At 46.7% G+C, this 144,179-nt stretch overlaps 1 protein-coding gene across 1 annotated transcript; it reads left to right on the forward strand.

The window, feature by feature from the left end:
* The first annotated feature begins 24,019 nt into the window (after positions 1–24,019).
* LOC138580176 (C-type lectin domain family 7 member A-like) lies at positions 24,020–78,769 on the forward strand. Its single transcript, XM_069650502.1, has 5 exons — positions 24,020–24,374; positions 47,270–47,377; positions 54,371–54,684; positions 67,714–67,817; positions 74,079–78,769. The coding sequence occupies exons 1-5, from the start codon at positions 24,152–24,154 to the stop codon at positions 74,176–74,178; spliced, it is 849 nt and encodes a 282-aa protein (XP_069506603.1). The 5' UTR covers positions 24,020–24,151; the 3' UTR covers positions 74,179–78,769.
* The last annotated feature ends 65,410 nt before the right edge of the window (positions 78,770–144,179 follow it).

A 144,179-nucleotide genomic window follows, 5' to 3' on the forward strand; every position in this document is an offset into this window, starting at 1 on the left:
TCCTACTACAAGGTAGTTGAGCATTGGGTACCAGATCGATTTGGCAATCATAAGACCGATGGGGAGGTAACGTGTTAGCCTGTTCTTTCTGAAAAACGTCTTGGAATTCTTGGTATTCTGACGGTAGCTGTACAGGGGTGGAAGTTGCTGAGGCTAAACCCATAGCTGGATTTCTTGGATAACAAGTTGGTTCACAATCAGGAAAATTTATCTTCTTTGCTCGCCAGTCAATTCTGGGATTATGTGTTTCTAACCAAGGAATTCCAAGAATTACTTGAAATTGTGGGGCCTTGATCACATCAAACACGATTGCTTCCCAATGTCCATCCTGACCCACCAGTGTCACTTCAACAGTGGAATGCGTTACAGGCCCTGAGGCTATTTCGGTTCCATCTACTGTAGTAATGACATCTTGGGTTACTTTCGGGCGGAGAGGAAGCTTAATCCTGGAAGCCAATTCACGGTCTATGTAATTTCCAATAGCTCCACTGTCGATGTATGCTTTTATAGCATGCAACTGCTGAGGCTGTTTTGGGTCCACGAGCAACATTGGCATGACAAAATGCGAGGTCAAAGAGTTAGTTTTCAAGCTCGGCAAGCGGACCCCTACGCTTGCCGGGCTAGGTCGTTTCCCGAATCAGGTGTCACTAATTCGTTATCAGTAGCTCCAACCACCTTCTTAAGTGGTTTAACTGGACAATTTCGAAGAAAGTGACCGGAAGTCCCGCAATACAGACAAAGTTGCATTTGCCGCCTTCTCTCTCGTTCTTTCTGCGTTAATGGACCTTTAACACCACCAATTTGCATAGGTTCAGATACGTCGGTACTCTTGGAGTTAGCGTGGGTTTTGATCGGTGCTCGGTTTTCATACTTGAACCGATCTGCTTTTCTATTTTGAAGTCTGTGATCAAGTTGAACCACCAAGTCAATGTAGTCTGCGCAGACCTGGGGTGGGTTTACTATCTGAGCTAGAACATCCTTAAGCTCTCCGCACAGGCCTCGATGAAACAATGTGATCCTTTTGCTTTCTGGCCATCCAGTTTCCACAACCAGTCTGTTAAAGGTGGCTATGTAGGACAGAAGATCCTGATTACCTTGTCGTAAGGATAGCAGTTCGTTATCAAGGGCCTGTCCTTGAGAGTGTCGAGCGAACAATCTTTCCATGCTGGCCTGGAAGCCCTGAAAATTCCGGAGAATGGGATCATCCTGATTTACCAATGGAATAGACCAATCGGCAGCACTGCCACTGAGGTAAGATAGTATAAAGGCTACCTTGGTCTGGTCGTTAGGGAAGGCTCCGGGTCTGCATAGAAAGTGTAAACGACATTGGTTCATAAAGACGGCATATTTCTTGGGATCCCCCGCAAAACGTTCAGGCGGGGCCAAAGGCATGTGTCCAGGTAGATTAATTTGTACCGGGTTACTCAAACCCATTGATACGGAAATGTCTCCGGAATTAGGTAAAGGAGTGTGCCCTGCCTGGGCCTGTAATAACCTTTTGGCTAGGTCATCTGTTCTTTCCTTGGATAAGATCAGTTCTCTTTTGAGAGCGTTAGTCTCCTGGCGGGCTGAGTGCACCTCTGCCCGTAATTCCCCCAAAAGCTTGGCCAGCTGGTCAGTCTCGGAAGTCTCCATAGCGCCCGGGTGGGAAATTGTGGGTAGGCTTCGCGTTCTGTAACGCTCACCTGATTCCCACGGAGGCGCAGGTCTGGCTTCGAGTGCTGATGCTTCTTCAATGGTGAAGCGCAGGGCTCTGAAGATGGACAGGAAGGGCCCTCTACTCTGGCTTCTCCGGCTCGCAGGAATATTCCCCTGTGCGTGAAAAGGGAGTATTACCTACTGACTGAGTTATGCTCGAGCCTCCCACTCTCTTCCAACCCTCCACGATACCCTTCCACGATTCCCCGTGAAGTCTCACCTTAGGGTCAGGAAGGATGAGCTCTCCATCCTGCTTCTGATGCAGGGGCGCGTTGAAACCCAGTTACTTCACTGGATTGAGGATTGGTGGGAGTTCAGGTAAGCTTGACTATTCAGGTAAGGCTTAGTAAAAGTTCTGTTGCAAGTTCAAAAGTCCAAGCTTAATAATAATGTTCATTGTCTTTTGCAGCAAGCGCTAATGCTTATGTCTTTTTTCCCCTTAGGGGCCAGGGTTTGGAATGCCGGAGATATGGCACCGACCCGAAGTGAAACGTGCAGTTCCAGTTCCAGTAAATGGCAGGTTAGATCTGGATGAGCGCTCGGGAACTGTCTTTGCTTACGCTCATTCCATGTCTTTGTCTTTTTTCCCCATAGGGGCCGGGGTCCGGAAAATGCCTGGAAGCGGCAAGACCCGAAATGAAATGGGAATGACCCAACAGGTAAGTCTTATTCCCTTCCTTCTCTCACCTCTTATTCTTGTCTTTTTCTCTAGGCTCTGGGAAGTGGCTGTGTATCCGGATGATCGCTGCTGAAGATGGAGGAACCCAGGAAAGGTGAGTGAAATGCAGCGCTGCAGCGATCGTAACGAAATGCTTTTTAAAAATAATGTCTTCCCTTTCAGGATCGTCGGTGATGTCTCTGTGGTGCAGATTCAGCTGGTAAGGTCTCTTGTCTCCCTTTGCAGGTGATCCAGGATGCTTTTCCTTCTTCTGTTCTCTTGTTCCCTTCCTTTGCAGGTGATTCAGGATGCTGACAGGCGTGGCTGAAGTCCAGATGCAGGAGCTGACACGGTGAGCGTCCAGCTGCGAGGAGCAGAACAACGCGAAGCATGAGTTGCTGATCGGGTGTGGTTTAAATAGCTTTGGAAGAAGTTCCCAGTGTGTATCCTTCCACCGATCAGGTATGTATCCTTCCCCGACCACACCCGGGTGGAAAGTAGTCCCACAGGTAAAGTAGTTCCATTCAGGCCTCAAGAGGGCCTGGATGTAGCAGCATGGTCTGCATCAGGTAAGTGCACATTAAAACACTTGAACACATGCCTAGCTTTATGAGCCTGGCGCCTAAGGCGCCAGGACAGGGGTCCAACATGAGCCTGGCGCCTAAGGCGCCAGGACTGCGTCCAAAGGGCCCCAGCTTGGGCCCGCTGGCACTCTCCTGGGGGAAATGATGCCTGCCTCTGGGGTTGCTGGGTGGGACCTGGCTCCTTGGAGGTAGGCATCATGACAGCAAACTCATTCAACAGAACTTGGCACGCCTCCTGATGTTCAGAAGTCAGTTGAGAAGAGAGATTAACTCCTTCTATTTTCTCATCCAAAGGTTGGCTTCTGAGGAGGTCAGGTAGAGGTTCACTCTCCTCTTCCTCTTGAGCTGAAGCTAGAAGCAAAGCTCCCACTTCTGGTCTCGAGACATATGCCTTCAAACAGTTGCTGTGAAAGACTCTAGGAGCCTCCATAGGTCTGCCTAAATCCACCAAACAGTTCACCTCTCCAAGTTTGCCCAAGACCTTGAAGGGTCCTATCCATTTGTCCTGCAAGGCCCTCTGCCTTGTTGGCACCATAACTAATACAAGCTGGTCTTGAGTAAACTCAACCATGCTGGCCTTCTGGTCATGCCAATGTTTGACCAGAGCTTGACCTGCTTCTAAGTTACTACTAGCTTCTGCCATCATGTGTGACATTCTTCTACAGAGACCTATCACATAGTCAGTCACTCTGACTGGCTTGGGGGAAGGAGCACTCTCCAACCCCTCCTTAATCAGGGCCGAAGGACCTCTGACTGGATGGCCATAGAGAAGCCCAAAAGGACTGTAACCAACTCCCTCCTGAGGGACTTCTCTATAAGCAAAGAGAAGGCATGGCAGTAGAAGGTCCCACTTTCTTCTAAGGAGTTCCTCTAAAACACTTATCATGCTCTTCATGGTATGATTAAACCTCTCTACCACCCCATTTGTCTGTGGATGGTAGGCTGTAGAGAACTTGTAAGTGACACCACAGTTTTTCCACATGGTTTGCATGTAGTGGGACATAAAATTGGATCCTCTGTCAGATATCACTTCCTTTGGAAACCCTACTCTGGTAAAAATACCAAGTAGAGCCTTAGCCACAGCCTGAGCCGTAACAGTTCTCATAGGTATGGCTTCTGGGTATCTTGTAGCATGGTCTACTACAACCAGGAAAAACCTGTTCCCTGAAGTTGATGGAGGGTCAAGGGGACCGACAGCGTCGATGCCCACCCTCTCAAAAGGAACTTCCACCACTGGGAGAGACACCAGGGGTGCCACATTCTTGGCTCCACTCTTGCCAGATGTTTGGCAAGTGTGACAGCTCCTACAGAATTTGTCAACTTCTGCACCATCTTAGGCCAATAGAAGTAGAGGGAGAGCCTTTCCTTGGTCTTCTTGAAGCTCAAGTGACAAGCCAAAGATATCTCGTGGGCTAACTGTAGGAACTGGAGTCTGTTGGCAAGGGGCACTATAATTCTTTTGCAGGCCCCAGGGATAGACTCAGTTGGTTCACTGTGGAAGAGGACATCTTCCCAGCTTAACCTGTGCTTTCCAACTTCTTTCCCATCAAGTTTGTTAGCATCCTGTTGTCGGAGACCTTCAAGAGTAGGACACTCTCTCTGTCCTCTGCTGAAGTCTGCCCTGTTGGGTCCACCTTCTGCCAGTAAAGACTGCAGCTCAGGATGGTCAACAGGGTTAAGATCCCCAACTAAGACAGTGTACTTCTTACAGATCTGATTCTTCAGAAACTGGCTCAACCACACAAGGTTGCACCTCACACTCTGCCTCAGCAGGTGGAGGAGTCACAGGTGTGACTTTGGACAATCTTGGGGGTGTCCTTGTTGGTAGCACAGGGGTGCTGTCTGACTTTTTCCTGGAGGTCTTGGGTTTCCCCTTTGCCTCTGTTTTCCTAGAAATATCAGTGAGCAACTCCTGTGGAGTGGGAGTGATAGTTTCCTCTATCACCTCCTCTGGAGAGACCCTCAAGGTCTTCTCCCGTGTAGGCCTTGTGAGCTCCTGTCTCCTTTTACTGGGAGGCCTGGAGGTGCTTGACAACTCCAAGCGTTTTCCGGTCATTACCCAACAGGACTCTCCGAGGCACTTCACTCTGCACACTAACAGGTTTTTGACAGTCATATCATTACACAGGATGAGAGCTGGTAACTGGGGAAGCATTTGCACAGGACCTCCAGCTAACTTGGTGAGGCGTTTGGGTGCCTTAGGAACATCCTCCACCTTGAAAAAGGATTCATCCACCACAGTTATGCTGGCTCCAGTGTCTCTGATGCCAGGGGTTTCCTGTCCATTCACAAGAACACTATCTTTATAATACTCTTTAGTATTATCTGGGATGGAATTATAGACATCTAAATTCTGTTGTTCCCACAAGCTCAGGGACACTAAAGAAACACTAGCTGAGACTCTCATGGGTTCATCAGCTAGTAAGTGAAAGTTTCCACTTGCCATAGGTACCTCTAGGGAGAACGCTAAGGAGACAGTGTGGATCCCTGAAGCTTTGCCCTTACATCTGGGATCCCCTTTCACATGGTTAGTTGACCCACAAGCATAACATTTCCCAAATGTCTTGATGAATGGGGGTTTGTTCTGACCTCCATCTGGTTTGGGTCCAGATGGTGTACTAGCCTGATTTGGTTTCCCTTGTGGTTTACCCATATGTTGCTGTTTGTGGTCCTCTTTTGGATGGGAGGTATTAGAATTCTCTGTGTTATCTTTCTTTGGCTGCTTTGCTGAGTAGCCCCAGAACCCTTGTGAGCAGCCCTGTTAGCAACCCACAAGTCAGCAGCCTTAGCTAACTTCTTTGGAGCTATCTTCTTAGAATCAGCCAAGTGCTGTCTGAGCTCAGGAGAGCAGGCATCATAAATAGACTCCGACATAACAAGATTTCTCATACCTTCATAAGTGTTCCCTGTAACCTTTAACGCAACCATCTAAGTTTTTCAGACATTCACATACCCAACTCCATCACAACATCAGGTGCAACAGTGGGTAGCCTAGAGAAGAGCCAGGGAAGCAATTGATTCCCAGTAAGACCTTGAAACTATGGTTATATTCAAACATTGCCAACCAATCCAAAACATCAAGCTTAACCTCATACACGACCTAGAGGACTCTGGGAGAGAAGCATTTTCAAGAGACAATCTTTTCATTTCTAGTTCATGATTCAACTCCATTTCTCTGAGCTTAAGTTCTTGGTGCTTTTGATCAGTTTGAGAATGTAAACATTTGAATTCCAACTCAAGCCTCATTTTCTCTAGAGCAATGAATTCAGGACTGAGTGTAGGACCTGTGGGGGTCCCAGTGGACAAGAGTTGAGTGTGCTGAGCAGGCAAGGGAGCAGTGAGGCCTACATTTGGAGACATATATGCCTCTTCCAATTCATCATTAATAGACACATTGGGCCTCATTCCGAGTACGGCGCTAACCAATGGCGCTATTAACGCCTTGGTTGACGCCGTACCCGGACCGGCAGCGCCTTGGTGGATGGCGGAATTACCGCCCCATTCCAAGGTCAGCGGGGCGGTAATTCCCCATTCACCAAGGCTCTTCCCCATTCCCAAATGAGCCCCCATAGGGCTCAATGGGAATGGGGAAGATGCAAATAACGGTGACCGTTCATTACGGTCACCGTTATTGGCTTGGAGGCCCCTTTGCGCCCTCGACTTTAACACCTGCCTAAAGCAGGCGTTAAGGGCGAGGGCGCAAAGGGAACTTGGAGTATGGCGGTAAGGGATTACCGCCACCGGTCTCGTTACCGGTGGCCGCTATCCCTTACCGCCATACTCGGAATGAGGCCCATTATCATCCTCAATACTTTCCACATTTGCTAGAGAGTCAGGTATTTCAGACCCACTCCCCAGACTTTGACTCTTTAACAATTTTTCAACCAATTCAGACTTTTTGACTTTGTCAGAGAGTTTCCTTTATTTACACAGATTTCTTAGATAATCTGCAGTATAACTCAGGAGGGTCTCCTGATTGTGGCTTTCCATATCAGACATGATTAATATTGCTTTTCTAGTGATGTTAGCCTTGTGGTTAGTTGATCCAAGGTAATAGCAGCACTCTAAGTGTAATTACTATACTTTGATCCTCACTTCTGTACACCAGTGTTAGGCAGAATTATATGCAGTACCCTTTGGGAACACTACACACACTTAGGACTACAAGTGGCAGCACAAATTCACCTTTGGTACAAGCCTGTACTGTGCAGTAAAGTGGTTGCAATGGCTGAGCAGCCAGACTTATCTCAGGAGCAAGTGAGCAGTATTAGATAGTTACACAAAGGACAGCAATTACTATGATTCAGGCAAACACTGACTCAAGGTTTCCAAGTAAAAGAATATACATTTATTTACTTTTTAGTTGTATAACATTTCACTAAAGTAAAGCAGTAACAAAATCACACTCTTAATACACCACACCACTCCCAATAGTTTCCAGACAAGTTAAGCTCACAAAATGAAGCAGGAGCAAAATGGCACTCTGTTAATTAAAAAGGGAGGGAAAGACAAAATTAAGCAGCAATGAAGCAGTACCAACAGGTAAGTAAGCAGGGCAATCTAGAAAGAGGAACTCCAGTGATAGGATCAAATCATATAGGCTTAGGGCCAAAGTCAATAGGACAACAATCTTTTGCTCAAGATCACACGGTTCAGGGGAGTTCACGGTTAGGTCTTTGCCAAGAGCTCTGGACGAAGTTGGTCGGCAGAAAAGTTAGTTCAAAGAGGAAGAGAAGGACAAGCCCTCAGATTGGAGAAAGATTTTACACACTTTCACCGAAGCTGAACGGAGCGAACAACCGGATTTCGAACAGTACCTTAATTGGAGAAGCAGCTGTAGCTGAGGCGGACGTTCCTGGTGGTTCCTGCAGGCTCACGGTTCCTGAAGCAACTGTCGGACTGACACGAAGTAGGAAGCTGGTGGGTCCTGCGCCACCGAGGGAAGAAACCAGCAGCAGAGCAAAACAACGAATAAAAGGTGTGCTCCTTAAAACCCAAGCGGGGTCCGACCTTCCTGGCTATCCGGCCCACTGTAGCTCTGTACAGCGAATTCGACCAGAGGAGGGAGTGCTGGCTTGCAGTTTGGGTGAACTGGTTGGTCCCACCAGCTCAAGGGAAGAAGATTCCTGGAGGATCCTCTCTTGTCGTTGGAGTTGAAGATTCGGACCTGCAGCAGGGCTTCACCAGGCGGTGCAGTCGTTGTAGGGGTCCTCTTCCGTCATCTCCTCGTCGGTTCTTTCGTTCCAGTGGCGACTCTGCTCTTCCAGACCCATAGACCTGCTTTTTATGCAGTTTTCCCACATTCACTCAACCTGGCTGTCAATCACACAGCAGGGTGGCTGTCCTGGCTGGACAGTCACCTAGCCAATGAAACAGGAGTGAGATTTGGGTTACCAAGGGAACCCATGGCAGGGGTCCTCAGACCCCTCCCTCACATCCTGCCTACCCAGACTTTCAGGCGCCTAAAGGAGGGCTTCTGTGCAGAAGCCCGTGAAAAGACGGTGAACAAAGGAACCAAACGTGGTATGGAGCGCAGAGACGAACACAAGAAAGACTTTACCAAAAAGAAATGGCGACTAAACCAAGCCGGAACAATATTAAAATCAATATGGTCAAGCGGGTTTAAGTTCGAGGCTACCAAGATAGCCTAAAACACTACTATGGTTATTTAAGATAGCTGCGGTAGGAAAAATAGGGTAGTTACCACTGCCACCATCCAAGTCTTAATGGAAAGGGAGCAAAACAGTGCTCCAAGAGACACAGACAAAAAGGGATAAAGATTAACCCTTTCCAATACTCCATGTAAAATGGGGTGTACTGGGTCTGTAGTTTAAAGAGACTTTGGGCCTCATTACCCGGAAGGCGGTGAGCCATGGCGCTATTAGCGCCATGGCTCATGCCGGTAAAATACCGGCACCACCTTGGCGGAAAGGGGATTTTCCGCCCCATTCCAAGGTTGGAGGGGCAGTAAATCCCCTTTCCGCCATTGCCCTTCCCCATTTCTGCCCCATAGGGCTCTATGGGAATGGGGAAGGCGCTAATTACGGCACTGCAATTTTGCGGTGCCGTAATTAGCTCCGAGGTCCCTTAGCGGGTTGGATTTTAACGCCTGCAAAAAGCAGGCGTTAAATGCCCCAACCCGCAAAGGGACCTCGTAGTAAGGCGGTAGGGATTTACCGGTACCGGTATTTTACCGGTACCGGTAAATCCCTACCGCCATCCGTGTAATGAGGCCCTATATAAAGTTAATGGTAACTTTACATGTTTCTGGGAGACAGTAGTCAGTCCCAGATACTGGAGTCAGTGGGAAGTCTGAAAGATAACCCTGTGTCACTGCAATGAGGGTGCTGTGTAACACACATAAGAAATTAGGGTCTATGGAGTAGGTGAGGCTCCATAGCCCACGATCACACAAAAAGGTAAAATACACACAGCAAAACACATGTAAGAGTGGGATAAAAGGCTCACACTCTTACCAAGTGAAAAAATAAATCCTAGAAATCCAGCAAAGCTGCTGAGGGACTCAGTAGGTAAGGGAAATTAGCCATTTTGGAGAATTCTCCCTAACATGCCAAAACACCCCCACTCCCCCCCAGGACCCCTATGTCCTCATCGCCTCTCATGTCTGGTTTGCAGCTGCAAGCTTCCCCTGCACACACACCAGCATTGCCAGGTCCATCCTGGAGAACAATAGCAGGTGAAGCCCAACCCACATAAAAACGTGTATGTGCAACTAGTCCTGTCATAGGAAGTACCGCGAGCACAGGCTCGGTAGGACTGTCCATCAGCTGTAATCTGATGCCGTGCCTTCTCGCTAAACGCTGTAATTATACGCTTAACTCAATTAGCCTTTTGCATGACTGGTTTCTCTTTTCCAAGATTTTCCATGATCACTTGAAAACCTTTCTTTCCCTCCAGTATTTTTTCTTCTTCTACTTTCTCCACTTGACACAAGCTTGGTATTTCCAGTCACAATATGGCCGAACGCAGCACTCTACAAGTCATATACCATACTGTGCCAAAACCATATCATGCCATACCGTGCCATATCATAACCAGTGAAGCGTGCAAATAATGGGAGATAAGAGATACTGAAGATATCAAAACTGCGTAGCTGTTGATGGCTAACATTAAATGGATGCATTTAGACATCTATTATAGAGAAAGGGGCAAATCTAAGTCAAATAGATAACAATGGCAAAACCAGGTGCATCAATTAATGAACTGCTGTTAAAAAGCATGTTTTAAGACAATCCACACGTACGTCACCAAAACTACTTTGGAGTGCGAGATTTGGAGTGCGAACGGAACTGAGAGGTTTGCTCATGCTTGGAATTTCAAATCAAGCAAAGCTCCTTTTCAGGCACCAAGCCAGTCACAGCGAATCTGTTGTACACGCTCCGCTTCTGTGCATTGCGTGACGTGTTTCCGGCAACAGGAACCACAACACCGAGCCGAGCGTGTCAAGCCTGGACAAATTGGTGATAGACAGACGGCACACTGAGAAGGGACGTCATTTGGGGGTCGCTGCCCCTGCTGTCTCCCTTGCGATGCGACCCCTATATTTACACACACAAAAAAACACTTTGTTGGTTTATTTCAGGGGTCGCATGGGAGACCGCAGGGGTAGCGGGCACAAACACAGGGGTGCAGCCGCCACTCTTGGTGACCCCCAAATGACATCTGTTACCCGGGGCTCAAGGAGTTAACACTCTCAAGCCCCCGCTGTTGGAAAGGCGGAGTTTGACGAAGAAGGGGTTGCTGGGGCACGTGCGCGGCAAGCGCCAGTTACTACGTTGTTGTAAGAGAATAAAGAAGTTCCTCCAACCTCTCCGTGTGTGCGTCCTTCATTGGGCCTAGATCCCTAGGCAACATTTGGCGACGAGGAATTCTCCTGCACACCGGAGCCCTCCTCCAGCAGCAGTCCGCTGTTTCCACGCTTGCGCTGTGGGAGACCCAGCGAGCCTCCTCCTCCTGCTCCACCTCCGCGCAACACGGCAATCCGTAGGGTCCGCTCGTGCGGCTGCCGTCCCGCCGAGCCTCCTCCTCCAGAGCCCTGCAGAGGCGATCCCGCCCACGTCCTCCCTCCTGGACCACTGGCTTTCGCCACCGACAACTCCTTGCTGAAGAAGACGCCCGAATCGCTGGACATCTGAAGTGCGCCTGGGCGCACGTGGACTTGTCCGGGGCCTAGCCACCTCGCCCCACGCGTCGACTACGCACTTACAGGCCTCATTTTTCAGGCACCATGAGCAGTCCACCCTCCAACCCTGGGTCCAGCCAGGGTTCTCCTCAACCGCCGCGGGCGGCGAAGTCGATACAGCTGCGGTTGCCCCCGCCCTTCACCATGACACCCCAAGCCACCAAAGGCCCCAGGTGGACCGACTGGATGGATGATTTTCATCACTTCGTGAGGGGATCCGGCGACGGGGACTCCCCCAACATAAGAGACATTTTCCTCATCCTTGTAGGGGGGAAATCAAAACCGTCGTAAAAGCGATTCCGGCTGCTGAACAAGACACGTTCCCCAAATTGATTGGTGCGTTAGACAAACTGTTGATCATCGAGGTCAATCGGGACTATGAAAGATATCTATTCAACCAGTGCACCCAACTGCCACAAGAGACTGTAGACGAGTTCATCACACGCCTACGAGTGAAAGGTGCGAACTGCCAATTTGATGCGTTCTCGTTGGAGGAAGCCATACGGCTGAGGGTGATCGAAGGCTGCCTCTCCCCTGCGCTCAAGAAGCAGCTGCTAAAAAAAACACTCACCATACCTGAAGTGAGCAAACTTGCTCGCATCCATGAGAGGGTGCATGCGCAAGCCTCATCCATGGGACACTCCAGCAGCACTAAACCAGACACGGGTGAGCTTGTAGCTGCCATACAGCCGCCCCGCCAAGGCGACAGAGGCCCCCAGCGATACAGAACACTGACGACCCCTGCGACGCCTGCCCCACGCCAACAAAGACAGTGCTACCGCTGCGGAATGTCCTTCCCCCACTCAGGGTCATGCCCAGCCCTGTCCCAGCGATGTACAAACTGTGGGAGAGAGGGACATTTTCACTCCGTCTGCAGAGAGGGCGTACCATTTCCCCCGATGAGACCCCAAGTGGCCTCCAGAATGCCTTTCCGGCCACAGCCGCTGCAGTATAATCAGTCAAGACCTTACAAACAGGGGTTCGGGCAGAGGCGCTACGTCAGGGCGATCGACGAATACCAATCGGCAGGATACGCCCCACAGTACTACCAGGCCGAACAGCCCAGACACTTCACGGATGAATATGACAACCCTCCTGCGGACTACAGGCCTGAGACACCCTACCAGGAGGACCAGGCGATGGCCTACTACGCACCGTACGATCAATACGACCACGACGAGTTCGTCAACCTCATACTCGACAACAAAGAAGCCAGGGAGGCCCCGAAAATCCCGATCAAGATGGGGAATTGCCAATTCCATTTTATGATCGATTCCGGTGCCACAGTGAACATTATGGGCGAGCAGGATTATGACCGGATACCACACCCGCCGCCGCTGGTTTTTTTCAATGGGGGGCTGCCACCCTGCTACAGACAGTGGGACATTTTACTCAATGCTTCCTCCTAAATGGCCGGCAAGTGGACGCGACCATTCACGTCATCCGGTCCCTCGCCAGGAGTCGATGCCTACTCAGCTACCACACAGCATCGCGCCTGGGTTTGATTGAGATCCACGTGAACGTGGGTGACGTGATCACCACTGCCTCGAGCAACCCCGACCCGGGGAACACTATCGGGTCGATAGCTCTTCACCAGACTCAGTCGCTCGTCTCGCAGGACGACATCGTGAGAAGTTTCCCCAAGCTGTGCGCGGGGTTAGGAAAACTCTGCGGGCCCCCCATCAAGCTGCACATCGACCATAACGTGCGGCCAGTGCCGCAGCACCCCAGAAGGGTCGGGTTCCACCTTCAGGAGGCAGTATCGGAGGCGCTCCAGCAATTGCTCCGCGATGGCATCATAGAACCGGCGACAGGGCCGACCCCGTGGGTTTCCCCCCTTGTGGTGGTACCCAAGGAAGGGGGAAAGATCCGGCTGTGCGTGGACATGAGGGTGGCCAACACGGCAATACAACGGGACAGGCACCCGGGACCATGCATCGAAGACATGATTGTGCAGCTAAACAGCGCTCAGATGTTTTCCAAACTAGACCTAATCCAGGGATACCATCAGTTGGAGCTTCATCCCGACTCCAGGGCCATCACGACGTTCGCGACACACGATGGTCTCTTCAGGTACCGGAGGCTGAACTTCGGAATTTCATCCGCCGCTGAGATTTTCCAGGAAGCGATACGTCAGATCATCAGACCTATAAAAGGGGCTCTGAATTACAGCGACGATATTCTCGTTTTCGGATCGTCCAAGGAGGCCCATGACATGGCACTGCACAACACCTGCGAAGCCCTTCAAAAGGCAGGCCTCACACTCAACATCTCGAAGTGCCGCTTTAGTAAAACGAAACTCAAATTCTTTGGACACATCTTCTCCAGGGAAGGCATGATGCCTGACCCTGACAAGGTCGACACGATTACCAACCTCAGCGAACCCCTACAGGTGGCGGACGTCCGCTCGTTTCTCGGCATGGCGGGCTACTGCGCGCAGTACATACCCCACTACGCCTCCCTCACAGACCCGCTGAGGAAGTTGCTGCAGAAGGAATCGTCGTTCGAATGGACTCCGGCGTGTCAACAGGCCTTCACGAATATCAAGCAGGCCCTCATGGAAGCCCACCGCCTCGCATATTTCAACCCATCGTGGCACACCGAGGTGGTGGTGGATGCCAGCCCAGTCGGCCTTGGCGCCATCCTGGCTCAAACCAGTGGCGCGGATGTCAATCCCAGGCACGTGGTCGCCTATGCGAGTAGAGCACTGTCGATGCCAGAGCTGGCCTACTCCCAGGCCGAGAAGGAGAGCTTGACGGCGGTCTGGGCATGTGAGCACTTTCACAACTTCATCATCGGGAAGAGGTTCACTCTGATCACCGACCACCAGGCGCTTCTATCCCTATTTGGGAACCCGCACACCAAGATGCCGCCGAGGATCGAGCGGTGGGGCATCCGCCTCCAAGAGTATGATTATGACATTATACACCGACCGGGTGGTGACCTCAACCCCGCGGACTACCTCTCACGACACCCTGTTGGAGCCCCGCTCGCTCGGAAGGGCGACGTTGCCTATGTACAATATGTGGCATCTCACTCGCTGCCTCCGGCGTTGTCCCTCGAAAGGGTCGCCGCCGCATCTGCAGCTGACCCAACGACGGCCCTGGCGATCAGTCTCACGTCGACCAGCAAATGGAAGGATCATCACAGAGCCATGCTAGCCCATCCAGGAGTGAACAAACAGGAGATTGAGCGGCTGGCTCGGGTGCACGGTGAACTTGCGGTGAAGGACAACAACATTCTGCTAAGAGGGTGTAGGATCGTCATTCCCGCCACGCTCCGGAGTGAGGTGGTCAGCATCGCCCACGAAGGCCACAGAGGAGCTGAAAACACGAAGAAACAGCTCAGGTGCCATGTGTGGTTCCCCTTCCTGGATGCCGCTGTCGATGAGTGGGTAAGGAACTGCCATGCCTGTCAGTGTACAGCCCCTGCTGAACGTCCGCTCCCACTCCAACACACTCAAATACCTGATCACCCATGGGAACGAATAGCCATGGACTTCTATGGTCCGACTGAAGTAGGTGATTACCTCCTACTCTTCATAGATGAACATTCAAGGTTCCCGATAGTCAAGGTGGTCAACACCACGGCGTTCCCCCAGGTAGCGGCGGCGATAGAGGAGGTCTTCAGCGAGTGGGGGGATCCCCAAATGGGTCAAATCTGACAATGGGCCACCGTTCTGTGGGCATAAGTTTGGGACACTGGCAGAGCACCTGAGTTTCAGACATATGAAGATCACGCCTCGACACCCTCAGGCGAACGGAATGGCTGAGCGCTTCATGGCGTCGATCAAGAAGACAATACAGAGAGCACGACTTGACGCAGTCAACACGCATCAGGCACTGTGTCGTCTTTTAAGAGACTACAGGAACACTCCTCATGAGGCTACAAACAAGACGCCTGCCGAACTCATGTTCCGCTATGAGGTGCGAACCCGCATCCCGCGAAACCTGTCAAGTGCAGAGCCGGTCGACAAGGACCTGCTCCAAAGGGATGCTGAGGCAAAAGAGAATGCGAGGCTCCGTACCGACGCACGGCGTGGAGCGGTGACACCAGAGTTTCACGTAGGGGATGAAGTCCTGGTGCAACAGCCAACAACCAGGAAGACAGATCCGCGGTTTGCTCCAAGTCCCATGAGGATAGTTGCGGTGAAAGGCACGATGGTGACGGCTGAAGATCAGAACAGAGCCGTCACCAGGAACTGTCAACAGTTCAGACACTACGTTAGAAGAGAAAATACCGAGATACCACAGCGGGCAGTCTCCCCAGAACCACGGATGCAGAGGGACGACATGTGGATTCCCCCAGAGGGAGATCCTGGAGGGACGAGCCAGAGAGTGGTAACCCAAGAGGATTCAGAGCCCGGGACTCAAGGTGAGAGGCCGCGACGAATCATAAGGAAACCGATGAGACTTGTTGAAGAGTGTTAAGTTATTGTTTGAGTACAGAGTGCTAAGTTGATGTTTGGACATATTGTTCGGGGGTAGTGTTACCCGGGGCTCAAGGAGTTAACACTCTCGAGCCCCCGCGGTTGGAAAGGCGGAGTTTGACGAAGAAGGGGTTGCTGGGGCACGTGCGCCGCAAGCGCCAGTTACTATGTTGTTGTAAGAGAATAAAGAAGTTCCTCCAACCTCTCCGTGTGTGCGTCCTTCATTGGGCCTAGATCCCTAGGCAACAACATCCCTGTGGGGATATTACTTTCTTCATTAGAATAGCAAAATAAATATTGGTGCCACAAGATAACTTTCCATTAGTGCAACAAAATCTATGACCAATCAGCTACTCTGCCTCACGGCACCTAATGCCAGTTCCTGTGCACCGAATACCTGCCCATCCTTCAATGGGCCGAAGAATGCTCACCATCCACTACTCTTCTACTAAATAAATGCCTGCCCATTAGTAGCTCTGCCCATGAATAGAGGCCCGTCCAACAGAAGCCTCAGCTACCAGTTACCAGCCATTGAATATTTGATCACCAGTTAATTCACACAGAACGCCTGCCCACTAGTTACGCTGCCTCAAAAATGCATGATCTTCAGTTACTGTGAACATAACACCTATGCGCTGGTTACTATGCACAGAACGCCTGCCCACTAGTTACGCTGCCTCAAAAATGCATGATCTTCAGTTACTGTGAACATAACACCTATGCGCTGGTTACTATGCACAGAACGCCTGCCGACTAGTTACGCTGCCTCAAAAATGCATGATCTTCAGTTACTGTGAACATAACACCTATGCGCTGGTTACTATGCACAGAATGCCTGCCCACTAGTTACGCTGCCTCAAAAATGCATGATCTTCAGTTACTGTGAACATAACACCTATGCGCTGGTTACTATGCACAGAACGCCTGCCCACTAGTTACGCTGCCTCAAAAATGCATGATCTTCAGTTACTGTGAACATAACACCTATGCGCTGGTTACTATGCACAGAACGCCTGCCCCCTAGTTACGCTGCCTCAAAAATGCATGATCTTCAGTTACTGTGAACATGACACCTATGCGCTGGTTACTATGCACAGAACGCCTGTCCACTAGTTACGCTGCCTCAAAAATGCATGATCTTCAGTTACTGTGAACATAACACCTATGCGCTGGTTACTATGCACAGAATACCTGCCCACTAGTTACGCTGCCTCAAAAATGCATGATCTTCAGTTACTGTGAACAAAACATCTATGCGCTGGTTACTATGCACAGAATGCCTGCCCACTAGTCACGCTGCTACAAAATGCATGATCTTCAGTTACTGTGAACATAACACCTATGCGCTGGTTACTATGCACAGAATGCCTGCCCACTTGTCACGCTGCCACAAAATGCATGATCTTCAGTTACTGTGAACATAACACATATGCGCTGGTTACTATGCACAGAATGCCTGCCCACTAGTCACGCTGCTACAAAATGCATGATCTTCAGTTACTGTGAGCATAACACCTATGCGCTGGTTACTATGCACAGAATGCCTGGCCACTTGTCACGCTGCCACAAAATGCATGATCTTCAGTTACTGTGAACATAACACCTATGCGCTGGTTACTATGCACAGAATGCCTGCCCACTAGTCACGCTGCTACAAAATGCATGATCTTCAGTTACTGTGAACATAACACCTATGCGCTGGTTACTATGCACAGAATGCCTACCCACTTGTCACGCTGCCACAAAATGCATGAGCTTCAGTTACTGTGAACATAACACCTATGCGCTGGTTACTATGCACAGAATGCCTGATCAGTAGTTACGCTGGTGGTGGCGGGGAGGAGACACCATGACACACTATTTGGAAAATATCAGCCAGATCCGTCATGCAAGTCAAAAGTTATTAGCAGTAGAATTTTCGGATTTCCTTAAGATATAGGCAACCACCTTAACTATAGTATGGTGACTATAATATTGTGTCTTTTGGGGGGTTGCAGGGTGAGGTGGTGGGGTTGAGCTAGATGGGTGGTGGGGGGGTACCCCCATTTAAAAAAGCATTTGACCAAAACGACCTCCAGAAAAATGCAAGAGTAATGTGGAAATGGGGAAAGTGACCTGGTTAAAAACACGTACAACCTGCTAAAACTAGTGTAATAACGTATGAAACTGGTCCACTTCTGCCAAAAAAAGGGATCCATTCTGGCCAACAATGTAGCCCATCCCAGAATAATGTGCTGCCGCTTCCAGCGCTGTCCCTACAGGTTAGTCCGAGCGTGCCTGCTGACTGCTGACTGCTGTCAGTTTTCTCTGTGATCGTTTCTGGGTGAAACAACACGTGCCCTCAACACAAATATACAAACAAATAGAAATACTGTCATTGCATTAGGAACGGCTACCAAAAGCTGTAGGCTGTTCCTTAAGAAGCAGACGCCTACTGCCTACATCCGTAGGACTTGCAAAAATGCCGTGGCGACTGGCACAGTATAATATAACTGATATACCAAACCCCCATGTGTTGCGCCCTCGCCTGAGGCACGGTCTCCAGGGCTTGCATGCTCGCGCAGCAATGAAAGACAGGAGCCGATTCGTGGTGCCTCTTACATTATTAGTTACATCGGTGGAACTGCCGAACCCCATTCCCCGTCCCTCCCCTTCCCCTGACGTCACGTCCGGGTGTCATGTCCGTGGGGCCTCAACGGAGGCCCACCCACACAACGATGTGGGCAACACGACATCTCCCCCCTTTTTAACATGTAAGTCCTAGGGCTTCATTCTTACCCCATTTCTTCAATGAGTCGCATTGGCTTCATGCGGCTCCTCTGGGGTCGCTTTGCCTTGCTCGGGGTCGGTCTTTCTCCGGTGGCGTTTGGGAGGTGTGCTTCTTCTCCTGACTCTTCCCCGTCTCCTTGATACGCCTTTTCACCTGGCCTGTCATTGCCGCTGTCTCTGTCCATGGTCCATTGATCTTCCTGTGCTGGACTGACGCGCTTGAAGTGCGAGCTTTTCCTGGTCACCACCGACCAGTCGTCCCTTTGTGCGGTGACCATGGTTCCTTTCTTGTGTGTCACTATTAGGGGGATGGACACGAACGTGGCTTCTTCCTTCCGATTCTTGGGTTGCTTGAGCCATACTTCGTCCCCTGGTTGCATTATGCTTTCACAAGATCTTCTTTTCCTGTCCGTGAATTCTTTTGTCTTCTCTTTCCTCACAGTGTCATTAGCTTTCGCTTCCTGCTCCAGCTGTGTCGGCTCTTGCGGTCTCGGATCCTCAGGCAGCCTCGTGGTGATCGGCCTCCGGAATAGCAGGTCCGCAGGGCACATTCCCGTTGTGCTATGGGGCGTGTGCCTGTAGTCTCGTAATAACTGATTGAGGGCCTGTTCAAACGGTTTATTTTGGACATGGGCGATTTGTAAGGTTCTCTTTATGTTGGCCATGAACCTCTCGACCATGCCATTTGCTTGGGGCCATCGGGGGGTTATTCGTCGGTGTCGAAACCCCATGTATTTTGCGAAGTTTTGGAAGTCTTGACTTATGAAGGTGGGGCCATTGTCCGACTTTATGATCTTTGGGATGCCATAGGCAGAGAGCATCCTATCGAGGGCCGGGATGACGCTCGATGTGGCACTGCTTTCTACTATCTGACCGTCCGGGTATCTTGAATGTTCGTCCATGAGTATGACCACATGTGTCCCGTTGTTCAGTGGTCCAAATAGATCTACCGTTAGCTCCTCCCACACTTTGTGCGGCATTGGTGACGATTGTAGTGGGTTTGGATGTGGCGAGGCGCCACTTGCGCGCAGACATGGCAGCTCCCAACGATGGATTCTACTAGACGGTCAAGCTGTGGGAACCAGGCTTTCTGTCGAAGGAGGCGCTTTGTGGCGACTACTCCTCTGTGCCCTTCGTGTGCCAGGTGTACTATTCTCTCACGGAGTGATCTTGGGATGACGACCTTGCATCCTTTTAGTAGAACGTTGTCTTCCACTACTGTCAGCTCTTCTTTTACTTGGTCCAGCCACCTGACATCCTCCCTTGTTGTTTCCAATTCCTCCCTGGCCTGTTGTCTCATGAGGGTTGTCTTGTTGGTCTGCAGACAGTGCCTTGCAATTCGAAGCGCTGGGTCCGCCTCTGACTGAATCGACAGTTCCGACCATCCTACCGGGAGCGGTTGCAGGTGATGTATGATGTAGTTAATGTATGCGTCCGCTATGGACGGCTGTGAGACGGTTGTGGACATGGGGTGTCGTGAAAGGTAATCCGCGGGGTTCTCCTCTTTCCCCGGGCGATGCTGTATTTGAAACCGGTAGTCCTGTAGGCGCAGGCCCCCATCGGGCTATCCTCGGCGGCATTCTGGCTTTCGGGCTTCCATATATGGTGAGCAGTGCCTGATGGTCCGTGATGATGGTAAATTCCTTGCCAAACAGGAAGAGATGGAAGTATTTGCAAGCCCAGACGACTGCCAGGCTTTCCTTTTCCGCCTGCGAGTAGGCCTGTTCTGTGGTCGTCAGGCTCCGGCTGGCATATGCTACCACATGTGTGATGTGTGGCTCCCTGGGATCTTTCTGGGTCAGAATGGCGCCGAGTCCGACCGGGCTGGCGTCCACGATAAGTTTGGTGTCACGGCTGGCATCAAAGTATGCCATGTCCTCAGCTTGTGATATGGCCTTTCGTATTGCCTCAAATGCTGCTTGGCATTCTTGTGACCATATGAATGGCGCGTCTTTGCAAGTGAGTAAACGTAATGGGTTGCTGACAGTGGCATAGTCTCTGAGATATCTGGAGCAGTAGCTGGCTAGGCCCAGGAATGATCTTAAGTCTGTGGTGTTTACAGGGGGCGAAGCTGAGTTGAGGGCTTCAACTTTTTCTGGGTCGGGCCTCATACCTTTGTCTGAAAAGATGTGCCCGAAGAATCGCAGGGATCCTTTTGAAAACTCACACTTGGATTTGTTCAGGGTTAGTCCTGCGCCATCTAGTGCCTGGCATACTCTGTGTAGTGCCACGTCATGTTCTTCCTGTGATTTGCCGTAGACTAAAACGTCGTCCGAGTAATTTAGACAGTTGGGGACGTGCCTGATCACCTTGTGAATCTCCTCCTGAAAAATTTCAGCGGCCGAGGAAATGCCAAAACGGAGTCTTTTGTACTGAAAGAGTCCAAGATGAGTAACAAAGCTGGTGATATATCGGGATTCAGGCGCGATTTCAATTTGGAGGTCTAGTTTAGAGAAGACTCTCGCGCCGTGAAGGAGGTGGATCATGTCGGTGATCCTGGGTGCCTGATGCCTCTCCCTTTCAATGGCGGTATTGGCTCTGCGCATGTCTACGCATAGACGTATGGATCCTTCAGGTGATTTCTTGGGGACGGGGACGATGGGAGAAACCCAGGGTGTTGGACCCGACACGGGTTCTATGACATTCATTTTGATGAGCTTGTCCAGCTCCTCTTCCACTTGGCGTTGGATGTTGAATGGAATTCCTCGATAATGTTGGGCCACAGGTTTGACTTGAGGATTTATATGGAGATGAACTTTCCTGTTTCGCAATTTGCCGAGGCCGGTGAAGAGTTTCGGAAATGAACTTTCGATTGCTTCCGGTTTGGCAAAGTACTTGTGGGCCATCAACCAGTATAAAATGTGCACTAGGCCCATGTCGACCGCTGTCCAGAAACTCAAAATGCATCCGCTGTTGGCCTTCGTGTCCAGGATGTATAACGGAATCTTGGCTGTGTGTTCTTTGTGGGTGCACCATGCCGTGATCATGCCCTTGCATGGCAGAGGGGTAGTAGAGCCATAGGGGTATATATCTACTGTGGCTTTCTTGATTTTGGGTGGCGTGGCCAGTGATTGGTATGCTCGTTCGCTTAAGATGTTGACCGTCGCTCCGGTGTCTACGAGAGATTTCACTGGGGTATCATTCACTTGAAGTGTCAATATGGGACTGTGCTGAGTCGCCGCGGTATTGTCCTTTAGGGCCCACACGTAGCCTTTCCTCCTTTGATCATCCTCTGATGATAGGGAGTCACTGCTGGTGGGGGACCGTGTTTCCACGTATCGTACGAATCGCTGTCTGTATGAGCATCTTGTGTCCTCTGATGAGCGTTTATCTTCCCGGGTGTATCGGCTTCTGCGGTCGCTGTCTTCTTTCCTGTTGTGCCTTCTTTCGCTCTCTCCCACTGATCTGGGGGGCTCTGACGAGTGTATCGGGGTCTGTCCTGATTTCGCTGTTTAGGTGGCGTGTGTGTCGGTGCGTTCTTGCACGTGGCCCTGTAGTGATCCATTCCTCCGCACGCGGTGCATTTTTGTCCTATCGCCGGGCATTGCCCTGTGTGTGGATATTCGTATCTGCATTTGAAGCATGTGGCTCCGAGGGTTTTGTTTCCTTGGGTGGGGTGGGTGTGCAGTTTGTTGATCGATTCGGTGTTTTCGCTGTGTTGTTGTAGGGTCACCTTGCCCAGGCTGTCCAATTGAGAGTCCACCGCTGCTTCCATGCGGGCCAGTGCTAAAATCTCTTCTAGCGACCTTTGCTTCTGTAGGAGTTGCTAGCGAAATGGTTGCGAGAGGCACCCCGATATCACTTGTGACCTGAGCGCTTCTTCGTTGGAGTATCTATGTAACTCACAGTGTTTGAGTTTAATACGGAGGCGCATTACGAAATTGTTTATTGACTCCCCTTTCTCTTGTCTGGTTATGTAGAACATGTGACGTTCATAGTCGACATTTGTATGTGGCGCGAAGTATTCTGATAATTTGGTGTGTAGCTCCCCATAAGTGACTGTGTCAACATTTAACAGTTCTCCTGCAATGTCTCTTACCGCAGGTCCCACTGCCATGAACAGTGTGTTTTTTAGCCTTGTGTCATCTGTTAGCCCGATGGCGCCAGTGTAGAATTTAAAGTCTCGGAGCCATATATTCCATCTGGGTCCCAGATTTGAAGTGTCTCGTATTTCAAAGGGGTTGGGCATATGCATGACTTGGGATGCCCTTCCCTCATTTTGTACCTGTTGGCCGATATCTTGCGCCGTGTCCGCATTTCCAGGTGCAGTTGCCGCTGTTCCCGCCCCTCCAGAGGAGGATGCAGTGGTGCTTGCCGTGTCTGACATGGCTGCAAACCGAAGATGTGCCGTGTGTGGGCGAATAAATGTGGTGCTTGTCTTCCCCACGCTCCTGGCTGGTGTCACGTGGTGCAGGGAAAACGGAGCGCTGTGTCCTTCAGCGTGTGGCGTGGGGATGGCCTTCCGGCGACGCACGCTGGGTGTGCAGCATGCACGTGCGTCCCCTCCATCGTCAAGGAGGCAGACGCGCGGTGCCCGTGTGCTTCTACAGACTCAGTCACGCGGGAGACGGGTTGGGCGTGCTGCATGCACGTGCGTCCCCTCCGTCATTAAGGAGGCGGACGCGCGGTGCCCGTGTGCTTGTCCCAGGCTTGGTCACGCGGGAGACAGGGCGGCGTGATTGTAGATTGCCGCGAGCCGGCCTTATCTGTGTGCTGCTCGCGGGGGCCCGTGTGCTGCTTCTGGGCCTTCGGTCACGCGGGAGGCGGGGCAACGCTGAGTGCAGCTCGCCGCTGCCGAGGTGTGCCGACGCGCAGAACTGCCGATTGCAGACCTCGACACGGCTTTGGCGGGGCCCGTACCCGCTCGTCGCCAGTGTTGCGCCCTCGCCTGAGGCGCGGTCTCCAGGGCTTGCACGCTCGCGCAGCAATGAAACACAGGAGCCGATTCGTGGTGTCTCTTACTTTATTAGTTACATCGGCGGAACTGCCGAACCCCGTTCCCCGTCCCTCCCCTTCCCCTGACGTCACGTCCGGGCGTCATGTTCGTGGGGCCTCAACGGAGGCTCACCCACACAACGATGTGGGCAACCCGACACCATGTGCCTTAGTGTGTCTGCATGAACTCAGAAAATGTTTCACTATACCAGTGGTTTTCAAACGTGTTCATACCGAGCCCCCCACACTACACCCTTGAGTAAAAATATATTGTCCGCCCCCTCCGCCCTAGCGGCCGCAGGATGTGGGGGCGAGGGGGGGGGGGCAGGTTCTTATAAGCAGATTGCCTACTGCTTATTTTTTCGATTAGAAGCAGTCAATGTAAGCCTTTTTTAAATAGTAAAAACAGTCATCTTAATCCATTTTCAAAGAGACTGAACCCCTGGACATCATTCGACACCCCGCTCCCATGGCTGCCAGCCCCCCAGTTTGAAGAACACTGCACTACACAATAACCAAAGTGATGCGGTTTTTCTGTGTTGCCTTGTTTGCACTGCATGTCGATCGTGGCCAAATCAAAAGCCAGCAGCTTCCGAGTTTTTCTTATTAGTTACTGTGATATAAAGTTAAAGGGGCGTTCTCTTTCCTTGTCTGGCAACAGAGCGTCATATGCTGGTCCCAGGTGCTGGGCTTGCGCCACCGCCCCGCGCCGCCCCGCCCCACGCCCCACAGAATCAGACGGAGCCTAGCTGCTGTTCAGTTCACACGTCTTCATTCATTCTCGTTCCAGAAGTTTCTGAAGTTCCCTCGCCCCGCCTCCCAAGGAGGAAGAGCCGGGGCACACCACCTGCCGAGTCGAGTCCGCGAACGCCGGCATGGGGAAGGGCAGCAACTCCGTTCCCGGGACGGTGTGCACATCCCTTACGGTGGTAGTGCAGGGAATGAGGAATGAGGAGCACACGAATCTCGAGAGCCACCCGCTGATGCATCAGGAGAACGCGTCTCAGACGGAGAACTCTGAGAGCCAGCAGCCCCCGGCGCCGATGGAGGCACCGAACCCTGCACAGGAAGCCGCTGCTCCACAGGCGCCACCTGGAGGTAAGTAGTGAGGGGAGCGGACGTTGCAAGATAAACTGTTTCCCGTTATTTGCACAAAACCCACAAGAGAATGTTATGGACGGCGAATGGGGTGCACAAAACTCCCTCCTCAATGGACCACTCTGTGTAAATAGACAGAAAAGATTTGCCCATTTCCCAACCAGTTAGTGAATATAACATAGCTCTCAACCTTTCATGGCCCCTGGGCGGGTGAAAACACTTGATTTTATATTTGAGGGGTGAAAGCCCATTGATTCCTATGGGCGTGTAGAGATCTTGGCAGGTGAGAGAGGTGCCTAAGTGGCGGGTGACACCCGCCAAAAGCGGGTGAGTTGAGAGAGGTATGATATAATAAAGTCCCCTTTTAAATATTTATTTAATCTCATGATGTCTACTAGATTGACATGGGGAATGTTTTCTTTATGTCAATGGTCACATGTTTTTTCAGGACGTGAACACAGGGGTGGACTGGGAACCAAAAGTGGCCCTGGAAATAATGTTCAAAGTGGCCCCAAATTGCACATTTTCAGCAAGCCCAACCCTTTCCTATGGGAACGTTTCGAAATTTTAAATGTTAAAAGGTGTTTGTATCGCGCACCGTCACCAACGGAGTTGGTCCCCAAGAGTTCTGGCCAATCTGTAAAACATGAAGGCGGGCAGGGTTTGGGTTAGTCGGGAGATGAGGGAGAGAGGTGGTGTGCTCTTGGCGGCTTCAGTTTGGTATACACCGTGTGCTGAGCTTTGGTGTAACTATTGGGCCGGGGCGAGAGCTAGTGTGCTGTTTATGTGTTGTTGGTTTGTTGTTGGTGCGTTGTGGTAAAGCACGAGCGGTTTGCTGGGCGAGAGTTGGTTGTGTGAATTTTCGGGTGAGTTAGGCATGCAGAGATGTGATGGTGGGGTTAGTGGGGTGAGAATCCTGGTTATGGCACATCTTGTTCGATTAATTAGTATTACTATGGGTGGGATTAGTTGCTACTATCCTTTCTTGACCATCTGACTGTTGTGGGTGTAGCGCGGCTCTCTCCCTGCTGTGTATTCTAATGAACTTTGTATAATGTGATTGGGAGTGTATTCTCCTCCTTAGGTATCAGAGCTGGGGGTTGGCTGGCCCCTATTCCCTTGCTATCTATCTGGATTAGGTCTATTGGAGCTTGGGTGTGGTACAGGGCCAGGGTGCCATTGAGCTGGGGAGCCGGGGGTTGGGTGGCCCCTATTCCCTTGCTATCTATGTGAAATAGGTCTATTGGAGCTTGGGTGTGGTACAGGGCCAGGGTGCCATTGCTCTGGGGAGCCGGGGGTTGGGTGGCCCCTATTCCCTTGCTATCTATGTGAAATAGGTCTATTGGAGCTTGGGTGTGGTACAGGGCCAGGGTGCCATTGCTCTGGGGAGCCGGGGGTTGGGTGGCCCCTATTCCCTTGCTATCTATGTGAAATAGGTCTATTGGAGCTTGGGTGTGGTACAGGGCCAGGGTGCCATTGAGCTGGGGAGCCGGGGGTTGGGTGGCCCCTATTCCCTTGCTATCTATGTGAAATAGGTCTATTGGAGCTTGGGTGTGGTACAGGGCCAGGGTGCTATTGCGCTGGGGAGCCGGGGGTTGGGTGGGCCCTATTCCCTTGCTATCTATGTTAAATAGGTCTATTGGAGCTTGGGTGTGGTACAGGGACAGGGTGCTATTGATGAATCGTCCAAGTACTTCGTCTTGGTCTGTCTACGTATTCAGTCTTTAGTTTCCTTATCTCAGGGCTATCTCATTATGTGGTCTGGTATGTCGTGGAGTGTCTTCCTTAGACTTTGTTTAGTCGATTGCCTGGTGGGAACCAGGATCGGTATCTTCCTTCATCATTGTTTTAGCTGTGTGCCCGTCCCTGTGGGTGGTCTTCTAGTTAGGCAGTGAAGGGCCAGGATTTGAAATACCACAATAGATGCCCAGGGTGCAGATGCCTACCGGGAAATCTCCAGAGTTCCCCGTAGGCTAGTCCACCCCTGGACGTGAAGAGTAAAATACATTGGTATCAATGGCGTTGACTTTTTTGGTTTTCCCGGCTGGGGTATTTGGGGGGTGAGGGGGGCTGCTGCCGAAAAAAAAAGTCCCATTGCAACGTTTAGGGATTTTCCCGATATTGGCCTTTCCTGGTGGACAAGGGGCTCAGGCCCTGGAGCACCCGTGTACTCGGCGCCCCTGATTAGTATTCTTGCAGCTTAACATGTTGTCAGGTTGCTGCATTTTGTGTATTTTGCAAGCAAACCCATTAAGAATTATCTTCGGCTTTGAAATCCAAAACTTATATATTTGTGCCAAGTAAGGCCTGAAATGTGTGTGGCCAAGTGCTTACATTATACAGCGAGTTAAAATCTTTAGCCAAAGCGTGTGATCCTGGGCAAATAATGTCATGGATTACATTCACATTTCATGAAAACAGCGGCCCTAACAGCGGGGTAGATTTAATAATTTAGGGACAAAAGTGTGTCCCCTCTGCCCCCCTGCCAGTGGTTCCCAAGGCCGTCATCTAAAATTGCATTATTCTTGCATTGGCCCTACCCAGGGCCAGGTCCCTTATCACTTGATTTGAAAGGCAGATTCATAGTGTCACCAGCCATTCTGTGCACCAGAGATGTATGTGCAGGTGGGGGGGAGGATGGGGGTGGTCTACTGTGGCAGAACTTAAGGTGGTAGGGCTGTCCAGAGCTGTGTCCCAAAGGAGAGCGAATATAGAAACTCTCTTATAGGCCCTGGTCTGATATGGTATGGAATATTATACATCCCGGCTGCGAGCTAGGGGAAGCTCTTTTATCATGTTATGTTATGCTATGTTGACTTATACCGTGCACCGCTACCACCCAGGGGCAGTCGTGATTTCCCCACCTCCATATCGGGCAGTTCGTCAGAACACACTGCCTGCAATGTGTGATGTGCTCTCCTGTGAAATAAAGATTTCACGGCGGGAGAACATCAATGATTGCATGCAGTGCTTTTTGCGGAGTCGTCCAGACTGTAATGGAGGTGAAGACATCACATGAGGAGATCTGTTACATGCCTACCAACATTCCCCATTCCACTCTGGTACTTGTAGTCAGTGCTGAGTTTCTTATTATAAACCTAGGACTACATGCCCCAGAATGCAAACTTAAATCTATGACCGCTCTAGTATCTCCCAAATGGAATGGGGTCATACTGGCATGTGTGCTCTCATATTATGATACCCTCACCTCCCTGTCTGGGCGGCCTGGCAGAACACACTGCATGCAATCAGTGCTCTCTTGCTGTGAAATCTTTGTTTCAATTGTCTCTGCTTGTTCCTGATTTGCAGTTCAGTTTTCAATATACAATCCTAAACAAGTGGCGTTACATGCCTGCGAATCGTATTTTGAACAGACAATTTAGCTTATGCAGAACTATGTGATTGGGCTACTTTTGGGCTAGTTCCTAACCCAATTTGGGCTATGGATTGGTTACCTCTTCTGGCAACCCCAGAGACCAACCCAGAAGTTAGTCAGGTCTTGGGTGTTTGGGCCTCTGGACTATATGGAACATTATGTTATATCACTTATGTACAAATAACAAAAACTCTGCAAACGTCTGGTACCTCTAACTTGTAGACTGGCTGCAAGCTGGACTCCAGATCTCACCGCATTGAAGTTCACAGTTCGATAATATTGAGCAAAAGGCCGCGTCTGTAGTCCCGAACAGAGCAAGCACGGGTGTTCCTTTCTCCAGAGATGACGGATTCTACCTGTTTTCTGGTCTGCAGGGACTTGTAGTTGCGGGCCCACTACTTGCAAGGTCCCCAACTGATTCAGCCTAAATCATGAACGCTGCTGGCCAGGGGAGTTGCTAGGTCTGGAAAAGACCCGGGGCTAAACTGATGTCGGAACTGTTGGGACTGGGGGCTAGCTAGTCTTTTGGCTGTAGCTCCTGAGATTCTATCCGGAGCTACAACCAAAAGATCCGGGGCTATAGCCCCCTTAGGCCACCCCTAGCAACGCCCCTGCTGCTGGGAAACATTATGATAAGGGCTTGCTTACAGCACATAGAGGGACATCTTTACATATTCTGCAACCAGCGCTTTAATAGTTAACATAGTGCCACTTCTTTATCAGTCACGTGGCAGAGCTTTGATTTGAACTTTTCCAGCTATTCATATGTCCATGTTTCCCAAAAATTCCAACCCAATTGTCTGCATGAATTGATCATTTACTTTCACAAACTCGCTTAACTGACTAAAACTTCCCATACTCCGTGCATCTCTACACATCCATAAAAGGCCCTTACTTTCTGCAAATGTTAAATTAACATAGAATGAGGGTATAAGGAAGTTACATTTAGTTAGGCATTTAACGGGCACTGCCAGAACGGTGCTACCTGGACACAAGATGGCGTATTATAGCATTGCCTAGCTAACAACGTACACAAGCCAAAACGGTTGACTTTGCCAATGCTCTTTTTTAACAGGACGACAGCGGAAGGAAAAGTTATAAATCAAGTGGCTGAAGGCGCACTTGGTTCAAACAGTCGCGCGCGTTTACAGCTGCAATTAAGCCATTAACTCTCAGCAGACAGCTTAGAAATAACAAGTCAACGTTTGATATTACTGATTGATAAGGCCAGCTCAAAGAGCTCCCAGGAGGATGCGTTTTTGGCCAGGGAGGGACAGGTGGTTTGGCCGTGGAGGGTGAGTGGATGGGTACATGGCCAACACCCACATGCTGTGTGCCCCTCCTCACATGTCAACTCCCTCCGAGCTTTACTCCAATGCAATAGCAGCACCTAATATCCCAGAACTAAACATCAGGAGTGAATTAACCTCTTTTAATGGTATTAGGTGCCATGTTGGCAATTATGTCGCACAAGCCTTGCATTGAATTGTGGGTTGCGGTAGTGGGTTGCGGTAGTACAGTCAGCTGCAGTGTTGGTACTGTTGCTTGGTCCGCTACCAGCCATTTCTGGGCTGTTGTGTTTCTTGAGTTTTCACTTCGCGGGGAGAGGAACTTGTCGGAACAGCACATTCTGGTGCCTCGGTGAACCCAGAACCCACCTTAAAAGCAGTGACCGGGCTCAGGGCTCCTCCCAAAGTGGTGCCAACCCCAAGCGCAAGGCTCTGTTTTCAGAGCCAGAAGCCAGAGCCAGAAGCAGCCCCTGTTTTAGGATGCGTACCCATTTTCTGTGTTTTGGGGGTACACCCGCATCATATGGTGGTAGTTTTGTGCCCATGAGCGAGCCTGTTCCCCGTGGTTTTTCAGAACTTGTAGACCAGGACTGCGCTCTGGCGTCTGGAGAGGTCCCAAGAGAACTCATGCTGATTAGAAAAGTGAGGTCCTGAAAGAAACCTCACCCATCATTGCGCGTATTCCATCCTGGGACAGGAGAAAATAACGTGCTATGCATGACGCTCAGGATTCATGTGCCAAGGGCCATATGCCCATCTTCGTTAATGTGCCAGAACATATCAGAATAGTTGTGTCAGAGAATCTGGCACCTACAATGTGTATGGACTGCTATTCGCATTAAAGGAACTGTGTTCATGAACAGCCTGGAGACATTCCTTTCTTCATTAGAATAGCAGAATAAATGTTGGTGCCACAAGACAACTGTCCATCAGTCACAAAATCCATCACCAATCAGCAACCCTGCCTTACTGCACCTGATGCCAGTTCCTGTGCACCGAATGCCTGCCCATTCTTAATTGGCCCAAATACCACTGCTCTTTTACCAACAAATGCCTGCCCATTAGCTCTGTCCATGAAGAGGCCCGTCCAACAGAAGCCTCGGCCATCACTTACCGGCCACAGAATGTTTCATCACCAGTTCATTTGCACAGCATGCCTGCCCACTAGTTACACTACCACAAAATGCATGCTCTTCTGTTACTACGCCTCCCCACTGGTTACTATGCACAGCGTGTCTGCCCACTAGTTACACTACCACAATACCACAAAATGCATGATCTTCTGTTACTACGCCTCCCCACTGGTTACTATGCACAGCGTGCCTGCCCACTAGTTACACTACCACAAAATGCATGATCTTCTGTTACTACGCCTCCCCACTGGTTACTATGCACAGCGTGCCTGCCCACTAGTTACACTACCACAACATGCATGATCTTCTGTTACTATGCACAGAACGCCTCCCCGCTGGTTACCATGCACAGCGTGCCTGCCCACTAGTTACACTACCACAAAATGCAAGATCTTCAGTTACTATGCACAGAACGCCTCCCCCCTGGTTACTATGCAGAGCATGCCTGCCCGCTAATTATTGTGCCCCGAGAGATTTGTCCACCAAGTACATTGCGCCAGAAGAGTGCAGGTTGGTTGTTTTATTTTTATTTTTTTAGTATAAAAAACAGCACTTATTGTAGAGAAGATAACTCCTGGTTTTTGTTTGCTAGCTTTCAAGACCACGTGGACATCTTCCTGGGCACCAGTCGCACAGCAGAAATACAACCTTCGCTATAGTGAGGGCAGTTTCAGTACCAGTGAGCCACAGGAATGAGAAACATGTCTCATGCTTTCCTGTGTTCACTTGCCTCACAACTTAAAGAACAATCTCAGCCCTTCGATGTGAGTAGTGCCAGTGGAAGGACTGTGTGTGTAATTCTGTGTGACCTGCACACCTTGAAGAACGTTCTCATTCATTGTGTGCGAGTCTCACGTATGAGGTCCTGGTCTCGCGATAAGTGAGCAATGGCTCCCTATAAAGCGAGGATTCCTTACGATGGATCATAACACCAATCATTGTTCATCTCCCAGCAGGCTCTGCCATAGGGGGCATATTAAACTACATGGAGACCAGTCTCATTTGTTCAGTGCTGAAACCAAGGGGCGCCGTCTCATGGGTGGTGAGGGGCAGGATTGCCATACCTTAGCCCCCAGTTTCGTTCTTGTGATGTGACATGCAAACCTTGCCTCATTGTCTCAGTGATGGGCTTTGACTCGCACTCTTCGGATCTGTCATTCAGAGTGAGACTCTCACCTTTGAAGTGTAATTCATTGATTGCGGGTCTCCTGCCTTGGAGCACGGTCTCACTCATCGAGTGGTAATCTCAAACCTCAGAGTCCTGTTTCCCTCTTGGACACTCTTAATAATACCAATTAAATTAATAGAGTGAGTACAAGGGGGAATGTGAAGTAATCTTGTATTTTGAAGCATTCAAGTTGTAGTGCGTTGGAAAACGCTAACAGACTTGGGTGGGAGGGGGGGGAGAAAAGTAAAATAGCCCCGAAAATGAGGCCCACTGTTGGCTGGCATAGTTCCTGCTACCTCCCGTGTTGCCATATGTCCTGTTCAACTGCTCACTGCAGGACACGCTCTGCAGTAGTGAGAGGCAGGCAATGGCTGTCGTTACAATGTATCAATAACGGATTTGAGGATAGGAAATGTTTTTCAGCTATGAAATACAGTGATAGCAATCTGAAATTGACACATTCCCAAGCAGTGAGCTTGACTGGTCGTTCCTTCTTTATGTTCTAGTTTGTTTTCTTCAATGTATTTCTATCTTTTTATTTGTCTTGCTTTTTTAACTATTTAATTCCCTCCTTTTCTTTTCTCCCATTTAATCTATTCTTCCATTTCCTTTCCTTATTTTTCCTTCATTTGATCGTTCCATATTTCCTTCTTTCCTTTTCTTTATTTTACCTTTTTTTCTTTTATACGTCAAGTTAAAAAACGGTTCCCTTTCTTCCATAGATTAATTTTAAAAAAGTTTCCTTTTATTAATTGTTATCTATCGGTTTATTTCAGTTTTCTTTCTTTCTCCACTTTGTTACTTTCTTCCTCTCACACATTCTTGTTTTGTCTTTCTTTCTGTCATTAGTTCTTTCTCCCTCTCACTTTTTCTCTTTAATTATTTGCTTCATCCCATCTTTGTTTCTTCCCTGCATTATCTTTCATCCCTTTTTCCTTTTTTTTGTTGCTGATAAACCACTCATATGCCACCATTTATTTATTTAATGGGTATTTATAATGCAGCTATACAGCAAAAGGAGTTTCAATGTGCAAGACAGAAGAGGGGTAGTGCAAGGGGAAGAAAACAAAAACGGTCCTGCTAGGTCTTGTGTCATTCGGATCGTGCAAGTGCAGTAACAAGAAGTGCGGGGAGAGGGGAATGTGGAAGTGCTAGACAGGGCAGAAAAGGGCCCAAGGGTTAGGTGAGTGCTATGGAGAGGAAAGGTGGACAAGTGACAGGGGAATGCAGGGGAAAGAAGGTCCACATAAGTGCTGGACAGGGCTGTAAGTGGGGTGCAGGCCCAGCCAGGCTAGTTCAGGGGGAGGGAGCCCGGAAGGGCAAGTACAGGTTAGGGAGCCAAGGGGGGAAACCAAGTGCAGGGGTAGACTGGCTGAGGGGGGCCTGGTGCCCTGTAAGTATCAGAAGGAACCAGGCAGCAAGAGGCAGAGGGGGACATTAGCTGGGAAGGAGGAAGAGAAATGGGGGGTGGGGGGTCTTGAGAAGCTTCCGGAACTTAAGGAGATCCGGCTCATGTCTGAGAGGGGCAGGCAGGCCATTCCAGAAGGAGGCACATGCGGAGGAGAGAGATCTACCCCCCACTCTGCTTGGAAAAGCGTCTGATCTGCAGAGAGTTGAGCTAGAAGACCGAAGGAATCTAGCAGGAAGGTAGTTAGGGAAAGTAAGTTGGATGTAGGGGTGTCCCAGGACCCAGAAAGCCTTGTGGATGATGCCGAGGGTCTTGAACTTGATCCTCGCAGCAACCGGAAGCCAGTGGAGAGATTTTAGGGCTGGGGAGATGCGTAAATAAATCACAATAGTGAGTAGAACAAAACACAATCACAATTCTGCACTTTCTGAAAATGTTCACTTCTAGAAATAATTACACTGATCACTAACGAAAGCAACTATCATGTAGTGTAGTGCGATTTTTTTGATTTCCTGCCGCATTAAAAGGCTAGCAGTAGGATTTCTAGATTGGTAAAAATACATATGGCAATTATGATTTCACCCACACCTTTAGTTTAAAATAAACACAGAGTGATTTAGCGGTTTGTTTTTCATACCCCCCGTACCCCCTACTTTGGTCTGTGTTTGGGAAGCCGGACAGAAAAATTGGAATGATTTGGGGAATATAATATTTCAGACCCCCTCCTCTAAAAGGCCTGTGTTGAGGAAGCTGGATAACGAGGTTGGACTGATTTAAGAACAAAGACACCCCTCTTCTTTCAAAAAGACGGGTCTTTGGACAAAAAGGATTACCAATTTAATTTATAGGCTATAGTATTCAGCACACACTGGGAAGTCAGCTTTGTTAATTATGAATGTTCACAAAATTCACCCCGTAGTGTTCTGTCAAATGGGGAATTAAATTGATATTTTTAGTTGAATAGGCTACAGATCTACACAGTTTTGCCCCCCTGCCCACTCTAAAGGGAAACGATTCAAGGCAAGTAGACTCCCCCACCTTTTTGGTCTCCCAGGGATCCGTTCTGCTTGTATAGAAAGCCTCTTTTTAAAGTTTAGGAATGCCAGCTGCATCTCGGGACACTCTGGAAAGATAGGGTATGGGTCTGGTCACTCCACTCTCAAAGATAGCCTCCCGCTCTCCACCATAGGACCCAGTCAGCTTTGAGGCCTTACTAGAAATAGACAGCTCCACCCATATGCACTCTCAGCAATCTCCACTGGAGTCTCTTTACAGCTGTCAGATGGTAAGTTTCAGCAGACTTCTGTCTGTGTGTCCCTATGTCCCTTCCTCTTAGTGCAGTCCCTCTTCTATAGCAGTGATGAAAGCACCAATTTTACGGTCATGGGGGAAGCACCCTGCAATAATTCCCGCAAGTAGGATTGGACAGTTACCCTTCTCTCTGCTCCCAAACCCAACCACCAAGTTGGGATTGGTTTAGGGGTCTGGAGCAATTTATGGCAATTCCCATTTGTAATCGCCATTTGTTCTCTTTTCATATTTCTAGCAAAAACTAGTTATGTATCACAACTTCATGCTTTTACTAGCAACTGCCATAGTATACATTTTTTCTGATTCAGCTAATCGTGGGGAATTGGATAAACTGACCACCAGGTCCGTACCATGTAGCACGGCCATGTGGCACATTTCTGCTGTTTCCATAAAAAGCATAATAGTTATGAAAATGTAAGTTATTACCCATATCCCTAATTTTATTCTCCATCCTCTCACCAACTCTCATATTTGGAACATGTTCAGATCAGCCAAAAACACATCTTAGATAGCCATTACAGTTCCCTGAGTCGCAGGTGGATGAATTTTATATCTCCAAATTCGCCTGGAAATTACATAAAAAATGGTACGTAAATGAAGAAAATACGCCTTATGATTGCTGAGAAAAAGACCTAAATGACAATAGCCCTTTTAAAATTAATTGTGAATGTTCATGTGTTCCAAATGGCCATCCTCTTTCCTTCAGGCCATTTGCTTTCACTGGGTCAGCCTGTACCCAGAGTTTGTTTTTGTTAGTCACTTTGTGTCAGAAGCGTGCTCTTTGAAGGTGCTGCCCCATTTTATTTAATTTATTTTAATATTTGTAGCACGCCACATGCTCATAGGCCTCAGGGTGCACATGCAACAAACAAGACAAAGACTGACAAGAAGATGAACAACCGGTGGGAGAACCAGGAGCACCCCAGATTCACACATATTAGTCATGCTGAGCCAAGGGGAACTTCTCCTACAGTCAATGCCTTCAGAGCCAGCAGGTCTGGAGAACACTGAATTTCGACACCTTTAGCCGGCGCTTTATTGCAGTTGGTAATTAGATGGGAGATGTAACATCCAGACTGGCAGTGGTAGATTTCCTTGTGAAGTTTGCCCACAGCTAGCAAAAGGGTTTGTCAACCTGCACATTGTATTTTTCCTGACATTTTTCTGTGAGCAGTGATACTTTTTCACATTTAAACTGCTTTTATTTGCCAACACCAAGCCATTTTTGTGTCACTGTTAAACAATCCTGTTTTGCATGTGAAAAGGATCTTTGATTTCTCCTTCTGTGAATTAAAATGCTGCTTTGGTAATGATAGGTAGGCCTCTTTTTTTTCCACATGGATCTTCAATTTTACAAGCTGTTTTTGTTTCAGTGTATACAATCCTGCTATTCATGTGAAAGGGACTTCTGTTTGAGGTCTTTCAATGCACCCGGCAATACATCTTGCAGTCCTTTTCTGGATTAGTTGAAGGGGGTGAAGGGAGGAATTAGGCAGATTGAGGAAGAGGCTGTTGCAGTAGTCCAGCCTGGAGAGGACCAGAGCCCTGGAGACATTGAGTTTCCTGGGGAAGGTGAGGAAAGGGAGAATGCCTCTGAGGAGGTCTAGCTGAAAGTGCTCCTTCTTGGCAAGGTCCATGATGTCAGGAGAGAAGGAAAGAGGGGAGTCGAAGATATCAAGGTTTTTTGCCTCACAGGAGGGTGAGGGGATGGGGCCTATGGAGAGCGGCCAGAGAGTAGGAGGGAAGGAAGGAGCTGGATTCCCAATGAGAAGGATCTCAGTATTATTGGCATTAAGGCAGTGTCATGATGCCTACCCCCGGGCATTTGGATCGAGTCCATCGGCCCCGGGAGCAGGCATCCAGATACTCATTAAAACCCCAACAGCCCCGGCTGGGGGCTGTTTGGATTCAGTCCTGGCGCCTTAGGCGCCAGGATCATCATAGAAATCAGTCCTGGCACCATAGGCGCCAGGCTCATAGACTTTACTTACCTTATGCAGACCATGCTGCAAATGAGTCCAAGCCAACCTGAGGCCTGGATGGGACTATTTTATTACAGGGACTATTTTTGACTCGGGTGTGGTTCTGGGAACTTCTTACCTGGGACTACTTTGCAGGCTATTTAAAGCACGCACGAACAGCAGCCCATGCTTTGCATTATTCTGCATCCAGCAGCGTGACACTCACCGTGTCTGCAAGTCAGCATCCAGTCTTCTGCCACGCCCGCCTCGAATCCAGAGCTCCTAGACAAAAGGCAAAGAAAGGAGAAGAGGTTAGATCACAGACATTATTTGATTCCTTACCTGATACCGGACCCAGGACATCGCCAAGCCTGGAAAGGACATTATTTCAGCACGCGTCACTTTGCCAGCAGCAGCGCCGCGTTATACTCACCAGTCCACCGCATCTTTCGACTCGCCGCTGCCTCCTTCATTTTCTTCGTCGAAACCCAGCACCTGGGGGGAAAACAAAAGGAATAACAAGGTGAGCCGAGAAAACCAACAAGGACAATCTCTTTGCCACCATAGGCTTACCTGCTTTACCACCGGAGGTATTATTATTTAATTCGCCGCATCTTCCCATGCCGCACCTATAAAGGGAGAGAAAACAGCAAGTTAAACTCATGCAACTTTTACCGGACAGTGTTTGGTAATACAGACTCTCACCTGAATGCCATCAGCTGCCTCCAGGCAAAATTCTTTTGGACCCAACTGCAACCTAACGACGGAATGGAACAAGAGTGAACATCGGACATATTGAACTCTTTGAACTTTATAGACACTGGAGTCAATATCCCTCCGGAACTCCTCCAATACCTTCAACCCAGTGAAGTAACTGGTATCTACGCGCCCCTGCATGCCATGCAGGATGGAGAGCTCATCATTTAAAAACATAAGGTGAGGTTACCAAAAGGGAATATCGGAGGTGATTAGGTGGGAGAACGAGAACTGTTGGGGAGGGCCATCACTAAAGTCCACGAGTGGCTAAATCCCTTTCTCCACTTGCAGGAGAATACTTCTACGAGTCCAGCAGACAAGATTAGGCGTGCTAGTCCAGACTGTCATCTCTTCACTACGCATCACGTTGGTGGAGACCGCAGCTGTCCGGGTCCGATCGACGCCCCTGTGGGAACCAGGTGAGCGTAACAGGCAGATATCGTTAGCAGTGTAACATGCCTGAATGGCAGACAGACAGTCCGGAATGAGAGGAGAAGCAGTGGAGGGAAGCTTGAAGGAGAGCTGCATGTTCCGCGTAACACTGGAAGTTAAGAGAGCAGGCAGAGATCAAATGGGCTAGAGGGGCAAGGTAGATAAGAGCCACGGTGAGAGGAAAGAGCTCTGGGGAACACCACAGGTGGAGAGTGTAATAGAGGAGAGAATAGGACCCAGTTAAACCTGGAAAGGTTGGTCAGAGAGGAAGGAGGTCAACCAGTCCAGCGCCAGGTTCGTGATGCTGAGGGTATCATGTGCCGATTTATAAGGGTAGCATGGTTGAGCATATCAAAGGCTGAGGAAAGGTCATGAAAGATGAGAATGGAAGGAGAGTTGGAATCTGGATTAGAGAGCAAATCTTCACGGGTGTTTAGGAGTGCAGTTTCCGTACCTCTGGCTGCTCTGAAGCCAGACTGGTGATTGTGGAGACAACCAACAAATTCATTGTGGTGGAAAAGCTGGGAGATTTCCAGCTTCTCCAAGAGTTTGGCCAAGGCTGGAGCAAGGTAGGCAATGTTGTCCTTGATAGTTCTGGAGGAGCGGGGGAGCACCTGTTTGGATGAGACTAGAGCGGTCTTGTCTAGAGACCTCATCAGGTGATATGGGAGAGAAAGAGGAGAGTAGGAGGAAAGGTGAGAGGGGGGCCAAGGGAGGCCTGAGAATGTGTGAGGGTGAAGAGAGTGCAATAACCTAACAGCTGGAGGTTTTTACCTATGGCGTGAGCCTATTAAATAGGGCAGCAGTTAACGCTGTGCAATGATCCATTGCTATCAGTTATTACGCCCTCCCCAGGTAGTTGTTTCTCACACTTTCTTTCTCTCATGTGTGCAACAAAGAACACTTAATCTCTGGACTGCTATTTAAATGTTTACTATTACATCATCTGGTGATGACGAGGGAGATTTTTTTTTTTTGGTTGGGCGTTTTAGAGCGTTCAGTGGTGATGAAATGCTCTGGTCTTACTTTTCTTTATGCTTCTTATATATGTAGTCTTAGCAACACGCAAAGGTGAATTTTTAGTTTTCCAAACTTGCACAGTGGTCTTTCTGCACCTGGTTTCCATAGACAGTGGCTGGTGGTTTAGTGGAGGACCCGACCCACCACAAAACAGCAGAGATCTGTCCTTCCACCGAGGCTGAATGGAAGTAGGCACAGATACTAATAGGGAAGGATTGTGTTACAGCAGGAACCATTGCGCTATCTGATGCTTACTTCAGATTGTAAATCAGGCCCTTCGATCTTCACCGAAGAGAAGGTTGGAAGAGAGGGGCTACATTCCCCGCCAGGTGTGGGAATGGCGGATACAGGATTCCTTTGATAGGAACAGAAGGAAAGGTTGATCTTCCTTTTTGGAAATAAGATTTACAAAGATTTCGCCGCAGTTTATCCAACTGATAGATACAATGATGGCAACTGTACGACATTTGAGCTTAAGAGGATTGGGTGCCGTTTATCAGTTGAAAGAGGAAAAGAAAGCGGGAAAAGCGAAATAATGTAAGAACAAATTAATGGATGGAAATAAAGTGACAGAAAAAGAACAAATTATATGGATTGATGGAGGAAGGAAAGACATTAAGAAAAAGTGATGAAGTAGATGGAATGAAATAGAGCAAATGCTAAAGAAAGAAGAACGAACAAGGAAGGGAAAAGGAGAACTGGAATCCAAAGAACAAGAAAAAGAAGAAAAGAGCAAAGGAAAGGTTGGAAGGAAAGAAAGAAAGAATGACTGAAGGATAGAAGAAAGGACACATTATAATACTGTGCAGCTCTATGGTGCTTCACGCCTGTTTCTAAGCAATGAACAGATGTTCATTCAGGGTGATAGGGTAACTCGAACCTGCTACGAGAGGCAAGGGGAAGGGAGTTCTCATGTAACAATCCAGTTCATTAATCGCAAGCTATCGACTCGCACGGGATAAAATAACGAAGGGGGAAAATGGAATGAGAGAAAGAAAATACGAAAGAAAGCAGGAAAGAGAAACAAAGCAACGTGTAATGAAAGTCACATGAACGCCCAGGCTTGTGCTACTGAGAGCTGTTGAGGAGCTCCTCTCTAGAAGAGTCACAGCGCCTCCCAAAGGAAAACACTGGGAGCTGCTATGAAGCCATATATAACACAGTTGTGGCAAGGGGATTAGGTCTCCGCTCACCTGTCAATCACTGGTAAGCTTCTGGTTTTGCTGCTCTTTTTTTCCCCCACTCTTTTACCTACTGAAGCCTCGTTTCAACTAGGCGTCCTTAGCGCCAGGACGTACAAGGAGAAGTCTGCTACCTGTTACGGCCTGGCAGAGCCCAGGGTCAACCATGCTGCCCCTCAAATCCTCCAATAGACATCACCATGTTTCTCGTCCGTCTGCAGCCAATCCCCACAATTTCCAAGGCCTGTGCTCCAATGCGCCTTAGGCTGCCACAAATGGCTACCATATCCAACCTTATCACTGTAGCATGCCCCCCACAAAAACACCCTCACCTCATGCGCTCCCGGCCCATTATGCTGGTAAATGCCTGGTCAGCCGTAGCCCACACTACCGTCATCTCTGTTCCAATCACCGAGAGTACCCTTGACACGATCTTCATCATGGAAACGTAGTTCACCACCTCCTCACAGCACATCTTCGATGTTTTCCTACCACCCGGATACAGTATTCAGCATACTGATCGGCAAGGAAAGACCAACTGCCCCATAAGGGACAGGCTAAATACCCTGAGATCACCTGCCGCTCCTTCAAACACTTCCCTGTGGACCTCCTTGAGCCAGCTCTGGCCACGGTCCCCTCCACCGGACATGCTTTGGACTTCCTTGAAGCCTTCTCTCTTGCCGCCACTGACCTGGTTAACACCCACACCCCACTAAAAACCACACAAACCATCCGCCCCCTAGTAGACTCCTGACCTCTGCGCCAACAAAAGGGCAATCAGGCTGGTGGAAAAACGGTGGTGTAAACACTGCCATCCGGAGGATCGCTCCCCAATCAAAACCCTGCGAACCTTACGCAAACAGCTGATTACTGATGCCAAATCAGCTTATTACGCCACCGTAATTGAGGGTGCCTCTAACAGGATCAGAACCCTCTTCCACATTGTTAGACGCTGCGTCAGGCCTACCCCCGACCCTGAGGTCCCAGCTTTCAGGAGAAATGCAATTGCATTAACAGCTTCTTCCTAGATAAAATTGCCAAAATCGGGGACTTTGACTCTGCAAAGGCCTCCAAGGAGCCAGTGGCATCACTAGGGTTGGTGACACCCAGTGTGGTAACTCATGGTGTCGCCCACCCCCCTGAGGGGCGGAGTTACCGCATCGGGTGTCACTAATGCCTTCGCCTAGTGACGCCACTGCCCTTTTAAATCACTTTGCAGTACCTTCTTCTGTTCTTATTCCATCCATCACTATAGATAAATCTATGTTGACAATTATGCCCTCTTTACCCACACTGAACATATTTTGGCATTGCGTTTGCATCCCTTTTAGGTGTCACCAGTAAAGGAATGATTATGAACCGATTCCCATGAGGGTTCCTTTATCATGCCATTGTAATCATTCTCGCCTCCATGGCCATGTGTATACCTTATAATGTTGGAACTTTCCAGAGTCCCATTATTCTCTGGATGGTAGACAACATTAGTTTCATGTCCTACTCTAACACAATGGAAGAAACCCTCATCACATTGAATTCTAATCGCACCCATTGCTTGTGACAGTCACTGCAAGGTGCCCTGCCATTAAAAACAAAAACCACCCCATTCATAAACTCTATCCCATCATGGTTGTCACTGAAGCATGGTGCAAAACCAAGAGGTACTTGAATTAATTATGTTTAAGAAGTACAGCAATTTGACCACCCAGATTCATCATCTGACTATTTCTACTTATGATTGGTCAGCCATGCCATTCCTTCCATATTCCACTCAACACATTTTGAGCAAATGCCACACTGGTTTTTATTCAAAGATGTTTCAAATTGGCATCCAGCTATTTATAAGACCCACCCTGCAAACCGTGCCATGGGAAACGCATTGAGCCTTAAAAAAATAATTAAAACCAGCATTAAAAAAGCCAACAGTTCTGGCTATTGTGTTGGCATTGGATAGACAGTACCTGATCTGAAGAAAACAGGTGAACCTATACATGGGCATAGGATAACCGTGCCTCGCAAAAAACATACCTAATTCCTATGCACAAGCAAAAACTGTTCTCCTTGTCCGTGCTTGTTTTTAACTGGACCTGCAAGACACCGATATAAATCAAGTGGCTGAAGGCACACTTTGTTAAGACATTTCTATTGAGCCAGTAGCGAATTTGCAACTGCGCTTAAGCCATTAACTCTCAGAAGACTGCTTGGAAATAACATTGGCAGGCCACAATTTGAAGGTACTCTGCGGTAAAGCTAGCTGAGAGAGATCTCAGAAGGATGCGTTTTGGGTGTGGAGGGGCAAGTAGTGGGTGGGAAGGGCCAAACCGATTAGAACAGACATGGAGAGCTAATGGCTATCTACCTTCTCATATGTCGTGTCCCTCTCTCCAATGCAAAGTTTTGGCATATAGGTGCCATTTAAGCACTTCCTTGTAGCCAGTGGAGTCACTAGGGTTTCTAGTTTTAGCTGTAATTTCTAGCTAAAACTAGAAATCTAACAGCTATAGGAAACTGGGCATGGCAGTGCAATATACATGGCCAATGGCACCTGTTCCAAAGGGCCCTGAAGGAAGGAAGGAAAAAAACAAGACTGAGGAAGGGACGGGCAAAGAAGTGGTGAGAGGAATGGAGGGAGTGAGGAAGATGGGGAGGTAAGAAGGAAGAAAATACATTGAATGTTCTCTAGTGCTCGGAGGTGCATGCCGTATTTGGGAATTTTCGCATAGGGCAGCATTAATAAATATTGGCCCTGGCCTGCACTTCTCTCATTACCTGTTTGGTTTTAGCGCTGAGATGCCTATATTGACATTGCTTTACACGCAGGCGCCTTATTTACACATGCACATGACAATTACAGTCCTTTAATACAGTCCTTTGCATACAGGAAGTCCACATTCCAGCCCAGAAACCAGTGCACGGTGTACATTCACACAGAAAACAGAAGCACTCCACGTGCTCCTGATTGTGAGTGGTATGGTGTCGAGCAGCAAAGTCACACAAAGAGCAAAACAAATTAAGAGGTTCTCTTTAAAATATGTCCGTGTGAATATGTATGCCAACCTTTGCAGCATGCGATTCATGCTGGTCAGATGGAACAGTGAGTTGAGTGCTCGCTCCTGCTATCTGTGCGCAGCCTACTGTGTCGGGTTCGAATCGTGGCAGGGTCAACTCAACCTTTCATACTTCTGAGGAAGATGAATTGAGTACCGCTGTGAGGTTATAACAGCATGTGTATGGCTTAGACAGCCAGCCCTATATAGAATGCAGACAGCTTGTGGTTTGTGCTCTCGAGCTCTCCAAGTGATTATTTTCTCCAACGTTTAGGAACATGCCCAGTAATATGATAGTGTAATTAAGATGACTTGTATCTAATAATCGGCGCCTTTCCGTTCAAGAACTGAGACAAGAAATGAAGTTTGTTTTAAAGCCCAAACACACTAGGCCTCTACACAGCGTGCACTGGATTTAAGAGCAAGAAAACGCAGCAATGATCACTGCACCTTTGAGCAATACAAATATGCATTTGTATTGCTCAAAGGTGCAGCCTATATAGGGCCGTTACTAGAGGGGTGGGGAGGCATTCTCTGTGCCCCTGGTGTCACCCCCTGGGGGGCTGTCGCCTGGTGTGGTCCGCACTACTGCCAGTCCCTAGTGATGCCACTGCAAGGAGCTAGCCCCCACCCTGCACCAGGAACTCTGCTCTTCACCCCTCTCACCATTAAGGACCACTCTGACACGCTTGCATCCCTCAAACCCATAGCCTACTCAGACGATGTCCTCCCAGCCTCCATCATCAAACAGCTCAAAGGCTGCGCCCTCAACCCACTCCTTAATATCGTCAATGCCTCTCTCACTGAAGGCTCCTTCCAGGACTCTCTAATAACGGGGCTGATTTGCCACCTCTTGAAAAAACCCTCACTCGATCCTGATGATCTAGCAAACTACAACCCATCACGAGCGTCCCTTTCATAAGGAAACACATCAAAAAGGCTGTAGACAATAAATTGCTGGCCAAACCGAGGCGGCTCGGCCATAATGGGCGAGGGGGCGTCGAAGCACCAGGTCTTGGCCCCCTCTCACCCATTATGGAGCAGCCAGCCCAGTAAAATACGAGCACACCCTCAGCTGTTTTTTTCAGCGGAGGGAGTGCTCTTAACTGTGAAAGGGAAACTTTGTTTCCCTTTCACAGTTATATTGGCCCAGCCCCACAAGCTCAATGAGCCATGCAAGGCTGGGGGCGTTTGCTTCCTCAGTCCTGCATGGTTCATACGAAATGCTGGCTGTGGAACTGCACATATGTATTTGCAAGGAGGCGCTTCTGCGCCTCTTCGCACATACATACACACACAGCAGGCTTGGGTGGGGCGTCTACGGACCCACGCTCGGGCCCCTTGCACGCACGTGCAGGACCCAGGAAACATCCTGATTCCTGCTAATGCTTTCAGGGGGCTGGAGCACTGGAACCTCCGACCCGTGGCAGAAGGTACGTTTGTTTATGTTCTAATTTAAATTATGTGTATGGATACATGCATGTTTGTGGTATTAGGAAAATATATGATGATGGATGCTGGTGTGAATGAGAGTGTGTTCTGTGTGTATGTTGTGTACATGTGTGTTTGTTTATTTAGTATTTAAATGTGTATGGGTGCATGTAGGCTTGTGTTTTGAGTGAGTGCATGATGGATGTTCGTGTGAATGAAACAGTGCTTGGTGTGTATGTTGTGTAAATGTGTGTGTGTGTATGTTTATTAAATATGTGTATGGATGTCTTGTGAGCGCATGATGGGTGCTCGTGTGAATGAAAGAGTGCTTGCTGTGTGTATGTATATTGTGTAAATGTGTGTATGGATGCGTGTATGCTTGTGTTATGATTGAGTGCATGATGGGTGCTCGTGACTGTGAATGAGACAGTGAGTGCTTGCTATGTGTATGTTGTGTGCATGTGTTTTTGCTGTTCTGAGATGATTTTGGTGAGTGGGGGTAGGAGGTTTGTACAACCAAGGCATTTAAAAAATACCTTTTGTTGCACAAACACTCTCCCCACCGGCGGCCAAAATCAGCTCTCTGTCTGGGGTACTATGGGGCCCAGGGGACAGGGATGGTATTTTGTTACTGGACATCTATGATAGATGTTTAGTAAAAAAATACCATACCTGCCCCCCTGGTCCTCCCGCGTATTGCATACACACATTATCACTTTGATTGTGTGTTTGGCGCTGTGAGACCCGGGGGTTAGGCATGGTATTTTATTACTGGACATCTATGATATCATCCCCGCCACCTGGTCCCCCAGTGCCTGGCATACACACATAACCACATTGATTGTGTGCATGTGTGAGGAGCTCGGGGCCCAATGGAGACGTGCGTGTTATTTATTTATTTACTGGGCATCTATGATGGCCTGTAAAAATAAAACATGCCTTACCCCAGTGCCACCCAGCGCCTCACAATAGCACATAATCGCCTTCATCATTATTGTGATTATATCTGACTGCAAGACGCTGGCACACCGTGGATCAGGCATGGTATGTTTTACTGCACATGGTTGTTAAAGCTAGCATGATAAGTGTTATGTAGCAAGACTTGCATTTGATGCAGCCAGTCTAGCCGTTTCTTATTGTGGTATGACATTTTGTGTTGAGCATCTTTGATAAAGCAAGCAGGATCAGTGGTATTATTCTTACTGTGGCATGACATTTTGTATTGGGCACCTTTGGTAAAACAAGCATAAGTGTTATGTAGCTAGGCTGGCATTTCAATGTAGCCAGTTCAGTTATTTAGGATTGTGGTATGGCATTGTGTATTGGGCACCTTTGGTAAAACAAGCATGATAAGTGTTATTATGAAGCTCGACTGGCATTTTAGTACTGCCAGTTTGGACATATTTTCATACTTTGGCATGCATTTAATAATAATAATAATTTATAATGGTAAAGCCAACTGGAGTATGTTCTTATGTGGGGATACTGATATATACTGGCAGAACAAACATGGACATGTTTTCTTATAGCATTATGCACAAAGCAGCAAACTTCAGTATGTTCTTGTATGTTTAATAATGGGGTATAATGTTGCAGTCAGCATGGAAATGTATGGGCACAGCCAGTGTGAAAATGTATTATACTTGCACCACATAATGTGGGAAAAGGCATCATGAATATGTGTTGGCGAAATGCTCTTGTGCACTGTTGGTAACTTGCATCCATTGGATTTTTTCCATGAGTTAATCTACAAAACACAATTGCAAACTGATTGGCTTTTTACCCAATTTTTCTAAAAAAACAAAGTGTGCTCTAGAATACACCATTTTCACCCATTATTTAAAATAATTCTTGGGGGAAGGGTCACTCCCCTACCCCCCAAACCCACCTTGCGTGATGTGGGGTCACTCGCTACGCTCGATCACTTGGCCATATAAGGGAAAAATACTGACACCCTTCCAGTTAAAAAAATTCACCAGCTGCCACAGTGGCCAAAATCGACCAACTCGGCCTCCTTGGCGACTGCCAATCAAGGTTCCACCCCAAATGGAGCATGGAAACTTGCACAATTCAGGTGATAGATGACTTCACTAGATCCTATGGACAGAGGTGACGTCTGCCTCCACGACCTTCAAGCAGTGTTCAACACTGTCGACCACCCCACGCTCATCTCGATCCTCGACACCACAATGGGCCTCACAGGAAAAGTCCTTGACTTGTTCTCCTCATACTTCAGCAACAGATTCCAAGCCATCCAATTGGGGCAGGTCAGGTCCAAACGCCTAGCGGTATCTTACGGCGTGCTGCAGGGCTCTGTTCTCTCACCCATATGGAGGCCCTGGGAAACCTCTTAAATGACCCCAGCATCTCCATCCACCAGTACGCTGATGACACGCAGCTGTTCCTTAAGCTGCTGCTTGGACACCATCCAGACCTGGATGTCGTCCGCCTACCTAAAACTCAACCCCACTAAAATGGAGTTTGTCCTTATTGCCCCCCCCCCTCCAAAGAACAACAGATTGTCCAAAACTGGTTCGACAAGATGAACCTCGACGGATTCAGCCAAATCAGTAGGCTTCATTGCCAATAGTGGTCTCTCCTTCCAAAAACATGTGGCCAAGAATGCCCAAACCGCCTGGCTCCAAATCTCCATACTTGGGAAAATCAAACCCTTCACCCCCCCGCTAACTTCCGTACAGTAATCCAAGCACTGGTCATCTCACACATTAATGGGGGTAACGCCCTCCTCGCTGGGCTCCCAGCCATGTTACCTCACTCCCCTCAAAGCTGCCCACCACAGCGTGGGTGCCCGTATATTCAACCACACCACCCCCATCCTACGTGATCCCCACTGGCTCCCCCTCCCTGCAAGGATTCTCTTTAAAACCGTGTGAATCGCATACAAAGCAGTCTCTGATGGAACCCCATCTTACCTGGCAGCCAAACTCTATATCTCAGGAGGTTCCTGCACCTCCCGTAGCTCGATCATCAAAAGGTTGGAGTCCATGCTTACCCATAAGGAAAGGACCAGAAAGCAGTGTTTCTCCTGCTATGCCCCATCCCTCTGGAACTCACTCCCCCTGGAGGCTCCTACTGCCCCTTCCATCATGCAGTTCTGGGCAAATCATGAAGACTTGGCTCTTTCAACGCATCCTTCCCCAGGACTGAAACCCTGACGATCCCCCACAGTACTGCGTTAAAAACGCTGGCTCGACGCTAGCCTCTGGCTTCTCCTGAACTCTGTAAAGCGCTCTGCTGCCTATAGGCCAAGTTTGCGCTATAAACAATAAAATTAACACGTTATATAACGAACAGGCCTTTAAATATTACTTCTGCCATTGCTACGTGATGTACCTTGCAGGAACAGTGTGTTTTTCTTTTGCAGATGATGAACTGAAGTCCTTATTGAGAAGAGCGACCGGACCCCGATTTCTGGCTGTTTATTTAGCAGTCCTGGTGCTCGTTATACTTGCCCTGGGAGCTTACATTGCAGGTGAGTGTGTGTCACTGCCACTTCTTTATTTAACACAGTTCTTAAACCAGCATGTGATGAAATACCGAAGTCCAGCATGATCTGCGGTCACTGCGGCTCTCGCTGAGCAATCGCGGTTGCGCCAAGACACGCACGCACGCACCCGGAGGGTGAAGTGGGCGGGATATCTGCCCGTTCCAGGACGGCAGGGAAGGCCACTTTTTTATTTTGTTTTTTTAACTGCTTCCCTGCTGGGGATTCAAACGTGATCCTGGCACTAACCACCCAGTGTCATATGCCTGCACTATTTTACAGAGGCTGCATTGGCTTTGTTTATTTGAATAGACTTCTTGGAAAAGCCAAGCTTGGCAGCAATCTGTATTGGAATTGCGGTAGGCACAGCAGTGTTTGTAGGCACTGGGAGGGGTGTGTGTGCGTACCATCATAGGCAAGTCCCTTAAGAGGTGCTAATGATGTGTGTTTGGGGGGGTAGGCTGCCTATATAAAGCTGCATGCTTTGGGAGTGGGGGACAATGACCCACTAATGGCAGTAAATGCATTTTCTTTCACTGTGTTTCCTGCAGTTTTGCTGGAACTGCTGTAAAACACAGCGTTGTGGGGTGCAGAAAAGGAAGCACCCATGTATGGGGTTTAAATTGGGGGTCTAGCGGAGGGGGCAGAAAAGTGGGCAGGGCAGAGGGAACATCGGTCCACTACTTTTTATTTTGCTCTTCTCTTCCTGCAAGCACTAAAACCATAGGAGAGGGAGCCCGTTGGTAGAGTGGCTGATGGCAGTCATAGCTGGGGGCCCGGGACTGGTGGTCTAAAGATCTCAACACTGGCTCCTGGCAGCAGTGGCCCTCCTCCCCTGCAGTCTTTCCAGTGTTCCGACTTGGCTTCTGTCCTCAACCGAATGGAAGGGATACCAGCATCTACCAGCATATATTTTTTGTTTTGCCGAATGTTTGTGGCGGTTGTGCAACAAAATGGCGAACCATTGTGGTGGCGCGGGGGGGGGGGGGGGGGGCAGAGAGAGTGTGAGATTGAGAATCTAAACAAAGAGAGAGAGAGAGAGAATCTGAACAGAGAAAATCTGGTTGGAATAACAACCGGCAATGCCATAGCATGGAAATCGCAAATCACTCGTTTATTTTTTCAAACTCTTCTGCAGAACTACCCAATAACGAATTCCCTATCAATATTTGCTCCAATCAGCAGCTTTGTAAGAAGCAAGTCGGGTGTCAGGTTTTCCATTTCCCAGCCGCGCAGTGATTTCTAAGATTGAGCTATTGAGCTATTTTGGGCTATTTACCAGCACGGTTGGGCAATTTGAACCCTATTTGGGAAATGGCAGGTGCAGGATGTTTTGTTTGTGGAGTGCTACTTTCAATGAACAATCTGGGTTTTGTTTAGTCCCTCTAGGCTGCCTTGCTAAACCCACACAGCCCACACCCAATTAGTCTGTTGGTTGGGTTGTGTTTGGGCTATTTTGGGCTACTTTTGTCAAATCTTGCCAGGCTGTTAATCAGGTTTTCTGCTTCCAACCCCCACTCTCTCTACCCCACCCATCTACCCACACACTGCCTCACCCAATCCCCACACTCTTTACCCCCACACAAACCTGACTCTTTCTACCCAATCCACCCCCTCTCTCTACCCCATCCCCACTCTCTCTACCCCCACACCTTCTCACTCTCTAACCTCTCTCTAACCAGCCCTACTTGCAAATACCCCCTCTGACCCTTGCTCTCACATGCTTCCTTTATTTCTTACCCTCTCACTCTTACCCTTTCTCGCTTATATTTCCCATTGCTCATCATAGATGGAACCCTCTCTCATTGGCTTCCTCCCTTGCTCTATTCCCCTTCTCATTCTCTTTAACACCCGCGCCCCTTCTCGCATCCTCTTTTGAAACTTTGCACTCTCCTCCTAGCACCCTGGTGCCTATAAATGCAAACAGCAGTAAATGCCAAAATTATTGGCTTTGCCAATGCTTGTTTGTGTTGCAGTTGTAGGTAGTGGGAGGCGGGGTGCGTAACAGCCTCTGTTTGATCCACAGACATAGCGGGGCTAGCCCCTACTGGAGCCCCCAAAACCTTTGACATTCATCACATTCTTTACCAGATGACAACATATAATTCTAAGTCCCACCCATCTTCCAGTCTGCTGTACATCAAAGTATCTTCCTAATTAACTGAACCCTATGTGGCGCTTGATCACAACATGGGCCTCCTTTGAAGTAGGGGGTTGCTGGCAGACTTTCATCGCCTACAATTCACATACGTCCCTGCTCTGTAAGGAGTGGTTCCATCAGGACATGACTGCCCTTTCGTACCAAGGAGGGGTGATAGTACCAAGTTGACACATTGCATTACAAAGAGGTGTTGGTATCTGGTCTCCATTGTCACTTCCTACACCCATGCCTTTCCTGAGGCCTGCTAATTAACATTCTTCAGTATTTACTGCCACCAGCAATGGAGATGCAAATCCATGCGGCCTTGAGATTCTTATCAGGCTTCACATGGCCAAAGGCTTTTGATGTACCCACGGCTGTGAGGTGTCAGCTACACATGACGGGGGAGGGCAACGCTGGTAAGCTGTGCCCTCTGAGTACATTACTATTTTTCTGCTGTGTGTGGAAAATGTGCGTGGGAATGGCCCCATCTTTCATTCTTTTTAAAACAAACAAAAAAAGCCCCAGCGAGCACACTTTTCCCATGCGGATGGTCGAATTCCTCACAGGGGGTGTTGTTCCCTGGTAGGGTGAGGGACAGGTAGGCCTCTCCCACCAGGTTGAGGTGTAGCAGGGTCAATCAACCTGTGCTGCAGTTCTGACACTAATGATTTCAGTGTGTCCAGAAAATCCATTGAGATGTCCCTAGCCGGTGCCAGGGTTGGAGGTGGATTTACCTCTGGCGATCTGGCCCTAGGCAGAGGAGACTGAACTGGAGCTGCATTGTAACCATGTGTGGATGTTGAGGGTACTGACATTTGGATGGACGATAGACCATCTTGCAAAGCCAAGTCTGCTCTCTTTGAGAGATGCTGTGGAAGACAGAGGTTTAAGCCCAGAAGGTCCAGGTACCACGTTCTCCGGGCAGTCAGGGGCTTTGGTATCAAGAAGCAGTGAGATTACCAACCCTGATTTCTATCTGCCAGAGGTATTGGTTCTATCACACCTTCCTCTAGCAGGAAGGCAATCGCCTGCTGCAGTAGCAGGTCTGGAGGTTTTGGTATCCGGACGTAATGAAAGACAGTACCATTTATGAACCTACATGCCTGGTAAACGCATCTGAAGTATTGTTTTCCCATTCGTCATAGTATTGGGTCAGATGCCCTCCCACTGGTGAGTTGTGCAGGGTGAGATTAGGAAGGGTTTGGTTCCGCTGCTGGGTCTGTTGGGACGAAATCTCCTATAACTTGTGGTAGACTGTCCTCCCCTCTTTAACTGAATGATCCAGAGTAACAAAAAGGCTCTGTTTTTCAGGATGATGACGGTTGCGCTGTGTGCTGGTGAATTGCTGCGCTCAGGGACTTGGCTGCCGCCGTGGCAGATTGCAACTTCTGAATGCTATCGTAAGCTTTTGAGACAAAGAGATTATGACCATCAAAAGGCATATCCATCAACCTGGCTTGAACTGTTGGCACAAATCCAGACTTTCATGGTCATGAAAAGCAGCTCAACACCAAACTGGTGCCCATTGCACTGCCTAGGTAGTCTGAGGTGGCCAAGCCAGAACCAGGCCCATCAAAGACAATGCTTAGGAACCTCTTTCTTTTTGGTTTTGGCACATTTATGTGGCGTTTGCGCCACAAAATTGCTGAAACCATTAGTACAGGAGAGAGGGCAGATCTGTCATTTGTTCTCATGAGGCAGCCTTTCTACACCCACCCATATGCCCACTTTATCTCCTCCCACCCAACTCACCCCCCCACTCTCTCTACCCCCACGTTCACCCATTATATGTGCTAGTTGGGTTTTGTTTGGGCTATAGTGGAGTACCTTTGAAAAACCCTCCCGAGGCTGCTTTGTTCTTCATGTCTCTCGCCCCGAACCAACTAACATCACCCACCCACCCCATCCCACTCTCTCTAACCACACCAACTCACCCACCCCTACCCACCTGCTCTCACCCTAGCCCATCCCTCTCTACCCCACCCACCCTACCCCCACGCACTCTACCCCTACCCACCTCACCTCACGCTCTCTACCCTAACCCGCCCACCCTACCCCATGCTCTCTACACCCACCCTAACCCACTCTTTACCCTACCCCACTCTACCCAAGCCACCCTACCCCACTCTCTACCCCACCCATCCTACCCCTCTCTCTGTACCACCCACCCTATCCCACTCTCTCTATCCCACCCTACCTGCATCTCTCTATCCCACCCTACCCAACTCTCGCTACTCTATCGCACCCACCTACCCCACTCTCTCTACCCTCACCCAATACCTTCACCCTCTCTACCCTCACTCACCCTCTCTAACCTCAACCACCCTACCCTCACCCACCCCCACACTTTATTCCTACCCTTCCTCACTCTACCCCTACCTACCTTGCCCCATGCGCTCTACCCCCACTCAGCCTACAACCGCTCTCTACCACAGCCCACCCACCCTAGCCCACTCTCTCTACCCCACCCACCCTACCCCCACATTTTCTACCACACCAACCCTTCCCCACTCTACCCCACCCTCTCAAACCCCACCCAATCCCCACCCTCTCTACCCCCTACCCAGCCTAAAACTGCTTTCTACGCTCACCCACCCAAAACACATTTTCTACTCCCACCCATCCACAACCAACATAGTTCTGTCTCAGTCACTGACTGATAAGTAGCTCTTCATTTGCTATAACAAGTTGCTAATATTAGGAAGCTCTGAGGCAACATAACACCCAGACCGAGTACAGTGAAGACAAGGCCGTGCCAGGATTTACCAACAGTCCAGGGGGCTTTTGATTCTTTCATTGCGTCGCATCATGACTGTCTCCTACAGCTCTTATCAGCTGCTCAGTATCCCGGCTGGCCTTGCTTCCCCCAAAAATGGCATGTATAGCATCCTCTCTTTCTGAAGAAGACTTATTACCCCAGTTTAATTTCTCCCACAGGAACCTTTCCATTCTTATGGAAATGTGCAGTGGTTAATCTGTTTCTTGAGAAGCTCTCATTTGACCCTACGTACCCATACATTTTCATTCCATCTCCCAGCTCCTTTTTTTTGTCACAGCAAATAGTATGAGTGGTAGTCCCACACATTCAAAATTCAAGAGCATGATCTTGGCGTTTAGAAGCTTAAAATTGACAATTTCGTCCTTTTTTTTTTTTTTTTTTTTTTTTTTTTACAGACTCAAACTTTGCACGTCAAGTCGTCCATTACGGTCTTACCAGGACAGGCAATCGAAAAGAAAGCAAAGACGGACTTTCTTTCATAGTGCAGGCAATAGAGCAAAGGAATGTCCTTCCACCATCACTACACAGAGACTCCAACTTACTAACCTTCCAGAAACATTTGAAAAGCTATGTTTTTATTCTTTCATAAGCGTCGGTATCAAAAACAGACCTTCACAATATCATCCATTTCAATAGCGCCATGACACCCTCGGGTGACTACTGTGCTTAATCAGAATTACCTGTGGCATGTATGTGCCATAACATATGCAACGTGTATGTATATGTTAGAATTTTTGCAGGGCTGTCTCTGCGATTTTGTGATAGTAATAACTGCTGTGTTACAAAAATATACCTCTGTGTTCATTAAGAAACCTTAAAAATGAATCTCATGATTTATCTTGAAGGTGTTTACACTTTTTTCTGTTGCAAATCGTCATTCTATTGCAGCATTAGGGTAAAGGTTCAGAATGCTCACAATAAAAACAAGCATTGGGGTAGAGAGAGTGAGGAGGTGGGGTGGGGTTCGTGAGAGTGGGGGGTTAAGTGGCCGTATAGAGAGTGGGGGTTGGGGTGGGGCTAGAGAGAGAGTGGGGGATAGAGTGGGGATTGGGTGGGTAAGGATAGATAGGGTGGTGATTGGGTGGGAGGGGGTAGAGAGGGAGGTGGTAGGGTGAGTGTGTGGGGTTAAAGAGTGGTGGTGGTGTGGTGGGTGTTCGATGGTTGTTGGGGGCAAAAGATAAGGTAGTCCAAAATAGCCCAAACAAATCCCAACCAGCACACGTAATGGGGTTGGGTGGGGAGGGTGTGCTCAAGTCGAGGGTACATGCAGGTGGACAGAGTCCCCCCTCTTTTTTCCGAGAGCACCTTGATATACTAATTTCTGGTGACAACATATTCAAATGGTATGTTAATGAGTTCTTTCCCGCCCCCACTTTTTTTTTTTAAAATGATTTTTTTTTTAGGACTTGACCACTGGTTGGGGTGGAGAGAGTGGGCGTGGGTGGTCGTAGAAAGGAAGCCTCAGGAGGAAAACAGATCTGTTGTCAAAAATAGCCCAATTGACTGCGTGTGGGGGTGGAGGGATAGCCTAATATGAAATCACTGCACAGCTGGGAAATGGAAAGCTCTGTACCTGACATGCTTCTTGCAAAGCTGATGATTGGAGGAAATATTGTTGGGTAACTTCTCATTAGGTTCATTGGGTAGTACGGCGGAGGAGTTTGGAAAAAGCGATATTTTTTTTTTTTTTTTTTTCTTTTTTTTTATTTGGCAGTTTCATGCCATGCCATTGCCCATACCTATTCCAACCAGATATTCTTAGGTCAGTAACCCCATTTCCTCTCTCTTCTGTAACTATGGTTCTACATCGCAGAATAAGTGCCCATCCATAATCGTAGTAACCTTTTCCCGTGAGTGCCCTTCTATGTGTCTGGTCATCTCAGCCGCCAGTCAGCAGTGCCAGGGGTTCTCGCTGTGTACCCAACCGCCCATGTGTCCAGTTCTCAAACTAGTCGCACACGCTATTTAGCAGTGGTCAAGGTGGGGGGAATGGTCTTACTAGAATTCATTGCACTGTAGATTTGCCCTCCTGACTATAACATTACTTCCTTCTTTACAGTTCTAAAGAGCAGCCAGTGCCCGGATCCACAGGCCCATGCTACAGGTGTTGCCAGCAGAGCCGAGAATCCACAGGCCCATGCTACAGGCGTGGGCAGCAGAGCGGAGAATCCACAGGCCCATGCTACAGGTGTTGCCAGCAGAGCGGAGAATGTGAAGAACAGTGAAGTGCTGCCACCTTGTGGCGATGAATGGATCTGGTTCAGGAAGAAGTGCTACTTCTTTTCTCAAGTCGAGGCAAACTGGGACGCTGCTGAACATGCGTGTGCTTCATGGAAGTCCTCGCTGGCCGTGATTGACAACCAGCGGGAAATGGTAAGATGAGTGAATATCACGCAACCTGCCTCCTGCTAGCATTTTATATGCAGTGACTTCTCAATCATTATAGTTTCAGTGCCAGACAAACGCAACACCCATCACCTATTCATTCCACACCCACCACGTTTCCATTTGACCTATATTTGTTCACATAGACGGGCGTTCATATGACTCTTAAATCTACTGTTCAGACCAAGGCCAGATGAAGATGCCAGGGGCCCATTACATAATGTTTGGGGGCCCCTCATTGACGAGGGGAAACATTTGTCTGAGCCAGCTGTGGGGTGCTTACATTATAGTGGAGATAAGTGAAAATCAACAACCCCTCCTTGCAGCTTCCTCCAGGTACCTGGAATAGCTGCAGATTATCAAGGGACAGTTTTATTAGTCTCCGCCCAGCACGACAGAACAAAGAAAGGCTGCCAGTTGGGAAATTAAACCCAAGTGACCAGTCTGCAAGGTAGTAGTGTAGTGGATCCCCGGAGTAGAACGGCAATGAGGTGATAAGCTCTAGCACGCTGCTAGATACTGCAAAGACAGAGGGAGTGGATGGCCTGAGGGCTCAGCAAAGTCTGCCCTTAACCTGCACGTTACAAAGCATGCATTTAATTTACTGAATTAAAGAATTTATTTTGCTGTATGATAAGACAACACTGAGGTACAGGCTCGTGGCTCCCTAGAGGCTCGAGGTCCTTTTCAACACAAAGTTAAAGGGCCCCGGTGTCCGTCCCGATACTGATGGCTCCTTCCACAGTCCAACTCAAGCTTACATCAATAAGCTCTCTCAGGCCTCCCCCTCCCCCACCGCCTCCTACACTTGGACTGCAGAGAATATAAACATATGTATATGCACATTCTAGACGCAGTCTGCCCTCGCCTCTCCTGTGTGTCCAGCACTCCGCAGTGCCTGACTGCCAGGATCCATGATTGACACATACCTAAAATAAGTTTCTTTTATTTCACAGTAAAACATGATAATATAATATAAAACAGTATGTGAAACATGAGTTACATGGGATCAGAGATAGATTGGGGGTAGTTGGAAGCAGGTCTTCCAGGCATTTTCATTTGCACTCTTAACTTTTGGACCAAACTTGGGCCTCTGGCGATGCTGCAATCATTAGAAAGGCTCTGGCAGGGCCTGATTTATGGAATAATTTGCACATGAAATAGGGACTTGCGTGCCATTCTTTGCGCAAACCGCCTTTGTCGATTCATGGAATTAACTTTTCATGCTTTTTCCGGAGATTGCGGGGACTCCGTGCTAGTCCAGCACGTCTCTGCGAGCGGCCGAGCGCCTAGCGCGAGACTCCTCACAGAGTGTGGGCCGGACCTGCACTAGACATAAATAGGGGGCAGAACATGCATATTCCCCGTCCTCCATGCAGAATGAGGAAGAACAAGGCATTGCGTGGGTGTGTCGAGGGACGAGCTCCGCAAGGAAATCGCAACGTCCATCACTGCAAGAAACCACGTGTATTCATGGATCCGACCGTACAACATCACCTGGGGGAAAACACCACGCAAAGCTGCCTAGCACACCGCGGCGTAAAAGCAGGCGCCAGGCCCTAAACGCATAGGATGCACTTAGCAAAGGTAAGGTCCGATCGGGAATTTAGGGGTGCGTGCACGCAGCTGGGGTTTAGATTGCACTTAGGGGTGCGCATATGCAGAATAGCTGGGTGCAGCCATGGTTTATGGGGATTCGCACGCAGATCTACTGTGGAATTTATTGAACTATGGAAAATGGTATGCATGTTGTCGGAGTGCTGTTTACAGTTACGGCTGACCCCACGTAGTCTCGCTGGGGTGCTGGCTTGCTTGCAGGGAACCCTAAACAGGATTTCTGGGGTGCATGTGTTCGTGGCTGAGGAGCCTGCAAAGGTTAGTATGTGTGGCTGGGGGTGTGTTGTGGGCGTTCCAGCTGCTTCTTGCGCATAGGGATACTTTGCGGGCAGAATCCATAAATATGCAGAGCACCCACAAGAGTCTCATGCGCGAGGGGACTCACAAAGTCGTTCTTGCCGCGCAAACTTTGCAAGGTCTATGCACACTTTTCTATGAATTTGGCCCAATGACCGGAAACATTGTCCTGTGTGTGTGGCCACTATCCCTGCCACATCTACCACAATCAGGCCGAGGTGAGTTACATGAAGGTTGCTGGTCCTTGTGAAACAGGGCCTCCTTCTTAGAGTCCTATCTACAGGCTGACCAGAGGGGAGGCATGATTGTGAAGTTATGAATCTCTTGGCGCCTATCTACAGGCCTAGTGGAGGGTCTTCATCATTGGTTCCTTTCAAATCCTTGTCAGTGAGGCAACTGAGCTAATGGCCCTTGGAAACGTGCATCTGTTACTGGATGGGATTACACCAGAATAATTCTGAGTCCAAAGAACCGGACAAACTCAAGAAGATGACAAGTTAGTTTTATTAGCAATTATCTAAAACATGGAGTTACACCAAACATCAACGGACGTACGCTCATTCTCGGCGATTTCCACATGAAATACAGTTATATACTTTCTTTGTGCGTCAGAATGATGTCCTGCTATGTGGCAATAGTGAAAAACCTATCAAGGGTTGGGATTGGTTAAGGGACGCATCTAGATATACAATCATGTAGGAGCAAGGTTTGGCTGTCCGATATCAGGTGGACAACATACGACTACCTATTCATACATGTCATTTAAGAAAAATCAGATAGTGTTTCATTGGTTTCGCAAGCTATAAGGTCCTTCGTTATATGGACTAATACAATTGATTTGACAAGCTTGTGCCATGTCTGGAATATTCAGTTCAATTAGCACATAAGCCAAGACCCAGGTGCAAGTAGATGGGACATGAAGGTGCCCTACCATCCAATTAGCCCACATCTCTCATCACCCAGGCCTTCTGCCATGAAATTCATAGTACTAGTACTTTGCCTTGCAGATTATACTTGTCCTAGGAATGCACCGGCAGTGAGGGCACTCGCTGTCATGTCTGGAACTCCAAGTTCAAGACCTATTTTCAGCCTCCACGATTCTGTTAATTCGGCAAGCATTTAAATGTGTTAATGAATTAAGATTTGGCATCTTCTGTGTTCTTTCTTGCGCCTTAACGTGAGAGGATTCATCCTCCGCACATATGTTCCTCTTCAGCGTAGTTCTTGACTTCAGGCTAGACAGCCTCCCAATGCAGCTCCAACAACCTGCATTCTACTGCGACACAGCCTTTCATTTTCTCCTCATGATTCTTTGGCTTACGAATTTCATGATACCAATGTCCAGTTTCTGTACAATGGTGGCTCCGCCTGCATTCGATTCACTACTTGTAGCTAGCCTATACTATGACTTGATCTGTTTTGCGTTTCAGCGTATGTACATTCATTATACTTCTGATTTCTGAAGCACTTTCTAACGTGTAATCTTGTTTGCCACTTTTAAGGTTCACTTGTTTCTTTACTCCGTCATTTGTCGTCTAGGAATCGTACATTGTCTTCATTCAGTATTTCAGGACTTTGTGCACACTTTCTTATGACGTCATTAGTCCATTTTCTTAGCTCTTTCTCATATTCCTTCTAGGAGCTCCTCCTGCAGGCTGCCATCGACTCGAGGGTACATTCGATATGGTTGTCTTAATGGATAACGTCTTCCAAATACTTGCTGCAGTATTGGTACAATAGCTGGTGTTAGACTGGGCACAGTCTCATGTCTCCAATACAGGGCAAGTAGCGGAGGGGGAGGAGATCTCCTGCGGATGTGTACGTCTGCTCCTCTGCATTCCCCACCTCCTCAAGTTTTCCTACTTCTTTGAATCTTCTCTTGAAGAATGGTTTCTTTGGTATCCATATCTTCGTCACCCCCCTCAGGGTGTCCACATTTTTTTGTGTTCGTCCACTCCAGGTCATGTAATTACATTCTCCACTTGGGGTACAGAAGACTAAACTTCCCACATAATTCTTATGATCTCTTGGGTACTGGAATTGCGTTCCTTCAGGTGCCACAATACTTGCTTTTATGTGGTTTCTAATGGTACTTTCAGTCTGCGCGTTGTCTTCCGTTTCATCCTTCACATCAATCATGATCTTCATTCCCACTGCTTTCTTTGCTGTTTTCTACCATTTTCTAATTATTAACCTTATAACACAGAATCCGAACACTATCAGTGTTAGGCAGAATTGCATGCAGTACCGTCTGGGACCACCACACACAATTGGGACTACAGGTGGAAGCAAGACCAACCTTCGGTATAAGTCTGTACCACACAGTTTGTTGGTAGCGAGCTGAGCAGCCAGGCTCATCTCAAGAGTGAATGTGAGCAGTACAAGTAGTTACACAGAGGACTTTCAATCACAGTGGTTCAAGGAGACACTTGTACTCCAGGTTTCTTGGTTAAACACTTATTAATTTATTTACACAATCATTCATAAAACATTTCACTAGAAGAAAACTTAATATTATAGACCAATACACTTCAATACAAAAGGAGCCAAATGGCAGTTCAGTTACTTAGCAGTGAGCAAAAAGGACAAAAGTAAGTAGAATAGATTATATATACTTTCTAGGCAGTGCAAATAGTTTCAGTTCACCAGAATAGTTCAATTCAAGTCAATAGGCCAGGCCAAAATCAATGGGCTAGTGTTCTGGATATGAAAGGCCAGTTCTGGTATCAAACGGTAAAGTCTTTGCAAAAGTTCTCGGAAGTAGTTTAGGCGAAAAAGAATCATTCGTGGGGTCCCAAGCTGATTAGGCCTGCAAGTGGAGTGGCGTTCTCTCAATCGGGTTGGCACAGTACCCTTTTGTGAAGAAAACAAATGTTGCTGAAGTCGTGGTTCCTGCAGATCTCGCTGTTCCTGAGCCTCAGTCGTGGGGACAAGAGGGAGGACGTCGGGGGACTCCTGCACTGCACAGGATCGTTGAAGAAAGCAAACAAAATGGAGTCGGTAGCTGTAGATTCAAGAACACGAACTGGTGTCCCTCTCCCTGGTTAAACCTAACCCGACTTGAGAATGGTATCCAGGTGTCTTATGAGTTGATTGGTCCCACCAACTCAAAGGAAGAAGCCGTCCTTGAAGGAGCTCCTCTGTGGAATGGAGTTTGGCAATTCGGACCTGCAGCAGGGCTTCACCGGGCAAACCAATGGTCCAGTGGTTGCAGCAGCCGTCCTCTTCCAGCTCGTCTTCGGTTCTTTCGTTCCAGTGGTCAACTCTGCCTTCCAGTCCACGAGACTTGCCTTTTAAACAGTTTTCTCCCTTTCATTCCAGCCTAGCTGTCACTCACCCAGCAGGGTGGCTGTCCTTGCCAGACAGCCAGCCAATCACACCAGAGTGCATTTGGGTCTCCTAGGAGACTAAGCACAGGGAGTTTCGGGCACCTCCCTCACTTCCTGCCCACCCCAGACACTCGGACGCTAAGGGCGGGCTTCAATCCTGAAGCCCGCCAAAGGCACACGAACAAAGGGACCAAACCTGGTTTGGCGTGCAGAGACCAACACTAGAAGGACCATTCCAAAAATAAATGGCGAAAAAAGACCAGGACCCGTTTAAACAAAGGGGCTTAGGGCGCCATCTTGAAAAACATGGCTCCCCTGATTTTGAGCTACCGGTGTTCGCGGTCGGGAAAAATCATGGTAGTTTGTTGTAAAACCACTGCCACCAGCCTTTTCAATAGGAAAGGGTCGCATTTGACTGCTACATGAGTGTTTAGACACAGGGGATACTATGTAACCCCTCCAGCACTCCATTGTAAGATGGTGTGGGCTGGGTCTATGAATTTGGAAAAGACTAGTAAGTCGATTTCACTTTACATTCTGTGGGAAACAGTAGTTTATCCCAGAGAAGGTATTTAAACCTCTGGGAAAAGACATCCCTGTGTCACTGCACTGAGGGTGCTCTGTAACACACATGAAAAGATGATGCCTATGGAGTTATCTAAAACTCCATAATCGGAGAACACAAATGTAAAACATACATCAAAATACATGAAATGGTGGGGAAAAAAGGCTCACTCTTTCCAGGTAAAAAAAATCAAGTCCTCAAAATCCAGCAAAGTTGCTGGGGGTCTCTAAGGTGAAGGGAATTAGCACATTTCTGAGAATTCTCCCGAACAATCATCACCAACTTGAACACATTTGCCATCCAGTCGGGAATCCATGCAAACAGGAATGACAGCCAATCGTGATCTCCAATAGCCTCTGTCTCCTCCTCCAATTTCGTGTGCAGTTCTGTCAACATAGTTATAGCATCTGTCGGAGTCCAGTTCTCACCGTCACAAGATGGTATGAAAGTACAGCAAGAAGGCCCGACCTTGGCGCAAACACCTCCTTCCATTGCTGTAATCATGTTGAGGACATGCCTGTTCTGGAGGGCCATTAACCTTATGGCCCTCAACTCTTCCAAATCCTTTTATAGTGGCATTGATTGTCTGTAACAACTCCCATCTGGTGATCTACAAACATTTAGCATTCACTGCTGTTTGGAGTCCAGGCATCAATATAGATATCATTATCATAGTCTTATCATAGTCTTGCTGAACAATTTGTGCTCATCCACATCTCATTGTAAGCTTCTATTGACTTAGCTGAGGAATAATTCTCTCTCTTCATACGCTCAAGTGCAAGTGACCTTTTTCGCAAGTGCTCATCTACTTTTGGAAATCCCTCAATATTCAGGTTGCTCTGGGGGATCAGCAAGGCTGGAACATGGATGAGTACAATGGAACACACTTCTCCCCAGTTTCTGGGCAACTTCATATATGCTCTGGATCCACAGGCCAAATATCGATCAATTAGGACAGCAGTCCCTCTCCTCTTTCCTGGGATATCAATTATGTTCTTGCACCCTCTATGTTCTCCAACTCAGACTTTACCTTTGCTTCGAATGCACATTGTTGCATCAGTCAATGCACTACAGCCATTGGTCCTGATTCGTCAGTTCTTGGCCCGTGACTTTAGGCACTCATCATTCACTTTCTGCACCTCTTGCACGGTTTCCTTTCTCAGTAGATGAGCTGCACAGGACAGCATCCCATCTTCCCATCCTTTGGTCGTAATCACTCATCCATAGATTAACAGCTGTGAGCGTTCCCAGCATCCAGGCATTCCAGCCTTTCCAGTTTTTTCAGAGCAATTCATCCTCTTCATTTCTTCTATTATTACTTGTCCCATAGATACACAAGCATCTGGTCTGTCCAACCAAGCTCTTTTTCGATTTGCTTTTTCTTGATATAATCATCCTGGTATGGAAACGTTGGTCTTGATTGCCATCGCAGGGTTACCCAGCTCCCTTGGAACTGTCCTCCGGTAGTACATGCTGCTAGATGGCTGAGGCACTTTGCATCATGTGCCGGCATCTCTTTTGAAATTAATGTTCTTACTGTACTCGTGGCATAGGGGATGCACTTCCTGCTAGTATTTGTAGGCGTGTCCAATGAATTACAGTCCAAAAGAAATGTTTTTTAATCTCGCACTGCTTTATCGTCCTTCTTGGTCATCGATCGAGTCTGCACACGTGGCAATTCTTCTTGTCTTGCTTCCCAGTCAGCGGGTACTAGAGGGATAGTCTTGCCTTTGTAGATTTTTACGTCACCCAAATGTAACCACACTCTTCTTCCAGCCACCGTAATTGCAATAGGGCAAACTTCGTCTATTTGATATGATACATTGCATCTTGGCTCATGCCATCTACGTGTAAAGTGTTTGAGAACCACTTGATCTCCAACATACAACTTTGGTGGTGGCAATGATTCACTTGGATCAGTTACTGGGCCGTTCTCTTCCGTGTTCCTCCAACCCCTCCCTCCGATGCTTGACTTGATCAGAAATTGCACTGGCCCCTGATGTTGTGCTGCTGTGCTTGTGGGGCCTGTTTCCGATGGGAATGTGTGATCCTTGGCACATCCCTCTCGTGTTGGTGTGCTGTATGACAGTGGATGACCTTTTTGCCCCCACCCTCGCTTGAATTTTTTTCCATTCTGTTGCATATTTCCTCGGCTTCTACATACATGCGCGATATGCCCTACTATCCCACAATTCCAGCACAATGGGGTTGGCCCTCTGGCAAACCCACCATTATATCCTCCCTGAGTGTTCTGACTTCCACCCTAGAAATTTGGAAATCCACCTCCTCTTCCTCTAAATCCTCCCTCTACCTCGTGGCCAAAACCCATACCCATTTTGATCCACTGGGTGTACATTGTTCACCTGCGATGCCCACGTAGTTCCTTGCATTCCTCCTCCTTCTCCACTTATCAATACTACGCCTTCTTTAGCAAATTAATTTCTTCTGTACTAACTTGGATTCCTCAACCTTCCTGTTCTCCTTTCTATTTTTCTCTTGTAAGAATCAGCAATGATGCACATTAACTGTATCGCAGCCCAAGGCTTTGCTTCCATTGCTACTTCCATTTGTCTCTGTACTGTCTGGCAATACCTGATGCAAAATATGATCGAATAATGCCACTGTTTTTCCCCAAGGCTCACGCGCCTCAAGCTGCCATCTCTCTTGAATATCCTGAATATAAGCAGTAGGGTCTTCATCTTCTTTCGTTTTACATGTCATAATTGCACCCATATCTGACGTATCGGGATACTGTATCCTGAGAGCCCTAACATCTGCCCTACAATTATTAAATGGCGCTCCATCATGCGCCGTATTTTGTGCTGTCACACTTGCTTATCACGCTCATGTCCAAATGTCGTCAGCTCTCTCTCCAAGAATAGCTGCCAATAGACCTTTTATTTCTCCTATGGCCAACGTATTTCCCTCTGTCGTCATGCTTTCGAATTCGTACAACCATTTTCCAGCCCCCAAAGTCAAACTAGGTAACTTGCATTTTAAGTTGTCCTGATCCAACTGAGGCCATGGAATATATTGCGGTCTTGTCCTGCCCCCCCCCCCTTCTCCAACGTGGGGAACTGTGTGAACCCCATCCCATAACTGGACCCCATTATTCGGTTATTCAATGCAGGCGTAATCACCCCTGTTCGTCTGCGTGCTGGTAACCATCTTAACTTACTCACATAGGGTGGGGAATTCTCTTCTCGCACTACACAATCGTCTTTCCTTAGGGTGTTCCAGATCTGACCATCTTACCTTCTTATCCAGATTTTAACTTCCCAAGGGGGCGCATACACCCTCACATCTTAAGATCTGACTCCCTTTCTTCGTCTGACATTGCGACACCCCAACTGGTGTGACTGTCATCCTCCTCTTCCCTGTCTAAATCTAATCTACTCAGACAATGCTCTGCGTTCATCAATGAACATGTTCTCCTCCTCATCCCGTTTTTTTTTGTTGTATCAGGGATTGTCTGCTGTTCCTCTGAGTCCCATACTCGCTGTTCTGCCTTATTTGCTGATATAATTTATCGATCCTCTCTCCAATTTCTTCTGCATCTTATCTTTCCTCTTCTTGTGCTACTTTAGGTATTTCTTGGGTCACTTCTCTCTTTGGGAAAATGTCCCTTATAGTTTTCCATTACCCCTGTATTTCGTTGCTCGGTCTTATTCGTTCTTTAAGAACGAGACTTGGGTCAAGCTCTCGCTGGCTTCTATTCTGTTTTTATTGCTTTTATTCCAGGGGTAGTCCACAAAATTCATGAATTTGGGGTACTTTACAAAGTTCCTTCCACTTAATGGCAGTCTTTGTTCATACAGCACCCATAAATTCCTGTCAGGCAGGAGCCAAGCCCTTCTGCTGAGGCCTGGAAAGTTCAAAGCATTTGTCTTTCAGAGGCAGAGCCTGAGCAAAGCCAGGAATGGGGAAAGGTTGCTTTTGCTTTTGCCTTCACATCCCATTAGAAATGTGAGTTTGGCTAAACAGTCTCTCACCTATGCACAAAACTGCAGTTTATATATGGAATTTAACCGTCATTGAGGCCTTTCAGTAGTTTTCATACACTTGCATAGAACTGCCACTATTTATCTTCCAAGAGGATAGGCCCACATTTTCACTCCTTGTATTCATTACAAGCTACAAGATGCACACACCTTTCCATTTAACATGTCAGTTTCTTTCTTCTTTCTTTGTTGAAAAGTCTGCCTTAGTCATCTGAATGGTAATATACTAACGTGGCTTTAAATTGTGCATATGAGGCCCAGTTTGTACTCGTAATTTTCCAGGTGCATAGCATTTTGATGAAGGACTGTTTCAATGAAAAATGCTGCTTTTTGTCTCTCAAGCAACAATGTGCCTTTTCTATTTCCACATATCCCTTGTGTCAACTGCAGAAATACATGTATTTGTATTTGCTAGGCACATTTAGCAGAATTGAAGTTTTAAGGCAGGCTTTTCATTCGCCATTGTGCCTTTCCATAAGACCAATGTATTTCAAATTGGATGCCTCACCTGGCTTTTCCGTTCATTTCCGGGGCTGAAAAGATCCCATACATTATTGTGCCAGCAACACAACTATAAATAGGATCAAAGAGGATTGAGCGTTATGTGAAAAACGTTTGGCTTAATGGACTAAAGCATTTGTGTACATCTTCACAAGGGTACACTTCCACAAACTCTGCAATGGGAACATCACAACCTGCTTTAAGCAGAGCGCTCACTCGCATTCCTCAGTTGCACACAACTGTCTGGGGGGGTCAGAAGAGTGGGGTGAGAGAGGAGGGGAAGATGACAACAGTGAGATGAGGAGGTAGCAGGAGACTAGAATTGTGGGGAGAAGGTGAGAACATTATTTAAAGTAGTCGCAAGGAAGAGGATTGTTAAACTGAAGAACATCCAGGTAGGAGGGGGGGGGTGAGAATGTGGTGAAGCAGTCCTAAAGGGAGTGCCAGATTAGGTAATTTCAGAAGGTCTAGGAAGAAAGGAGGAAAAGAAACCGACAAATGAAGAAGCAAGACCACCAATAGTGAGAAGAGTAGTGAAGAAAGGAGATGCATGAAAAGATGGCAGGGGTCTCCTGAAGCTGGGTTTCAGAACAAACCCCTGACTTGGTGGAGGAGGTTGAGCCAAGACTGTCACTGGTAACACGAAAAGGGATGAGCACAAAAAAACACCTTGGCCCAGCACAATCCTACGCAAGGTCATAAGAAATCTGATGACTAGCGCATCCTGATGACACAATGACCAGCAATGGTGGTGCCAAAAAATACTTGGGAGCAGACGAGCATCATCCTGACAAGAACATTGCAGCCAAGACGTGCATGGCACTTAGAACCCCAGAGACCGACTTTGTTCATTGTGAGGAAGGCAGAACCCAAGGCAGAGGGGGGAAGGTTGAGGCCTGTGGACCTGAAAGGAAGGTTGAGTTGTTTATTTTGCTCACATTTAGCCTAAATTAAATGCAACCCCTTTGTAGTTTTTCTTTGGTTATAATAAAGCTTGTTGGCTTTAGATTGTCTGGTGTGCCCGTGGCTGTTAACACATGGCAGTGGGCACTTATAGTTCTCCCTATGTTGTTGGAATCAGCTCGTCACCTGAAGGATACCTAATTTGACTGTAGCACTTTATTACTCAGTAATAAAAATGTTACAGTGCAGGTTTCAATTAGCGTAAGCAGTGTACATAGAATATCATAACAAGTAACATTTCTGCCACAAAAAGAACAGTCTCCATAGCTGCATTATTTATGCTCCAAGTGAAATATACATGTTAAGCATACTTTTTTATTTTTTTTATTTTTTTTTGTAGTGGGAAACTAAACACAGATTCCAAAATGTCTAGGTGGTTCCTTTGAAGGGACTGGGATACTGCAGAATTAGGTTATTTTACCAGCATTTGACATAACTTTGTCGATCCAACCACCGCGATGTATACTTGGGTGACAGTGGAAGACAGCTGGCACATTCCAATTCAGTGATGGAATCAGAAACATATGTCTAATGGAGACAAAGAGACTCTAATCGGAATTGGTTCTCGCGGTTTGTCGTCCAAGAATCACTCGATGATTCCAGAGTAATCGGATCTACCCAAGCTTTCTTTTTAAACTTGGTAATAGGACACATGGATCTCTTGTGTCGGAGAGCTCCATTGTATCTATGTGGCAAACATTATACCCTACTCCACCACCGCACCTAGTGTATCATCTGAGATGCAGATGTCTAAGACCACATGGGGAAGTAGGTCTAACTCTTAGGTATGGTAGGGTGCAAAGAGAGTGGTCCTTGAACAGACCCTCCAGGATATTGTGGCCTGAAATATTTTGCGGCGTAACAAATGTTTTGCAGCACAAAAATACATTTATTGTGGTGTTTTTGCAGGCCCTTTTTAATTAGGCAAAAATGCTGCAATAAATGCAATTTTGTACTACAAAACTTGCATTTTTAATGCCGCAAAGTATTTCATGCCGCAACATCTTGGAGGGTCTGATTGAAAGACATGTAATGAAAGATAGGGTAGTAGCTCCAGTGTACTGCTTCTTTGGGGGGGGTTCATACTGGGGCAGGATATTTCGATGACTGAATGAATTTAAGACTGCACCCTTGCACCAAAGAAAGATCCCAGTGGCAATGAATTCATTTGAAAGCCACCTTGGTTTCATAACATAACCCCATGTGGGAGAGTGAGAGATACAAGGGAATACCTGCTACATTGTTGTGCTAAGGATTATTAAATTAAAGCCCTCCCATTTCTGCATGTTTCTGGATAACACAGGGTTACTCAACCTCTTCATTTGGGCTTCTGCCTGGTTAGTGTAGAACGTTTTTAATTCTACTTTGAGATCCCACCAGTGGATGTCTTCTGGTCCACACCACAACAAATTTAATTGATAAGTGTTTGAAGTATTACATTTACTCCGATTATTAATAAGCAGAAAAGAACATCTTTACCTTTTTATGTCCTGCTAATTCACATACAACGTTCCAATTTTCTAACAGGCACCACCATGAAAGAGCACTGCCTTTAGGACTCTACATGACGTTTCAATAGCAGGAGAACTGCACATGTATGTGATCTATCTAAGCTGGGAATTTTAGGATATTCGGGGGTCGGTTATATTCTGAGTTCATCCTGTACCACTCTCTCATGCAGCATCCTGCCACTCGAACATTAGTGATTAAGTTGCAGCGTGTCCTTTTTCTATATTGTTTGCAGGATTTCATGATGCGTTATAATGGCAAATTTGATCACTGGATTGGCCTCAGGAGGGATTATGGTCAACATTGGATTTGGGTCAATGGCTCTGAATTCAACAATTGGTAAGTCCTTATAATTTTACTTAGCTATGTTCAAATAGGCATCGCTAATCAGTCTTGTGCTGCAGTACCTGATTCCTTTGTCAATGTGCTAGGATATTGGAATTAATAGCATATACAGAAGGGCTAATGATCCGCCACGAGCAGGAAATGCGTGCATCTGAATAATAATGATCATAGATTAGGAGACTAGGTCCAATTGACCACATATCATATCCTACACCAAGGAGAAGTCCAGCAATCCATATGCAGCAAAGCACGCCAACTGGCAAGTTACTCAGAGCAAACAAGGATATGGGAAGTTCATAGGCATTTCACCTTGATGCACCGGGTAATGACAGTATTATTTGCCCAGTCATTTGCTCGATTGCTTAGTGATGTTGAGGCCCGAAAACCCAAAGGTCTTCGCAAGCAGTGGCTCATAACCAAATGTACCCCATACACCAACATAAAGTGGTGTGCTCCAGTGAAATAAGACCCCATCAAATCTCAAGAAGAGCTCTCTCCCAGAGAACCCAGTCCCACTCAGCCATCTAAATATTGCCCCTTGTTCTCTTTCCACCCTGCTGTGGACCCTTTCCAAAGTGCATTTCCTATATCACTCAAATTCTAGTTGTTGTGCAAGCCTTTGCTCCAAGCACAGAGCCATCGTGGTGATCTTTGCAACAGTGTAACTATGATTGCAAAAGGCTGATGTATCTGCTCTGACGAAAAGGCTCACCTGGAGTTCAAAATTACAGCTCCTGACACTGCTAGGGTAATATTTAGATCACTGGGTAGCTTTGGGTGTTGTGCGTTTTCCAGTGCTACTTTCTTTGTCTATAAACGCTTTTTCAGGTTCCATTGCTTTAGAATAACTATCTGCTTTAAGATACTGGTGCAAAAATAGAGGCATTTCACAATATTTTGGTGAGGAAGGATAGCTCGGGGGCAATGTGTTTTTCTTGGAAGCAAGACGACGCAGAGCCATACATGTTTGAATCCCCCTCCCGTGCTTAGAAAGCACTCTCTGGTATTAATCTTGTTATACATGAACAATTCTAATTTATATATATATAGTAGAAAATTCACACATTCTGCTTTATTCTTTGACAATATTCGATTTATCACAGGGATGTTCTGTTAGTGCTATACATCAGGTTTGTAAGATATCCACACCTTTTTCACCTGCCACAGATTTAATGTTGTGTAGCATTGCCTTGTGTCTGCCTCACATTAGCAAAACATTGCAAAATCACCATAATGATCTACCCCAAAATGCATGGAATGGCTATGTGGTTATTGAAGCCCTGTGCAAGGCTTCTTTATGTGGATGGAATGGCTACGTGGTTATTGAAGCCAAGTGTAATCCTTCTTTATGTGGATGGAATGGCTATGTGGTTATTGAAGCCATGTGTAAGGCTTCTTTATGTGGATGGAATGGCTATATGGTTATTGAAGCCAAGTGTAAGGCTTCTTTATGTGGATGGAATGGCTATGTGGTTATTGAAGCCAAGTGTAAGGCTTCTTTATGTGGATGGAATGGCTATGTGGTTATTGATGCCCTGTGCAAGGCTTCTTTATGTGGATGGAATAGCTATGTGGTTATTGAAGCCAAGTGTAAGGCTTCTTTATGTGGATGGAATGGCTATGTGGTTATTGAAGCCAAGTGTAAGGCTTCTTTATGTGGATGGAATGGCTATGTGGTTATTGAAGCCAAGTGTAAGGCTTCTTTATGTGGATGGAATGGCTATGTGGTTATTGAAGCCCCGTGTAAGGCTTCTTTATGTGGATGGAATGGCTATGTGGTTATTGAAGCCCCGTGTAAGGCTTCTTTATGTGGATGGAATGGCTATGTGGTTATTGAAGCCAAGTGTAAGGCTTCTTTATGTGGATGGAATGGCTATGTGGTCATTGAAGCCATGTGTAAGGCTTCTTTATGTGGATGGAATGGCTATGTGGTTATTGAAGCCCTGTGTAAGGCTTCTTTATGTAGATGGAATAGCTATGTGGTTACTGAAGCCCTGTGTAAGGCTTCTTCATGTGGATAACATGGCTATGACTGGAGTGAACCTGATGTCCACTCTGACCAGTTGGTACACTTGTTAGAAGATGCAGGGTCCGCAAGTTCACCTTTCAGTAAATTGCCAGAATTAGTGAGTCACACACTCAAGTAAGGAAAACACAATTGCAATAGTCTCCCTTTTAGTCAGACCATAAGATTACTTTCCATCCCCCAAAATCATCACCACTATAGTGTATCTCCCTTTTCTAATATTAGCAATATGCTTCTATCTGCCAGTGCCACATCTCTCTGGGATCACATCCCACCTGAACACAACATTGTTGGCAGAGGTGGCATGTGCAATCTCTTATTGGAACCTAGTCTATGGTGTTACTTCGCACCATGTGAATGACAACGTTCATGTGGGGGGCCAAGTAACTAACACATCAGGGGTGAGAAGACCCCAATATACAATACGGATAGATGAGCTGACATTGATGTGACTTTGGGTTCCGTGATCAGGGCACCTCGGTGATGGGCAGACTACAGAACCTCCGCCAACATTACACAGAGATTGCTAGGGTCAAATCAGCACTGCACAGAGGGTGTGAGAACCAATTACAGAAGACTGACCCGTTTAGTTCAAAGAAGTCTTGTCTGCATCTACATAGACCTATTCTCTAGCTTTAAGCCACACTTTCTGGGGCTGCTAAAGGTGGTAACAGTTTAATGTGCGCCGCATATGTAGGTCTCAGCTAATAATCAAACCATTAATCAAAGGGAAGAGTAGCCATTTTAGAGGTAGCTGCTAAAAGCAAGAGGGACTTGGAAGTGAGTATATACTTCACTTGTTTTGTTAGGATGGTGGGATGTATAAAGTGTCCTCACATTTGTAATGGGTCTGATCTGCAGGAGACTCTTCTCTCCCTGGGTTGGTCTTCAGGCAACTGGCTTGTTTTCGGGGCCGAACCGCTATCCAGTCTGAGAAGAGGTCGAGAGTCTAAACACTCCATGAAAGGTAAGATGAACCCAATACAAAAGGGGCTGAGAGACCAACGAGGAGAGAATAAGTAGGGCTGAAAGATGTATGACCGCACAAGTGGTAAGAAAACCCGAGACCCCCCAACAAGGGGCTGGAACCGGAGCAGTTCTAGAGCAAGCCGGGAGAGTTCCAGCCAATTGAGACATTGTTTGAAAGTATTTGGTTCACCCTTTGAGTGAATCACATGCCCAACGGCCGAGAGAGACTTGTTTCCCAGGAAAAAGACTTGGAGCTAATCCACACTGGAACTGTGTTAGGGGTGGCTGCTTTTAAACCAATACCTGAGAAGGAGTTAGGAGGCCACAGTGTAGATCGGAAGCAAGCCAAGCAGGGGCAAGAAGCTCTCACCTTTTTCTTTAGATTTTGTTTCTTTTATAGTGGTAGGATAGAGTCAGACCAGACAGGATTCTGGACAGAGAACAATATTGTTTTGGACGACCAGCTAATGTACACCCTTTCAAACCCTTTTTCTTTCTTTTTGTGTAGGGAACCTAGTGATGGGGCTAGAGAAGGGTGTTTGCTAGGAAAATAAGTTTATAGCCAAAACCGTATTGGGTTGTCAGTCTCCTGATTGACTTCACACACTGAAGGTATCAAAATAAAGGTCTGATGAGCAGGAGCTAAAGGAACTCCCAGTGTCAATATCACCCAGTCAGCAGGAGCTACCTCTAGGGAACTAGGAACTAGTATTTACCATGTTGCAAAATACCTTCAACATGAGATGCAAACTATACCTTTTTGTATCCACCATCTATGACCATAACATGTCACATAGCTGTCCCTATGGCACTAGTTGGCCTGGGAAGTAAAACGTAGGTCCTGATTCTGTTCCTGATGGTGTCCAACTAACCAGGTTGTCTCTCCTAAACTACAAGCAGGAGCTGACTAGAATCTTCCCGCAGGTTGCAAACCTATGGATTTGCTCTGCATCTCTCTGCTCTTCATATATGGCACTCGCAGGTGGCAATAACAGTGAACTCCCAGCACATTGTAGGTAGTGAGAAGATGTGATTTTTACTTTAAAGGCGCCGCTTTTACTGTTGTATAAAGTCACAAGTTGGATGCTTCCAATGTATTTTTTATTTCTTCTTCACTGAAAGTATCTTCTTTCCATACTTGTGGGGTAACCACCCTTCCTCCCCGCTCGGGTGCAAGGAACATAGATGTCTTACTACTTTCTCTCTTTTCTGTACTCACTCACGATAGTCATAAGGCTCCCTCACGGCAGAAAAAATACAATCAGAGGGACATTCACACGTGAGGGTTTCTGGGTATACTACACGTCACGTTGGGGATAGTGTTACAGACACGCCTATGCCGACGTCCCCATTAGATCCTCGAAAGACGAGATGCAATACTCTGCGGTTACCACTAGATGTTCGACTATATGCACAGCATGTGAATCTAAACGGATACAATCATCAGAAATGCTATTGCGGTAGGTAATGCATGTCATACCCAGTCTTTGCAGAGACCCAATAGGAATTTAAAGCAAAGTCACTTAAAAAATGCAGTTCTATACATTTTAAAAATGTACCCCTCGCAGGTTGGTCAAGCCATTTCCCTATACACTTGGTGAAAGAGGTAAGTAATGGAAGTCTTTTTCTGATGAAACTTGAAGCATTGTATCCTCTGTTGTCCAGTAGTAAAAACAAAAGACTTAGATTCAATGAGTGTTGGCAACCCATTTTCCTCCAGCCAAAATAATTATATACTAATGCCTGTTAAGCACTGTCTGAACACATTTCTTATGACCAATAAACTGGGAGAGTACCACTCAAAAACACAAATTTAAGTAAAACATTCCTTTTCAAAAGGTTTACTCTCCCTATTAAACATCAAGGTTTAGTGTCTAGCCCGTATCTTGTAGATAATCAACTTTTTAGATTGTCTTTTCGTGTTTTTATTTTCATTGTGTATTGCTCATAACTGCATGAGTCTCACAGCTGCTTTTCAGGCCGTGGTCAGGCCATACCTGACCAAGTGGGAAGCAGAAATGTTTTTAGCTGTATTGTAAATTCTGGCAATGCCTCCATTCCTCGCTCTTCTGAAGTGGAGTAATGGTGAAGGTCTGTGGCATGTTGGTCCGTTGCTCCCAGTGCGCACAGGAGGATTGAGCTTGGGAAGTGTTGGACCTGCTTGATGAATGGCATTATGCACCAGGCATGGAATGCCACATTGGATGAGCCTCTTCCCCGGGAGCAGGGCGACAGACTCAAAAGGAAGACGTAACATGCTCTTGGTTCTCAGTGTCTCACTGCAATATTCTGCATGTGCTGTAGGGGACATCCCCGAGTATGTGCGTTACCCATTTGCACTGCAATAGTGGCAAGTCAGGACTTTGCATCGATAAAATCATGCTTTGGATGAAGCGCTTTACCTCAAAGACCCTTTAGCCTTAGCTTTCAGATAGCAGAGCTGTACCTTGGGCACCTCGAGTCAACTGTCTCAATCCCGCAGAGCTAACCCTTGGGAGACAACACATCTGTGAATGAGTTACCCAGATAGTTCAGGCTCCTATAGCAGAGCTGTCCCTCACCTGGCAGATGTTGTGCAGGCCCAGGTTTCAGGCAGCACAGCTATCACTCAGCTTGCACCGGTTTAACAGACCCAAGCCATAGAAGGCAGTGATATCGTCCACAGATCCGTGAGGCCCACTCTTGAGAATGCCAAGCTGTTCCTCTGATAGCACAAATATTGCATGCAGGCATTTAAAGGAACCAACATGTAACAGAACTTACTATCTTCTAAAGAAATCTGACAGTAAAGGACCATGAATATGTCTGAACTCATGTAGCACACTTTTCATTTGCGACTGCCCATATAACTGGTGGGCGTATGTGGTAGTGTTTTCAATAGTGCGCACAATGCAGCCCCATGATGAAGCAGTGTAATTGATTGCAGTGCTAGAAGGTTTGTTTTGCCCCTGCAACGCGGTGGAAAGGAAGTGTGAACGGTTGACTAAATCATCTGAATCGGGCGTGATCCTTTACATCACCAGGCATCCCTACCACGCGTGGCTCCCATGCATGTGCGTGCCCAGTGGCGTGACAGTTGAGAGGGGGTGGGGGCAGGGCAACTGTGCACTACTAGTTCTACCACAAGGCTCAAGCACTTTGTGCGAATGCTCATCTTGCTGTGTGCATGTGAATTGAGCGCTGTGTCTTTGGGGGAGTGCTTGACTGGCTTCAATCAATATTGGACTTGATGCCCTGACTCTCTTTCCTTGCTAATGCAGGTTTCAAATTAAAGATGTCTCGGACTACGCCTTCCTGGACCATGACCACGTCGGATCTGCTGAGCGTCACAACGTGAGGAACTGGATTTGCTCCCATTAGTAAAAAGAAAACGAAAGAAGAAGAAAAAAATAATCCGATCCTTTCTCACACATCTACAGTTACGATCTCCCCATTGTGTCAATTCTTGAATATCTTTGTGCCGAAATCTGGGCAGAAACGTTACACTGTACTGATGAGACTCAAAAAGGTTGAAATATGTGAGCTCCTTATTTATGAATTTGTTGTTTTCCTGAATTCTTAATCAAATATGATACCCTTCTTTGCACCCAGAGCACTTTAAAACGATATAGCATCATTTTGATCCAGTGTTGATACTTGTCCTAAGGCCAGAGAACACAGTTTACCGTTTATAAAAATAGTTCATGTAAGACATTAGCTGCATTCCATGGCAAGATACACAGGTGATTATGCTCTGCTTCTTTTGCTTTAAATTCTAGCAGCAAAGTAGATTACATTTTTCTCAACAACTACATTTCCCCAAATCTCTCTGAAACCCTTAAAGTTCTTTCCAGCTAAAAGCGTTTGCTTCTGAACCAAGCTCCTTCTCCGATGTACATGACTCTCTTCCTTAGAACTTGCCCCTAGCCTCTCTGTTGCATCCAGGCAGAAGCCATGTGTTTGCATGCCTTTGGGATTTCCTGGATTACATTTATTTATATGGCTTGTTACTATTTTGTTGTTTTCGCTTCATTGCTTTGAGTTGCATAGTGCTCTGGACAATGTGGGAGTGCGGGGGGGGGCATTCAGCTCTGCCTCCCTTCTGCTACATGCTTTGCCACCCTCTTCTGTGCTCGGGGCATGCCAGGCTCATTACAACACTACTGCTTGCATCAGTAGGGGCAGATGAATTTCTGCAGGCTTGGAGGTCCTTTGACAGACCATGCTTTTCTTCCCTTCACCCTCATAGCTGGGCTGTAACTGCGGCTACAGAGGGAGAGGTGTGATTTTTACTTCGTTCTGGCCATAGCAAGTTTGGCTTCTGAATTTTCTGTAATTATCTATAGATTTTCCAGTTTGGCTTCCTCAGTTTGCAGCCCTTCCATTTAGTCCAATACGGACTCGCCCAATCCCGCCACCTCCTGAACCTGTCTGAATCCTTGGAGGTGGGAGCATGGAGGATTTCAGGGTTTGCTGGCATGTGCCGGACCTTTCGAACCTGACTACGTCTTCTCCCACCGGACTTACTCCCCACTTCTGAGCTAAGGGGCTCTCCCACATGCATTCCCTCGAATGGGGATTTTCTCTTTCTCCTCACTCCAGCATACCCCTGGGCTACACAATGCACTTCTCGTTTATTACAGAGCCCATTTTCTGCAGCTCAAAGTCTTTCTTACTAATTTTCATCCACCCTGTCTCTTGGGTCAGAGGTCTCTTTTTTTTCTGGTGTCAAGCGGCTCTCCGCCCCCTCACTGTAGCACACCTCTCTACTCTGGTCCCAGGGACTCACATCTTCCTCACAAGAGCACACCACTCATCTTTTGTGATTCAAGGGCTCCATACCCCCCACCCGCCTCTTTGAGCTGGAGCACACCTATTCTGGGCTTGAAGTGGCTCTTGTCCACCTCACTGGAGTGCAACAAACTCCTTTCCCCTGCTTTCAGCTCAGAAAAACTGTGGCTCTTGACCTCTTTTTCAAAGCTCTCACCATCCTGCCATTGGCTAAGGCAAACTTTCGAATTGATTGGTTAATTGGCTTTCTATTCCAAGCGAGAGGAGAGAAGTTGATAAAAGGCTTGCCACCATTTTGGATTTCTATCAGTTTGTTACCCATGCAGGAGCTGGTGTTTGTCTGCGGCTATGCTCCTACCTTGCTTCCTGGCTGCCCCTGCCCCTCCTGCTCAGAACATAATTTTGTTGTTTTCTGGTACTTAAAAAGCCAACACAAGGGACAGGAAAACTTCTAAAACGCTCTCACCTGTGCAAAAAAGGGGAAGATAATGTCTCTCAAATGCTACAGCTGCATGGGGGATTGTTCTTCACAAATACTGCTGCTGGGGGTGCGTGTGTTGGAATAAGTTAGGTTTTTCCCTTCTAGGATCCGGACCTGTTAACTGAGGGAGATATCTCACTGGATATGTTAGTGTTCCCCCATAGTGAATCTTTGCCTGAATTCCTGAAGGACACTCCGGAATCTGCTCTTTACGTTTTTAAACCTGATGCATCTGGGGAAATGCAGTCTGGGTAACCTGTTTATTTGGGACCTGGTAGTAACTTACTAGTTGCTCTCTCTGGGTTTAGGAATAGTTCAGGGCTGGTCCCGTCAGTGCTGCTCTCAGGCGGAGTGTTAGCTGGATGCAATGTCGGCACTGTGAATTTGTCACAATGGATCGGCATTCCAATCCCGAGTCAGCAACTAACTTTCCATTTTTTTTACTTCCCTAAAAAGGTATGAGAAGGCTTTCATACCTTTGGTGTCCACATTTTAGTGAATTCTGCGAGTCGAGATTATTTTTACTTAAGAGAGCCAGTTTCTTTTTCCCTCCCATTGGTGTTGATCTCTATGGGATATGAATTGCGTGCCGCTTCTTTTGGAGATAATTAACCCTTTCCTTGAAGGTCCTGCAGGTAAACTGGCAATGCGTTGATATTTAATATCCAGGTTTGTGATGACAGGATTGTTTTTCTTACATGTATTTTCTGCCCAGTGCAGGTGTAATTCGGATTTACTTTGCATGGTGCATATTTTTTTGCACACATACAAACATGTTAAAGTCGATTCTCAGTCTGGGAAGAATCAGAAACTGCCAGCTGCCCTTTAGAAACCTGTTCAGGGGGAATCGTCCCTGACAGTAGCCCATTGCTGGTGCGATGTGGCAGTAGGTGAGTATTGGCATGCACTTCTTCAGAGCAAATCCTGCTAGAGGACAATGGCATCTCGCCTTTTGGCTCATTGACAAAGAGGGAGGATATTTTGAAGGCAGGAGCCTAGCCTAGGGATTCTGCTTTTAAGGCCTTAAAGCTGGTTGACACAGTTGTGTGCTTGGTGGCAAGTTTTGAAGAAGCATAACATCCATGTCCGTGTATTGTCATAGAAGGCAGATTCTATGTGCTGTATAGTAAGAGTGAGTTCTGAATATAATAAATACATGGATGTAAGTATTCTCCCATCCTCCCTGCTAATGTTAGAAAACATTTCTTGTGTGCACAGTTTAGCTCAGTATCACACTGATGACCTTTTTAGGGTTTCCTTTGTTTTCAGCTCCTGGTATGAAGGCCATTTGAGGAATACACAATCTTTGTTTCTTGTCTATTGATTGTTCCCTGTTTTTAACAATTAGACTGAAGTACATTGAATCAAAGCAAAAGTTGGGGGCCCTTTTTAAGCAAGTGAGATCATGGACATGTCTAGAAGAGGGTTGGCTCATAAGGAAATGCTGATATGGGCAAATACTCACTAGGGCTTTCAGGCCAATGTAGTTTTGTTTTAAATCTGCTTTGCTTCTGGAAGTTTAATGGAAGGAAGCAGAGCATAACACTAGGCTATGGGTCATTAATAGAATCAACTCCCTCTTACTATGTAGTATGTAGAATCTGTAATTATATTGTCTAAACTGAATTTGCGCAGTTTTCAATTTTACAAATGCAAGACATATATTCAGCATTTGACCTTTCAAAGATAAATAATTTTTTTTATATAGCGCTTTAATCCAAAACGCTTTACAAAGGACATATTTACATACATTGCTATTATTGTTACTCAATCAAAATTGGTACTGCTAAAGCTGACCTTTTCTGATTGGGTAACACTAACTTTGCACATCTTTTAACCCTTGAGTGATCTGTCCATGAAATCGTAAGGAAAATGATGGATGCATAAAAAGGAGAATCCTTTCTGAGTCTCATTAGTTTGTGTCTGAGACGTCCGGATGCTGAACAGAGATTTGTTGCTGGTCCCTGTTGGGCATTACACGGCATAGTTCCATCAGTCCCTTAGTCCCCCATCTGAACTCTGCTGTATGAGTTTACTGGCATTCCTCTGAATCTAATATCTTTCACCTCTTAGGAAAGCAATTCAAATACTGCGGACATTGAAATGAGTAGGATATTGAATGTGTGAGACAAGTGGGTTGATTACTGTCAATGCAATAACTAAATCAATAAACATGTCATTTTAGTGAAAACTGATTAGAAGGTTAAATGTTGGATTAAATGTTACCAGCAAATACATTTTTCTATCAGTGATTAGACAACATTGATAGTACACTGTCAGCGAACTGATTACATTAATTCGCAATTTTAGACGTTACAATGGAATGTAGATCAAGTAGCTTGATTTGTGAGAAGAGTTTTATTACAGGAACTCTGACAAAGGCTCCTTTTTAAATTGGGCGGAAATGTTGCTGACACTTAACATACTATTGCACTCCCTTTCCTCAACAAACTATTTGTGATTTTTCTTTTTAGTAGGTTTTATTAAATAAGTATTTTGCGGATTAGAATCCAAGGGTTGGGGGGGGGGGGCTGAAAATGTTATTGCCACTGTAAGAACTTTTTTTTAGGAAAATACAGTTAATTGGATGAGGAATCTGTGCAATTATTTTTTTATTTATAGAGCATAAACGCAGTTTTAGACCGTACTCAATATGTTGTATTCGCTAAGTCACCTAATTAAATGTTACTGTGAGACATAGTTTCACCGCTGTGCTCCTTCCTTTAAAGGCTTGTCTTGTGCGTGTGTGCCAATTTTGATTCCTTCGTAGTACTTGGTGTTAAAGTGCAGCCCAGCTGGGCTGTGTTCCCTTGTGTGGCAATTGTCTTTTTCTCAACTTTTCAATGCTTGCTGCTGGTCGTGTGCATCTTCAAGCAAACCTGTACATGTAATTTTAACTGTCTCTAATAGGAATTTTGAAATCTTGCTTAAGATCAGAAAGCCTTCTCGGCACTAGGCAGTCCTCTGTGGGCAATGACACTTCCTGGTCGAGGGCCTGGAAGGGAAATGAGGAGGTCCCCCACACCCCCTCCTCCTCTGAAATTAGGTCAGCATAGAAGACTCCTAGTGGCAGACAGCTTGCTTAGTCATAGTGAACATGTTTACAGTTCAGGGGTTCGGTAAAATGAGTATATACAAAAGTGGGAAAGTACTTTGTAGCTTGTAAACCACAGGACGTGACAGCAGCTTGTACTATGGTGTCAGTCAGCTTTATAAGCTCTGAAATCTTCTGTTCTGCCAGGGCCAACTTTCTGTTGAACTCTACAGCCATTAACTACTTCTCTGCAGACACACAATGAGAAATGTTGTTGATGCTTGAGAAATTACTAGTTTGTTGTTTTCTTATGCTTGAAACATTATTTCCTTGAAGTATGCATTCCATCTTAACTTTTCTTTCTTTCCGAGGAGGTGGTCTATGCCAACTGTTAAATCTTTGCCCACTGTGACAAAGAATCCTGCCCCTCTATTTGGACCACTGGGGGGAGTAGCTTTGGTGGTGGGTGTCACTCTGAGCCAGTGAATGATGAGTCAAGGGCACAGTTGGGAGGATCCTATGTCACTCGCCCTGTGTCCACCTCACTTAATGGGGTCTGCCACTCTTACTTCACCAGACCCCTTCAAGCCAAGCTGAACCCTTTCAGACCACTTTCCAATCTGGAGACCCCAACACTCCCTCCTGTCCCCTTGGGCACACAAACCCACGTTCTGCTACTTAGGGGTCTGCAGCCTGTGAACTCACCAAGATACTGCATACAATATGTGGGTTGCAGGATCCCGGGGCTTGTGTTTGATGAAGGCTGGAGAGAGAGATGGCTGGAGGATCATTGTTGAAGTATGCAGAGTAGCAGAGGAGGTGCTGGCTGGAGAGACCGAGCTGGAAAGGTGGCCACAGGAGAGAGGAGACTGTGGTGATAAGAACATGCCAAAGTGACAGTCAGTGTACTGTGACATATTAAGGGAGGGGGTAGTTGCAGAAACAATGGCTACAAAGGAAGTTGAAAAAGAGACATTTCAAAACAAGGATGAGAATGAGGAGGCAGAGCGGTTTTATGTTGATAATTGAAGGTGGAAAGAGAGAAGAGTAAAGGAAAGGGACTATTTATCAAATAACCATTTGTGAAGCAGAAAACTAGGAAATATGATCCTTCAGATGGTGTCACTTCTCCCTGGAGGGGAAACCCCTTCCTATGAGGCCAGGATGGTGCAGCCGCTAACCAACAATCCCTCTGGGGTGGTAATATGCAGGAGGACCTCGTAGGGATAAACTCCCCTCCTAGGGAGAAGGATGCAAGTCTGGGATATGGCCCCTTTGACTCTCAAGACCCAAGACTAATGTCTATGCCTAATTCCTCTGCTAACAGGCTTATGTCAGAAACAAAGTGTTTTTGTAGTACCTTTGATAGCTCTGTCTTGACCAAGACCAGGAACAATCGGAGAATGCGGAAGCCATGCTGGAAGATCACTCCACCAGTTGCAATTCATTGGACTGACGTTACACTGGGCCGTTCCCTCTATACAAACCTTAAAGTAAAGATGGACATTGTTCTTGTCCTTCGTCATGAGGAGATCCCTTGCCTGAAGGGAGTGTTTGGATGCTGGAGGCCAGAGGACGACCAAAGGAGAGGTTGTCCAACCCACCTGCTGGAGCTCGTGCGATTGGGTTTTGCAGAGAAAAGCCCTGAGAAAGATCCTGGTGAGCAGGCAAGCTGCCATAGAAGCACAGAAGGAGAATCCAGACTCTGGGAGACTGGGGCCAAAACTGCTGAAAAAGCGGTGTGCTTGCTGAAGTACAAGCGAGAAGGAGGGGGGGAAGGGAAGATGGTAGCGAGACCTGTAATGGGTGGGCCGTTTGGCTCAACAACTTTGCCCATACCGTCTTTCCTAAACGCTGAGAGTGGATAAAGAATGGAGGTGGAATGCCATGGCGTTGGTCTGCCGAGTGGGTTAGTGAAACAGAGAAGCTTGCACAACCTGAACGGCTTCCAGGTGAAGTAAGCCGAGAAAGCAGAAGCAGAACGGAGCCTGCAATCCCTGGTGAAATCGGTGATGATCTCAGAGAGAAGGTATCTGGGATCAGTCTAAGTCTGGGAGAGGGCCAGGAAAGGCAGAGACTGAAACGTTTTTGAGAGATCACTTTTGTCCGCAAGTCCCCCGGCAGTTTCACAAGAGGGTGGTGCAAGAGGGACTCAAAGAGTATCTTCTTCATCCCAGCTGGGGACCAACTGAAGTACCAATAAGTCCAGGAGTCCAGCTAGGAGAAGGGAGAGAACTTTCTGTTGAAGTTATAATTTCTGTTTCTTCAATTCTGCCATCAACACAAGAGGCAAGCTAAGAGAAGGGAGTTATTCTCTTAGCCCTTTTGGGTACTGTTTGAACTGGTTTTGATAGTTTTCCTACGAGGAACTGTTTCTAGATAAAGAGAACTTTTATATCCTGGAGAAGGGAGTCATTCTCCTGGGCTCGAGCAGAGCTGGAACTTTAATTCTTCCTTATTGTAGTGACAGGGAAAGTGGTGATGTATTGACCAGGATGGTTCTTTTGTTTGGACTCGACTGACCACATGACAGCCCCAGTTTTTTTTTTTAGGTAGGGAAACCCCTTTAGCATAAGGACAGTTGGGCATTTCTTTTCATTTAATAAAAGTTTGTAACAATCACATGGCACGACTTGGTCAGTCCCGTCATTCCTTGTTGCCACCGAAATAATCTGCTTGTTAGAGGAGATAGGTTCTAGAGAGGCAGGTTGTAAACTGGTCGGGTCTGAGAATAGGGAGAAGGCGTTGGTGGGGGTCAGGGAGCTAAAGGAGCTGAAGCAAAAGCGCCATATGGGTTTGATCCTTTTGTCTCTTTCCTGGCTGACCTCGTCCTAAACTGTAAAAAGACCTGGACAATTTTACCAGGCTTGAGGAGGCTGGTTTAGTTTTTGGGTATCGCACCTCAAAGCATATCCCTAGTCTTGGTTGAGCAGAACTGTTTGGTTCTCCCTTGAGCACATAATCCTAGAGAGGGGTGAGGTAACTCCCTCCCCCGATATGTTTGAACTAAGTTCCTACTGAACTGTATGAGCAGGGATTGTTGCTGCAAGGGCCTGAAAGCTTACCCTCCCATTCAACTGGAGAAACAGACATATGTTTGAGAGAAGGCTAACCTGTTTTGCTTTTTCTTTGGGAAAGATCGCATGGTTTTCTTTTTGTTCCCTATCAGTATACATACCCCAAATAAAGTATTGAAATTAGAGCGCTTGGTCTTGAGATCCTTCTTGTTTACAAGCGTCTCCTAGAAACCAGCATCATCATCAGGTTTATTTCGGTATAAAAACCATAAAAGAGACTGCACAACACAATCAATTAAAACATTTCCACCAGCTAATAACATAATATTTAAATTTCCGCAAATGGCTACACATATGCCCAGTACTACTTCGCATATTTTCATCAAGTTTGATGTATGTGCCATTTATACTTCACCCATAAATGCATTTATCCTGCCATTCCCGTTCCCCAGGTGCTAGCAGCCTGCACTGTGTCTCATTCTACTTGTTGAAACAAATCACATGAAAACTGTCATAATATCACATTGCTGCTATTCAGATTGCAGGGAAAAATGTCTTAAAGTATGAATGTCCCTTATTGTCAAAGAGTTGGATTTGCCAAATATGTGGGCGGTGCTGCCACCCACACAACCAAATTGTCTTCCCCTCGGCACAGGGTTTCCATGATGCCCTTTGAAGCCATCCAGTGGGTGCTGGGAATAGATGTAGAGGAAATCGCGCCTCCGGGTCGAAACACAGGGCTTCACCCCCTTCCTTTGTGGAGCAGTTCTACCTGGCAGTCTGGCTAAACCAGTCATTATCACACTGTTAATCCCAGCCCATGCCTTGAATCATCAGTTCACTGGTAAGTGCGAAATTGGGAGGCAAGAATTCCTGCCAAACTCGTTTGACTGGATTTCCTGGGCCTCAGCCAGGCTGATTGAAGTCTTTTTGGGGGGAAAGAGGATAATATACATAGCTTTGCAGCCCCTCCACCCACATATACAATTGTGTTTTTTTGCGAGCCACGGTATTATTTCACATTTAGTTTTCAAAAGGGCATTTTCCTACTTTGCAAAAGCAGATTTACACGTGTCTTTTTCTTTCATGTTAATTTCACAAATGCGATTTTTGCCGCACACAGTTTCCTTTGAATTAACTTTCTGAAAGGCTTTCAAACATCTGGTCAGTTTCTGGACACAGAGATATGCTGCAAAGAGTTTCTTTGTAACTGACACGAGGCAAGGGAGAGAGCCACACTATTACTTTACTTTGCAGTAATTTGAGTGCGATGGTTCATTTCAAAAGTAAATCGTAGCTGTGCGGACTGAAACAGAGTTCTTTGCTCTTCATGGACTTTATTAATGAAAACAATGCTGTCCTGTGAGGGATTGCCTTATTTTATGGCAATCAAATGAAATACACATGCAGGGCTGTGTTTAATGGAGAACAACTTTGTGGTGTTTAAAATGAAAGGAGGCACAAGTGCGATACCGTCTTGAATGCAGGTAATTTTCTTGTGCAGCCTTAAGTCTTTAAATGATAGAACAGCAATGTAGAGCCATTCTTAATTTAGGTTATTTTCTCTGGATTCACGAGAAGGAAAACAAAATGCAGCCATTCTTGGGGTGACTGTGTTCAAATCTCGCCACACGTGTTAAGCAGAGGAGCACCGCCGTTTTTGGGTGAATGTTGAAATGCGGTTTTGCGATATATGGAATATCTGTTGTGGCTGGTAAATGTACCCTACATATTCCTCCCCTGCTCTGCCATGACTTTTTGTTGAGGGAGAGTAGGGCAGAGTGGGGTTCATTTGGTGGAATCCTCCATCAGGGAGCGACACTCCAGGATTTCCTTCCGTATTTCAGTTGGAGGGTAAGGAGCGGCACCTTCTTTCCTTCCCTTCTAGGTCCCCAGGGAGGTCCTCACCAGGCTAGGAGGTAATGGAGTTAATTATCTAATAGGAGATAGATAAAAACAGGTTTTAGGATATTTCAATGACAATATTCCCGGAAGTTTACAACAGTGGAACAATGATTACAGTCACAATATTTCTGTGATCTCTTCCTCACTCAACAACTTGATTTTTATACACCCCTGTTTCATTTTTACAATAGCATGCAGCAACTTACTCAACAGGACCAGGACAGCAACTTGACTTTACATTTTTTTTTCTTCAATTTTTACAATAACACTAAAGAAAAATACTCCCAGCTATATAAATATACCTATACATCTAAATACTTACTTCCACTTTTTTCTCTTCCTTTCTTCTCATTCTTCTGATGGTTCCTCTGTTTGATTTTCCTTTGGCTCATCAATCGCTGCAAAGTGTGTCTGGGGTGACAACTTTTTAACTGATTGATGTGGACCCATTTCTATTCTGACAGCTCTCCTTTGGGGATGCGAATCCTGTAGGCGACAGGTGAAATTTTGTCTATAATTCTAAAGGGAGCGTGCCAGGAGGGGAGGAACTTTCTCTCCTTAGTCTGGTTCCTCTGAAAATTGTACAGACCCTGTCTCCTACTTGGTATTCTTTTTTTTAGTTGTTTTTAAGTTGTAGTGGGTTTTCATCCATCTGCCGATTCCTCCAGATTCCGATGAGCGTACGCAAAAGCATGCTGAAGGTGTTTTCTTAGATTCTCAACATATTCATGTGTTGTGGAGGCGTTAATCAGTGTCTGCCCTTGTGTTCTACAGAGCAGATGCTGAGGTAGCACCATATTTCGTCCAGTCATTAGCTCAAATGGAGACATTTTGGTTGCAGAAGATGGTGTAGATCTGATGGCCATCAGGACAAGCGGTAATCGGATGTCCCGACTTGGCCCAGAGTCTGCCAAAAACCTCTTAAGAATGCTCACAATGGTTTTATTGTACCTCTCAACTCCCCCACTAGAGGATGGTGGTATGCAGTTTGGAGTTTTCTCTTTACCCCAAGTATCTCCCACATCTTTGTCATCACTTTGCTGGTGAAGTGACTTCCTTGGTCTGACTCAATCCTTTGCGGGAAGGCCAAAACACGTGAAGATGTGGTTGACCATCAGGGCGGCTGCTGTTTCTGCCTTGTAATTTGGGGCCGGGAGATATTCCACCCATTTGGTAAACAAGCATGTTACTGTAAACATGTACTTGTTCCCCCTAGCGCAGCGAATCACGGGCCCGATGAAATCTACTTCTAAATCTGACCAAGGCAGTCTCATCCCCCTCTTCTGGAGGGGAGCTCAGTGTGTGAGTGAACTTGGCTGAAATTGTGCACACACAAGACACCCCTTCTAATATTGGTCGAGGTCCTGCCCCATGTGTGGCCAGTATGCAACCTCCCGCAAGATTTCTAAAGTAGTGTGAAACCCCTGATGACCAGCTGTGGCCGTGTCATGGGCGTGATTTAGCATCAGGCTTTGGAATGAGGTAGGTACCACCCACTGGTCACATCCGGAGATAGATCTCCTTACCAACAAACCATCTTGGATTTTGGAACATTTTGGGGAAACTTCATCAACGCCCTGAGATCCTCTTTCCCAATGGAATCGGTTTCCGCCAGAGGAAAGTTCACAGGGTCCTGAATGTGTTGGTAAAATGTTCCAATAATGGGATCCCCTTTTGTGTTGTGATCAAATGAGCATCTGGGGTCTCCTTACTCCACTGGGCAGTTGAGAGTTCATTGTGGGCAAGTGTTTGGGGCCTGGTGGCATCAGTGACCTGGATTTCCCCCAACAGGGACTCGATCTCAAGGATATCCCCCTGGATGGCTCTGGTTTTGGCCAACTGATCAGCCAGGTTGTTTCCAGTTTTGTCTGGTCCCTCTATTCTGGAATGACCCTTAATCTTTTTCCAATAGATGTTCATCCCATTAGAGGTGACCAGATCCTCAATATTTAGTATGAGTTTCCCATGCTTGAGTGGTTTATTATTTGCACACAACATGCCTCTGGTTCTCCAACTGATCAGCTGCTCCACTAACCCGTTCCGGACATAATCTGAATCAGTGATTATGACCAGTTCGTGGAGTCCGTGTTGCACGGCAGTGAGGCTGGCCATCAACTCCGCTACCTGACTACTGCGGGGACCGATCTTGTACCCAGCGGAGGGCTCCGGGGCATCATTCACCCAGGCATTCCCAACGCTGGCCACCAGTTCCTTTTCCCCGTTGTTGTCAACATGGTAGGAGCACCCATCCACATAGACTGTGGGCATCCCCTTGCACGTGTCTTCTTCATAGACCTTGTGCAGGGAATTCAGGTACGCCTCCATGTTGTCTTGGGTTTTGAGACTTTCGTCCTCGAGACAGTTTTCTTGGGCACAATCATGCAAGTCAGTCAAACCTTGCGCGAGGGGACTCTTCTTGTTTTGGCCATATCTGACCTCCACAGGAAAGCCTTGCATGGACAGAATCCAGGAAGAAATTGTGGAATTACTTACATTGACCCGTTCTTCAACCATCTGTCTGAAGCCTGGGAAGACCTCAGAGTTTTGCGATCTCAGCTGCCTCCTCCAGCTGTGTGGAAAGATCTCTGGTGAGGGTGTTGACTGGACAGAGGGTTTCAGGTAGGAGAGGCAGTCATTGTGGACCTGGAATATCACCTCATCCTTCCTGATGTCACAGGTCACCCCTTCCAGCCGTAAAGGCAGGAAGAGTACACCAGGAAATTCCCCCCTTGTTGGGTGAAGATCCTTTCTGGCGGTATGTCATTGTCACAGTCCTAACAGTCATTGGGGATTGGTCCTATGATTTAATTTCCTAAATCAATGGAAAAATGCTGGTCATCAACCGCCATTCCAATAATGGTGCATGCGCCCAAAGTAATAATCCTAGGGTCGCTGTTATCCACCAATAATGGAATGGTGTTGTGTTCTAAGTTAAGTAATAGTGTTGGGTTCAGCCCCAACCGCTGTTGTTGGAGATGGTTATTCAGGTGTACATAAGCGTCTGGGTTTTGGAGTTTCTGTCCTCTTTTCAGTTTTAGGGAAGTGGGAATTGTCGGGTCCGTCCTGGGATGGTGACCTCTTCCCCAATTTGTTATTTCAACCGCATACGGCAGCAATTGAGCTGACCGAAATGCCTTTTCAGAATCATCAAAGCCCATAGAGTGGCCCCCCAGTCGGGACCACGCCTTGTAATTTATGAGGTCCAAATTAATTGCGAACCGATTGAGAATTTCACTGCCTAAATAGAATGCTGCAAGGGCATCTCGCATGAACCAACAATTATGCACTATGCATTTATCACCTATGGACATTTTTAGCATGCACCTGCTAGCCAGGAGATGTTTGGAATTGGGAATTTTCAGGCCCATTTCCCACTTATCAAGCAATTTATATGTGGGAATGGTCGGATCTTTTGGGAGTTTCCAGAACAACACTTCGCTGATGAAGCTCTTTCCATTATTTAGGCATATTCTGGCAAGAACAGGCTCCCTCCCCTCATTTAACTGAATAGGGAAGAACAGCTGTTCACCCATTTTCTGAATATCAGTCAAGCTTTGAGCTGGTGCTTCATCACTTTTTACTACAGGACTTGGATTTTCAAATTGGGGATCAGTATACAATTTCAAGGTATTTCCTTCCAGTGTGGAATGCCACTTGAAACTGGAAGGAAGTTGATTTTCTGGAATGGAGAGGAGTTCCCATCACCAGTTTGTTGTCCTACAGCAATTACAGTGTCAGGTATGGAACTCAATCTGGTCAGATCTTTGTTCAACCATGTGGCATGTGCCATTTAAACTGACATAGTTGATGCTTTGTTTTAATTTTATTGGTCGGTTAGCCTGAGTCCATAGAACCTTGTTCACACAGTCTATCAGGGGAGACAACCTCCACAGGAGGTCATTTCCTAATAGAGAGGGGGTTCCTTCTGAAGTCACGACTATTACCAGGTGTTTCACCTTGTGTCACCCAATTTTAATCTCCAGATCCGCAGTGCCCTCGACAGGAATTTCATTCCCGTCGAAGTTCTGGAGTTGTCCAGGAAGAGGGGTCTCCCCCCTTCCTGAATTTAGCTGCTGAAAGGCCCTTTTGGATAGAAGAGTGGCTTGGGATCCAGTGTCCACCAGTGCTGAAGATGCACATTGCCCTTGCACTGGGACGGGGGCATAGGACCTACCTTCTTTCTCCTCCAAGGGGCAAAGGAAATGGGCATTTTGGGCAAGCTGGGCGGTCAGTTTCTTCATTTTGGACTCCGACACTGGGGTTTTGGACAGTTTTCTGTGTCAGAGTTTGGGAATCTGTAAAGAAAATTTTGCATTCTGAAATAGGTGGGATTTCGGAATCCCCTTTTTCCCCTAGCTCTGTGATGTCCCCTTTTACCTGGAGACAGTCACTAGAACCGGTTTGTGGGGAGGATCCCTCATTTATCGTTATGTTCTCTGGATGACATTACTGGGGTTCAGTGATGGGTGATTCTGAATCAGTCTCCACACCTACCCAATCTGGGTTGTGGTCTTTTGGGACCCATTTTTCTTTGGGAGGAATTCCCCCGTCTTTGAAGAATAAGGCTTGTTTCCCAGAATCCTCCAAGGATTCTTCCCCATCAAACTGGAGGACACTGACTTCCTCCACAAAATGGGTCTTTTTTGGTCTCTTTGTTTCTCCTACCCACCCTCTGTTCCCTAGGTTGCAGATTTTCGAGGGCAGGAGATTTAAGTTCCGGTTCCGGGGCATCTAGGGGCTTTTCACAGGTGAGGAAGGAAGCTTCCTCTAGGGCTTTACATCCCCCTTCCTCCCGTGCCTCCTCCTCTGGAACCAGTGGGTTATTGGGGTTCTTTCACTGTCATTGTTCCTGGGTGCCAGACCCTTGGTTGGAGTTATTCTGAGCCGCCATGTTCATCTGAGGGTTCTGCTGAGCCCTCAAAATGCGACTCAGTTCTTGAGTTAGGTTCTGGACCTGGCGCTCCAGTTGGGACACCCGCTCCGGCTGGTACGGGGGTCTTGTGTAAAATCTGGGTTGCTCTCGGCAAGGGTAACTATCCCTTCTCACGGAGAGGGGGGCCCTCCACCCTTGGCCCCCCTCTCCCAGATTTGGTTGTCAGGACTCCTGAAAGCGGGGAGAGTAAGGAGGGTTGTCCTGGATGTTGGGGTTTTGAGGGTTCCTGGGGAAAAAGCTTAAACCAGAATTTGGGAGATTACTGCCCTCCTGAGCGAAGTTAGGAGGGAATGTTTCAGGGGCTGTACTCACCTGATTGGATCCCCCCCTGGGCCGGGGAGCCCACACGTACCCCAAGATGGGTCTGTTGCCCTTGTTCCTAGGGCTGATGTTAGGGGGCACATTTGTGGGATACCCTACCTGACTCACACCAGTTTGTGATTGATCAGAGGGTCTTCTCTGTCTCTGATTTGGTTGGTTTTGGGACGATGTATTTTTAGGCCCCCGCCCATTTCTAGGTCCAAAATGGGGGCAACCTTCACCTCCGACACCTTGGTGGCAGTGGGGGTATTGGCTGGTTTGAGGTTTTTGACCGATTTTTGTTTTCTATGGGCTTTTGGACCTCGTTGATCCAGGTAGCTTGCTCTATTACCCAGTCCAGGGTCCTGTCATCATGAAAATCCCTTACCAATTGTGTCATGATATATTTTGGGAGTGTATGAAAATAGGTATTTATATATTCCCTACTATTCGTGTGCTCCCGCCTAGTAGTTTGCGCAAATGCCCCCTTTAGCTCCTGAACAATTTTCTCTTGGGCCTGATCCTCTCCACCACACTGTAGATTGTAGGTCGCCTTGCGGCCTACACCGGTCCTGGGTGTTTCTGTGCATGGAGAAGTGTTTCAAGATGGCCGCCTTGTAGGTGGACCACCTCGAATGGTTCTGGTCTTCCAGCCCAGCAAAGAAGCTGGAGTACTCTGGGGAGAACGTCCATTTGGCAAATTCTATACAATTCTGATAATTTTTAATGTCAAAAGATGTCATCATCTATTCATATAGCTCCAGATGCTCCCAGACAGAATATTTGGCATTCTAGTGGTACAAAGTCATGAAACTTTTAGTAGCTTTAATCTGCTTAATTCGGTCTTTCACCAGAGTCCTCGTTTGTTTATTAGCCTTCCTTTGCCACTGCACCTGAGTCTATTCACCCTCAGACTCAGAGCTGCTGCTATTTGAGGTCCCATTCCTATCCTCTAGGCGCTCCCTAATTCTTTGAGCATGGGACTTTCTCCCAGAATGATGGGGCCTAGCCTCATCTCCCCTGTTGTGCTTTGGGCTCTCTGGGTCACTCCCCTTGGATGCCCTCTTTCGTACAGGAGAGTAGTCTTCTAACTCCTCCCTGCTTCCAGAGTTGGTGGAGGACTCCCTCCACCTCCCTGATTGGGTGGAGGTTTTCAAAATACTTTTTTGGGGCCTCCACTCAGACTCCTTTTTCTCTGCAAAGCGAACAAAGTGGTTCCTTTCTGCAGGTCTAGCTCCCTGATTTTTTTTTTTTCTCATAGGAGCTTTCCTGATCAGATCTATCATCCATGTCATTTTTTAACCTGAACAGGGATGCCCGTCCATCAATCTCTGATGGGCGGTGGCCTGCCGGCTCCACCATGCTAGGCCTGTTTAAGTCTAGCTTCTTCATGGTTTCTGGTTCAGATTAAATTTACCATCAATACCAGCATGAGTGAAATCGTTTTTTTTGGATCTCTGTATATGTGTGAGGAACCAGAGAACTTGAATGTTCTTTATTTAGAAAACCTACGGATAGGAACACCTTGCTCCACTTCACGAGTTTCCATCCAAGAAGCATCAAGGACAACCTTCCATATGGTCAGTGTTTAAGATTAAGGTGAAATTGTACCTCGACCAGCAATTATTTACATCATGCTGGTCTCCTTAAAGAACTCCTCATAGCAAGAGGGTACCCCACAAAGCTGGTTACTAGGGCGATCAAGAGAGCCAGATACACACCCAGAGAAACCCTATTAATCCCAAGGGAATCTCAGCAAGAGGAAAACCTGGTATGCGTATTACCCTATACAGCGCATACATATGCGGTGAAGAAATTGCTTACAAAATGTTGGCCGCTTGTTAGACTGGAACTTACGGATGAGCCTTTGCCTTTGTTCACAATCACTAGACAAAAGAACCTAAAGGACTTTTTTGTACATTCCAGACCTCAGACAAGCAGGAATCAGACTACAGGTTGGGATCTTCGCCCAATCACAAACCATTTCCCTTGTGGAACCTGCTCAGTGTGCAGATTCTGCAAAAAAGTTAAGGATTTTCAAGTAAGAGGAAGAACATGGTCACTACGTACCCACACCAACTTTAAAACTCCTAACTCTATTATTGTATAGAGTGTCCTTGTGGGCTAAAGTATGTGGGGCAAACATCAGCCGCGTACATACCAGGATTGTCGATCACAGATCTCGTCTTAGGTGTAAGAGCATCAACGCACCCCTGTTCTCCTATTTTATGGAGTATGGCCATACTATGGACGATCTGGTATGGTGGATACTTTAAGCAGTACCGAGAGGTAAGTGTACTCCACGTCTACTCCACAACGTGGAAGCAAGGTGGGTACATCGCCTAGACACCATCTATAATGGGCTCAATGAGGTGAATCCACAGTATTGATTCGCACATATTACAAGGATGTATACTGCAACACAATCAATGTGTTACCAATCTAGAGGGACGGCGTAAGAATCTATTAGTATGCCCACTCCCAGAGCAGTGAGATGTCCAATGTCTTAGTAATCTTTCGTCTTTGGCAGTTGTTGGCTATGGCGGCTCTATGTTTAACTGGCGGAACATCGTTATGTCCTAGAGATATATATGACAATTTGGATACATGGAACACAGCCGGGGTGAGTAGAATTAGTTTGGGATTAATAACTCTTTGATCTGTCCACTCCCCCTCAGTTTTCTCAATAGATGTACTTTTTCAGATCGTGACTGATGCCCCCTACAAAATTAATGACCTACGCGCACATAGCACAGGTCGTATACAAAATACTACTAACACCAACCTTGAATATGGTCCGTGAACTGTGTGGGGGGGGCTATACTGAAGACGTAGACCTGGGATGTGGGTTCAGATCGTACTGGGCATTCACAGGACGTGGGCAAAAATGTCACCTGTTATGCATGGTTACACAGGGACAGAATAGGATAGGTATTTGTCATGTATGGAACCAATCCAACTGAATCTTTTGGGATCTTAAGTCCTTGTGTTATGCCCGGATGTTTATCTATGTTCTTGTTTAACAAAACTGAATACATGGAGAGTTTGACGCAGAATTATTGATGAACAGCTTCGGACCAAATGCATTTTGCATAGGTGCTTAAAGAATATATGTATTGCACTTGAAATCGGGAGCGATGTTGGGTCTCTTTATTTTCAAATGACACATTAGAGACGTTACATCATATATCTGTGTACACGGTTTATGTTAAATTGTGAGTTATCATGATTAATCATGAATTTATGAATTGAATATGGCAAGACTGCCTTTTTACATGTGGAGCGATATGAATGAATGGCCTCCACAATAGAATGTAATACAAGGAATAATAAAAATTGTTTTATATAATGTTTATGTGTGCCGTTTGTCAAGATTAAATCAGCAATTGAAGTCATGGTTGAGCCAAAATAGGGGCCGACCAATATAAACAAATTGCATTCAAAAATGCTTCTGAATGGTTCACTCTGGGGAACCCCTATTGTGTGTATATAGTCTGGTTCATGTGAACCTATGGACATGAAGTCAACAGTGCCTTGTGCATACAAGGGGGGTGAATGGGTTTTAGTCCCTTGGTACAGAGGGCATCACACTGTGATCAGGGTTTGCCCTGCCACTCTCTACTTTTTCGGGGTCCCTCAAGTTTGATTCAACCTAGCACACTCTTTTTCTAACTTCCCAAGTTTCTCCTTCTCAGCCCCTACCTCATGATAGCAGGCAAAGGCCTGGGCCTTTTTATCTGCTATCAGGGCTTGACTGGCCTCTATTACCTTCTCTTGTGCTGCTACCTGGCTCTGGAGTCCCCTGTTCTCATCACAGAGGGCCTCATTTCTTTTCTGGGCCTCCTGTATTGCTTGGGAACACTCAGACCATTTTGTTGCAGGAAATTAATCTCCTATATCTGCACATTTTTGGCCTGGGTGGTCTCTTCTAGATCGCCTTCTACTTGTCTCATCTGCCCCAATAATTTTGCATACTCAGTTTTTAGGTCAGTCAGTTCCTGAAGGTCTGACTCTCTTTTCTGTAGGTCTGTTTTTAATTTGCACAATTCCTGGTATAGGGCATATTTTTCCTGATACAGGGTGCCAACCTGTTCAGTTAGTTCATCTATTTGTTTTTTTTATAGCGCCTAATTTCTGGCGCTCTTAGTCAAATTCTGTTTGGGAGTGGAGTTCCTTAATGATTAACTAATTACTCTCCTCTTCCAATTTCTCAATCTGTTTTTGTAAAGTAATTATCTGCTCTGAGCAGGCTCTGTTATATTTTATTTGTTGATTCATTTTTTTTCCAGAGAGTCAACCTTTTCCTGACACTCCTCTTTTAATGTAGCTGATTTGGCCTCTTGCTCTAAATGGTTTTGTCGTTGTACAGCCAACTCTTCTTTGAGCTGCATGATGTGGTTTTCAAATTCTGCCTCAGAATGTTGGCTCTTTTCAATTTTTCTTCTACCTGTTTCAATTCACTCTGGTTTTGGTTTAAGAGCTCAAACTGGTTTTGCACAAGGGTTACACTTTCTTGGTATTTTTCTTCCATAACGCCCATGTGGAGGTATATGTAGGCAGTGAGTTGGACCATTTTAAACTGCTCCTCTTTAATATTCTGAGTCATGTAAAACTCAGCCAATGCTTCATGTAACAGGCCACTGTCCTGCCAGACATCCATGCTCATAGAGGTGACTTGTTGCATCATGCTGGATAGCCAGGCTTCCTGCTCCTGCTCTGCACATTCCCCTCTAACGAATAGTTTGTGCAGAAGGTGCTGCCTAGCTATATTAATCTCTACGGTGCTCATTATGAAAGTGTTCTTCCTTTATTTAATGATTTATGCAAGGATAACTCTGTACCCTACTCTAGTCTAGTTTAGGGTTAAGTTTACTTTATTTTTACACACAGGCCTGATATCTAGGGTATAGGTTTTTGGATGGCGCTTTTACAGTGTAACACAGTTTTCTAAACACCAAAAGTATCACTACCTTTGCTGAGTTATCCTGCTGTGTTAAGCTGTCACAGGTTGAAACACTTACTTCAATCACGGCACGAGCCCCTACTGTGCAACAGATTTTATAACGCAGCACACTCCAGACAGGAACTTCTACCACTGACACTGGCGCACAATAAAACGATTTTTCATATTTTATTTGATTCCTGGATTCTTGGTTTGAGTAGGCCCCAACCAGTCTCACACCCACCTTGATAAACACCCTGTGTCGCAATGGACCATGAACCAGGCCGGTGTGTAACCATGAAATATTTATTTATTTTTAGAATCCAATGAAAAATCAGAGCAAAACAGAATTTAGGGCAGCAGCCACCACGGCATGGCAATAAAAATGAAAAATCTTATGACACAGTTAATTCAACTTTCTAACAAAATCTACATAAACCTTTTATGAAAAACAGAAGTCAAATTGTTTTTTTCTTTAGATGACAAATGGCACCTAGGTTATGCACTCCCCATGCAGCACTTCCCGCAAACACCTGCTGACTAAATTTTTTGTGGACGGAAAGCAGTGGCAAGGAGTGAAAAAGAAGAGGGGAAAAATCAAAATGTGAATCCAGCCCACCACCCCAGAATGGGAGGCCAGAAATGAAAATGAAAGCCCTCAAAAGAAGCAAAATGGTATATAGAAATTCATGTGGCTGCACTTAAGAGACAAGGAAGCTTACAGGCTTCTGAGCAGGGCACCAAAGCAACGAGAACACAGGGGAGAAAAAACGATTTTGGGAATTGCAATTTCTTATTTTCCACAGGGTTTAAAATGACAAGCAGGTAAGAAAATGGGCTTAGCTGGCAAAAAAATCGGAAATCGTTTTTTTAAGATCAAGGATGCAGGCACAGAACAGATCGGATACTGAGATACGGGAAGGGATGACTTTTATAGGATGACAGTGTGCGTTTTTCGATGGGAAATGCAAATCAAATTTTTTAAAGAAAAGGAAAATACATGGCCAAATTCGGTTTTGTTAGCACAATGACTAGTTATACTGAGACTATATTTTAAGGATTATAATTGTCAAAGAAAGGCACTTGTCATGAGGTGGTTGAGTTCGAATTGCAACCAGCTCACCGTGAATCTCTTTATAGGGGAATGAATTGATTTATTTCAAATGATACTAAGGACTTAAACAGATAACTGAAAGAAATAGAAAAGAAATATGCTAACAGATATGGACTAACACAGATTCTTCTAAGGAAACGGTAAACCGAGGATTCTGGCAATTTGGGATATGAGTGGGATTTTAATGGTATTTTTATAGGATTTGAATAGGATGCAAAGGTAAAAGAGCGGGATATGTAGTTTTTCGGTACTGGGAGATGTGATACTTACAAATGAGCTTGAGTTTGGTAATTTGGACAGCCAGCAAGGTCTCTGGACAGTGGGGCCAAGGATCTGGTCACTGGGCAGCGGGGTCAAGGGATCTGGTCACTGGGTCAGCTGGCCTCTCCGGAATGGAATCAGTTGGGCTCCTCCTTTCTCCCTGGATTATTGGGTATGCCTGGATATGGATGGGTGGTTCTGCCTGGATCTGGATGGTCCTGCCTGGATGGAATCAGCTGCCTCTTGATCTGGTTTTTGAGTCTTTGAATCTTCACATCTTGAATATGTCTCCCCCTTATATAGCCAGAGTGACATCAGAGATTTTTACAATCTGGGGGGAGGTACTCTGGACTTACCCCTCTACTGGGAAATGTCAGGCTACTGGTGTCCCCTCCTCCCTCCGGGCTGATTGGTTCCGGGAAAGTGACATCATTTTAGGTGAGTGCATTTTATGACTTCCATTGTCTCACAAGCCTATTTTTTTTTACAAAAATGAGTTATGGAGCAAAACTTCAAATCTATACTAATCACCATCATAAAATGCAGATCCCATATTTCAGAAGTAATTTGCCAGTCTAAACGCCAATTATGTGTGATGTTGCATCGCCCTTTGGCACAACTTTGCCATTTCGAGGAAAAAACATAATATTTTAAATTCTGAAAATGGCTAAACATATGCCCAGTACTACTTTGCATATTTTCATCAAGTTTGATGTCTGTACCATTTATACTTCACCGGTAAATACATTTTTCCTGCCATTCCCATTCCCCAGGTGCTAGCAGCCTGCACTGGGTCTCATTCTACTTGCTTAAAAATCACATGAAAACTGTCATCATATCACATTGCTGCTTATTCAGATTGCGGGAAATATTTCTTAAAATATAAATGTGCCTTATTGTCAAAGAGGTGGATTTGCCAAAGATGTGGGCAGTGCTGCCACCCCCACAACCAAATTGTCTTCCCCTGGGTACAAGGTTTCCATGAAGCCCTTTGAAGCCATCCAGTGGGTGCTGGGAATGGATGTAGAGGAAATCGCGCCTCTGGGTCGAAACACAGGGCTTCACCCCCTTCCTTTGTCCTTTGGAGAAGTTCTGCCTGGCAGTCTGGCTGAACCAGTATTTATCACACTGTTAATCCCAGCCCATGTCCTTGCAGCATCAGTTCACTGGTAAGTGCAAAATTGGGAGGCAAGCATTCCTGCCAAACTGGTTTGACTGGATTTCCTGGGCCTCAGCCAGGCTGATTGAAGTCTTTTTGGGTGAAAGAGCATAATATACATAGCTTTGCAGCCCATCCACCCACATATACAATTGTTTCTGTGCAAGCCATGGTATTATTTCACATTTAGTTTTCAAAAGGGCATTTTCCTGCTTTGCAAAAGCAGATTTACACGTGTTCATTTTCTTTCATGTTAATTTCACAAATGCTTTTTTGCCGCACACAGTTTCCTTTGAATGAACTTTCTGAAAGGCTTTACAATATGGTCAGTTTCTGGACACAGAGATATGCTGCAAAGAATTTTTTGCAACTGACATGAGGCAAGGGAGTGAGCCACGCAATTACTTTCCTTTGCAGTAATTTGTGTGTGCTGGCTCATTTCAAACGTAAATCATAGCCGTGCGGACTGAAACAGAGTTCTTTGCTCTTCATGGACTTTATTAATGAAAACAATGCCGTTGTGGGAGGGATTGCCTTATTTTATGGCAATCAAATGAAATACACATGCAGGGCTGTGTTTAATGGAGAAAAACTTTGTGGTGTTTAAAATGAAAGGAGGCACAAGTGCGATGCCGTCTTGAATGCAGGTCATTTTCTTGTGCAGCCTTGAGTCTTTAAATGACAAAAAAGCAATGTAGAGCCATTCTGAATTTAGGTTATTTTCTTTGGATTCACGTGAAGGAGAACAAAATGCAGCCATTCTTGGGGTGGCTGTGTTCAAATATCGCCACACATGTGCTAAGCAGACAGAAGCACAGCCATTTTTGGGTGAATGTTGAAATGCGGTTTTGCGATGAAGGGAATTTCTGTTGTGGCTGGTAAATGTACCCCACAGTATTGCCTTCCTTATTGGGGGGAGAAGCAATATGCAGTTACATTTAGGCAGTGCCTGTCTCCAGATGAGGGTCACCGTCATTCTTTAGCATTGGGATTAGAAAGAGGGACAAAGGGGCAATGCATGAGTTCAGATTGCATGTCTTACTGCCAATGGGAATGAGTGAATACAACACAGAAGGCACAGGGCTAGACAATGACATCAAGCAACAATGTAAGGGAATCAGAAATAACAAGGGTGCAAGACATTTATTGAACTATTGATTATGGAGGAGAGATCGCAGTCAAATGTCCACCAGGCTCCACAGGTAAGGGCCTTTCTCATCAATGCAAAGGACAGCACTATCGCTGCATTTAAATCATCTGGGCACATGGACATGTTTCACTTGTTAGGAATGAAATTAACTGCATCCAGTAAAAATGTGCAATATATTGAGGGTAGGTTGGGTGCCCCTGAAGTGGCAACACATACACACACAGTGAATTGCAACCAGTTAGTTGTGCCAGAAGCCATTCAAGGAAACAGTGACTGTCAAATTTCGGCAAGGGGGATTTGAGATCTGAAGTCTCAGCTCTTTTCTCTATAGATTTTAGTAAATTCACATCAAAATGTATTGGAGAAGGTTCAACAATTAATATATTCCTCTGACTTATCACCATTGCTTGTAACATGTTCCATGTTGGCAAGAGGCTGTGAATGATATCAGTGATTTTCAGAATTCACAAAAGACACTTTTCATATATTCTCTGCTTCATTGTTATTCAGGCTTGGTCGTCTAAGTCGATGTGGCTCTCGGCATCCTTCTGACAGATCCAGGGTCGTTTATTGAGACATCTGTCTGAATCAAATGCACCGGTTTTCAGCTTTACACAACGGTCTCCATCAGAAGAGCCTGAAACATTGAACCTGCATAAAAAGAAACATACACCTGAAGTGATAGGCATACATAGTGCATCACAGCAACCAGCTTGTACTGCAAAATAAGTCTGCCAAAGCCATATGGGTTCATCATGAGTTCAGACTTTTCTACACAAATGCGGCCAATGGGAAAGGCCACCTCCGCCACTGGCATTTCTGCAAGCCTGACCTATTCAGAGTTTAGAATCACAGGCGGTATTTCTAGAATACCTCTGGCGCTGTTACAGCAATACCACCTCCGCCAGTGGTAATCTCTTAGGTAAGTTCTTGTTTAGATCCATTTCTACCTTTAACATGATGGTGGAAATGGATAATGTACCACTATGGCTTATACCACTACTCTACGTTTTTTTAATGCAGAAAAGGTCAATAATGACCTTTTTATTCGTTATGCAGTTAAGGTAGTGTAAGGGAGCACCAGAGATGCTCACCTTTTCACTCCCTTAACATGGCCCATGTTTTGTTTACATGAAAAATGTAAAAACAATCATGGATTTACATCATTGGGCTGTTGCCTATTGCCAGATCGAGCAATTACATCAATATGAAGAATTGGCACAGGTGATGTTTGTTTGTTTGTTTATTTATTTAGTATAGCGCGCAAAACCCAGAGGTAACAGGGCGCAACAGAGGTCAGGAAGATAGGATTACTTAAAAACTTGGTTACAGAATAAGATGGGCATGAGAAAAAGTGCATTGCATTTACAGTTACATTGTGTGGGATGTGCATATATACATATAATTGAGCGAAGGCTTACAAATTTACATATTAATACTGTGCGTAGGAGCAGTTCGGTTGCATTTACATATTTACAAATTTAAGGCTGTGCATGGTAGTCAGGTTATAGCATTGGCATGATCAGATTAGATGGCAGGGTTAGTCGTGAGGATCATTGGCCCGCAGCCAAGTGAGGGTGTTTCGCCTGAAGCTATAGTAGGATTGGTCTGTCCTAATGTGGAGTGGGAGGGCGTTCCAGTGTTGGGCTGCCAGGACAGGGAAGCTGCTGCCGCCGGTTTTCTTTTGTCTGAAATTGGGTACCTGCAGGCAGTAGGAATTGATCGATCTGGTGGGGCGGGTGGACGTTTTTTTCTTTATTCTGGATGCGAGATAGGGGGGGGGCTGCGTTGTTTAAGCATTTGTGGGTGAGTGATGCCGTTTTGAGGGAGATGCGGTCATGGATTTTAAGCCATTTGTGTTCTCTTCTTTTGTTGGAGATGTGTTCCTTAGAGGGTAGGTTGAGGGCTGTTCTGAGAGCGTTGTTTTGTAGTGTCTGTAGTTTGTTGGTTATGCATTTGTTGGCTCCTAGGTACATGGCGTTGCAATAGTCCAGTCTGGATAGTATTAGGGCGTTGGCTATGATGATGCAGCTAGCTTGGGTGAGGAAGGCTCTACATGCCCTAATTAGCTTGCATGTGTAGGCGGTGGAGGATGCTAGTGAGTTGACTTGTTTTTTTAGTGACATGGTTGCATCAAGGTGAAAGCCTAGTGTTTTCACTGTTTTGGCCACTGTGATGGTATTGCCATCAATGTTGAAGGCCTTATAGTTGGAACTGAGTTTTTTGAGATTGGTATTGGATCCGAGGAGCAGGATTTCGGTTTTCTCATCATTTAGACATAGACCGTGTGTGGCCATCCATGCCTGAATGATGAGATATATTTTGTTTACCAAGGCCGTATCTGAAGCGTAGTTGCCTGAGAGGGGTATGAGGATCTGGGTGTCATCTGCATAATTGGTATATGAGACACCCAGTCTGTCCAACTTGTCAAATAGGGGCTTGGTAAAGATGTTGTAGAGGGTGGGAGAGACGCAGGAGCCTTGGGGCACCCCACAGGTTATTTTAATGGGGTCTGCTGAGGCTAGGGTGGAGAAGACCCTCATAGTTCGGTTGTCCAGGAATGATTGGATCCAGGCTATGGCCTCTTTCGAGAAGTGGGCTGCTGAGGCCAGGTGTTCGCACAGGACTGCGTGATCCACCAGGTCAAATGCTGCCGACAGATCGAGGAGTAGTAACATGGCAGTGTTCCCTTTGTCGTTAATCTCATTGATCTGGGTTTTAAGATCGATTAAGGCTGTCTCGGTGCCGTGCTTCGGTCTGAAGCCTGATTGGTGGGTGCCTAGTAGTTTGTGAGTTTCAAGATATTGCTGAATCTGCAGGTATGCTACTCTATCTATTATCTTTAACAGGAATGGCACCGTGGTGATGGGCCTGTAATTGGTGGGAATGGCGGGGTCTAGGGTTTGCTTCTTGAGGAGAGGCAGGACCCAAGATTCTTTGAGGTTGCTTGGTATGGTGTTGGAGGAGAAGGATGCGTTGATCAGCTTGGTTATGAAGGGGGCTAGATCCCTAGCAGCATCCTTGATTATTTGGGGAGGGCAGTTGTCGCCTTTGCAGTTAGATGGTTTAAGTGAGGCTATAATTTTTTCTGTTTCTGGGATAGATATTTTGGTAAATCTGAAGAGATTATGGCCTGGACGGTTGGCTGTTTTGTCGTGGTTGCTGGGAGATGCTTCATTGGTGGTGAGAGAGTCTTTTTTCAGAGCGATTTTGGTTTGGAGACTTTTGATTTTATTAGTTAGGGCGTTTTGGATGCTGGTGCACCATGCTTTATCCTTAATTATATTGTCTGGTGGGGGTATAGGGGATTCTAATTCCCTTAGTATAGCAAATAGTTCTCTGGTGTTGGAGCTCGATTTTTCGATTCTTTCATTGAATAGTTTCTTTTTTGTGAGTAGAATTTCTTTTTTGTAGTTGTTTGCACAAAGTTTGAGTTGTGATTTGTTCTCTTCTGTAGGGGAGTTGTGCCATTGGCTTTCAAGTTTCCTTTTGTGCAGTCTAAGTTCTTTCAGATGTGGGGTGAACCAGGTGTTCAGGTGGGCTTGCTGTTTGCTTTTTTGCAGTTTTAGAGGGGCAATGATGTCTAGTCCTTTTTTTATGGTATTGTTATAGTTTTCTACTAGGAGTTCTGGTTTTAGATTGTCGGGGAGAGCATTGAGGGTTGGCAGTAGTAGTGGTAGGAGGTTGTCTGGGGTTATGTTTTTTTTTGCTCTAGTGGGTAGTGGTGGTGCCATGATTTTTCCTTTGTTGACTTCTCTATTGAGAGATAAGGTGAAGTCAATGAGGTAATGGTCTGTCCAGTGCTGGGGAGTGGTTTTGGTAATGATGGTGTCGCAGTTTAGAGTGGCGATCCAGTCCAGGGTCCTACCTTTATTATGGGTGGGGGTGAGCACTCTTTGGATTAGGCCGTGTTCATCTAGCATGTTAGCTATGGCTTGTGCTGATTTGTCGTCAGGGTCGTTTAGTCCTAGATTCAAGTCGCCTAGTAGTAATATTTGGGTGGTGTCTTTTGTGTTGTTGGCTAGGAGGCTGGATAGGTCTGCTTCGAATGAGCCAATGGGGCCGGGTGGCCTATATATTAGAAGGATGGTTAAGGTGCGACAGTTGGAAATGGGTAGTTTGGCTACTAGGAGTTCGCAGGATTTGAGAGGTGTTTGGGGCAGTGGTCTTAGCTCGAGGTTTGTTTTAGCTATGATGGCTAGGCCGCCTCCTCTGTTGTTGGGCCTGTCCATTCTGATTATTTGGTAATTTTCTGGAATGGCTATTGAGAGTGCTGGGCCTGCTGCTTCGTGCAGCCATGATTCAGTGATAGCTAGGAGGTCGAGGTTGTTTGAGGATAAGGTGTCTGCTATTTCTGTGGCGTGGGCCATTATCGATCTGGCGTTGATCAAAGCTCCGGATATAGTGGTAGTGTTGGGTGTATCCTGGATTGTTATAGGGATGAGTTTGGGTTGGGTGGGGTTGTAGCAGGGTGTGATGTGGCTCGGGTGGATTTTGGTGTGTTGCAGGGTGGGTCTCTTGTTGTGGTAGATGGGCTCGTAGAGACGGGGTAGTCTGGCTCGTAGTCTAGTGTTTCTTTCTAGGGTTGGACAGGGTGCATTATCTGCAGGGTACATGGTTATGGTGGCAATGACGATGGTAAGGTGTAATATATGTATGAGGAGATACAGTAGGGTGGCTGTTTGGCTCTTGCTGAGGTACATTGTGCGGTTTGGCATATGTAGATAGACAGGGGGTTTACCTGAATTCACAACTCAGGCTAAGAATGGCATGTGCAAGTAGATGCAAGTAGGCAAGGGGTTCACCTAAGAACAGTAATCACATTTAGGCTAAAAATGGCATGTGCAAGTAGATGCAAGTGGGCAAGGGGTTCACCTAAGAACAGTAATCACATTTAGGCTAAAAATGGCATGTGCAAGTAGATGCAAGTAGGCAAGGGGTTCACCTAAGAACAGTAATCACATTTAGGCATGTGCAAGTAGATGCAAGTAGGCAAGGGGTTCACCTAAGAACAGTAATCACATTTAGGCTGAGAATGACATGTGCAGGTAGATGCAAGTAGGCAAGGGGTTCACCTAAGAACAGTAATCACATTTAGGCTGAGAATGACATGTGCAGGTAGATGCAAGTAGGTAAGGGGTTCACCTAAGAACAGTAATCACATTTAGGCATGTGCAAGTAGATGCAAGTAGGCAAGGGGTTCACCTAAGAACAGTAATCACATTTAGGCTAAAAATGGCATGTGCAAGTAGATGCAAGTAGGCAAGGGGTTCACCTAAGAACAGTAATCACATTTAGGCTGAAAATGACATGTGCAGGTAGATGCAAGTAGGCAAGGGGTTCACCTAAGAACAGTAATCACATTTAGGCATGTGCAAGTAGATGCAAGTAGGCAAGGGGTTCACCTAAGAACAGTAATCACATTTAGGCATGTGCAAGTAGATGCAAGTACGCAAGGGGTTCACCTAAATTTGGTAATCATATTTGGGCTGGAAATGGCTGCAGACATATAAATAACTCTGCAAGTTGGACCAGTTAGTAGAAAAAGACTACCACATGGGCGGGGGGGCGCACCACTGTATTGTGGGTTTCGAATAATACCAAGAAGGATCTGTGGTGTATGAGTAAACATGTATACGTGTCTACTGTACTTGCTTCTTGAGTACTATAGAATGGTAGCTGTTCAGTAAATGAGATCGCTCCAACCACACATTAAGAAATGCGTACAATTTGTTTGGCGTTAGAGAATGTCAGAGTTTCCGCAGCTGGTGATTGTTACCGCTTCTGTCGTTAGAAAATCAACAAAAGAAAATCAATAAAAGACCCCGAAGGCACAACCATATATTGACCACTTTTCAGGAAAGAGGATGAGATAATATTGTATGAAGACTTGTTTCAAGCAGTTCAAGCAGTTGGAGACCCTTGGGTCCCAGGTGCGAAGTTGGGAATTTCTAGGAAGAACAGAATGTATAGATTGTGTCGGGGTCCATTAAAACATTCAGACTAAAATTCAAGTTGCAATGTCTATCATCTTGTTTCTCAATGGCTACAAACATGCAGGAACACATTACAATTACATTTTCATTTCAATATAGTATACATAACCATTGTAAGAAATTTCCCACTAATTTAGGTGGAAATGTTTAATTCTGGTTTAAATATTCTGGCACGTCTGCAAGTTATGTATTAAAAAGCATATGGAGCCAACACTCATCCCTGCATCAGCCCCTAGCTATTGTAAAATTATTTCAGAGGGCCCCATTAGTGACTAGGTATACCTGTACTGGCGTTTGGTCATGAAGTGCAATATAATCCTCATTTATTTACACATTTATACAGGGGTGACCATACCAAGAGTGTCTGTACAAGTTCAATGAGAAAAGGTGAAACAAAGTGACAATATTCCAGAAAAGGTTAATAAAACCAGGATAGATAAACAATAGTAGGGTAGGAGGAATGGTTTGATGACTTTGCAGAAGGGATGGCATAGATGTCAGGTGGGTGGATAGTTCCAGCCACTGTGTGCCATTAGGTAAAGGCCTGTTTTTATGTGCTGGTTAGCTTGCATTGTGGAATGTGTAGGATATTTTGGTTGGCTTGTCTGGTGTTTGTGTGGGCGATGGGCTTGAGTCTATTGTGGAGAGAGGGTAGGTTTTTATGTGGATGACCTTTTATACTATGCAGAGTCCCTTGAAAACAAGTCTTTGTGGTATGGGAAGCCATTAGTGCTTATGCGTGTATGTTTCGGTAACTGTAGAATGAGAATTGCTGCTGCATTGTGTATGGCTTGTGGCCAGTTGAGAGTGTTGTTGAGAAGTCCAGTTGGGATTGTATTACAATAGTCTAACTTGGGGAAGACAGGTTCCTATTCTGTGTTACAGAAGTTGCCAAGGGGAGCGATGCCTAAGAGGTGGAGTTGTAGGTTGCATGCTTTGGTGACAGCATCAATGTGGTCTATGAAGGACAGGCAGGGGCTGATGGTCTAGCCCAGGGACTTAAATGGTGTGGAGAAGGGTAGGTGTTAGTTGTCTCTGAGGGTGAGGTTGACTTTATGTCTAGAGGGGAAGGTGATACGGTATTGAGTTTTAAATGGGTTCTGTTTTTGGAACTAGGAGGCCATCCAAGTAGTAAAGGTGGAGGGACCATTTTAAAGGGTGTGGAGTTCTGAGGGGGAGGAGAACTTGAAGTATATTTGTGCATCATCTGTATATTGATCAAACTGGATGCTGTGGCTACTTGGAGTTTATCGGAGGGATTCAGCATATAGGTTGAACAGGAGGGGAGATAGGGAAGATTCTTGTGATCACTGTATTTGACTGGAGTGGATTTGATTAATCAATAAGTTAGCATAAGGATGAAGTGTGTCCTGCCCATGAGGAAGGATGTAAAACAGTTGATAACACTCCCGGACTGTTTAATTCTGTAGGATAGTATGTTTAGGAGGATGGTGTGGTCAATGTTGGCAAAAGCCGCTGAGAAGTTGAGGAGGACGAGAAGGGCTGTCTGTCCTTGTGATTGATGTTGTAGAGGTCATCAAGGGTGTCAAGGACTGCAGTCTTGGTGCTGTGGCCAAGGCCTAAATCCTGATTGAGATGGGTTGAGAAGGCTATTTGTTGTGATGTGACATTGGAGGTGGCTTGTTAGAAACTGTTCCATTATTCTAATGAGCTGTGGCATAATGTGATGAGATTATAGTTTTTGGGGGAGTGTGTTGTTGAGGGACAGCTCTTCTGGTGTTGAGAGATTTGTCTTGTTTTGAGTGTGGTTGAGATGGTGCCACATGAGAGACTGGTTGAGCTAAGTGGGCTGTTTTAGTTTTGGCTGTGAGTGTGACAATGGTGTTTTGGTCTATGTGTTGGAATGTGTCCCTTGTTTTTGAGGGTTTGGCAGTGGGTGGTGGAAGAGGGTGTGTAAAGGGGGACCCATCAGATGTTGTGTATCGTGGAGTTCAAATAGTCCATGAGGGAGTTGTGTACTGAGGTCGATGGGGGCATGCTGGGGTGGTCTTGAGAGTGGGTTGATGAGGTTGAACAGTTTCTGTTTGTGAGTGGTGGAGGATTTAAGCTCTTTTAGGTAGTAGGCAGCTTTGGTGCTGCATATGACTATCTTGTATTTAGAATGGCAGTAGTTGAGGGGTTTTCTGGTGGGGGAGCATGGGTTATTATGCCAGGCTCTTTGTAGGCATTTGGCTTCATATTTCATTGTTAGAATGCGGTCTTTGTGGTTATGGGGATTCCGTTCATGAAGGGAAACCTGTGTGGTTAAATTGCTGAGGTGTAAGGTGGGGTTGGTGTAGTATGAGTGGTACGAGAGCCGATTTGCCTGGTTGTGAGGTAGTTGTGCTGTGGGCGTGTGGGATACTGTGTGGGAGTGTGAGCGTGAAGAGGATAGTAAAGTTGTCTGACCAAGATACCCTGATTGGATTTTACAGGACATCAGGAGATCAAGGGTGTTGCCAGCTATGCATATGGGGAAGATGATAAGATGATGCAGTGGATAAGGTTGTAGCGGGAGAGTATTATGAGGATGCTGTTTCATATGGACGTGTTGTCCAATGTAGATCTTGATGCAGGGTGAGCTGTGGTTGTTTGTTGTGTATTTGGACCATTCTGAGTGGAAGTTAGGAATGTTTGATGGTGGCGGTAAATGAGGTGGGTGTCTGTGGAATATGAGTGTGATTTGGAGAAGCCTAGAGAGGGAGCTTCAAAGGATGTTTATGGTTTTGAGTGTGAGTTATTCTTTGTGTGTGATGGCAATGCTGCCACCTGTGTTTTGTGGGGTGCTCTCTGAAGATGATGAGGTAGTATGTCAGGGATGATAGGTGTGTGGTGTGGTTTCAGGCATGTCTCAGTGAGAAAGAGCATGTCTGAGGTGTGTGGTGCTGAGGTCTTGATATCATGGATTTGTGTTGGTGCAGAGTGACGGATGAGGAGAATGCATGTGAATAGTTGCTTAGGTGAAGGTGTGAAGTCTGGAGTGTGAACTGTACATGGTTGTTTTGTTGTTTCGTGCCATGTTTGTGGCACCTAGTGGTAAACAGGGACTAATGGAGAGCACATAAAGATATTTACGCCTAGCCTTAGTTCTGCCTGACACTTTCTTGTGACACCCTAACTTCACAGACCCAGGCGATGGGATGCCATAAGGAAGTTGCTTATATCCTCAGGTTGACTCAGAAGTAGATCTCAAGGAAGCACATACAAATGGGAAATATCAAGCCAGACCCCTTTCCAGTCTCTCGAGCAGGATTGGTGGATGCTCGTAAAGAGATGCAGGGGTGTGATACTGGGTGGCATAACATCTGGGCAGCAAGAAGGTGGCTGTGGGGAGAAGGGACAGGGAGTAACCCTACCGGTGAGAGCTTGTGGGCGGAGAGAAGGAATCGCAGTCAGTGCGTGTCCAGATACAGATTTAATTTATTTTTAAATGTTTTTATTGGCATTTGTAATCATACATATAGCAGTTGGGCACAGGGTGTGCCTCATGGTATCAATCGTGTATCATGTCTGCCAAAAAAACAACGGATAACAACAAACCAACAATAATAACAATAAGAACAACTTTGACTGTCCTCTCTCATGGTATCGTGATGTGGTCCATATTGTGCATGTTGGCTCGGAGCCGGGGCCACCCCTCTCTGTTGCCATTTCTTTGGTTGTAGCGCTGGGAACGTCGTTGGCCAGACACAGATTTAAAGGACTAGTGTGTGCATGGTAAGCCTGCAGCAAGGCTAGATCCAAGCCTCAGCGATGCAGTTCAAGCCAGAAGTATGACTGATCCATCTGGTCAAAGTCCTCAGAAAAATCGATAAAGTAGCAAAAGATGGTCGCTGTTTGCATTTTTATTACATGGTTTGCCATGACTGATAGTGCCATTGCATTAACATGCATAGACATACGGGGTCCAAAGCCTCCATGTGTAATAGATGGGATCCCCTTATATTCAACCCAATCCTTTATTGCTTCAAATATTATCTCTGGAGAAGCTAACACAGCAATTAAATGATAGTTTTTGGGATCTTATCTATTCCCTTCCTTGTATATGGGTATCAAGATGTTTATTTTCCATGAAGCCGGCAATAAACCTGTTCTACTACCTATGGAAATACCAGGCTCTTGTAAGCAGCCACTTTCTAGGAAGAACATTTGATTATTTCATTGCAGAGCCCATCAGGGCCCAGTGCTTGAGGTGGCTTCAACGTACCTACAATTAATTACATATTCTCAACTGAATTATCAAAATTCGTATTCAAAAAGCGTATATTGATCACGGGTGCCTAAAGTTGTAACAAAGCTATTAATCACGTTCTGTTAAAGACACTTCCCAAAGGTGAGTTCTTCAGATGCATTGATTGTACATTGCTATCCTTATTTATTAGTTGCTAAACATGATGAGATTTGTTGTTTGATTATGGTAAACATTGCCCTCAATTGTGCACAGGTTTTGTGTGATATTTATATCCATATCGATAACCTTGTTTCAGCTTCCTAGCTCATTTAACTTTCAAAAAAAGTATATTTAATAATGAGGTTCACCTCTGAGCATGTTATTTGGAATCGTACAAAAATGTCGACCTGGGAACTGCGACGGCCAGAAAAGCCGACTTTTTTTTCTTTTTAACCCCTCCCTTACACCATATATATATATATATGTGGGGGGGTTTATTGTATGATATTAATATGGGGGGGGGCTCTCCCTCCGCATATATATGTGGTGTAAAGGGTTAAAAAAATAAGTCTGCATTTTCGGCCGTCGCAATGATAACATAGATCCGTAAAATCTTTCTTAATGATCATGGAGTTACTATAATTGACCCTGTTTTCATATGGTTTTTCAGTAGTGTCACTTACCTTGCAGTGTTACTTACCTTGGAAATTTATATGGTTGCAAAATAATTTACTATAACGGACTATACAGGAACGGACTGTAGAGGAGCAGCTGAATGCCTCTGCAGGAAGTTCCACCCCCATTTTGCCCATATGTTGGAAACCAGAAATTGCGACATGCACAACGCCAGTAATGATGCCTATACCACAAAAAGCCTTTGAGACAAGGTATAGGGAGGATAGCTCAGGGGCAACGCGCTCGCCTTGGAAACAAGACGACACGGAGCAACACATGTTCGATCTCTGGGTCTGCGCTTAGAAACCTTTGGGTATTAAGCACTTTATAAATAACCTATCATATCATTGAGAAAACCCTATCTGATGTATCCCCGGAGAGCTGACGGTCTCCTGGAAGAAGTTCCCGAAGGAATATGAAGATGAATGAAAGAGAAGATTGGTGACGTCACACGAAGTAGTGGTGACGCACTGAGAAGAGTTACCGAAGGAAAGGATGTATAGTCCTTTTAGAATCTGACGACGAAGTAAAGAATCGAGAAAACGTTCACAAGCTAAATGAAGATTGCACGTGTGAAGAGCACAGCAGAAAATACAAAACATGTTATAACTGTACAGATGCAGAAGCGCATGTAGACTAAGTAATCATGAAGGCTGGCTATATGTAGTTAATAGACTGCAGGCAGTGCTGCCACTATATATAGAATCTGGATATTCGATGTCGCAACTTTAGTAAGCTCAGATTTATGGAGAAGGAAGGATTAATAGCTAAGAGTGTGGCGCAGCGAAGAAAGCAGCTGAAGATCAAGGAAGGATCGAGAAGGCTGTCTGGCCTGGTGTCAAAGGCTGGGTCAGCCAAGAACTGGTTATCTATCCTTGAGGATACAGAGAACGTGAGAAACGGAACCAGCCACTGTTAAGGTGCGGAGAAAAGACACAAGTGCCAGGTCTTATTCATTTAATACAATTAAATACAAAAAAGGAGCCAAAGCACAGTCTCCTGTCACATGGGTTAGATGGAAATAGAATCTGGGCGTGCAGCACCAGACCTGAAGATAAGAACGTGCTTGGACTCCCTTCTATTCTCAGGAGCAATGATAGTTTGCAGTCCCAAGTTCGAAGACAATTTGAATGGCAGAAGGCATGAGTGATGATAGATGTTGGGCTAATTGGGTGGGGAGACATGGTTAAGTCCACCCACTGACACCTGGTGTACCAGTTTACGTGCTGCTAGTGAATGTTCCAGAAGGGTACACGCATGCCAAACAATTGTAGAGGGCAATAATACAAAGGGCCTTATAGTTTGCGAGCCAATGAGATGCTGTCTACTTAAGAACTGTTGAAGATGACTTGCACTAGGGGTGGGCATACATTGTCCACCTGACTATAGAGATCCAATCACAATCCAATCCCTTATAGAAAGTATACTTAGATATTTCCCTTAAGCCAACCACAATACCAAGTAGGTGTTCTTAGTTTGCCACGTAGTATGATGTCACGTATGATGCTATAACTTTTGCTATATAAGTATGTTTTTTTATGAAATGCGTCGAGACTATGCAGTGTGACATCCGTTGATGTCCGTTGTAACTCCCTGTTTTAGACAATTGAAATTAAAACAGTATTTTGAGGCGCTTTGCCAACTTCCTGAGTCGGTCTTATCATTTGGTGTAAGAGTTACTCTGCATCTCCCTCCATCGTACGATGTGTTGCCTCGATTAAAAGGACCATAAGGGTTCAGGACATGGGAAATATCTAGAAAAATACAGAGCCTTGTCTCCCGAGGTTTGGTGGCGTCACTGACTGAACGGGACACCAACTCGCCTGATAATAGCAATGGTAAAATTCTTTAGGAATTGTTTGGACAAAAGACTTCAGTAACAAACACCCTGGACCCAGGTCACTGGTCCTTGTTTCACATGGAACTTTGGAGATTTGTGCTAAAAGTTTATGTTTAAACTAAATGTGCAAATAAAAATAAATAAATAACTATATTTTTCGAATGCACAGATGACATTTTAATCCTCCCAAGAGAAATAATCCATGCATTCCATTGCCTTCTAATTACGGCCATTGTTTAACTGCAAAGGAATTGTGTAAAAATCAATTGTTTTAGAGAGTAATCCAAATGCTAATGCAGTAAGATAGGTAAATGGCCACTTTATTTTCTATATTTAACATCTTCCTGTTATGTTGTGTTAAATGTTCTTATAAAGCGCACGTACGCCCAAGGGCATCTTGGTGCTGAGCAGTGGCGGATGGCCCAGAACAACAGATCAAGGAGAACCTCAGAAGAGAAGGGTCTTCAGGGCCCGTCAGAAGCCAGATGATTGGAGGTCGCACGCAGATCCCAGGGCAGCTGGTTCCATGCAGTGGCGGCAGCCACAGAGAAGGCACGGCCGCCGGTCCTGGTCCGTCTGATGTGGGGGACAGATAGTAATAAGGCAGCCTGGGACGGGAGGGGGTGAGCAGGAACATAGTGGAAATATTTCTCTTGAAGGTATTCAGCTCCTAGCCTGTAATAGGCATGATGCACCAGGCACATGGATTTGAACAATATTCGTTTTTCAATTGGAAGCCAGTGTAGTTGTTTCAAGAGCGGTGACATATGCGTACGTGCCGGGGGGCAGAGAATTGTTCTGGCCGCTGCATTCTGAAGCATTTGGATATGGTTAATCAGGTAGCGTGGTTGGCCATGGTATAGTGAATTGCAGTAGTCAGCGGTGCTAAGAACCAATGCTGCTACCACCGGGGCATGAAAGTGACCAGGAATGAAGGGAAGGACCTTCCGTAGGGTGCGTAACTTAAAGTGACCGGATTTGCAGACTGCACCCACCTCCTCGGTCATGGTCAGGGAGGATGAAAACTTTACCCCCAGATTTCTCACTACTGGGGACAGAGAGAGGAATGGGCCAAAGGAAGTAGGCCAGAAGTCAGGGGTCCAGTAGGTAAGTGGACTGGTTGTTCCTACCACAAGGACCTCGGTTTTGCTGCCATTAAGTTTAAGAGAGTTATTTGCCATCCAGGCTCCCAGATCCTCAAGGCAGCGCCTGAGCCGAGTTGCCGTCTCAGGGCGAGAGAGATCAAGGCGAACCAAGATCTGTGTATCGTCCGCATAGGAGTAAAAGCGGAAGCCATGAGACATGATAAGAAGAAGAAGAGGGCGGATTTAGATGTTAAAGAGAATAGGCGAAAGCGCAGATCCTTGTAGGATTCCACAAAAAAGTGAAATGGATTCAGAGCAAAAAGGGGGCAGGAAGACTGACTGGGACCGGTCAGCCAGGAAGGCTGCAAACCAGTTCAGAACCTGACCTCCGAGGCCCACGCTCGACAAACGGGATATCAGAATGGAATGATCTACCGTGTCGAATGCGGCCGAAAGGTCGAGCAAGAGAAGAGCTCCCACCCCGCCTTGATCAACTAGGTGGGTGAGGTCATCGAATACAGAGTTCAGAACTGATTCAGTTCCTCTCCCTGGTCTGAAACTAGACTGAAAGGTTTCAAAGTACCCAGATGTTTCCATAAAGGATGACAGGAGGGGGGAGACCAGAGCTTCAAGCAGCTTCATCAGAGAGGGGAGAAGAGAGATGGGACAGAAGTTAGCCAGTACAGCTGGGTCCAGAGAAGGCTCCTTCAAGAGCTGAAGCACACAAGCATGCTTCAGAGAGCTGGGAAACAACCCCTCTTTAAAGGACAAATGAACTGCCGAGGTGATATGAGTAATCAGATGTGTAGAGATGTCTTAGAGCACATCCAGTGGAATAGCATCTGCCGGCAATGCAGATTTGAGACCAAGGATTGCTTCAGAGATGTCTTGCTTGGAAAAGACAGGAAAGGAGAGCCATGGGGTTATAGCAATAAGAGGCACGGAGGTGGTCCGCTCAGCGGTAGCCCAGGCAGAGTTATCTCTGATGTCCTTACACATCGCAACAATCTTGGAGTGAAAAAAAGACAGGGAGTCGCAACAAGCTTGTCGGGGCTCAACAGAGACACGTGTCTTAGTTGGGGTGGAAAGAGACTGCACTAACTCGAAGAGTGCTTTAGGCCTGTTAACCGCGTGCTCGATCTTTTCACTGAAAAAAGATTTTTTGGCCGTCAAAATTGCTGTTTGATAGATTGTTGGGGCATGGTGAAAAGCAGTTCTATTGACAGCCATTTTCTTTCAGCTTGTCTGCATTTAAGTTTTAGGATTCTGAGTTCGTCAGAGAACCAGGGTTCAGATACATGGGCTCTTCCTGTCTAAAGTAGACGCAGAAGTAAGGGTGAATTTGGTGAACAGTGCAGGAATGTCTTCTGGACAATGGGCCTCATTCCAAGGCTGGCGCTATCCATGGAGTAAATAGCACCATGGTAAGCAACCATGGAGCTATTTACTCCATGGAAATCCGGCATGGTGAATGGAGTAATTACCAGTCCATTCCAAGGTTGGAGGGACCGGTAATTCCCCATTCACCATACCGGTTCCCCATCCCCATTCCTGCCCCCATAGGGCTCAATGGGAATGGGGAAGGAGTAAATTACGGCACCGTAAAAGCAGGCGTTAAATGCCAACCCGCAAAAGGGAACTCGGAATATGGTGGTAAGTGTTAACGGTCACCGTTGCCATTAACGGTGACCGTTAACCCTTACCGCCAGCCTCGGAATGGAGATGAATGACTATTCAACATTCTTAAGTTCAAAGTATTTGCTCAATTTGCCACAGGCCCGACCAATGTCTTTGGGCTGAAACCCTGTAAAGAATGGAGAGGTAATGCTCCAAATGTCATCCAAGTGACAGTGATCAAGATCATGGCCTGTGTCTCCGAGGTACTTTGCCTTTAATTTCACTATCACCAAAATTGTCATTCAGATACCTGATGTGCAATCGGACAAAACCTCTTCACAAATATCAGTGATCCTTCCTGATACTTGCAGCAGTGATGAATCGAGGGATTCAGTCACTTCCCCAAAGTGGGGAGTCCCTTCCTTTGAGGCTAGTGAGGTGAGCCCGCTAGGCAACATTCCCCTGAGGGGTGGCGGTAAGTGGGATCTCACAGGGAGAGACTCCCTTCTTGGGGATAAGGACTCCCTTTCCAGTGAGCAACTCCCTTCTGATTATCCTCCAAAACCCAATACCACATCATTAATTGACAGACCACTAGATTCCCCTTACATGTGTTATTGTGATATAATGACAGAGGAAAAGTATCAGCTTGGTACTGTGAAGGATAAGAACGAAGAGGAATAAAGAATGCGTGTCTGTCAATCACTGAGACAAAGAAGTCAAGAAGAGTCATGATGAACTTGGTCCAAACACAATGGAAGGACTTTCCTGAGAAGCCGGGGAAGCCCCAGTACTGAGTCATAAAAGAGGAGGCCCAGGAGAACAAGGAAGTGAAACCCGCGAGTTTCAAACCGGCCAGTACAAGGAGGCTGGAAGACCGGGGAAATTGTTGTTTCAGTATCGCACACAAAGGAACAACTGGGAAGGAGAAGTACCAGCAGTACGCGGTACACCTGACACACCGGAGGAAGCCTATCAAAGTCCCAGGAGGGACGCGCAAGCAGGGCCAGAGCGGAGCCCAACCATTGAGTCACCAGAGTTGTCCGCTCCATGAAGGTCTCTTCCAAACAGGTTTCCCCTTGCTCCTCCAGAACCATCAAGGACAACATTGGCTCTCTTTCCCCTGCACTCGCTGAGATCTGTAACCACTCCTTTGCTACAGGTTCCTTCCCCTCCACCCTCAAGAACTCCCTTGTAGGCCCCCTCCTGAAAAGACTGTCAGCAGACCCTACCTGTCCAGCCATTTATTGCCCTATCTCCATCACCCCCTTCCTAGGGAAACTGCTGGAGAAGTTAACACGGTCCCAAATCAACTGTCACACTGAACTAGTTGGTGGTCTCCACGACCATCAATCTGGATTCCGAGCATCCAGAGGCACAGAAACTGCTCTTCTGAACACCTGTGAAGAATTGCTCGCATCCCTGGATTCAAGCTCCCCAGCCGTCCTAATCATTCTTGATCTCTCTTCTACATTTGATCCAGTCAACCACTCCATCCTCATACAAAGGCTCCATGACACCCTTGGTATCTCGGAGTGGGCACTGGACTGGCTGACCTCCTTCCTTACTGATCGCTCCTCTCAAGTCATTCTCGGCACCTTCTCCTCTCCTACTTCCTTCTCCACCTGTGCCGTCCCCCAGGGCTCTATCCTCTCGCCTTTGCTCTTCAATATCTACCTCACTCAGCTGGCACTCCTCATCTCCTCCTTCTCCCCCAACTTCCAGTGTTATGCTGACGACACACAACTCTTCTTCAAACTTCCTGCTGACCCTCTTGCACCTTCCATCATCCCTGATTGCCTTTCTGCCATCCAGACCTGGTGCACTTCCAATGATCTATGCCTCAATGCCAGCAAAACAGAGATCTTTCCCATTGGGACCCATGCTCCAGCCCCCAACTTCTTCCTCAATGGGTTCTCCCCTGCTCCCTCTTCTGAAGCCAGAACCCTTGAGTCATCTTGGAGTCATCTTTGACTCCTCTCTTTCCTTCCTCCCTCACACTCTGGACATTGCCAAGAAGTCCCACTTTCAGCTCTTCCTTCTCAAAGGAATTCTACCTTTTCTCACCTTTCCCCCAGAAGCTCAATGTTACCCAACCCCTGGTTCTCTCTAGGCTTGACTATTGCAATAGCCTCCTCCTGAATCTCCCTTCTTCAACTCTGCGACCTCCAGCTAATCCAGGATAGGGCAGCAAGACTTACACTTGGCCTCAGGCCCAGGTACTGCATCTCTCCTGCCCTATAAAGTCTTCACTGGCTCCTGGTTGCTTCATAGATTAAATTCAAATCCCTCTGTATCATTCACAAGGCTGTCTGGGGCTGGGAACCACACTATCTGTAACTCTCTCTTACTAATTAGACCCATGTGCTCCTCTGGCACCAACTCTTTATGTGTAAAGCCTATTGCTAAACAGAGGGCAGGTGGTCGATTGTTTTCCTCTGCTGGCTCCCTTCTTTGGAACAGCCTCCCCCTCCCTCTTCGTCTTGAGCAGGACGTTCTGTCCAATTCCTTTCCTTTCCCCTCCTCACCTGAATGGTAATCCTCCAATTCGTCTGTATTGAGATGCCGACGGGCGCAGAGATCTCTCCTTGAGGATGCAGAAACTTGCCTACCACGAGAGGAAGCCACAGTGAATGCTTGAAAACAAGCAGTCCTGGGACTCCTCTCCCGTAGTAGACGACAAGGGAAAAAGCCTTCTTGGCACAAAAAACCCTTGCGAGACAGGAAGTCGAGCCGAAGTCTTTCTTGAGAAGAATGATGGTCCAGCAATAGACGAAGTGATGGGTGATTGTCACTACGGGCTGAGGTGGCGGAGCAGAGCCGCAGGCGAAGGCGACCAGAGAACGCTCTCACAGCAAAGGGGAGCGCCTAAGGGCGACTCAAGTAGGAATACTCGAGCGGTCACTGTACCCAGGAGCAAGAGAGGGAGAGAGAGAGAGAGAGAGAGAGAGAGAGAGAGAGAGAGTCCGCAAGGAGCATGGGCGAGCTGCCGGAACAGAGAGAGAGGAGCAGACCCAAGACCAGGAAGGGAAAGCGAAAGAGAGGGGGAAAAATGGCGGTAGAACAAGAGGTATCGCGAGGAGCGATAAAATGAAAAGACAGGGCGGCGAAGCCGCAAGCTGAAAACTAGCGTCTCACCCAAAAGTCAGAAGCGGAAACTACTGAGGGTTGCAACGCAATGATCGCTGGGAGAGGAAGACTTAAGTACCTCCCAGCGATCGCCAAGCTATAGGAAGACTAGACCGTGACTGCACGCAAACAACACAACGTGCTGGTCACTACGGTCGGCGCCGGAGCTTCCATCGCGGAAGTAACCGCCAATCGGCTCGGCGGCGCATGACAGTATGCCCCCTTCCAGGACGAAATCCCCCGGGTTTACCTGGAAAACACTGATGGAAACCTCTCAGCAATCGGGGGGCATGGATGTTGGAGACCGGTTCCCAGGAGTCCTCCGACACCGGGTAACCCTTCCACGAGACTAGATATTCTAATCTACCTCTGTAGAATCTGGAGTCACGGATAGCTGCCACTTCGTACTCCTTAGCACCCCCAGAACCCTGAATATGAAAACGAGGAGGGAATCGTTGGTGAGGATTTTGAGTGAAGGGTTTGAGTAGAGAGGAGTGAAAAACAGGGTGAATGCGATTGAGAGGAGGAGGCAGCTTCAATTTGAAAGAAACAGGATTGATTTTAGATAGAATGGAAAAGGGTCCTAGAAAGCGAGGAGAAAGTTTGGAAGGATGAACCCATCGAGGTAGGAACTTGGTAGAGAGCCACACCTTGTCCCCCGGTTGCCAATCGGGGCAAACCTGCCGGTGTTTGTCAGCCTGTTCCTTGTTACGGATTCTGCTCCTTTGTAGACTGCACTTAGCCGTTTTATGCGCTTCCCCAATGGACTGGAGAACTGATTCTGTAGTGGGTGAATTGGTGGGCAGCGGAATCAGAGGAAAAATGGATCGAGGATGCACTCCGTACGTGCAAAAAAAAGGAGTGAGACCTGTAGCGGAATGGGTGGAATTGTTATACACAAATTCCGCTGTGGGTAATAGAGATACCCAGTTATCTTGATGTTGGTTAATATAGCATCTTAAATATTGCTCTAGGGTGGCATTCAGTCGTTCAGTCTGGCCGTTCGACTGAGGGTGAAAACCAGAAGAAAGAGCCCTTTCTATGCCGACCCTAGAGCACAATGCTTTCCAGAAGTTTGAGACGTACTGACTGCCTCTGTCGGAAATGATCTTATCTGGTAGGCCATGCAGTCTAAAGACGTCTCTAGTAAAGGTCTCCGCCATTTGAGTGGCGGTAGGTAGTCCAGGTAGCGGAGAAAAATGTGCCAACTTGGTGAAAGTGTCAATCGTCACCATGATGCATGTACAGGAATCAGACATTGGTAGATCCACAATGAAATCGGTTGATATGAGACCCCATGGGCGTGTTGGCAATTCTGCTTGAGTAAGTAAGCCTAAGGGTCTCCCAGAAGGGTATTTGGCTCTAGCACATTTCGGGCAAGCCTTGACGTAGTCTTTAGTATCTCCTTTTAACTTTGGCCAGAAAAACCTTCTTGCGATGAGTTCGGTTGTGTTAAGCACTCCTCTATGACCCGCCGTCAGTGAATCATGGCACCACCGAATGATCTTCTTGCGCCAAGGACCCTCTGGAATGTACAGTCTGTTCCCAAAAAACACAAAACCTTCCCTCTCCGTATATGCCTTTCCTTGTGGTCTCGGAGATGTCGATCTTTCTGAAGTTATAGCGGTCTTAATTTCTTGAAAGAACACATTGGTATACCCCAGGATCTTATTCCTTCTGAACATGGTCTCCCGATGATGAAGGGCACTCTCCCCGGGAATCTCTTTCCTGGACAAGGCATCTGCCACCTTATTAGAGGTGCCAGGTACATAAGTGATATGGAAGTCGTATTGGGCAAAGAAATAAGCCCATCTGGCCTGCCTAGAATTTACGCACTCCATGTTTTGTAAGACCTTGAGATTCTTATGATCGGTCCTAATGATAAAGGGATGGCGTGCTCCCATCAGTAGATGTCGCCACTCTTCACATGCCAGTTTCATTGCGAGCAGTTCCTTCTCGAGAACGGAATAATTGAGTTGGCTGGGGGACAATGTTTTGGAGAGATATGCGACTGGATGTTCTTCAGTATTGTAGGTTTGCAATAGTACTGCCCCTATGGCCAAGGCAGATGCATCCGTCTCCACGATGAACTGTAGGTTTTGGTCTGGATGACGAAGAACCGGAGCTGAACAGAACAATCTCTTTAGATCACTAAAGGCCTGTTCAGCTTTAGGTGACCACAAGAAAGGTCCTGACTCTTTCCTCAAGAGACTTGTGATGGGAAGAACTACCTCAGAAAAGTTTGGTATGAATCTTCTATAAAAGTTCGAGAGTCCAAGAAACCTTTGTACTTCCTTAACGTTACCAGGGGAGGACCAACCCAGTATGGCCTTAACTTTGCTTGCATCCATTGAAATACCATCCTTGGAGAGAACATATCCCAGATAGTGCACTGAGGAGGCTGCAAACACGCACTTCTCTGGTTTAACCAGAAGTTTGTATTGCTGAAGACGCTCTAGTACTTGAGACACATGAAGGATATGGGAATCCAGATCTGATGAATAAACCAAAATGTCATCCAGATAGACGATGACCGTGACCAAGAGTAGATCGGAAAATATTCGGTCCATGAACCGCTGAAAAATAGCCGGGGCATTCACCAATCCGAATGGCATAACTTTGTATTCGTAAAGGCCGAACGGGGTGCGAAACGCCGTCTTCCATTCATCACCCTTGGCAATGCGAAGCAGATGGTATGCATTACGTAAGTCCAGTTTGGTGAAAACGCAAGCCCCTTGAACAGCCTCTATGATTTCAGATATGAGGGGCATGGGGTAACGATCTTTTATGGTCACCTTATTGAGTCCTCTGTAGTCAATGCAAGGACGCAAATCGGGTGAGTCCTTCTTTTTTATGAAAAACATAGAGGCTCCTCCCGGAGACTTGGAGGGTTGAATAAGACCGTTTTGCAGATTAGTATCCAAATATCCCTTTAATACTTGTCTCTCAGATTGAGTTAAGGAGAACATCCGGCTGAAAGGGACCAAAGCATTTGGTTCTAGTTCCAAAGAACAATCTTCCGGTCTATGAGGAGGCAGTTTCGCCGGTATAGTTTCCTTGAAGACCTCCTGATAAGGTAAACAGAAATGTGGTAAAGCATGGATACCCATATGGTCACTTGTTAATATAGTTGCGGTCTGATGAGTGTTCAGGAATGACTTTGAGAAACAATGCTGTCTACAAAAGTGAGACAAGAAACTCAACTGGTTACTGGTCCAGTCTACCTGAGGACTGTGCTTGCGCAGCCAAGTTATTCCTAGAATGATCGGAAAATGGGCTGCTCGGATGATGTCGAACTTGAGCACCTCGGTATGTTGAAAAATGGTGACTCCTAGTTCCTCCGTGGTATGTGTGATTGGACCCGAAGAGAGGGGAGACCCGTCCACCCCTTCTACTTTCTGATCCTCCTTACGGGCTACTCTATGAAGACCCACCTTCTCAGCCCATAGAGTGTCCACAAAGCTACCAGCAGCCCCACAGTCCAAGAGGGCGAGAGCATCTAGGGATTTCCCCCGGGATTCGATACATACCGGAATCACCATTAGTCTGGAATCTTCCTGAGTGTTAAGAGTGCTAGGAGCAGATACAGAGAGAGAAACGTAGGGACGTAGGAAATTGCAAGGTGATCCTCGGAACCATGTCCCTACTGGCGCCGAGGATTTTCGTTTCCCTGAGGCTTAGTCGGTACCACCGGGCACTCCTTAATTAGGTGTTGCTCTGATCCGCAATAGGCACACAGTCCTTTTTCTTTTCTCCGTCTTCGCTCAGCAAACGGAAGAGGACCTCTGGTAGCCCCAATCTGCATTGGTTCTTCGCAGGAATGGGAGGAGGAGTAGGAAGAGGACGTAGACGGAGTGAAAGCTGGTGAACCCGTTGCGAGGCGGTGCTTGCGGCGTTCAGCTCGGCGTTCCTGAAGGCGGTACTCAATCTGTAATGTGGAAGATAGCAAATCAGAGAAAGTTGGTGGTCGGGAGGACCTAGCTAGCTCGTCTTTAATCTCTTCTCGAAGGCCCCTTCTGAATATGGCGTACTGGGCTTGTTCCGGCCACCCTGCTTCAGCAGCCAGAGCCTTGAATCGTGATATGTAGGTAAGAACATCTGAGGCCTCTTGTCTTACATCCAACAAATCTTCGCTGGCAGTAAATGTTAGTTCCGGTCGCTCAAATGTCTGTTTTAGTAGACCCTGGAACCCTGTAAAGTCATGAAGTATAGGGTTGGCACTGGTGACCAACGGTGTGGCCCAAGCAAGGGCATTGCCCGTCATGTTTGAGATCAAAAACCCAACTTTGGATTGATCGGTGGCAAAAGCACGAGGCCTAAAGGTAAAGTACACCACACACGCTTCCAAGAATTCTTTTATCTTCTTTGGTGAACCGTCAAACTTCCCTGAAGGGAGCGTCATGGGAGGTAGTTCGGCAGGCGGAACCTCTCGGGTAGTGGCAAGCTGTCGTAGGACTACGTTTTCAGTCTTGACGGTCTGCAACTCTTGGGATAAACTCTGAACCGCCTTCCAGAGTTCCTGGATCTGTTCCTCTGCCGACATCTTAGTTTCTGGGCGTTGCAATCTGTCCAATTCCTTTCCTTTCCCCTCCTCACCTGAATGGTAATCCTCCAATTCGTCTGTATTGAGACGCCGACGGGCGCAGAGATCTCTCCTTGAGGATGCAGAAACTTGCCTACCACGAGAGGAAGCCACAGTGAATGCTTGAAAACAAGCAGTCCTGGGACTCCTCTCCCGTAGTAGACGACAAGGGAAAAAGCCTTCTTGGCACAAAAAACCCTTGCGAGACAGGAAGTCGAGCCGAAGTCTTTCTTGAGAAGAATGATGGTCCAGCAATAGACGAAGTGATGGGTGATTGTCACTACGGGCTGAGGTGGCGGAGCAGAGCCGCAGGCGAAGGCGACCAGAGAACGCTCTCACAGCAAAGGGGAGCGCCTAAGGGCGACTCAAGTAGGAATACTCGAGCGGTCACTGTACCCAGGAGCAAGAGAGGGAGAGAGAGAGAGAGAGAGAGAGAGAGAGAGAGAGAGAGAGTCCGCAAGGAGCATGGGCGAGCTGCCGGAACAGAGAGAGAGGAGCAGACCCAAGACCAGGAAGGGAAAGCGAAAGAGAGGGGGAAAAATGGCGGTAGAACAAGAGGTATCGCGAGGAGCGATAAAATGAAAAGACAGGGCGGCGAAGCCGCAAGCTGAAAACTAGCGTCTCACCCAAAAGTCAGAAGCGGAAACTACTGAGGGTTGCAACGCAATGATCGCTGGGAGAGGAAGACTTAAGTACCTCCCAGCGATCGCCAAGCTATAGGAAGACTAGACCGTGACTGCACGCAAACAACACAACGTGCTGGTCACTACGGTCGGCGCCGGAGCTTCCATCGCGGAAGTAACCGCCAATCGGCTCGGCGGCGCATGACACTTTCTTAAATTCTGGAAGCTCCTCAAGACTTTTCTCTTTAACCTCCCCCCCTTTCCTCTGCTAGTCTCACAGTTGCTTGTTTGCTGTGCAGGGCCCTTATGCATCCTCGGGTCAATGACCTCCCACACCAAATCGCCCCAGCATCTGTCTTTCCTCAGCACTTGCCTCGGCTCCCCTTCCTCCCCAGAGGCTCGCACTTACCCTACATTGCACTTCACCTGATTCAGCCATGAGCACCACAGCACCTATCCCATTCCCCCTCCCTTCTGCACTTGCGTATTCTGAACACTCATAAGGCATAGTAGGTTAGTCCCCCCCACCCACTGTATTTTATATTTCTTTATGTATTTAATTGTATTAATTGTTTAATTGTTTCACATCCCCTTGTCCCCTCTCTGTTGCCCTGTGGGCGCTTTGAAACAGTATTTACTTTCTGTATAAGCGCCTAACAAGCAAACATTAAATAAATAAATAAATTGGCGTGCTGGAGAGGAGAGAAAAAGATGGAATCGAGGATGTCTGTCTGGGGAACAACAAGCCGAATAGAGAACCGAAGCAGGCCAATGGTGGCCTGGAATGGAAACAGATGAAAAACCCTTTCATCACCGATACCACCGTCGGACACCAGAGTGTGTTGGAAGAGTGGTGTGACTGTTCACTAGATGTAGTCACTTCTCCCCGAGGGGGAGCTCTTTCCCATGAGGCCAGGGAGGTGAGACGACTACCCAATAATCCCCCTGGGGTGCTATAATGCAGGAGGATCTCATGAGGAGGGACTCCCCTCTGGGGAGAAGGATGACCATCTAGGGTACAGCCCTTACAAGACCATCACACCCCCACATACTCTAGTCTCTCGTTCCGTTGCTAACCTCTTTGTAGACAGTAGACCTATGTACTGTTCTAAGGCAGAATACCTTAAGGTCTTTGAAAATACTAAGACGAAGAAGATCAACAGGAACCTAGGTAATTCAAGTACTGGGATGAGTTGGCCCTATGGAGCAATGCAGATGAAACCTGTGAAAGAGACAAAGGACTTATGCAATAGGGACAGACACTACCGGCAACATTTTATAAAAAATGACAATGGACTAAACACTTGGTCTCGGGCTGCCGCGGAAGACTGTAGGTGTGTTGTGCACCAAACGTGGTAGATTCAAACCTGGTCGCTGATCCGGAGGAACAGTGCTCCAAGGACGCTGGCAGTCTGCTGCAACTGATGATCAGAAGATTCACAGGAGCGTACCTATGCACAGTGGTGTCAAGAGGAGGAAGGAAAGCAGAAGTCAGCTCAGAACGCCATTGCAGAGTAGCAGGGAAAGCAAGATGCCAGAGAAGCTGAACTGAACGCCCACCATCCCAGGAAGCCCTGGCAACATGCCAAAACCCCAAACAAAGTAAAGGGTGGCATGGGAGACTCAGAGGGGATGGGGGCGGCTCACCAAGAGAGCGCATGCAGTTGTCCTTAGGCCCCTTGCCAATCATAATGCTTGGGTGGCACGGCAGGGGCAGAAAGCCTATAAACCTTCTCCTCCCCATCAAAGTGATAGAACGAGGCCTTTTGACAACCAGGGAAGGGTCAAGGACCCTAAGGACAGCAAAGAGAACTTGAGGGGGAGAGTCCCTCACGACAGTGGCCAACCTAAGCCCACTCAGAGCCAAAGAAGAGGCGATACCAGGGATTGGAACCCAAAGCAAGAGAGTGTTACGAGACATCTTCCTCGTGGCAGTACTTGGCAGGGAAGTGGACCAAGTGGGCCAGACCAAAGAAGAAGAGAAGATATGGTTGTGGACCCTCCTATAATTTAGAAATAGGTGTTATAGGTGTGCAGCCTAATGAAAACGAAGACCAGGGAAAGGGAGTCATTCCCCCTGATTGTAATGGACTGAGAAGAAGATATCAGGAGAAGGGACTCGCATTTAAGTTAAAAAAGACCTGGGGAAGGGAGTCATTCCTGCAGGCTATCTGAAATCGACGTCAGGAGAAGGGATACATTCTCCTGACCCACCAAGAAGGAGAACCAAAGTGTTTGGAACCCTACCAACATGGCAAGGAAGACATTCCCCCTGATATCACATGAGAAAGTATTGTTTGGAAATGTATTATCAGGAGAAGGGAGCCATTCCCCCGATAACGTGTGAGACACAAGAATGTTCTGAAATTTGGGAACTGTTTCACCAAACCAGAAACTATAACCCAGGAGAAGGGAGTCATTCTCCTGGGACCAGAACAGTCTTGCTTTAGTCTTTAGTTTTAGTGTAAGGGACAGAAGTAAGGTTTTCTTGATACAGGACGGTGGTCACGTTTGAGTTGGCAGACATCCTGACAGTCACCATATATCTTTAGTTGAGGCAGGGAAACCCCTCCTTGGAATAGCGATGGATAGGTTGTTTTTCTTCCCTTTTTGTTGAATAAGCGTCCTTAGCCCCAAATATGCCACATTTTTGTCAGCCTCCTCCTGCCCCCTTACAGAGGCCAGAGACACGGCTCAAATTGAGACAGGCAGAACGTAAATGGTGCAAAGGCCTATGACCCTATCCTCAAAGCACAGTATAAGGCCTGCTCGATAACATACTCTCTAGCTATCAAAGCAGCCAAAACACTGTACTTAACTAAGAAGATTGAATCTTCATTGTGCCAACCAAAGGCTCTTTTTCAGCAGTCAAATCCCTCTCTTCTTCAGCTAATCTGACCCCTAATATCATAGCTACCCAGGAATTGTGTGACACCCTATCACAACACTTTATCACTAAGATCAAGACTATCCGCGCAAACATCTTGTTGGTAGCAATTACCCCTTTAACTAGTGAGAACAACACATTTGAAGCTGTGGACCCAGTTGGTCCTACGACTTGGTCGTCCTTCCCAAGGTTCTCTGAAGAGACCGTGTTGGCCGCAATTCAAAAAATTAAGTCAGGCTCGCCGTCGAGGCAGTCCCGCTGACTATCATGAAAAAAGATCACCCCCGATCTCCTGACGGAGATCATGGTTGCTATCAATGATTCTTGTCAGTCAATGCTGGTTCTGCCTGAGCTTAAAGCTGCTAGGGTTATCCCTCTCCTGAAAAAGCTGTCACTGGATCCTTCTGTTCTGTCTAACTGTCACCCCATTTCTCTCCACCCTTTCCTCACAAAGCTTTTGGAGTCCCTGGTGTTACCTTTACTCTCCATGTTTCTTGAATCTTCTCACCTCCTGCACCCTGCTCAGTCTGGCTTTAGGCCTGGCATGGGCACAGAGTGTTTTGGTTTCTGTCCAGGACGATATGGCCAGGCTGGTGGACGCAGGTGGTGTAGGTGCCCTGATTTTAGTAGACCTGTCAGCGGCATTTGACACTGTCGACCACCCCATTCTGCTTTCCAGTCTCACCCAGATGGGTATATGTGGGCAAGTACTAGCCTGGTTCACTTCGTTCCTGGTGGACTGCACTCAGACCCTTGCCATGCCCCCCTTTCTCTCTGCTTCTTGCCATCTCAGCTGTGGGGTGATGCAGGGATCTTCCTTGTCTCCGATTCTATTTAATATTTACATCTGGGCACTTGTGTATCTCATCCGCTCCTTCGGCGTCAGGTGCTACTCTTACGCCGACGACATCCAGATCCTGATCCGTTTAGATCTCGATCAGGCTGAGGTGTCGTCATGCCTAGGGGGTTGCCTGGTGGCCGTGGGGGATTGGATGAACCTCAAATAGCTAAAATTGAAAGGAGACAAGGCTGAGGTGATGGTGGTGGGCTGTCCTCCTGATCCTTCACTTTGGGTGTCCTCTTTTTGGCTCTCTTCCCTTGGTCCCCTCCCAGCTCGAACGGAGAAGGTGAAAAACTTGGCGGTAGTCCTGTCTGCATCTCTATCTATGGACAACGAAGTTGCAGCTGTTTGCCAATCCAGTCATATCCAGCTTAAAGTATTAAAGAAAGTGCTTCCCATGATCCCAGCCCCTCTTCGTCTGCCTATGGTGGCAACCTTGGTGCTATCCCGGCTGGACTACTGTAACTCCCTCTATCTGGAGCAGCCGAAGGGGTTGATTCTGCGACTGCAGCGTTTGCAAAACCTAGCAGCTCATGTGGCAACAGGCACATCCTATGGGGCTCACATCTCGCTGGTGCTCCAGTCCCTTCACTGGCTCCCAGTTTCTCAATGCATTAAGTTTAAAGCATTATGTATCGTCCATTGGGCGCTGCAGGACCAGGGGGCAGAATTTCTCAGAGTTAAGTTTACCCGCTATTGCCCCAATCGTTGTTTGCGATCTGCCTTGGCGGATCGGCTTTGTGTGCCCTACTTTCAAGGTGTACGGGTTTGAGGCCGAGCTTTTTCCTTAGCGGCAGCTCTGCTATGGAATGACATGCCATTAGCCATAAAAAAACTTCCCAACCATCTGGCCTTTAGAAAGGCTGTTAAGACCTATTTGTTTTAGGCAGAGCGATTCCTGGTTATGGCCTTGCCTCTTCTTCCAGCGCCATGATACCTTAGGCCTTATGATGACCGCACGCTTTAGAAATTCACATAACATAACATAACATAACATAACATAACATAACATAACATAACATAACATAACAGAGAAAAGCCATAGAGCAGTTTGGAGTGAAGAAGAAGAAGAAAGAGAGACCGCCAACCCGGTGATGCAGACCCCTTTCACTGTAGGTAACGGGTAGAGTGCGAGACCCGGGGAATGAAGCACAGATTTAAAAAGGGACGGAAATATTTTTCCCTATAAACAAACCGCATATAATGATTGGAAAATGCCCCCTCATCCCAGTGAGAGGTACTACAGTTAGAAGGGGGAGAATTATTCAAGAGTTCATCATACTCATCCCAGTGAATGGCGAGACCAGGAGAGAAGTGAGGCACATTCAGGGACTCACCAAACTGTCTCCTCCTTCTGACCTACCACGCAGCCTTGGTGGGCCATAGACATTTATTAAGAGAAATCGCTCCAAAGGCATGGCATTTCTGATTTCAAGAATATTTGGGGAGATTAAAGTAAAACATATTTTTGTGACTTTGTGTGCCTTGCGAGAACCTTGGACCATTTGCTTCGGTTAGACTTTAGTGCTGACTCTTAAATACTATCTAAATAAGTATTATTTCCTGCTCGAACCTCTTGAAGACAATTTATAAATGTAAAAATTCCAGAAAAACACCTACGGGAATACAAAAGTTACCATTTCATCTTGTATTCCAGGAAAGAATTTTGTAACTCATCATTGGGGTCTTTGTAAACAGAGTTGTCGGACAACCGATGGTAACTACTTCTATGATCAGTGTTTCATTACAATTAAATGTATCTAGAAGAGGGAGCCACTTGTCTCCTTCGCAAGCGGTATATTTTGTAATAATGATACATTTCCGACCTAAATGTGCTGCTGTGTTCATAGTGTGTTTGCTCTGAGCACCACCATGGCATACATTAGAGGTGAGCAGCTTCTCAGGTTGCATTGCAGTTGGGTTCATCAGGCCGGTCAGTTTTATCATGTGGCTATCACACCATAATTTAAGTGGACTCGTAGTATGTGTAAGAATTGTATCAACCGTGGTGATATAATAAAATGTCACATTAACAATGAACACAATATTGTCATCCCAAAATTCCATGTAATTAATAGGTTTTGTTTCAGCAACTCTTCGCTGCAGACTGGTATGTAACCTAGCAATCACAGAAGAGTATTCAAGGGAAGCCCTTCTGTGTCTTAGTGTTAGGCAGAGTTTGTATGCAGTACCCTTTGGGACCACTACACACAACTAGGACTACAGGTGTAAGAAAAATCAACCTTTGGTATAAGTCTGTACTACACAGTTTTGGTAGCGTTGCTGAGCAGCCAGGCTTATCTCAGGAGGGGAATGTGAGCTGTAATGATGTTACACAGAGGTCTACAATCATAAGTATTCAAATAGACTCTTATACTCAAGGTTTCTTGGAAAAACACGTATTAATTTATTCCACAGTCCGTTATAAAACATTCACTAGAAGGAGGCAATCTATATCACACAAAAATATACTTCAGTACTTTACACGGTATGGGTCTGAGGCCTTTAAACGACTTTGAAGGAGGAGCAAAATGGCATTCAGAGTACGTTGAAGTAGGAGCAAAAAGGCATAGGTTAATAAAAAAAATATTATAGTTACTCTTAGACAGTGCAAATAGTTTGAGTTCACCAGCGGAGCCAATTCAATGCAATAGGGTAGGCCAAAGTCAATGGGCTAAAGTCTTGTATCAGATAAAGCAGTTCTGGTAGTTAAACGGAAAAGTCTTTGCCAAAGTTCTCAGAAGTAGTTCGTAAAAGAAAGGTTCATATGTTGGGTCACAAGCTGACTAGGCCTGCAAGTTGCCAAAGTTTCAAGCACTTTCGCAATGAGAGGTAAGTTCTCTCGGTCAGGTTTTCACAGTACCTTACAATGAAGAAAAAGATGCAGCTGAAGACTTCTGTTCCTGCAGATCTCGCTGTTCCTGAGCCTCAGTCGTGGGGACAAGAGGGAGGACGTAGGGGGACTCCTGCACTGCACTAGGACTGGTCGCTAAGCTGGCAACTGGCAAATCTTCGATTCCGGTAGCTGTAGTAAAGCACACAAACTGGTGTCCCTCTCCCTGGTTATTCGGTTTCCTGCAGCACTCTGAGGAAAATACAACCAGCTCTGAGAATGGTATCCAGGTGGCTTACGGGTCGAGTTGATTGGTCCCACCAACTTAAAGGGAGAAGTCGTCCTTGCAGGGCTTCTCTGTCGAGATGAACTTGGCGATTTGGACCTGCAGCAAGGCTTCACCGGGCAAACCAACGGTCCAGGAGTTTCAGCAGCCGTCCTCTTCAAGCTCATCTTCGGTTCTTTCGTTCCAGTGGTCAACTCTGCCTTCCAAGCCAAGAGACTCGCCTTTTAAGCAGTTCTCTCACATTCATTCCAGCCTAGCTGTCACTCACTCAGCAGGGTGGCTGTCCTTGCCGGACAGTCAGCCAGCCAATCATGCCAGAGTGCATTTGGGTCTCCTAGGAGACTAAGCACAGGGAGTTTCGGGCACCACCCTCACTTCCTGTCAACCCCAGACACTCAGGCACCAGAGGCGGTCTTCAGTCCCGAAGCCCGCCAAAGGCGTAGGAACAAAGGGACCAAACCTGGTTTGGCATGCAGAGACCAACTCTAGAAGGACCTTTCCAAAAAGAAATGGCGAAAAAAGAAGACCGGGACTTGTTTAAACAAAGTGGGCTCAGACGTCATCTTGAAAAACATGGCTCCCGCGATTTAACGCTATTGGTGTTCGCTGTCGGGGAAAAATCATGGTAGTTCGTTGTAAAACCACTGCCACCAGACATTTCAAGAGGAAAGGGTAGCATTTGACTGCTACATGAGTTTCTAGACATAGGGGATACTAGGTAACACCTCCTGCACTCTATTGTAAGATAGGGTGTGCTGGGTCTAGGAATTTGAAAAAACTAGTAAAGTCAATTTCACTTTACTTTCTCTGGGAAACAGTACTTTATCCCAGAGAAGGGATTTAAACCTTTGGAAAGTCTAAAAAGGCTTACCTGTGTCACTGCACTGAGGGTGCTGTGTGACACACGAGAAAAGATGATGGAGTTTGTCTAAAAACTCCATAACCAAAGAAACAAACACAGAAAACAAACAGAATTAAAAAGTTCAAAGTCCCAAAGTTTAGCAAAAGAGCTGGAGGGGTCTAAGGTGGGACGAATTGGCACCTTTATGAGCATTCTCCCTAACACTTAGCACAAATTAGTGATAGGAACTATTAGACTAGGCTCAGACTATGGCTGTAGTCTATTCAGTACATTTACGGTTTGCATTACATTTTCATGGTTAAGGAAGCCAGAGTCTGTCCGGTTCAAAATTCTGCAAGGAAGTCCCCTGCCAGACCTTGCTGTTGGATGGTGGGTCACCAAGGGGACTTGATACCACCACAAGCCAAGTGACACCATGCATGGGAGTAGCTTGAGGCGGATCCCCTTGTTACACCCAATGTAACACACCTGGGAAGTAGGGTCTTGTCACATTGCCACCGTAGACGATCCCTACCCTTTAAGGGAATCAAGATATGGTGATCCTGTGTAGCTGAAATGCCTGCTCGATCCGATCCCCTCTTGCGGACAGAGAAATCCAATGTAAAACCAGAGGAGGATAGAGTGGGACCTGAACTTGGCGATAGAATGCTAGCAAGCCACCATTCACCACTCAAGGATTCCATAGTCATACAGCTAACAAAGATTTGGCTAAGGGAATCCACCCCAAGGGCTAGGCCAGGATGTGGTGTGCAGTGAAAGGGCCACCTAAGGTGTGGGATGAGCCAAAACCAAGTCCAAAATCAGAACTGTCAGTAGGGCTTGTAAAATAATCCTCAACCCTGCTACCAAAGGAAAACACCAGGGCTCCCTAACACTACAGGGAGGCTAGAAGGTGGTGCCAAAGCCCTATTAAGGCAGGGCCTTTGGAAGAAGTGTGATGAATCCAGTGGAGTCATCACAGATTCCCCGGTGGTGACCTCCTACCATGTGGCCAGGGTAAGGCAGCCACTACCTGATCCTGACCCTGGGGGCGGTTTCCTGAGGGAGGATCACATGGGAGGAGACATCTACCGTGTAGATGTTATGACTTTATTGGATGAGATGCAGTATCTCCTCCTTTCCTATGAGGAAGACCCCCTTATGCCCAAGACCCTTTTCCTTAAGGAAGACCCCATGATGCCCCAGTCAGGGAAGGAGAAGATGTTGGCTCCTGTTCCAGAGCTCACAAACAGCATGTACCGGCGTGGCATAGCAGAAGAGGCCACCATGGGAGGGATGCCGAAGCAGAGACTGCAGTGCCGTGGAGATGCAGGGAACCGCAAGGAAGGTCCTAGGCGCTCTGTGAGTCGAGAAGCTGGCGTTTTCCATTTTGGATCCCGAAGGGAAGCAGACATACAATCGCAGAGCCATGAGGGAGGCCGAAAGAACGTCTGCAGCCTTCAGATTGGAAAGCAGGTGACAGCAGCATGCCACAGAAACATGAACCCAACCGGAGATGCTGAAGAAAGCTGGTGAGTCGACCTGAATCTAGTGGGGACCCCGGGGCATTCCGGCAACCGCACCAATAGAAACTTTGAGCATTGTAACTTTGTGAATACTACGAAAGGCTTACTTGAATACCAAAAGACAGAAAGGCAACCCCCACTGAACTGTGAATATCTGAAATGTAAACATGGGGCCAAATTTAAAGAAACCTTACCACGAGTATATATATCAACCTTATGTCCATATCTACAATATTGATGAAACAGCCGAAACAAAGGAGAAATCTGGATATAACCAAAGACACCAGGCGAATGATATTTATATTAGTAATCCTGACAAGCAAGACAGCAAGCAATTGATACAAAAATAAAAGTCCTGGCAGGGGGGTTTACCAGGCAAGTGAAACTCATAAGTGAAGACCTGGCAAGAGAGGGAATCATCCAAAAAGGCCGAAAATAAAAGACTGAATGGGAGATTTGGACAAATTCCATCTGTTCGAAAATTCTGAACAGCCGAAAAGTTTGACCAAATCCCCATTCGGTGGCAAGGGCTGCAGGCGCTGTGGCGGTGTCTTTCTGCACCCTTGATGGGGTTTGCAGGGGTGTCCCCGCAGCTGAACCCATAAAAAGTAAAAAAGGAAAGGGTCATGCGGCGCCGGTTCCCGATCACGGAAGTGAAAGGGAACAGGCGTTGCAGGGACACATCGAGTCGCTGCAAGGTAAGTAGGGGGTGGAGGTGGGGGTGGAGGTGGGGGTGTGGGTGGGGGTGGGTGACTAGTCCGAAATGTTCAGGGGAGAGAAGAGCGAAAGTTAATTTCAGAAAAATTACTTTCAGTCTTTTCTCCCTCAAACATTTCAGCCACAGGCTTCCAACCCCAATACGCAAGCAAGTATACCATGCAGTTCACATTTCAGAAAGAGCCCTGGCAGGAGAGTACACCAGGCAGTTGGCATTGCATAAAGGAACCTGGCAAGAGAGTAAATGAGGCAATTTACAAGCCTCAAGAAACAGTAAAGGAAAGATTGGTGTTTATTTATTGAACCCTAGAAAGTTTAATGTTAAAGAAGACATTGCTATCCAGACCACGGAGAAAGTGTCATTAAAGAAAGACTATTAAAGACTTGGTTGCATAAACAAGAATCTTGTGAGCCCATACAAGATAAAAAGTAACTGTTTACACAAGTGACTATTATTCTTGCAATTGATAATCCAGAGGAAGGCCCCCCCTCCACTGGAACCATCCCTCCTGGGAGAACATTTTTGGTGGAATTATACTTATTTTAGTTGTGAACACTTTTTGGTCAATTGAAGATATGTCCCCTGACACATTGGGGCTTATTACGAGTTTGGCTACCGGCACCGGTTCCCGTCCCGCGAATGGGCCATTACCGGCCCATTACGAGATGAATGGGTTGGTAATTTCCCATTCGCAGGTGCCGGTGTGGGCGGGCTCCCGATCCCCATTCTGCCCCACAGGGCAAAGGGCAGAATGGTGGTGGGGAGCATGGTTGCACTGGCACTGTTTATAACAGTGCCGGTGCAATTACGAGTTCTGCTCGCGGGTGCCGCTCTGCACGCCTGGACTGACCAGGCATGCAGAGCGGCACCTGCGAGCAGAGCTCGTAATGTCGCGGTACGGTAACAACGGAGCTGGTATCACTACCGGCGCCGTTGTTGCCTCACCGCCACATTCGTAATGAGGCCCACTGTCTTTTAGATGCATTGGTAATTTTACTATACTTTCCAACATGCAGGATGAGGCCAAACAGGAGTACATATATCTTTCCCGTGGACTTCCAGTTTCAATGTTTTCTCCTACTTCTCACATAACACTGCTCTGAAGATATCAGTCATTTCTTTAAAGCTCTCGTAGGATCTCTCATGTGTCTCCATCATTTTGACTCCTCCGGCAACCCTCTCTCCCGAATTCTCTGCAGTCTTGCTGCCAATATTTCTAGCCTTCAAAACCTCCTAACAAATGGTTTTATCTGGTAGAGCCATGCACCCCAGTCCAGCCCAGTCAGAGTGCCTCCTGGTCACAGGTCTCTCTAGGTAACTTCTTCTCCAGGATGCAGAAGCTTCCACCCTTATCTCGCCTCTTCTAGTTCTCCACGGCTTCTCCCCCTGTGCTGCAGCACTTCCCCTTCACATACCTCACATGACTTCACCCCACTGGTGGGAAGTCCCCAGACCTGTAATCCCTGCTCAGAATGTTTTTTTGGTCCTCGTCTCCTACTAGTTTCCAATCATTCTTAGTGTGGGACCTCTAGTCACAAGATCAAGGGACGGATTTCATTGCTCTTTTCCTATGCAACAGTTTGCTAAGGCACTGTTTGGGTACATTTTAAAGTGAGGCCTTTTGTCACTATATACTTAAGAAGTAATCTGGCATGCAGTAACAACACCCTTACTAGCAGCTTTGAAAAATAATGTTCCTGCCAATTCTAATTCACATTTATTATACTTACACACAAGCAATGATTTGAATAACCTCTCCTGGCAGCGTCTTTAATACTGTAGTCTGTGATTGGGTACTTCCCTGTTTTTTAATCTCGGGGAACCAGTTCAATTGCAGGAAGATTGCGAAGACATATGGAACATGAGAGTGAACTGGTTACCCCTCCCTTAAATCCACACTATTGGTATGGTCCAACATCTTCTTACTGTGTATTATTTTAACACTGTAGTCAACCATGCACCTGTTTCATTCAAAATATGTTATTCAATTCTCAGTTAAAACATAAAAAATCATATAAGAAACAATTATTTCAAACATAAGATGCAGACACAATTCCTATTCACATCAGAATTTTGACTATGCATCAAAAAGGTTCTATAGTGGGGTTAGTAAAACATGTGACTATGGTTCTTGTTCAGCATATACAGGGTTCTTAGATTGATCAGAACAGAACAAAAAAAAAAAAAAGAAAAAGACAAGTAGTAAGATGTTGGCCCATAGCAATAGTGTGGACTTAAGGGAGGGTAACCAGTTCACTCTCATGTTCTATAGCGTCTTTATTACTGACATAATTACATTTTCTTGCAACATATGTCATACTGCTATAGTTTTCACTTGGCAAACCTGTGAGGAATTGTCATCTGGCAAGGGTGCAATGCCCTGGCTTTTTGATTTTCAGTACATAAAATGATGTGAGTGATTCCATTTCCAAACGGGTAATTTGCTAACCAGATCCACCTTTGTCGCAACTCCATGCCAAAAGAATAGTGCACGTATGCCCAGCTGCATCAGTAGCCTGATCTGCAGCACCCTCTCTGCTCGTGACACAGAGCAGGTTCAAAGGTCACAAGATGCCCATTCAACTGCCGCAATGACAGAAAGGTCATTGCAGCCCACAGGGTGACATTTCCCCAGACCTGTAATCCCTGCTCAGATTGTTTTTTTGGTCCTCGTCTCCTACTAGTTTCCAATCATTCTTAGTGTGGGACCTCTAGCCACAAGATCAAGGGACGGATTTCATTGCTCTTTTCCTATGCAACAGTTTGGTGAAGTCATGTGAGGTATGTGAAGGGGAAGTGATGCAGCACAGGGGGAGAAGCCGTGGAGAACTAGAAGAGGCGAAATAGGGGTGGAAGCTTCTGCATCCTGGAGAAGAAGTTACCTAGAGAGACCTGTGACCAGGAGGCACTCTGATTGGGCTGGACTGGGGTGCCTGGCACAGTACCCAAACTACGATGATCATGAGTACCCCATGCTGGTGGCAGGGTAAACTCTACAAATAAGGTATGCCTGAGTTTAGTGCATGGTGTTACCTATCTTCATGGCCTCTACGTCCCAATTGATATTGCACGTGTCAACTCCTGTGAATCAGCTCTGCTGTGGAAGGGATTGTGTATTCGGGTCAGACGGGCTGATACTGCCATGTGGCAGGACAGAAACCCTGAGGACCAAGTCTCTTTTTGTGAGGGCTGGTATTGCCCTCCCACAGAGACAGTCACTCAGCAGACAGCTGTCCTGGGCCTAGGTTTAAAAGAAGCACACCCATTCAGGAGCAGTAGCCTCACACCAGGGTGCTGCATATCCAAAAGTCTTTGTCATCAGTAGGAGGGAAGGGGGCAGGAGTAGGATAGGCAGGAGTACTGTGGACACTGGAAGAAGCCTTCCACCATCTTCTTTCCTGTTTTTTCTCTTTCCTTTTCCTGTCTCCTCCACTTCCTCTGAAGCAAAGCACTTTGAGTGCAAGATCAAGAGGGCAAAGTCCACTCCATCCAGGAGCAAGGATCAGTCCCTTCAAGCAGGCTAGCTTTAGACCAATCACCTGAGAACGTGTGCCTTTAAAGGAAGGAGTCTTGCACCCCTCCAACAGAATTCTCCTCAGTTCCTCAAGGATCCTTTAAGGCCGAAGAGGCCTTCTGAAGATTCTCACCTGTCCAAAGGCCTACACTGGAGGTGAGGAAGGAGCTTGTGTTCAAGATGGAAGGATGATCTGTCCCCTACATACTTCCAGGGAACATCGGGAGTGCCCAGTGCTCTGGGCCAGTACCAAACATTCGGTAATGGATCTTCTGTACAAGAAGAGCAGACCCTGAAGTGACGCATCCTGTCCTCGAGTCCTTTGAGAAGTCCTAACAGCAACCCAAAGGGCTAGACCAGCGGCAGCTCCCTGTTCTCCCGCACCGATCTGGTTGCTCTGTGTTTCCTGAATCCTGAATAATAGGGGAGGTACTGGGCTGGTGTCTGTGTTCCTCCAACCAGGTGAACGATTACACTGCATCTAACCCAGCACGATACTGCATCGTGTCCAAGCACAACACATCACTTATTAGGCCCTAAGCGTCTGCTCAATGCCGGAATCCAAACTGGATTTCTAGAGGGTCACTTGACGACTCTAACTAGGGGTCACAACCAAGGCTCGGTCCAGCTAGCCTGAGAACTGCCGCCTCATTGATAGCACATTGACCCAACCTCGATCACCACTTCATTACCAACGCCCGCTGACTCGAACCACTGGAGCATCACTCTCTGACCTCTCCCAGTGGCCAAAGCCTGACTCGGCCTTGCCAACCGTGAAGTGTTCTTGGGACCACCACAACCTACATCACTTGGACTGCCACTGTTTAACCGCACAGAGTACCTGTACTCAACCCTTCTTGACGCCCGCTTGCTGTAAGGGCCTCCATGATCCCACATGCCTGACTGAGTCTGATCAGCCTGCATCAATGTTCAACCCTAGGTCTGAGGTGCCTTCCCACCAAGAATTGAATCCTGGTACTGTGACACTGAACTGCCCCCACAGTCCTCTTGGGCCCTAGAGACTGTCAGGATGATTGCTCCTGATTTAACCCATATACATTCATCGTAGTCTTTCCTAAGACCCCCCATAGAACTACTGTCAGAGTGCTACTTTCTGCAGTCTGTTGCCTCTCTTCTGTTCTTTCCTTTGGGATGGGTTTTTGTACATTCATCTTATGTTGTTCTACTTGCAGATGGTGTGTTTTATTAAAGTGTTTATATTTTTATAGAAACCTTGATTGGACATTCCCATTATTTTGGACTGTTGTTTCCGTCACTATTGCTTCACTTTCACACCCCTCTCAAGAGTATAGCCTGCCCGTGGCCTGCATTACCACAAAAGGCAAAGGAGATATATCTCTTGATTGTCCCTCTTTTACCTTTATGAATGTTTTGTGTTTTGGTTTGTAGAAGTGTGAGGGCTGAGTGGGCCATTTTACCCCGACTCATCCGTGTACCTCTGTGAGGCAGGAACCAGTTTGTCACAATATTGTTTATGATCAGAATGTTTCTCTTTGCGGTAGTGACACACGGCACCCGTCACAACTTCAATGTTGATTGGTTGATTGATTGATTGATTTTGAAATTTGTAAAGTGCAACGGTCACCCAGAGGTATCTTGGCGCTGGAGAGTGAAGTAGACCTCACATATAAACCACTAAAAGGGAAGCAGCTGACTAGAAAAGGAGTGTCTTAATCGCTTTCCTAAAAGCCATATGATTTGAATGTTTCTTTAGGGAAGTTGGAAGTTCATTCCATAGTCTAGCAGCGGCTATAGAAAAGGCTCTGCCTCCTACCCTCGTGCGACGGTAGGAGGGCACGATGAGCAGGACAGCAGAAGCTGAGCGTAGTTGACGATTGGGGTGGTAGCGTGTAAATTTAGCCTGTAGGAATTCCGCACCTAGGTCCTGAGTGGCTTGGTGCACTATGCATAGAGCCTTGAATCTTATGCGCTGGCTAACGGGTAGCCAGTGTAACAATCGCAAGACTGGAGATATGTGGGCTCCATAAGGGGTGCCAGTTGCCGTCCGAGCCGCTAGATTTTGCAGGCGTTGCAGTCTTTGGATAAGCCCCTTGGGTTGGGCTAAATACAGAGTTGCAATAGTCCAACCGGGACAGTATCAATGCTCCTACCATAGGAGGGCGTATGGGCGCAGGAATTAAAGGAAGGACCCTATTCAAAATTCGCAGGTGGAAATGCCCCACCTGACATACAGTCGCGTCTTGGTTAGCCATGCAAAGGGAAGCCAAGAGGACTACACCCAGATGTTTTACTTTGCTCACTGGGGACGGGAGAACACCAAGGGAGGAGGGCCAAAAGGAGGAGTCCAGAGTGTGGCATCTGGGCGACACCCAACCAGGACCTCTGTCTTATCTCTGTTTAGTTTGAGCCAGTTGTGGTTCATCCATTCGCCCACGGCCGCCAGACATCCTTCAGGCACGACGACATCTCAGCCTGATTGAGATCTAAACGTATCAGGATCTGGGTGTCGTCAGCATACGAGTAACACCTGACGCCGTGGGAGCGGATGAGACACGCAAGTGCCCAAATGTAGATGGTAAATAGAATTGGAGACAAGGAAGAGCCCTGCGGAACACCACAAGTGAGAGGACAGGGGCAGATAGAAAAGGTGGCATGGAGAGAGTCTGGTTATGATCCGCCAGGAACGAGGTGAACCAGGCTAGCACCTGGCCGGATATCCCAATCTGGGCCAGTCGAGACATCAGGATGGGGTACAGATATTTGCTACAGTGTTCCGGTAGCACACATTTCCTGATAGGCACATGCATGATTTGCTGCATTGCTGCAGTCAATTGTTGATGTGTACAAATGTATTTATTTGTAAATTAGTTTTAATTTTAAACTTTACACAATTAAATAACATCCTTTCAAGATAAACATCAGACATTACACAAATCATTACCAGAAAATGAACGATACAAAATTAATAGCTGCCATAATTGAAGTTTTCAAAGAGGCATATAAAAGATGTGATCAAAATTCATGATCTAAAACGTCAGGGAAATCGTGAAGAAATACTGAAATATCTCTCTCTTTCGAAGACCAAACGTGAGCATTGTAAAAAAAAAGGTGCTGCAATGATTTAGATATGTACAAATGCACATCTGATAACTGAGGTGTTGGAATATCATACGTGTTCAGATTCAGAACTACCTGTAAATCCAGGCTATTTACCAATGTCTTCCAAAATGCTTTTATGTGGGTGGAGAAGCCTCATCAATACTTCTTGGAGGGGTGAAGCTACCTTGTTTCACTTGCTTGATTGCTCTAATCCAGGGCTTCTGTTTTAGCCTCTCCTGTTTCAAGGCTCACCAGCTGTCACTGGAAAGCCCTGAAGCAGTCCCCTCACCCACAGTTACCTACTAGATTTCTACAGAGCTTTGAAGAGTATCACTGACCAAATCAGAAATCATTTTGGAGCACAGGCAAATCCATAGCTTGTGTTAGAAGAGGCATCACTAGGGTGGGAGGTCTGGGGGCTATAGCCCCAGATCCTTTGGTTGTTGCCCTGGTGAGGAGCTAAAACGAAAAGGCTAGCTAGCCCTTAGTCCCGAAAGTTCCAACATTAGCGCAGCCTTGGATCTTTTACAAACCTAGCAACCCACCTGTGCATTACACTTCTATATGTATATTCAATTCTGGAGAGAGACTTACAGCTGTTCATTCAAGATGGATCCATTCACCCAGGTCCAGCGCCTTCCTGGGATTGTGTTGAAAAGTCCAATCCAGGCATAGAACGTTGTGTTTTGGTCTATGGAAACCTGTAGATTAAAAACACGTAAAACAAGTGCATAGAAACAGACATCAAAACTATTGTTTTTGTACACGCATCTCTGCACTCTTTTATATCCAGAAGGGATGTGCCAGTACAAATGAATCGCTCCATCACTCAGCACTACACAACTCTCACATCGAGCCATTCCCTGAAGTTTACTTTAAACCAGGAAATTCATGGGTCATGACATATAAACCACTAACCATTATGGAGCATGACATGTCTGTGTAAAACAGGACACATTGTTGAGTTGAAACAAAAGGCCCATGCCTTATGTGCAGCGATGTCCATACAACAACCATATTTTCAATAACATCTAAATGGGACCACAACAGTGATGTCTTACACACACTAACGTGGAACCATGGTGAGTGCCAGCTAATCAGCTTCTAACATTGAAGATACGCCTAACCAGAGACGACTTTCTATTACCCACTATGGAAAAACCATGAGGCCTCCAGCCCACACACACAAGCGCTGCAACATATATTACCAATCCAGCCTTGATAAAGACCTGTCGTAGGGTCGAAACACGTGTCGGCACCATCTCCTAAACCTTGAAAAAGCCGCAATAAATCACCAATGAAATTGTAAAGAACCATGTGTGGATCATACTTATTACACTCAACAGAGTAAACAGAGTGAAACACGTATGCTGTAATGTACTAGCGCCAAGTGAGTAGAAACACTAACCAAATCAAAGTGATGTCTTATAGTTAGCTAAATAATGCAAAAAGGATTTAAACCCCAGGTTCGGAGTGATCGAAATAAAGTTTGTTCATAATATAAATGACTCGCTCATGCCTTTTTTGGGCTATACAATCACTCCCTACTCTATTTGCTTCAAAGAATAAACATGTATGTGGAAAACTCAGGTTTTTAAATTGAGAAAGATAAATAAGTTTACGTCCATTAAATTTGAATACAATGATGAGTTTCAACACAGAGTGTTGCAAAAGAGGCTTTTGCAACACACGCATTACCATAGGTTACATTTAATTCACCGTGACTGCGTATGCACCATGGATTGAATGCATGAGAGCCCAGGAGGAATGTTCCACTTATAAAAAAAACTACAAATCAAGTAGATTTATGTGTTCAATTCTCTCTACTCCCCCTTTACCCAAAATACCACCCCCCTAACTCAATAGACATGTCAGCAGCATTCCATAAAACTCCATTGCAACAAATTGCTAGACCTTCAGGTATGTAAATGGATTGTAGAAAGGAAAATGTATGTTCAACATGTATGCAGGCTAGATTCCTTCAGTGATGTTTCTATATAATTACTGTAAAAGCATACCTGTCTCACCTTCAATGGGCAACTTAAAAATGTGGGAGTAAGTAGCAATCAATCACTCTTTCTGTTTTTTTTTATCTGGAACAACTTAGCATTAAAAACAATATTCTGTTTGATGGTATACCCAGGAATTACTTCAATAATATTCTATTTCTAGCTATGCACACAGTGGGATGTCAATTTAACTCCCCTAGAATTCCTCCATTCTAGACATAATTAAACAGAGGAAGAGTTAGGAAATCTCACTGTATACACACCATGGACCTATTTATTTGTTTATTTTATTTATATCATTTGTATAGCGTGCACACAACCCGTGGGCATTGAGGCGCTGTTACGGGTACAGATTCTGATCATGATTTTGTAAAACAATACAGGGGTTACACAGGTATATATTAATACAGGTACATATTAACCAAGTGACATTATCATACAGTGACGTAGTACAACAGTGTTAGTTTTTCTGGCAGGTAAGAGTAGGGGACAGCGGGAGTTATGGGTTTAGTTTGGTTTAGATTAGTTTGCTTATTTGTATAGCGCGGCTGAACCCTCGGGTAACTGGGTGCATTGTCTTAGGATCAGCAATGTTACATAAAGTTGCACATACAGGATATAACATAGGAAAGTACAGAACAATAGTTAGTGTAAAGGGCCAGGTTACACTATGGTCTGTGAAAAATCATATATTATCTACAAAAATCATATATTATCTGACTGGTGATGCATCCTAAATCCTGGAAGCTTTAAATATGGAAAGCATAGGGCGCAGGATTTGGCTAAGTACAGTAACAGTCTATTGCTGAGTTGTGAGTAGATCCTTTACCTTAGCTCGGAACGACCAAAAAGATGTGCCAGCTCTAATTGTCACAGGTAGGGCATTCCAGGATTTGGCTGCAAGCACGGGAAAGCTGAGAAGAAGAAGAGCTGAGTTTTGAGCGCTTTGAGCGCTTTGCGGAAGATCCAGTAGGATTTACTTTACTTTGGGCACGATTAGTCGATCAGTGTAGAGGGTCCTGGTTGGTCCTGGTGGGTCTTGAAGAGTGAGTTTTGGTAATTTTTTGTGAGGTATGGGGGGCTCTATTGAAGAGGCACCTATGGGAAATGGATAGAGTTTTGAAGGCGAAGCGCTCCTGGATTGGGAATGTACTTCTCGTCTTGCTCTGGAGATACGTTCTCTTTTATTGATATTAAGGGCTGCTCTGAGGGCATTATTGTGGATGACTTAGAATTTGTGCATGTTACCAGAGGAGGTGCCTATGAATAGAGCATTGCAATAATCAATCCTGAATCCAATGATTGCACGGGCAATGGTTAGGCAACTGTTTTTAGAGAGGAAGGGTCTGGCCGCATTTAGGACCTTGGCGGTGTAGGCTGCTGAGGAGGCAATAGCGCTCACCTGTCTGGACATGGTGAGTGAGGCGAGGTAAACCCCTAGAGTCTTTACTGTGGTTAAGATGGGAATTAAGCAATTGTCAATCAGGATGCCAGTGTATTGGTTGTTGCAAGTTTTTAGGGCACTAAGAGGGCCGACAATTAAGAGTTCAGTTTTGTCGTTGTTAAAGTAAAGATGATTGGCTGCCATCCAGGCCTGTGGAATAGATATTGTTGAGGGTGTCAGAATCATCTGCATAGTTGCCTGAGAGTGGGATCAGGCTTTGGGTGTCGTTGGCATAGTTGGTGTAGGCTATGCCGAGCAAGTCCAAGATGCTGAATAGGGGCCTGGTAAAGATGTTGTATAGGATCGGGGAGATGCATGATCCTTGCGGTAACCCACATGGGATGGGGGAAGGTGAGGCATTAGTGATCTCCAAGAAGACCCTCATGACTCTTCCTTCCAGGAAGGATGCGATCCAGGCAGTGGCTGATGGGGAGAAATTGACGTAGGTGGTGGCAAAGGATTTGGTGGTTGACCAGGTCCAATGCTGCTGATAAGTCTAGGAGAAGGAGCAGGGCAGGGTTGCTCTCATCCCTAATCTCGTCTAGCTGATTTTTTAGGCCTAGAAGGGCAGATTGAGTGCCGTGGTCAGGGCGCAGACCCGATTGCCGCATTTTTACGCTCACCTGGCTCCCACAGAGGAGTCGATCTGGACTGGACTGCTGCGACCTCCACCAATGTGACGCGTAGGGCCGAGATGACGGACTGGACTGGCCCACCTAGCTTTGTTTGCTTGGACCGTAGGAATATTCTTCTGCAAATGGAGAAAGGGAATTAACCACCCGTGGAGTTGAGCGTAAATCCCCCCACCCCGCTGTTCTCCCCACTGATCACCTTGGATGTCCCCTCTTATAGTCTCACCTGATGATTTGAAAAGATGAGCTCTCCATCCTGCATTGAGTGCAGGGGCGCGTAGATAACCAGTTACTTCACTGGCTCGAAGGAATTGGTGAGTTCCAGGACAATATTGACTCCGATATTCCCGGCAAGATGCCGTAAGTATGTAGTTCGTAAGAGTTCAAATGCCTGACTTTCACTCTTGTCCGATTCCTTGCAGGTTGCAGCTTGACCCTACTGAAGAGTTCCTCGTGGCAACCGGTAATGTTCTGGTAAGGATTTGTATTATCCAACAGAGTTTGAAAAAATAATATCCATATGTAACCTGTTGCTTTCTCCCTTATTCAGGTGCTGAGAGAAAGTATGAAGTCTCGGGGAATAATTCCTCCGGCGGTAAAATCAGGTAAGTCTTTTGTGGTGAGGAGGGTTCCCCTTGTTAGTCCCTTGTTTCACCATGCTGTCCTTTTGTTTCCCCTTAGGGGCCGGGGTTCAGCTAGGATGCAGTGGAAGCTGCGCTGACCCGTGAAGAAGAATAATACCCCCGGTGGTAAAATCAGGTAAGTCTATAGGGGGTATTCCTCTGTGTATTCCCTTGGCTCACCTTGCTGTTCTTGTCTTCTCCTTAGATGCCGGAGTGCAGCGAGAACATGCAGGAGGATGCGGTGAAATGTGAAGATGCGGCGAAGGCCGGTGAGTTCAGCGCGGCGCTGCAGCAGGCGAGGCGGCACGCATAAAATAACTTCTTTCTTCCAGCTCGAAGGCGCAATGGATCGGGAATTCAGGTAAGGGTCAAAGGTATTGCTCTTGTTCTAACCTTTTCTCCTTCTTTCTTCCTTTTTCTAGGAGCTCCAAACTCGAGGCGGGCGTGGCAGAAGACTGGATGCAGACTTGCAGGCACGGTGAGCGTTACGCTGCTGGATGCAGAATAACGCGAAGCGTGTGCTGCTCTTCGGGCGTGGTTTAAATAGCCTCCAATGTAGTCCCAGGTAAGTATTCCGCCCCAGCCCCACCCGAGAAAAAAATAGTCCCTAGGTAAAATAGTCCCTTCCAAGCCTCGTTTGGCTTGGAGCTCTGCAGCATGGTCTGCATCAGGTACGTTTGCAGCATGGTCTGCATCAGGTAAGTTTTAATCTATGAGCCTGGCGCCTATGGCACCAGGACTGACTCTCCATATGAGCCTGGCGCCATAGGCGCCAGGACTGCACCCAAATAGCCCCTAGCGGGGGTTGTTGGGCTTGCTTGGGATAACTTGATGCCTGCTTCCAGGGTTGCTGAACTTGGTCTGGGTCCCCGGGGGTAGGCATCATGACACGCATCCCCAGGATTCTGTTGTCTTCAAGGAACTGCTGAACCTGCAGGTAGGCTGCCCTATCCAGTATTTTTAGTAAGAAGGGGACAGTGGTGATTGGCCTATAGTTGGAGGGAATAGCTGGGTCTAAGGATGTTTTTTTTAGGCATGGGAGGACCCAAGCTTTTTTTAGGCTGGCTGGAATGGTGCTTTTTGCAAAGGAGGCATTTATGAAGGCTGTGATGAAGGGGGCTAGTATATCAACACAGTCTTTGATGAGGGATGCTGGGCATATATTGCCTTTGCATTTTGATGGTTTCAGACTTGTAATTAACTCTATGATTTCTGTTTCTAATAGGTCTCTGAAGAAGAACTAGGGGGTGGAGGGATTGAGGCAGGGGATGCGAAGCTAGAGCTTGTGGCTTTGGGGTCTTTGTGTAATTGTGCTTGTTGTAAAGGATTTTCTTGTTAAGGG

This window comes from Ambystoma mexicanum, chromosome 3p (genome assembly GCF_040938575.1).
Source record: "Ambystoma mexicanum isolate Mex_15411 chromosome 3p, UKY_AmexF1_1, whole genome shotgun sequence".
Lineage (NCBI taxonomy): Eukaryota > Metazoa > Chordata > Amphibia > Caudata > Ambystomatidae > Ambystoma > Ambystoma mexicanum.

Excerpts from the sequence above, each read along its gene's own strand:
- LOC138580176 (XM_069650502.1), top strand. The coding sequence starts at position 24,152 with ATGGGGAAGGGCAGCAACTCCGTTCCCGGGACGGTGTGCACATCCCTT. Across the intron at positions 24,375-47,269 it reads TCCACAGGCGCCACCTGGAG|ATGATGAACTGAAGTCCTTA; the intron begins GTAAGTAGTGAG and ends TTTCTTTTGCAG. Across the intron at positions 54,685-67,713 it reads TTGACAACCAGCGGGAAATG|GATTTCATGATGCGTTATAA; the intron begins GTAAGATGAGTG and ends TATTGTTTGCAG.